The 144,179-nt window shown below is 39.6% G+C and overlaps 4 protein-coding genes and 1 non-coding gene across 6 annotated transcripts; 3 read left to right on the top strand and 2 right to left on the bottom strand.

Moving 5' to 3' along the window:
- Window positions 1-10,223: 10,223 nt before the first annotated feature.
- LOC104217272 (uncharacterized) lies at window positions 10,224-10,730 on the top strand. Its single transcript, XM_009767466.1, has one exon. The coding sequence runs from the start codon at window positions 10,224-10,226 to the stop codon at window positions 10,728-10,730; it is 507 nt and encodes a 168-aa protein (XP_009765768.1).
- A 305-nt stretch (window positions 10,731-11,035) lies between these two features.
- Window positions 11,036-11,641, top strand: LOC138881077 (uncharacterized). The gene is made up of 3 exons (XM_070161277.1): window positions 11,036-11,236; window positions 11,339-11,455; window positions 11,573-11,641. The coding sequence occupies exons 1-3, from the start codon at window positions 11,036-11,038 to the stop codon at window positions 11,639-11,641; spliced, it is 387 nt and encodes a 128-aa protein (XP_070017378.1).
- Window positions 11,642-39,418: 27,777 nt separating this feature from the next.
- LOC138882500 (small nucleolar RNA snoR8a) lies at window positions 39,419-39,508 on the bottom strand. The gene has a single exon (XR_011404100.1). It is a non-coding gene; the product is annotated as a small nucleolar RNA snoR8a (small nucleolar RNA).
- A 2,733-nt stretch (window positions 39,509-42,241) lies between these two features.
- Window positions 42,242-70,597, bottom strand: LOC104217271 (pre-mRNA-processing protein 40A). 2 transcript variants are annotated; one of them, XM_009767465.2, is made up of 29 exons: window positions 70,469-70,597; window positions 69,879-69,941; window positions 69,290-69,355; window positions 68,876-69,196; window positions 68,598-68,741; window positions 62,282-62,346; window positions 62,009-62,078; window positions 57,748-57,800; window positions 57,594-57,651; window positions 57,167-57,507; window positions 57,005-57,074; window positions 56,652-56,750; window positions 56,468-56,536; window positions 56,316-56,393; window positions 56,043-56,129; window positions 55,458-55,492; window positions 55,251-55,356; window positions 54,582-54,662; window positions 53,604-53,696; window positions 52,710-52,763; window positions 52,474-52,590; window positions 52,231-52,329; window positions 51,765-51,812; window positions 51,587-51,679; window positions 48,863-48,970; window positions 48,692-48,756; window positions 48,475-48,577; window positions 42,834-43,244; window positions 42,242-42,742 (listed from the first exon to the last, which is right to left on the bottom strand). In XM_009767465.2, the coding sequence occupies exons 2-29, from the start codon at window positions 69,909-69,911 to the stop codon at window positions 42,605-42,607; spliced, it is 3,105 nt and encodes a 1,034-aa protein (XP_009765767.1). In that variant the 5' UTR covers window positions 69,912-69,941; window positions 70,469-70,597; the 3' UTR covers window positions 42,242-42,604. The 2 variants fall into 2 exon arrangements, with proteins under 2 accessions (XP_009765767.1, XP_070018428.1); XM_070162327.1 differs by having other exon boundaries at window positions 68,876-69,172.
- A 10,426-nt stretch (window positions 70,598-81,023) lies between these two features.
- Window positions 81,024-104,469, top strand: LOC138881076 (uncharacterized). The gene is made up of 4 exons (XM_070161276.1): window positions 81,024-81,383; window positions 81,778-82,365; window positions 83,506-83,901; window positions 104,314-104,469. The coding sequence occupies exons 1-4, from the start codon at window positions 81,024-81,026 to the stop codon at window positions 104,467-104,469; spliced, it is 1,500 nt and encodes a 499-aa protein (XP_070017377.1).
- The last annotated feature ends 39,710 nt before the right edge of the window (window positions 104,470-144,179 follow it).

Here is a 144,179-nt window from a genome sequence, read left to right as displayed (position 1 = left end):
ACGCGAATACACCAGAATATCATCAATAAAGACTATGATAAACGAGTCAAGATAAGGTCGGAAGATGTTGTTCATCAAATGCATGAATACTGTTGGAGCATTGGTTGGCCCAAAAAACATCACCAAGAACTCATAATGACATATCGGTTCCTGAAAGCCGTCTTAAGAATATTCGAGTCCCTGATCTTCAACTAGTGATAACCAGAACGGAGATCAATCTTGGAGAACACTCTCGCTCCCAGAAGCTGGTCGAATAAATCATCAATGCGAGGCAAAGGATACTTGTTCTTAATAGTTAATTTGTTCAACTACCTATAATCAATGCACTTCCTCATTGTGCCATCCTTCTTCTTCATAAATAGAATCGGCACACCCCAAGGCGACACACTAGGCCGAATGAACCCCTTATCAAGGAGTTCCTGAATCTGCTCATTCAACTCCGCTAGTGCCATACGATATAGCGGAATAGAAATGGGCTGAGTGTCCGGCACTAGGTTAATACCAAAATCAATATCCCTGTCTGGCGGCATGCCCGGCTGGTCTGCAGGAAACACATCGGGAAAATCCCTCACAACTGGAACAGAATCAATGTTGGGAGTCTCTGTACCGACATCCCTCACAATGGCTAGATACGAAAGACAACCCTTCCCAACCATACGCTGGGCCTTCAAGAATGAGATTACCCTACTGGGAACATAATCAATCAAACCTCGCCACTCAATTCGTGGCACACCCTGTATAGCCAATATCACTGTCTTAGCATGATAGTCCAAAATAGCACGACACGATGATAGTCAATCCATGCCCAAAATAACATAGAAGTCTACCATACATAATAATAACAGATCCACTCGGGTCTCCAGACCCCCAGTAGTCACCACACACGACCGGTACACACGGTCTACAATAACAGTATCGACCACTGGAGTAGATACATGAACAGGTGAAACAAGAGACTCATGGGGCGTATCCAAATAACAAGCAAAGTATGAGAACACATAAGAAAAGGTGGAATCGGGATCAAATAATACAGAAGCATCTCTATGGCAGACTGAGACAATACCTGTAATAACAACATCAGAAGCAATAACATTGGGTCTAGTTGGAAGTGCATAGAAACGGGCCTGACCGCCACCTGATCGACCTTTCCCTCTAGGACGGCCTCTAGCTGACTGACCTCTACCCCCGGCTGGTTGGGTGGGTGGTGGTGAAGTAACTGGCGTTGAAGCCGATGGCTGACTCCTCTGCTGAGATGAACCCACAAGATGACGAGGACACTGCCTCCATATAACCCATCTCTCCACACTAATAGCAACTCCTGGGTGCTAGAGACGGGGACTAAAGGGAACCCCTAGCACCGGAATGACTAGCAGATGCACCTGGCATACAAGAGCCCTGAACTGATGGAGCACGGGATGAACTCTGAGCTGGAAGGGCACTAAGTGATGACTGGCCCTGATGAGGACCGTAAGAACCATGAGCCGATGACGCCCCACGATAACCTGGGCGAGCTGGCTGAGCATGCCTGAATGGACGGCCTCTACCGTGCTGAAACTGACCTCTCGAATGAGCACCACCATAACTACCAGATCCTCGAGTCCACTTGGCCTCCCTCTCATGTCGCTCCTGGCGACGAACTGACTTAATCTCATGAGCAATATCTACAACCTCCTCAAAAGTAGCACCAGTCACCCTCTCTCTGGTCATGAGAATACGAAGCTGATAAGTGAGGCCATCAACAAACCTCCTAATCCTCTCTCTATCTGTTAGAACCAACCAAATAGCATGATGAGTTAACTCGAGAACCTCATCTCATACTGCGTCACATTCATCTCTCCCTAACGCAACCACTCGAACTGCCTGCGTAGCTCCTCTTTACGAGACTGCGGCATATACTTCTCCAAGAAGAGAACAGAGAACTGTTGCCAGGCAAGGGGTGTTGCACCAATAGTCCTACGCCTCTCAAAAGCCTCCCACCAAGTGAAGGCAGCTCCAAAAAATTGAAAAGTAGTGAAAGCAACCCCGCTAGTCTCCAAAATACCCGTTGTGTGAAGAATCCTCTGACACTTGTCCAAGAAACCCTGGGCATTCTCGCCATCTGCACCACTAAAAGTTGGAGGCTCAAGTCTACCAAACCTCTCCAACCTACGCTGCTCGTCCTCTGGTATGGCAGGAGCTACATAGTCCTGAGCAGCTGCAATCGGCTGGGTTGGATGTGCCCCTGGTGTTTGAAGTCCCTGCACGACCTGCTCAGGTGTGCGAGCGGCGGGAGTTTGAGTGCCTCCCCCGGACAGAGAAGTAGTTGCGGCTGTAGTAACTGAGACCGCCTGAGCTAGGCCAGTGCATACTGATATAATCTGAGCCAAGGCCTCCTAAAGATGCGGAATCACAATGGGCACAGCTGGTGCTTGAGCTGGTACTATTGGAGCGTCCACAACTGGGCTCTGATCCTGAACTTGGGCGACTGGTGGGTCTATAGGTGCTGCCCTAGCTACTGTGCGGGCCACACCCCTGCCCCTACCACGACGGCGTCCTCGGCCTCTAGTGGCCATAGCTGGTGGTACTGGTGGTCATTCATCTTGACCAGTAGCGCGTGTCCTCACCATCTGTGAGAGAATAGAATAACGGAAGTTTAGTACTAGGATCGACATGTTCGCACAACAAGGATTTGAAGAATATGAAATTTTTCCTAAAGGTTCTGCAGCCTCTCGAGGATAAATACAGACGTCTCCATACCTATCCACGAGACTCTACTAAACCTGCTCATGACTCGTGAGACCTATGCAACTTAGGCTTTGATACCAACTTGTCACGACCCTAAATTTGGACTCGGTCGTGATAGAGCCTCTCGTGAAGACAAGGCCAGCTGACACACACCCAATTCATTTTAAGCAGTTAAGATAATACAAATTAAGTCCTTAACATAATAAAAATCCCAAAGTAAAAGTGAATAAGACAATTTGCGGAATAGACAAAGCCCGACATCGGGGTGTCACCAGTCATGAGCTTCTACTAACGGATTAAAAATAGAAAGAGTCTACATAGTCTATTATAGAACTAAAACAAGAGAAAAATAAGATAGAGGGAGAAGCACTAGGCTGCGAACACCGACCAGCTACCTAGTGAACTCCAAAATCTGCTGGAAGCTCTCAACCCTTGCAAGCAGGACTTGAAGCGCCTGAATCTGCACACAGAGTGTAGGGAGTAAAGTGAGTACTCCAACTCAGTGAGTAATAATAATAAATGAAGATTGAGCGATAAGAAATCACGCAAAGGCACATCAACATGCTATATAGAAGTAGTATAAAGCCAATAAAAGCAATGAAATAGTGAAAAACATATAAAGTCACCTTAGTTCAGTTTAAGCTTATTTAAAATACTTTTTTAATAGTTAAGCAAGTAAATGACAAGCAACTAGAAAAGATAAACACATAACAACCGCCCCTCGGGAACAATACCAACAGAATCAGTCCCACGGCAACACATGAAACAATACCAGCCCCTCAGGCTATATCTCATATCACAATGGGTACCCACACTTACTGGGGGGTGTGCAGACTCCGAGAGGGGCCCCTTACGGCCCAATCACAATATCAATTCATCTCGTGGAATAATCAATAGGCTCTCGGCCTCATATCAAGCCACCTCATGGCGTACAACTCAGGCCCTCGGCCTCATAATCATAAATCAGTGTATCCTCACAACACAAGCCCTCGGCCTTACTCAGTCAGAATCTCATAAGTCACTCGGGCAAAAGTAAAACATGATGCTCGGCCCAAATTATCATTTAATATGTTAAAGTAGAGTAAACATGGTTGAGTTACGAAAATAGTAGAATATAACATGACTAAGTACAAGTATAAAGTCAAAACAGTGAGGAAATATCAGTAAAAATCCCATAAGGGTCCAAATAGTTGGCACGAGGCCCAAATATGGCCTTTAGCCCAAAACATGATGATAGTAAATAGTTTTCAATCAAATACGAGGTAAAACCATCATTCGGGATGGATTAAGTCACAATGCCCAACGGTGCACGACCCCACGCTCGTCATCTAGCGTGTGCGTCACCTCAATATAGCACAACGACGTGTAATCCGGGGTTTCATACCCTCAGGACAACATTTAAAATCATTACTCACCTTAATCCGGTCCAAACTCTATCCCGCGATGCCCTTGGCCTTCGAATCGGCCTCAACTCGTGTCGAATCTATCCAAAATCAGAGTCGCGACGTCAAAATATGCTAAGGGAACGAAGCCCATGCGAAAATAATCAATTTACAACATAAATCCTGAAATTAACCAAAACCCAATCCCCAGGCCCACGTCTCAAAATTTGATAAAACTTACATCAATAGAATCCTTATCTCCCCACGTGTTCATACATATCAAAAGTCCCAAAATCCAACCACAAATGGCCGCTCAAATCCTCAAGTCAAGGTCTCCAATACCAAGCCCTAGTTTTCCAATTTTTAACCCTTAATTTCCATTAATCTTAGGCCAAATCAGTGAAATAATGCCATATGATCGATTATTAGACTCAAAAATCTTGCCTCCAGATGATATCCCTGTATTCCTTCTTCAAAATCTCCCAAAAAGCTCCAAAACCGACTTGAAATGGGGAAGAATAACTCAAAAATCACAAAGGAATCCTTTTATACCTTCTGGCCCAGGCATTTCGCACTTGCGGCCAATTCTACGCTCCTGCGCAACCGCTTCTGCGGTCCGAGCACCGCTTCTGCGGTCATCACTTAAGTCATCTTCCGCACCTGCGACCCTATCTCCGCATCTGCGGTCACGCAGGTGCGGTTCACATACCACATTTGCGGTTTCACTCCACTATGCCATTGGCCGCATCTACGTCTCCAGACTCGTTGTGCGGTCCCCTAGCCACAGGTGCGGTTATGACAGCAATGGAACATCTTCAGCTGCCAAAATCAACTTCCAAACTTTCCGCCAACCATCCGAAATCACCCTGAGGCCCTCGGGACCTCAACCAAAAGCACAAACACATCATATACCACTACTCAAACTTGTACCAATCCTCGAAACACCTCGAACAACATCGAATCAACCAAAACACAACAAATTCAAGCCTAAGGTTCCAAAATCTTCCGAATTACGCATTTGATCAAAACGTCTACCAAACACGTCCGAATGACCTGAAATTTTGCACACACATCCCAAATGACATAACGGAACTACTGCAACTCCCAGAATTCCATTCCGACCCCTATATCAAAATCTCACATATCAACCAAAAAACGACAAAATTCCAATTTCGCCAATTCAAACTTAAATCTACTCTAGACCTCCAAAACATATTCCGATCACGCTCCTAAGTTCCAAATCACCTCCCGAATCCATCCGAACCATCGGAACTCACATCCAAGCCCTCTAACACATAAGTCAACATCCGGTTGACTTTCCAACTTAAGCTTCCTTAAAAGAGACTAAGTGTCTCAAACCTTACCAAAACCTTTCCGAACCCGAGCCAACCAACCCGATCACACATAGAACCGATAAACAAATCAATAAGAAGCAAAAATAGGGGTAACAGAGCGGTAACTCATGAGACAACTGGTCGGGTCGTCACAACAGATTTCTGCAACTTTTCACAACTTGAAATGGTCTGTATAACCACCCGAAACTCACCCGAGGCCCTCGAGACCTCAACCAAACATGCCAACATATCCCATAACATCATTCAAACTTGTTCGAACCTTCAGAACGCTCAAAATAACATCAAAACACCAAATTCGCATCGGATTCAAGCCTAAGAACTTCTAAAATCTTCTCAATTCTGCTTTCGATCAAAAAGTCTATCAAACCACGTCCGAATGACCTGATATTTTCACATACATCCTAAATGACACAACGAATCTATTGCAACTTCCGGAATTCCATTCCAACCCTTATATCAAAATCTTACCTATCAACTGGAAAACGCCAAAATTCCATTTTCGCCAATTCAAGCCTAAATTCACTCCGGACCTCCAAAACACATTCGGATCACGCTTCTAAGTCTAAAATCACCTCCCAAAGCTATCTGAACCATCGGAACTCACATCCAATCCCTTTAACACATAAGTCAATATCCGGTTGACTTTTGCAACTTAAGCTTACTCAAAGGAGACTAAGTATCTCAAACCTTACTAAAACCTTTTTGAACCCGAGCCGACCAATCCGATAGCACATAATACAGCTGAACAAGGCAATAATAAGCAAAAATGGGGAAAACAGAGCAGTAACTCATGAAACGACCAGCCGGGTCGTTACACTTGACCATCTAGTTGTCTCAAGAATAACTCTGTTAGGATTATGTGTCGACTTTAGGCATGTAGATTTCTTTTTCTTCCATAGTGGGGTAGGTTTATATACTAAAGCTTTCTTACACCAAACTTTTGTCCACTTGCTCAAGGAAACCTTTTGGTTAATGTATGTATCTCCTTAAGATTTTGGAGAGCAGCAAATAAGTACTCACAATATCGAGGAACAAATCTCATATGTTTTCGTCTAAAAATGTGAGTTCCCGTATCTCAGGTACCACTTCCTTGCACAAAGAACTCACAACGGAAAAACCTCTAAGAATATGTAAGTCCCGAAGAGAGATAGATATCTCTCTGACTGATGTAAGAAGTGTGTTCATCTTGGGGCACCGAGCCTCAAAAAATGCTTGCAAAATATTCGAGTTTCGATCATAAGTGAAAAGCGAGGCAAAAATAGCATCATAAATCTTTGTTGTACTCAAGGTTTGTTGGCTTCTACCAAGTACATATTCATCACATTCTCAATATCTTGGATTGTGAAAATACTCGCTCTCGATGGTTACCGTGTTTCCCCAATGTATTTCTCCTTTAATTATGTGACTCCCTAAGTTCGGAAGGGTGCTAGCAATGTTTATGTGGCGATGGATTGGCGCTTAGAGAGACACATCTTGGATAATGGATTAGAAGTAGACTTATGCTCAAAAGTCTAGTTTTCTACATGAAGTGGGTTTCTCGAGGAAGGCCATGAGCCTGCATACTGGCCAACTTGTGAAGTGTGAATCAAAAGTTTGGTTTGTTCTATGCCATCTTCAGTTTCAATTATGAGATATCTAAGTTTGGATGATGTATAGTCTTTGAAATTTGTCATCTCTTCGGGTTGCAAAGGACAAAAGAGTTCATCAGCGTTTAAATCAAGAGTATTGAAACAAGTACAAAGATCTTGATAGATGAAATGGCCTCCGACTTTTGGGCAGGGATGAGTGTACATCCCTTCACGGCGGGGATGAATATCCATCCATTCATACCCTAAGATAATGTTGCGGGCGGGGATGAGTATCCTTCCCTTTACACCTAAAGGTTATCCCTCTGATTTTCGGAGGATGAGTATCCTTCCCTTCATATCCTAAGATTAGCCCTCCGATTTTCGGATGGAGATGAGTATCCATCCATTCACACCCTAAGATTGGCCCTCAAGTTTTCGGACGGGGAAGAGTACCCATCTCTTCACACCGTAGGATTATCGTCTTCTTGCGTGGATTATCTCGTTAAACAAGAGCATATCTTTCTTGTTTGACCTACAAAAAAAAAGATGATAGAGTGAAGAAAGAACAAGAAAAGTAGAAGAAATTACTTTTCCGTTAATGTTTTCAAACCGTCAAAAGTAGGCTTAAAGTGGTTTGCAAACACTTAAAGTGATGCTAATAGAATAAAGAGTATATGGTATTTATATACTTCAAAAGGTGGTTGTAAAAGGAATTATTTAGATGTGGGAACGACTGAGAATCAGTTTTAGAAAAGGACTTGGGCATGTTTTAAGGCGGCAAAGGCTTGAGCTTTTCCTTGACCAATTATATAACTAATAAAAAGAGATTTTGATCCTTCATCTGTGTTACTTTAGCCGCATTTGAGGAAGTCAAACCCCACTAATGTGGACAAAAAGCAATAATGCAGTAATTAACCAAACATTTGGAAGTGTTAAATTAAATACACTATGTTACGTGTGAGAATTTTAAACGCAAAGAGATGGACGTGATTTTAAAGAGCAGAAGGAGCTTTTTAATTTAAAATAGTTTATTCATTAGTTAAAAACTATTTAGGAAGCAATGCTCAATGAATTGGGTGGTTACAAATCCATGTGCTATGAGATAATTCAGTTGTATAAAGAATTAATGGCTCTTAAGATATTATTTGGTAGAAGTTTGTCCAAAAAAAATGTTTTGTACTTCAAGTCTAATCTATAAAGTCTACATCTAACAGGTCTTGAAGTAAAGAGTATTTATAGGCAATTAAAATTTTATCGAGTTTAAATCTATAAGAAATTTGAATTTAATCTCAATTAAATATAGTTTTGTCCAAATATATATTATGGGCTAATATAATTGGATTAATTATATAAATTCAATATATATGAGTTAAATAAATAAGTCCAAATCCATTGAGTTAGCCCATTTAGATAGCTACAAGTGACGGGACCACTTCATTAAGTCGAAGATGCCATCTTCCTAGAGGCCTAGTTTGGTGCCACGTGTCAAATGAAAGAGACAATATGATCATGCCACATATCAAAATAACAAGGCATACCAAGTCAAATTATATGGCCAATGAAACTGTGTCATATGTGCAAGTAACATGCTCTGGCCAATCAAATGTGGTTTTGTCACGCTTCAATCTGATTGGTCGGAAAGAGTTTGTTCTCATCACAACTCTTCTCTTCCACAACTATAAATATGGGTCTTCATAACTCATAAATGACCATCAGAAGTCATAACTAGAAGCAAGAGAGCTCGTGGATCAAACGCCACAAATTTCTCTACAAACTTTAAGTTTCAAGCAACCAAGTTCAAGTTCAAGCTTACGAACGAAGAACATATTAAGGTTCAAGGATTACAAGTTCAAATCAAAGTTCTCGCTGGAAAAGAAGAATCAGAGGATTCATAAAAATTGTCCACTCATATTACTTGAAACCAAATACTACGACTGTTGCAATATTTTTCGGTCTCGATTGTTTTCTTGACGCAATTGTATTATCTACATTCCCATCGCCACTCAATTTTGGAATCATATTAGCATAGATATCTCCTCCCTTCCTATACATCAAAACCATTGGTTACTGCTTCTTAAAGACCTTCGAGCCCCTCACCAAAATGAACTCTCCACCGGGGATGTCTTATTTCCTATCGCCTACAAAAGAAATGTAAACATTTTTCACAACTTGTCAAACAATTTATCCTCCAACGACATGTCATTATAAGTTAAAATACTGATGGAGCCTTTAGAGACATCCAACAAAATGTGGCATAGGCGGAGTCATAAAAAATGAGCATGGCCATTGGACAGTGGATTTTAGCAAATGCATGTTTTGATACGAATATACATATATGGAACTTCTAGCACTCAAACAGGGACTGCACTTCGTATAGGAACACCACCTTCCAGAAATTGAAACAAATTCTATGGAAGTTACCCACTTGCTTGAACAGAATAATCCTAGTTATAGTGATATAACTTCTAACATGCAGGTGGCGCATGCTCTAGCACAATTAGCAATTTAGAATGCTCTATCCAACCAGTCCATCAAAGCAGCTCCTACAAACTCTATCAAAAAAATATTCCAAAAAGACAAAAAAATATTGGGCCCTACTAAGCAAGTTTCTACTTTTGTTTGTACCAGTTTAGCTAAGCTTGATAATCTATTTGTACTTATAACCGGTTTCTAAAATCAACTTATTTTAAAAAGTATTTATTTTTATAAGTGTTATTCAAAAAAGTATTTTTGATGAAACCAGTTTAAGTTTTGTTAATTAGTTTGAAAAGCACTTTGTAGCAATAGTTAGTGTTTGGTCAAGATTTTAAAAAGTGTTTTTAAGTGTATTTTTTCTAAAAGTTCTTTTAGAGAGAAGCTACTTTTTTATGCTTTTCAAAAATTATTTTTGCTTCTATTCAAAAGCACTTTTTTCCTTCTAAAAACTTGGCCAAATACCTTAACTTTGAAAAAAAAAGTACTTTTGGCAACCAAACTAAAATCTCTTTGGCCAAAATGAAGCTTGGCCATACAGGCTACTAGTGACCTTAGTATTAATGGTCACACTTCTGCTTTCATTAACCTTACAACTGATATAATGCATCTCTAATATTAGTAATAACATTTTTTTCTTTACCCCAAAAAATAGTTCAGGGTTCGGAGATAGATGTCTCATTTATCACCTATAAAAACCCTTCTTGTAATATTATTATGCAATGTTCAATAAGTCAATAATTATTTTAGTAGATAGGGACCTCAGGGAGCTGGGGGCATATGTTAAGAAGGTGAACGATAGATTGATGGTTATTAAGCTAGTAGTTGGTGGGCTCACTTTAAGCGTGATTAGTGCTTACCGCCCGCAGGCAGGCTTGGACGAGGAGCTTAAAAAGCACTTCTGGGAGGATTTGGATGCGGCGGTGCGAGGTATTCCGCACAACGAGAAGTTATTCATAGGAAGAAATTTTAATGGTCATATTGGGGAGATGTCTAGGGGATATGATGATGTGCATGGCAGGTTCAGTTTTAGGAATGAGGGTGGCACTTCGTTGCTGGATTTCGCTAAAGCTTTTTATTTGGTGGCAGCTAACTTATGTTTCCAAAAGAGGGAGGACCATTTAGTCACATTTCAGAATATAGTGGCCAAGACTCAGATTGATTACCTTCTTTGCAAGAAGAGTGATAATGTCTTATGCACTGATTGCGAGGTTATACCGAGCGAGTGACTTTCGACCCAACATAGGCTCTTGGTAATGGACTTGGAGATCAAGGGAAAGAGGAAGAAGAGATCACTATACAACAAACCTAAGATTAAGTAGGTAGACTTGACTGAGGACAAAGCTCGGGCATTGGGGGAGAAGTTGTTGGCTATGGGGGTCTGGAGGAGTAGTGGGAACGCGAGTAGTATGTCGGCCATGACAACGGACTGCATTAGGGAAGCTGCGAGGGAGGTGCTAGGGGTTATAAAGGGTTACTCGAGGGGAGGGGGCACAAAGGGGATTGGTGGTGAAATGGAGAGGTCCAACAAAAAATGAAAGCCAAGAAAGTGGCATATGTGAAGCTAGTGGAGAGCACCGACAAGGAGGAGAAGAGGACGAATAGGGAGTGTTATAAAAAGGCAAAGAAAGAGGCAAAGTTAGCGGTCACGACGTCCAAGACAGTAACGTTTGAGCGCTTGTATGAGGAACTTGGGGGCAGAGTTGGTGACAAGAAACTGTTTAGGCTAGCCAAGGTTAGAGAGAGGAAGGCTTGGGACCTGGACCAAGTGAGGTACATCAAAGACTAGGAAGGCAAGGTATTGGTGTAAAAGGTATGTATTTGGTGCAAGTGTCAGATATACTTCCATAAAATCTTGAACGAAGATGGGGACAGGAACATCATGCTTGGGGAGTTGCAGAACTCAGAAAACAAGCGTGATTTTGGGTTTTGTAGGGACATTAAAGTTGATGAGGTTAAGGATGAGTAAGGGTAGGGCGACTGGGCCCGACGAGATTCTGATGGAATTTTAGAAGGACGTGGTTTGGACAGGTTTGGAGTTGCTCATTAGACTATATAATGTCATTTTTAGGATGAAGAAGATGCCCGAAGAATAAAGGCAGAATTTGATGGTTCTGTTGTACAAGAACAAGGGAGATGACCAGAATTGCAATAACTATAGGGGTATTAAGTTGCTGAGTCACACTATGTAAGTTGGGAGAGGATGGTGGAGAGGAGGGTGAGGAGGTATGTGTCTATCTTGGAGAATCAGTTCAGACTCGTGTCGGGACAGTCGACTATTGAAGTTATTCATCTTGTGAGGAGATTGATAGAACAGTATAGGGAGAAGAAGAAGGACTTGTATATGGTGTTCATTGACCTAGAAAAAGACTACGACAAAGTCCCAAGGGAGGTTCTATAGAGATGTTTGGAGGCTAGAGGAGTCCTAGTAGCGTACATTAGGGTGATCAACAATATGTATGATGGAGTTAAGACTAGGGTAAGGACGGTAGGAGGAGACTTGGATAATTTCCAAAATGGTGATGGGGTTACACCAGGGATTAACTCTTAGCCCATTTTTATTTGCTCTAGCAATGGATGTGCTGACGCAACACATTCAGGAGGAGGTGCCATGGTGTATGTTATTTGCAAATGACATAGTGTTGATTGACAAGACGTGTTGCGGGGTTAACACTAGGCTGGAGGTGTGGAAACAGATCCTAGAGTCTAAAGGTTTTAAATTGAGTAGGACAAAAATAGAATAACTGGAGTGCGAGTTCAATGTTGGGATACATGAAGTTGATGTGGAAGTGAAGCTTCATACACAAGTAATCCACCACCCCCAAGGGATAATTTTAAATACCTTAGGTCTGTAATACCCTAATGGAGACATTGACGAAGATGTTACTCATCGTATATGAGCAAGGTGGATAAAATAAGACTCATAACTGGTGTTTTATGTGATAGGAATGTACCACCAAGTCTTAAGGGCAAGTTCTACAACGCGGAAGTTAGACCGGTTATGTTGTATGGAGCCGAGTGCTGGCTAGTTAAGAAGTCTCATGTCCAGAAGAAGAAAATAGCGTAAATAAGGATGTTAAGATGGATGTGTGGATATAAAATTATTAGGGACAAGGTAGCTGTAGCTCCTAAGGAAGACAAGTTGCAAGAATCGAGGTTGAAATAGTTCGGGCATGTGAAGAGGACAGACATTGATGCCCCAGTTAGGAGATGTGACAGGTTGACCATGGCAGGTCAGAGGAAAGGTAGAGGATGGCCTAAGAACTACTGGGAAGAGGTGATTAAGTAGGACATGACACTACTTCAGCTTACCAAAGACATGACCCTCGATAGAAAAGTGTGGAGGTCAAGTATTAGGGTTGTGGGTTGACAAGTAGTCCAGAGTTTTTTCTAATTTCACCAGCAGTATTAGTACTAGTCTTAGTTTACTATTCCTAGTTCCTTGTTGGTACACGATGCGTCATTCTTACCTATAGTATTGGCATTGTTCTTGTACTTTCCTAGTCGTTGATCTTTGTTATTACACGGCAATTTGCTTTTGTTGTCATATTACATTGTTGTTGTTATTGTTTGTTTGTTGCTCCCTTTTCTATTCCTGAGTTGAGGGTATACCGAAAATAACTTCTCTATCCCCATAAGATAGAAGTAAAATTTGCGCGCACAATACTCTTCCTAGACTCCACTTGTGAGATTTCACTGGATTTATTGTTGATACTTACATCTGTTTGAGCCTTATAATATTTTGCCTATTTATAGCCTGTTTGGTCAAGCTTCTTTTTGGCCAAAAGTGCTTTTTTTTTGCCAAAAGCACTTTTGGCCAAAAATTGAGGTGTTTGGCCAAGCTTTTGGAAGGGAAAAAAGTGTTTTTGAGGAGAAGCAGAAGCAGTTTTGGAAAAGCAGAAAAAAGTAGCTTCTCTCCCAAATCACTTTTTTGAGAAGCACTTTTGAAAAAAATACACTTAGAAGCAGTTTTTAAAGCTTGGCCAAACACTAATTGCTGCTCAGAAGTGCTTTTCAAACTAATTAGCCAAACACAAACTGCTTCTCACCAAAAGTACTTTTTGAGAAAAACACTTTTGAAAAAAAACACTTCTCAAAATAAGCTGATTTTTGCAGCTTGGCTAAACGTGCTATTAATCTTCAGCAAGTAGGTTTGGGTTGTTGACTGGTATTCTGAATGAGTATTCTTTAGCCAATCTATCAGTCTAAAAGATGAAAGTGCACAAGTAGGAATCTAACCAGAGAAGGCACTATTAATACCAACATGTTTCTTCTCCATCCCATTTCACGGCAAATCAACAAATTCCCTTTTGCCATATTTAAAATTGAACATCATTCAACTTTTACAAGTCTCTACTAATCTAGAAGGCAGATCACTGGAATAACATTTCGATTTGGTTTTGCTTATGCTTTAGGATGATATGATTTTTAAAAGGTGCTTTAAACATTTTTGTGGAAACAATTACGTTGTCGTATTAGATTTTAGATTCCTCCTTAGATTTCTTATTAAACAAAAGAAATGGTTACATTAAATTATTTTAGAACACTATCAAACTAGTCTTTGAAACCAATACAACTTATTCCTACGAACACCATCTTATCATATCATCACTCTTTATAAAACCTGTTCTATTTCATTTGAACATATTTACAAAAATGCACATGAAACATCCCACTAGGTAAATTAGAACCTAACCAATAGGTAATTGTAAAACAGCTTACATTGGCAAATGAAGGTAGAAACGCTATTGTACTATTGCAAACTCCAAACAGCAACTACACCATTTGAAATAGCGGTAAGAAAACATGTGAATTTTTTTACTCCAAAGGAAAAGGTGTTTTACTATAAAGATCAATGAACTACATCACATGCAGCAATGCAGCTCAATACACATGCAAAGGAGAAGAAAGATAAGGTAAAACCAAGAATTATTACATCCGGAATAAACAAAATACAATAATATATTCAGTTGCGCTAAACCTAAGGCCATTCCAACCATTGCCACCATTTTTCCCTCCAAAATGGAGTAAACTCCAAAATGAAATAAAAGTTCCTTCAACCATTACTTCAATTTTTACTCCAAAAAAGAATATTTAATTTTATATTCTTTTATGTCTTCAATATTATATTATATTCGCAGCTTTCAATTTTAGCAACATCTAATATTTTATATTTGCACCATTCATTTTTTGAAATTATTATATATTTTCTGTACAATTATAACTTATAATAAATTAACTTATAATTTTACATAAAAATAATAAATACACGAATATTAATTTATCAAAATTATACGGCAAAATTAAGATGTAAACTTAATATTATAAAGATATTACATAAACATAATTAAATATATATATATATATATATATATATATATATATATATATATATATATATATATATATAAAGATAAAATTAAAAAAATAATAGTAATAATAATAATAATAAAAGAATGAATAGTAATGGAGGAGATGAATAGTTCCACTTCAAATTTGAAGCGACATTATTCATCCCCTATTTTGCAACTAAAAATAGAAGAGCATTGAGCCACATTTTGACAAAAAATGATTGCAGAAATGCAAAGCATTGGAATGCTCTAAGGGCATCTCCAACCCTCCTCATTTTTCCATATTTTTTTGCCAAAATGTGACTATAATGCTCTCCTATTTTTGCCCCAAAATAAGAGATGAATAGTGTTTTCAAATTTAGAGTGATACTATTTATCTCCTCCATTACTTTATTATTATTTAATTTTTTAAATTTATCTCTTTATATATACTTAATTATATTGTATCTCAATGATTTCACTTTTTTGAATTGTCTATTAATATATATAATCTATAATATTTCGTTACAAATTATATTATTTATAAATTTATAGTATAAAATAATTTTATATTAAATTATATGTGATAAATGTGTAAAAGAAAAAATAATAATTTCTTTAATATAAATAAGAAAATAAAATTTAAATAAAAGATAATAATATAATATTAAAGAAAAAGAAAAATATAAAATAGAATATTATTTTTTAGAATAAAATATAGAATAACGATTAAAGTAATTTACTCTATTTTGAAATTTACTCCATTTTGAAGGAAAAAATAGAAGCTAAGAGTTAGAGATAGCCTAAGAAAGCTAGGGCGAATTTTAGAAAGCCAAGCCTCAGGCCATCTCCAACCCTTGCCTCCATTTTTTCTTCCAAAATTGAATAAAATTATTCCAACCATTACTCTATTTTTTCTCCAAAAAAAAATATTTCATTTTATATTCTTCTCTCTCCTTAATATTATATTATTATCTTTTGGCAACATCTAATATTTTATATTTGTTCCATTCATTTTTTGAGATGATTATATATTTTTTGTACAATTACTATAACTTATAATAAAATTAACTTATAATTTTACATAAAAATAATAAATGCATGAAAATTAATTTATCAAAATTATAAAAATGTTAATAAAATAAACATAAATAGTAATGGAGGAGATGACTCCATATTTGGAGTAATACTATTCATCCTCATTTTGGGAGCAAAAAAGGGGAGCATTGGAGCTCCATTATGGCAAAAAATAGAGCCATTACGAAAAAATGGGAAAGGGTTATAGATGCCCGACAAAAGATAGACCACTAGTCTTGAGATAACTTAACATAATCAATTTGAGGTTGTAAAATGAGCTATTTCAACATATAAGCAAATGAATGGGTTAGAGAGAGTCCCAATTCTCTCTAACTTAACCTAAGTTTCTTCTCTTGCATTTTTCCTAACCTCCGCCCTGATCGTTGCCAACCCTGCACTACTACAAAGTAGCAAGAGTGGTCGAAGCAGCTTTTACCCGAGAAGGTCGGGATCGATTTTCATAGGGAGCTAAAAATGAGAATTGAGTTTCTATCTAAATTGGAGATGCGTAATTGCTCTTAATTGCGCTTCTAATCATAGTTGGTTTTGATATTACTTCTAAATTTATACTAATAAGATGTTAAATTAAGTTAAGTTAAGCTAAGAGTAAGCTAAGAGTAAACTACTTGAAGGTTGTCTAAATAGTTAAGATGGCACTAGGGAAGTGACTTTCTCCTAGGTGGACACTTGACGGGTTCTCGAGTCTAAGGCTAGGTTGTCATGTTGGGGATTACGATATAACCATTGCACGATACTACACACTCTATACCTCTTGGTAGCTTGAGTAATTTTGCCCTAATTGACTTTCTCAAGACCAATTGGGTATGGTAATTTGTGCAAGCAATTGAGGTTCAAGTCGGGTATTACTATCTCTAGGTTTAACCTTTTAATTGGGGCTATCAATCTCTTGAATACGCCACAATTCCTTATTGGACTAATTTTCCTAGACTTAGGCTCTCTTTCTCACGAAAAGCCCAAGTCAAATAGGCACAAATTAGTGTTTGCAACCACTAATTCAACATTGAAACCATAAATTAGTCCAAATATCAAACACACCTAGACATTCAAGCCTTAATACACAAGACCCATCAAATACCCATACGAGGGTTGAGCCACAACCCTAGCTAATAGGTCTAGTTACGCATGATAATAGAAGAAAACAAAGAAATAGATGAAGAAAACCCCATAATATTTAATTACAAGCTAAAACTTGAAGATTCAATGATAAAATTACTATAAAATTACTTAAAATGGTAAAGGAACATTGTTCACGAGCGCAGCCCAACGTTAAAATACAACTGATGTCCTAAAAATGGAAAAAGATACTATTTATACTAGGCCAAATTTTTTGGACAAAAATACCCCTGCAGGATAGTGCGGTCCGCACAAAATCGAGGGCGGCCGCACTGAGGCTTCTTGGCTTTAAACTCTACTCTCTGAACTTGGCCACCGCGGGTCGCACAAAATGCACCGCAGCCGCGGTGGCTTCTATTGCGGTCCCCACAAAAAGTACCGCGGACCGCAATGGCAATGATTCCCCAAATTGGCAACTCTCTGAACTCCAGCTTTGCAGACTGCACAATATCGAATGCGGCCGCGATGAAGCTAATGCGGTCCGCACAAACTGCTTTGCGGCCGTATTGCTTGAGTGTCTGAAATGAGCACCTCTCTAAACTTCCTCACTGCGGACCGTGAAGAATGGAATGCGGCCGCATTGGACCTGTTGCACTGTGCTTGGACTTGTTCTTGGTACTTGTGCATGTTTCACTTCATTTTGAGCCGGTTTTGACAAATTGTCACCTTGTTGACCAAACCCTGCAACAAGTACAACATGTAAGCCTTTGGGACTATTTTGTACACATTTTTAATCAAAACTTAAGTAAGAAGGAGTGTAAAATACATCATAATCCCTAGTTATCAACTCCCCCCAAACTTAAGCTTTTACTTGTCCTCAAGCAAACAAAATAAGACCCAGAGTAAATCCAAGAAAATTCAGTTGACCTAAAGTGACCTTATCTAGCATCAATTGGGACTAACAATTGCCCTCAATTCAAATGAATCATTAACAACATTCACCCTTTTAAGCACCATGGATTTAGTGTGACACAAGAGCATCAAGAGTTGACTCAACACATCAAAAAAACTCTTTCTACTACCTTGCTCATTGTGGAACCCAAACTCACACATCTTCAACTCTCCCTAAGCAAACCTCACCTTTAGGATTGTAGCACTCAGAACGAGGTTAATGGAAATACACTCATCTCTCTCAAAGAAAAGTTACAAGTCTGGCTCTAAGTACCATATGCTTGCCCCTTATGTAAGTCACCACTAATGTAAGCTTCATTCAACTCAAGATCATATAGGGCTTTTGTGGAGATATAGTGAAGGTTTTTTGGTTCAGGGTAGGAAATGTTTGGTCTAAATAGGTTCCATCTTCCCTTTAGCACTTCTTTTGCTTTATTTTGGCGCATATTCTCTTGACTTTTTAAGTCATTTAACTTCTTTCTAAGGGGTTAGAGAGATACATTGTCACTCTTTCTTGTTCATTTCAAACTTTTTCTCCTTTCTCAACTTTCCACACCTTTCATCTTTTTACTTTTATTGAATCCCTTCATTCTTTTCTACATTGATTATTCTTTTTGTCTTTTTGATTTTCTTTCTTTTTCATTGCCTTTCCTTTTCTTCATTTTGTACCTTTTACCACTTTGTTGCATTCCTCGTCTCTCCCCCAAAAATTATGCTTTTGCCATGTGCTAAGTAAAGATAGGGTGCCAAGAGAGGGTATTTTTAGAACGGGTAAAGTCTTGTATCATGGTTCTTGAAAGAAAAAGGTCTATGGCCCAAAAGGTTTGACTAGGGATATTATCATTGGTAGGTTATGGAATTGTTCAAGATAACATTCGGATCAAGGAGGGCCTATAATCACATCTCAAGTCAAATTACACTTAGGATTTTACCTAGACAAACATTCAGGGCAAGTTCTAAACTAATGGCTTGGGACATGGATTTGCAATTCAAATTCTAACCACACGAGCTATGGGCATGCTAAAAAAACAGAGTCGGGGTCCCACAACAACCTTAGTTAAGATTTGAGCAACACAATGGTCCCGAAAAACTACTTGATGATTATCGGTCAACACAAGAGTCTCAAGGTCACCTCTCTCACCATCATATACACAACAAATTGTTTTTGACCATAGGATCAAAGGCAAATGTGTTAGGCCCAAGTGAAGCTTTGCTTGAGGCACCCTTACCAACTAGCTACTAAAAAGCAAAAAGAAAACAGACTCAAACCCTTAAGAAGGTTGGTATGTCATCCATCATCGGGAAGAGCCACCCGGTTCACACAAACTCCACATTTGGAAAGAACCATGGCATTAAGAAAACCAAAGGCTTATTGCACGCAAAAACTCAAAACAAGAAGCTACTAAAATAAAATAAGAAGCTATGAAAGGAAAAATGTGGAAAGTAAAAAATAAATATATACAAGAGGGGAATTAGTCGAATATACAATAGGGAGAATGAAGATATACATAAGAACGTAACTTTATATACATACCCAAAAGTAAAAAGTATGAAAAGTGCAATAAAATGATAAAGTTATATTCATACCAAAGGTAAAAAAAAAGCATAAAGAAAAAAATATTGTCATATATACAGTCATCCAAATAGGACTACCCCCTAAAATGAAATCTAGGATTGTCCTCAACGCTAACTAGCCAAAGTAAGCACAAAATAAGAAAGAGCGGAAAAAGAAACTCCCTATTAGCCATCCGTCTGCATAGGGTCCTGAGTTTGGGTCCTCGGTCTGCTCGGTAACCTGTGACTGGCTCCCTGTACTCTGTGTCTCTACTGGGACCTGGACCTGGACTGAGTCCTGGGCCTGTACTGGAATTGGGGGCTGGCTAGAGGATCCTCCATGTGGGTCCTCCAACTCTTTGACAGCGTCGTCAGTACGGGGAATCACCCTCTTCCTCTTGGGTGGCCTCTCTGACTCCTGCTCTGGCTGGGGTTGGGCAGTTGGAGCCGGGTCATGTAATAATAGATCCAGAGGCAGGTGATCCGCTTTCAACCTCTCTACCTCCACCCTTAGCTCCTTCACCGACTCTTTTGAAGCCCGAGTCTTTCTCATTTTCTTTGCTTCCCTAGCAAGCTCTTTCAATGTCTTTCCATGAGAATCAACAGCATCTATGAGCTTCTTCTGGTTGTCCAGAATCTCCTTCAGGGTTTCCTCCACTATCTGTAGGACCTGTGGCGGTGGAGGTGTTGACTGGGCTGCCACCATAGTAGATAGTACAGACAGCTTAGAAGTTGATGTATTCATCTAGTTGTTGATACTTGCGAGGGTCTGCCTCAGGCGGTGGGTAGTCAAGGGATATGCAGTGGATGAGGGGATCTCTGGAGCTGTAGAAGTGGATGGTCCTGGGGACATGTCTGTTGTGGTGGAAGGAGACTGAGTAGGAGCCACTACTACTGGCTCTTCAGATTGGCCAGTTGAAGTAGTGGTTTTGCCCTTGGGGTCCTTGGGGTTGTCGGGACCCTTGGTGCTATACTAGTAGAACGGTGCCTTTGATTTTACTTTCATATCAAATCTTCGCTTCTCCACATCGAGGTCCTCAAAGTACATGGTCAGGAAGTTGGGGAAGGGATAGGATTTGTCACCTTCATTCACCACCCTTGTAATTACTTGGGACATCACATTCCCGATGTTGAGTGGGTACCCTGCCATGATCGATGCCACCAATATAGCCCGGTAGATAGGAAGTGAGTTGTCGTGAGTGGTGGGGTCTAGCCTGCTATACACAAATGTTTCCACCCTTTAGCTTCGAAGTTCAGTGTCCTCCTCAGAATCCTCACTCTCGTAGTCAACCAATCTGGGGTGGTACCTGGGACTACCAAGTACTCTGCCAACCAAGGACGAGCACCCTCACCTATTGACACCTTTTCTAAATACAATGACTTATCCTCCTCTGGGAAGCCCAGGCAATCATTTATTGTCATGCCATAAACTTTCACCTTTAAGTTCCGCACTTTGGTCACTGTGGTGCCCTTTTTGATGTGGGAAACATTCGTGAAAAACTCCTTCACCAAGTGCTAATTGGCATTCTCCACATGGACTATGAAATAATCCCAGCCTGCTCTCGCTCTGAACTACCTCAACACATTGGGGTTGTGAGGCAAAAGGTCCTGGGTGATGCATTTACGCTCAGGTATCAATTTCCGCTCTGGCCACCATTCTCTGAACTTGTGGTAGGCCACTTCACTTACAAACCTGTCCTGCCATGCCTCTGGATTTCTAGTTCTCTCTACCCCTCCTGCTTGGGGCTCACTCCCTCCTACTTCTTCCCCTTCTTCTTCTACGGGCCCCTCCCCGGATAGCGAAGCTGTAAAAGAGGTGGCATATTCATTGCCACTGCCTACAGTTGAGCCCTCAGACGACTCAGAATAAATTTGCACTGATGCTTGGGCAGTGGGAGAGACCGGAGGTGTATCCCTCAACATGTTCCTCTCCGTCCAGTCATGAGCATACTCTGGCACGGAGTCTGACGATACCTCCCGGTAAGGCTCATATTCACTCCCAGATTGGTCAATGGCTCTATCAGCAGCCTTTATGAGCCTCCAGGTGTTTTTGATGTTTTGTCGGGCTTGCGGGGTCAATTTGATCATGCCCTTTCCTATACCCCGGGAGGACTCTCCTCTCCCTGATTGTTTATCACCTTTGCCTCGTGATTTCACCATGATCTGCAAAGAGAATACAGTTGAACTTTGTTAGTATCAGCAGAGTCAATGAAACATTTCAGAAAAATTGCAGACATTCAGAAGTTGCATACTGCGAACCGCACAAAATAGTGCGGCCACAAAGACACTACCGTGGACTACACAAAATGCACTACGGTCCGCACTGAGGTGGGGTTTAGACTAACCACTCTCTTAATATATGCACCGCGGACCGCATAAAATGCATTGCGGTCCGCACAAAATAGCATTGTGGACCGCACAGAAGCACCACAGACCGAACAAAATCCACTGCGGTCCGCGGTGAGTACCCAGCAGCAATACCAACCTAGGGTTCAAGTTTTTCACATTTTTAGTCCAAACACCTATTATTGAGTCCCTAGGTGTTGAATCAGTGTTTTGACTAATTAGTCCTAATTAAAATAGGAATAAACTAACATATGTTACAAAATTGACAGAAAAACGGGAAAAAACAGAAGAACACTAAGAACAATAAAAATTAAAAGAAAATGACAAAATTAATAACTAAGGAGGAATTAAAGTTACCAGAAGTGAGATGCAAGCTTGATTAACGAGATTAAGCAGCTGAATTCGTGCAATTAAAGTGGTGAACAGTAATTTTTTTTAAGCTTCGAGAGTAAAAAGTCAAAAAGTTCAAACTGAGAGCCTCATGTCCTATTTATAGAAAAAGGACATGGGGCCCATCTCACCTACCCACCGCGGACCGTGCAAAATGGCAATGCGGTCCGTGGTGCTCAGAAACATGAAGCACTGGGAGGATAGACATTTTAGACCGCAAGAAATGCAATGCGGCCACAGTGGTCCACCGCGGACTGCACAAAACCCAATGCGGCCGGCGGTGGAAAACTTAAGAGACTCCTCATTTTTTGACAAATCACTCTGCGGTCCGCATTGAATTCTTGCTCCCGCACAAAGGCCTTTGCGGCCGCACAAAATGAAGTACGGTCCGCATTGCAAACTTTAGAGACTGATCATTTTTCCAAACTTGGTCCTGCACTACATCAAAATAATCCTACAACATCTCACAACCAGTCAGTCCAAAAAGAAATCCTACACTACAAAAAGAATCAAAGAAAAACAAAAAGAAAGACACATGAGTTGCCTCCCAAGAAGCGCCTGATTTAACGTCGCGGCACGACGCAGGTTACCATCAAATCACTTTAGATGAAGAAGTGCCACCATGTGGCTGGCGTCAATCTTGCCCAGGTAGTGCTTGACCCTGTTCCCATTAACTCTGAAAACCTCCCCATTTTTGTTCTTCAAGTCAAGTGCACCAAACGGAGTCACAAATGCCACTTCAAAAGGTCCACTCCATTTCGACTTAAGCTTTCCTAGAAACAGACGTAATCGAGAATTGAACAAGAGAACCAAATCACCCACTTTGAACTCCTTACCACGAGCATACTTATCACGAAGGTACTTCATCTTATCCTTGTACAAGGACGAACTGGAGTAGGCATGGAATCGAAATTCATCAAGTTCATTAAGCTGATCCACGCGAAGATTTGCTGTCACATCCCATTCAAGATTCAGCTTCCTCAAAGCCCACATGGGCTTGTGCTCTAACTCAACTGGTAGATGGCAAGCGTTCCCAAACACCAACACCAACCGGTACGGAGACATACCAATCGGAGTCTTGTAAGTAGTCCAATAAGCCCATAGAGCATCATCCAACTTCTTTGACTAATCGGTCCTATTTTCATTGACCGTCTTTGACAATATACTCTTGATTTCCCTGTTTGAGACTTCAACTTAGCCACTTGCTTGAGGATGATAAGGAGTAAAAACTTTGTGGTTGACACCATACTTTGCAAGTAAAGTATCAAAAGCTCTATTACAAAAATGAGACCCCCCCCCATCACTTATGATTGCTCGAGGAGTTCCAAACCTTGTAAAAATGCTCTTCTTGAGAAACGTAACAACACTCCGGGCCTCATTGTTGGGTAAAGCCACGGCTTCAACCCACTTTAAAACATAGTCAACCACCACAAGAATGTATTTGTTCCCACACGAGCTAAAAAAGGGGCCCATAAAATCAATGCCACATACATCAAAAATATCAACTTCAAGAATGGTGTTGAGATGCATCTCGTCTTTCTTTGAAATTCCACCCGCTCTTTGACATTCGTCATACCTTTTCACAAGTTCACTTGTATCTTTGTACAAAGTTGGCCAATAAAACTCATAACTAAGAACTTTGGAAGCCGTCCTCGCCCCGCCATGATGTCCACCATAGGGAGAGGAATGACAAGCTTCTAAGATACTCAATTGCTCCTCCTCCGGAACACACCTTCGGATCACACCATCCGTGCAAATCTTGAACAAGTACGGCTCATCCCAATAGAAATCCAAACTATCTTGTTTGAGCTTCTTCCTTTAGTTAGAAGAGAGCTCACACGCGATTATACCACTCACAAGAAAATTAGCAACATCCCCAAACCATGGCATACCATTCACCGACACTGAAAGGAGTTGTTCGTCGGGAAATGAATCATTAATCTCTAGGCCATCACGAGGCCTCCCCTCCTTCTCCAAGCAGGACAAGTGGTCCGCCACTTGGTTTTCACTACCCTTCCGGTCCACAATATCCAAATCAAACTCTTGAAGTAACAAGACCCATCGCATCAATCTAGCTTTGGAATCCTTCTTCGTCATCAAGTACCGGAGTGCTGCATGATCGGTATGGATATGACCTTGGCACTCATAAGATATGGCCGAAATTTCTCCATTAGGAACACAGTAGCCAAAAGCTCTTTCTCAGTCACCGTGTAGTTCACTTGAGCATCATTTATTGTCTTGCTCACATAGTACACCGGATGAAATATTTTGTTCACTCTTTGACCCAAAACCGCCCCAACCGCAACATCACTTGCATCACACATGAGCTCAAAAGGCAAGCTCCAATTAGGTGCGGTAATAATAGGAGTGATGGTAAACTTGTGCTTGAGAAGTTCAAAAGCTTGCATACATCTCTCATCGGACACAAACTTGGCATCTTTTTCCAATAACTTGCATAAGGGATTCAGTACCTTCGAAAAGTCTTTGATAAATCTCCAGTAGAACCCCGCATGCCCAAGAAAACTTCGAACTCCCTTGACAGAGGTAGGGGAGGGAGCCTTGAAATCACATCAATTTTTTCTTTGTCCACCTCTATACCATGCTTTGAAATTTTATGCCCAAGAACTATGCCCTCTTCTACCATGAAGTGGCATTTCTCCCAATTAAGAACAAGATTGGTTTCTTCACAACGGGCCAACACTCTATCAAGATTTTTCAAACATTCCTCAAACGAATTACCCACAACACTAAAGTCGTCCATGAACACCTCCAAGATATCTTCCACCATATCGGTGAAAATGGCCATCATACATCACTGAAATGTATCCGGTGAATTACACAACCCAAAAGGCATCCGAGAAAAGGCAAAGGTGCCATATGGACAAGTGAATGTGGTCTTCTCCTGATCTTCCGGAGCAATCAAGATTTGGTTGTAACCAGAATACCCATCCAAGAAACAATAGAAGGCATGCCCAGCAAGTCGATCTAAAATCTGATCAAGAAAAGGCAATGGAAAGTGATCTTTGCGGGTCACTTTATTCAACTTGCGATAGTCCATGCATACCCTCCAACCGATGATGATTCTGGTAGGAATCAACTCATTTTGCGAATTCACAACCATGGTCATGCCACCCTTCTTCGGTACATATTGCACTGACGAAGTCCAAGAGCTATCAGAGATGGGGTACACAATCCCGGCATCCAACCACTTGATCACCTCCTTTTTCACAACTTCTTGCATTGCCTCGTTCAACCTCATTTGATGTTCCAAGAAGGGCTTTGCATCATCTTCCAGAATAATTTTGTGCATACAGAATGCGAGGCTTATCCCCCGAATATCAACTAAGGTCCATCCAATTGCCTTCTTCTGCTTTTGAAGCACCGCCAATGTGGCATCAACCTGCATGTTAGTAAGACAAGAAGAAAGAATAACTGACAAAGTTGAACTAGGGCCTAAGAACTCATACCTGAGGTGTGGAGGCAATGGCTTCAACTCCAACACCGGAGGTTCCTCAATTGAAGGTTTTGTTGGAGGAGTCTTCCTATTTTCAAGATCCAAAGATAGTTTCCTAGGCTCATAAGAGTAAGAGCCCATCCCATGTAAAGCATTCACACACTCCACTCGGCCTTCATCATCATTTACATCAAGATTTAACGAAACTACCTCTAGAGGGTCCTCCACATTGATCATTGCACTAGTATCATCAACTATCACTGCGGTGACAAGGTCCACAAAAGAGCACACCTTAGAACTGTTGGGTTGTTTCATTTACTTGCATACATGAAAGACCACTTTCTCATCACCCACCCGGAAGGTGAGTTCCCATGCTTCCACATCAACTAAAGCCTTTCCAGTAGCAAGGAAAGGTCTTCCCAATATGATTGGAACTTCATAATCAACCTCACAATCCAAGATCACAAAATCAGCTGGCAAGATAAATTTGTCCACCCGGACAAGGACATCATCAATAATACCCAATGGTCTCTCCATCGTTCTATCCGCTATTTGCAATCTCATGGAAGTCGGCCTCGGTTGCCCAATACCCAAAGTCTTGAAAACTGAGTAGGGCATCAAGTTGATATTTGCCCCCAAATCACATAAAGCTTTAGCAAAGTCCGCACTCCCAATGGTGCAAGGAATGGTGAAAGCACCAGGATCTTCAAGCTTCAGGGCCATTGAGTGTACAATTACACTAACTTGGTGGGTCATCTTGATAGTTTCACATTCCATGGATCTTTTCTTTGTCACTAAGTCCTTCATGAATTTAGCATAGCCCGGCATTTGTTTCAGAGCCTCCACCAAAGGCACGTTAATGGATAAGCTCTTTATCATGTCAATGAACTTTTTAAACTGATTCTCATTTTTCTGCTTCGTGAGCCTTTGAGGATAAGGTGGAGGTGGTCTTGGCAAAGGAGCCTTGGCTTTAGGCACAATCGTTTCCGGCATGTCTATTACGTGTTCCCTAGACGGGTTCACGTCATTCTGAGTTTCCACCTTAGCATCTTGAATATCAATCCTTACTTTTTCATTGACGTTCTCATCAACCATATTTTCAACCACCAAAGGAATTTCATCTTCTTGCAACTCAACTTCATCACTCAAAACTGCTTTTTGCTTGGAGGCATTCACATCACCGCCTCTTCTACTTCTCGTAGTCACCTCCATCATATGATTATTCCCACCCTTCGGGTTAACTACTGTATCACTTGGTAGTTCCCTCTTAGGGCGAGTATTCAAAGACTGTGAGATTTGGACTAATTGAACCTCTAAGTTTCTGATTAAGGTATTGTGGGAAGCCAACTGAGCATCAGAGTCCGCATTCTTTTTCATCGTCTGTTCAAACATCATTTCAATTCTCCCCATTTTGTTGTTGGAAGAACTAGGACCTTGGGATGGAAATGGGGGTGGATTGTTTGGTTGTTGATGCATTGGGGGCCTTTGAAAGCCTTACCCCCGATTTCCTTGATTGCCATTGTTCCAACCTCCCTGATTGTTGTTACCACCCCAGTTGTTGTTGTTGCCATTCCAATTACCCTGATTGTTCTGATTATTGTTCTGATTGCCCCAATTCAAATTTTGGTTGTTGTTCCCTCAATTACCATTGCCTTGTTGTTGTTGATTACCCCAATTGCCTTGGGGTCTCCATTGTTGTTGGTTGGAAGAATTGCCCCTTTGGCCTTGATAGTTGTTCACGTATTGCACCTCTTCATTCTGCCCATCATAACCTTCATCTTGGAATCCACCACAATAATTGTCAAATTGATTTGAACTCCCTTGGTTTTGTTGACCTCTTTGTCTTCTTTTGTTCACTAGCATGTTGACACCCTCCATAGCATTTACTTGGCACGGATTTTGAACTTGTCGCAATTGTGCCTTTGCTAACTGGTTCATTGTAGTTGTCAGCTCTGCTATAGCCTGCCCATGGTCATGTAGCTCTTTATGAAAGTGAGTGACCGTGGGGTCACCCTGTGGCACATTGGCTCTACTTTGCCAAGCGGAGGACGTGTCAGCCATCTCGTCAAGAATGTCACAAGCCTCATCATACAACAGTTTCATGAAATTGCCCCCAGCAAATTGGTTCAATATGCACTAGTTTGTTGTGTTAATGCCCCGGTAGAAAGTCTGTTGGATCATCACCTTAGTCATATCATTGTTGGGAAATTCCTTTACCATGGTTCTATATCGCTCCCAAATCTCATGTAATGGTTCGGTGGGCTCCTGCTTGAAGGCTAAGATCTCATCTCTCAATGCTGCCATGTGCCCCGGTGAGAAAAACTTTGCAATGAACTTATCCACCAACTCATCCCAAGTAGTGATGGAATGGTTGGGAAGTCGCTCAAGCCAATCCAATGCCTTCCCTCTAAGTGAGAAAGGGAATAGTCTCAATCGAAGTGCATCCTCGGCCACATTAGTTTGCTTGCTCCCCCAATAGATATCCACAAAACTCTTGAGATGTTTGTAAGAATTCTGATTCGCAGTGCCCGTGAAATACCCACGCTGCTCCAGCAATGCCAGCATTACATTGGTAATTTGAAAATTTCCCGTCCGGATCTGAGGTGAGACAATTGCACTTCATATCCTTGGTTAGGAAGCACTCGAGGAGCCAGTCTTGGAGGTGGCTGGGGAGGGTCTGGAATATTATCATTGGCCTGGCGGCCTCTCCTTTGTCCTTGAGGCACAATAGGGACCTCATCATCAACATTGTCATCTACCTCCTCCCCTGGCAGAAGATCTCCAAGAGGTGGGTTGTTTGCTGTCATTTTGTACCTGAAGTTGTGACACACACAAATTAGTAACATAGAAGTAAAGAAGAACAATACACAAAACTATTTAGATAGATAGCCAAAATCGTTAACTCCCCGTCAACGGCACCAAAAAGTAATCGGTGTCAACCATGCACTACTACAAAGTAGCGAGAGTGGTCGAAGCAGCTTTTATCCGAAAAGGTCGGGATCGATTTTCACAAGGAGCTAGAAATGGAAATTGAGTTTCTATCTAAATTGGAGATGCGTAATTGCTCTTAATTGCACTTCTAATCATAGTTGGTTTGATATTACTTCTAAATTTATACTATAAGATGCTAAATTAAGCTAAGTTAAGCTAAGAGTAAACTACTTGAAGGTTGCCTAAATAGTTAAGAAGGCACTAGGGAAGTGACTTTCTCCTAGGTGGACACTTGACGGGTTCTCGAGTCTAAGGCTAGGTTGTCATGTTGGGGATTACGATATAACCATTGCACGATACTACTCACTCTATACCTCTCGGTAGTTTGAGTGATTTTGCCCTAATTGACTTTCTCAAGACCAATTAGGTATGATAATTTGTGCAAGTAATTAAGTTTCAAGTCGGGTATTACTATCTCTAGGTTTAACCCTTTAATTGGGGCTAGAAATCTCTTGAATACGCCCCAATTCCTTGTTGGACTAATTTTCCTAGACTTAGGCTCTCTTTCTTAATAAGAGCCCAAGTCAAATAGGCACAAATTAGTATTTGCAACCACTAATTCAACATTGAAATCATAAATTAGTCCAAATATCAAACACTCATAGACATTCAAGCCTTAAAATACAAGACTCATCAAATACCCATACTAGGGTTGAGCCACAACCCTAGCTAATGGGTCTAGCTACGCATGATAATAGAATAAAATAAAGAAATAGATGAAGAAAATCCCATAATATTTAATTACAAGCTAAAACTTGAAGATTCAATGATAAAATTACTTAAAATGGTAAAGGAACATTGTTCACGAGCGCAGCTCAACGTTAAAATACAACTGATGACCTAAAAATGGGAAAAGAAACTATTTATACTAGGCCAAATTTTTTGGACAAAAATACCCCTGCAGGGGTAGTGCGGCCGCACTGAGGCTTCTTGGCTTTAAACTCTGCTCTCTGAACTTGGCCACCGCAGGCCGCACAAAATGCACCGCGAACGCGGTGGCTTCTATTGCAGTCCGCACAAAAAGGACCACGGATTGCACTGGCAATGATTCCCCAAATTGGCATCTCTCTGAATTCCAGCTTTGCGGACCGCACAATATCGAGTGCGGCCGCGATGCAGCCAATTCGGTCCGCACAAACTGCTTTGTGGCCGCATTGCTTGAGTGTCTGAAATGAGCACCTCTCTGAACTTCCTCATTGCGGATCGCACAGAATGGAGTACGGCCGCATTAGACCTGTTGCACTGTGCTTGGACTTGTTCTTGGTACTTGTGCATGTTTCACTCCTTTTTTGAGCCGGTTTTGACGAATTGTTACCTTGTTGACCAAACCCTGCAACAAGTACAACATGTAAGCCTTTGGGACTATTTTGTACACATTTTTAATCAAAACTCAAATAAGAAGGAGTATAAAATGCATCATAATACCTAGTTATCACGCCCCTACACTATTTTCCTTGCACCAGAACTCCCCACATGCACACCATCAAGCCCACAGATCTGAGCAACAATGAATCCCTACTAACTTCCACTTCTATGGACATAGATACGACCCAGGCACTAACCAGAAGGGAAGGAAATGGTGACAATACAACACCAGAAGCTCCATACCAGTAGAACCCAAAAAACACCATGGGTACAAGAGAGTGTTCCTTCTTGAACAAACTTACCTGCAATACCCCAAGCCAACAGGACATGAACCACATTATGGTCCAAAGTAACGTGGGTTCCCTTGACGCCTTAGATGAGAGCGAAAATCTCTTTGCCTCAGATAAGGTGGACAACGTCCATGAGTCGGATAATTTCATCCCTATCACTTCCAGTGATAAGGAGAGAATGTACAAAAACTGGTCAAATGCCCTTATTATAAAAAAATTTGGAAGAAGAGTAGGATACTTATTCCTTCAAAGTAAACTCCAGACCATTTGGAAACTGTCAGAACAAATATCGCTAATTGATCTTGGAAATGACTACTACTTAGTTAAATTTAACAAAAGAGAGAACTATGACAAAGCCTTGCATGAGGGACCATGGTTCATAGGAAACCAATACCTCACAGTAAGGAAATGGGAGCCCAGACTCGTGGCCTCAGAAGCCTCCCTAACTTACTCGGCGATTTGGGATAGACTCCCAGAACTCCCTACGGAGTTTTATGACTTCGAGATTCTGGAAAAAATAGGAAACAAACTAGGACAACTAATTAGCATAGACGCATGCACCTCATCGGCACTAAGAGGGAAATATGCAAGGGTGTGTATCCTAATCCCAATAGAGAAACCCCTAAAAACCATGTTATACTAGGCAAACATTACCAAAGAATAGAATACGAAGGGTTTAACCTACTATGCACAAACTGTGGGAAACTGGGACATGTACATAGAAGCTGCCCTAACCAACCTAAGGCAGAGGACCAAAACAAAAACAACCAATACATTAACATACAAGAAATCCACTCCCTAACTAAATAAATTGAGTAATGGATGGTAGTATCTCACCATAAAAAACAGGTAGGAGAGAAGGAGATTCTGGAAGCCATAACAAACAAAGACCAAACAAACCCAACCCCAAAACCAGTACTCAAAACAAAAATCATGGAGCTGGGAAAACAACGGTAAGCTTTTGGAATCCAAAAAATCACGGGAATGGCAGCAACCTAGGAACACCATCATCAAACATGGAGGGCAATGAACTGCCACAGAACCAATAGAAAGACCGACTGTACACTAAGGCCTCCTTAGTAAAGCCCACACATTACCCACTGATAAACAATAAGGCCTTGACACCCTCAATACACAAGTCGGCACCTATTTAATGCCCAACAGAGACATCATAGCAAGTACCTCCCAAGAGAACTACCCAACCAACCCTAATAACCAAAGCCCCCCACAAAAACCAACGGACAAAAACAACAAAAGCACCCCGCTAGGCAACAAGAACCAAAACCAATTAGGATTGTCAATGAACAATTTACCAAGACACATTAATAACATTAAAGAACCTGCAGCCTCGTTCATTAACTCTATAACATGCCATAATAAATTTGAAACACTTATGACACAAACCAATAATGACCCCCCTACCCAGAACACCACGCCAGTCAACTCATCCGAAGCACAAAATATGGACGTTATAGAGATCAAACAAGCCCCTAACGATACGGCAGCCCTAAAAACACTCAAAATGAAAAGGAATATCCAATCACTATTAAATGCACCATTGGAAAATATACCTAGTCCATCATAAACGGTACAAGAAACCATAGATATGAAAACCAATCAATTCATCATTAATGAGCAAGATTTATTAATAGAGGATCCTAAGACCCTAAACCTAGCTACACCCAAGAATAGGAACACTCCCTACAATTTAAACAAGCCTAAACATTTCATGGGCCACAACACTACCCAACCAAACAATACTGCGTTAATTAACAACAAAATGCCAAGGCTCCCTACGAACAATCAACACAGGAGATACTTCAGGGCAAGGAGAATGTGTGGATAAGGGAGCAACATCAATCTCCCACCCCAATACAAACTGCCCCTCCCATGCAAATGAATCAAAACCCCATCGTGTTCACAACCCCACCACTCCCACCAAACCATGTTCCTCAATCATGGATGGAATATGGCCTCACGGGGCATGCACTGAGCATGAACCTCCAACTCAATGGCCAAAACATAACAATCCAAATAGAAAATCCAAGCTACCTCGCGCAAATAATAACAGGGGGCTCCGAATTGGAATGGACAACATTGCCATGAACCCATGGATGGACCTACCAATGCCACAAACACCACCAACATACCCCTCTTTCAACCCAACGAGCTCCAACCCATAGAACTCCCAGAACCAGTATCCTCACACCACCCCAAACCCAACCAACTTGAACCTCCCACTCATCCACAATCTGAGCCAAACACCAAACCTAACCCCTTTCTACTACAATGGGAACCCTCCCCGAACCCAAATAACATCCCCCACGAAGCAGGAAAACCAAGCATGGTAGTTCCCACAGCAGGCAACAACTCAACAGGAGAATCCAGGGTTGACTCCCAACCCGATCCCCCTCAACAACAACAATGCTCAGATGGAGCACAACTATTAGAACAACTCAACCCAACAGATGGAAGAGGAGGATGAAGAGGACGGAATATCAACAACAGCAAGAGTGGAATATGGAATGCTAAGAAACCCAAAAACACTGGCGTTCAAGGAAAGAAGAGAAAAAAGGTTCATCTTACGTTGCCCATAGGAATTGAGGAAATTCTCCTTGAACATCAGAATGTTATCAGCACCAACCCTATTCAAATACGGGGTGGTGATGGTTCCAACCATGTACACATACTTCTGGGCCAATGCTGCACAAATGACCCAGCTAAGAATAGAGAACACGCAGAGCTTGAACCACAGCTAGGGGAGAGCTCGTACATCAGGAATAACTCAATGACCGTCATCATCTGGAACTGTAGGGTAGCAGGAAATGCTGACTTTCGTAGGGCCTTTAGGTCCATGCTGGATTACAACAGGCCAGTTCTGGTGGCACTGCTGGAAACAAGAATGGAGGAATACCATACACTCAGGAGTGACTTTGGCTTCGACAACCTAATTCAGGTTGCTGCACAAGGAAACTCAGGAGGTATTGCAATCATGTGGAAAAATGGAGACATCATCGTTGATCAAATTGGTTCCACGGGTCAGGAGGTTCATGCCATGATAAAGGTACCTAATAACCTTAAACCATGGCTTATCTCTATTATTTATGCTAGCAATCTTTTAGCAGAAAGACTAATATTATGGGAAAACCTAAAAACAGTCGCAAATAATTTTAAAGGACCATGGCTTGTTATAGGTGACTTCAACGAAGTCACTAGAGCTTCAGAAAAATTTGGAGGCTTGCCTGTTAACAATAGAAGAATCACTGAATTCCTCAATTGCCTTGGTCACTGTGGGTTAATAGACCTAGGGTTTAAAGGGTCAAAATTCACATGGACAAATAAAAGGAAAAAAAAATAATTCCCTAATTATGGAAAGACTAGATAGATGCATAGCAAACCTAGAATGGATCAATATATTTCAAGAAGCTCACGTCACACACTTAACGTGCACTCATTCAGATCACTGCCCCCGAAGACTAGACCTCACAAAGAACTTTGGTAGAAGTGGGACCATTTTTAGAATTGAATCCATGTGGACGTCTCACCCCACTTTTAAGCCGTTGGTTAAAGAAACTTGGAATAATCAAGAAAATATTACCAATGCTATTAAAACATTCACTGAAAAAGTTACGGACTGGAACAAGAACACTTTTGGCAACATCTTTAAAAAAAAGGGAAGTCATGGCTAGATTAGAGGGTATCTAAAGATCATGCAATTACCTTAATAGCAAGTTCCTGATTGACCTAGAAATCAACCTATTGGAAGAATATAAGAATACTCTCAGATTAGAAGAAGATTTCTTGAAACTTAAATCCAGAGTCCAGTGGCTTCAAGAGGGGGATGCAAATACAAAATTTTTCCACACTACTACCATGCATAGAAGAAGGAAAAATAGGATCCTAAGCCTCAAAGACGAAGGGAAAAATTGATATTATAACCTCAAAGATATTAATGAGCTTATTATTAAAAACTTGTTTGACCTCTACTCAACCAAGCAAGAGATGTCCTACAAAGATAATACATATATGTCCTACTACACTACTATTAAAGAGTCGCAGAAATATGACCTATGCCTAACCCCTAATGAGAAAGAAATTAAACAAGCCCTCAATTCCTTCAAGCCTATTAAAGCGTCGGGGCCAGATGGCCTACATCCCTTTTTCTATCAAAAATATTGGAACGAGACGAAGAATCAACTCGTAGACTTCGTCATTAGTACCTTTGGTAATAGACAAATGATAGAAACTATGAACAAAACCTATATATGCCATAAGTTCCAGAATGCTGAGACAATTAAACAGTATAGACCCATTAGCCTGTGCAACACAACTTACAAGATTGTCACAAAAATCATAGTAAATAAGATCAAACTTCTTCCCAATATCATCCATCCTACTCAAACTAGTTTTATTAAGGGGAGAAGATCTTCTGACAATACTATCATCGTTCAGGAAGTCCTAAACCATTTCAAAAGTACAAAAGGTGAAAAAGCCAAAATGATGATTAAAATCGACCTAGAAAAAGCTTTTGACAAAAGAGAGTGGTCCTTCGTTAGGTTCTCGCTTAAATAATTACACTTTCCTAATAAGCTAATAGACATCATTATGTCATGCATCTTTACCACCTCAACCTCTATCCTTATTAACGGCTCACGCGCTGACTATTTCACACCCTTTGGAGGCATAAGGCAAGGGGACCCCCTATCCCCATACCTCTTTATTATCTGCATGGAAATGCTCTTGAGACTCATTAACCATGAGATCGACTGCTGCGGGTAGGAATCTATTAAAATATCCGCCAAGGGCCCTCCCATATCCCACCTCTTCTTCGCACATGACTAGTGTTAATGATGGATGACAACCAGAAAAACTGCAACTCCCTCATTGATACCCTGAATAAATTTTGCAATATATCAGGACAAACTATTAATTTCAATAAATCTAGAATCCTTTTTTCCAACAATACTCCCTAGGACATTAAAAATCACATTAGCCAGAGTCTATCTATGAAGCAAGCGACCAACTTTGGCAAATATCTGGGATTTCCTATGATAAATCACAGGATAACCAGCAAAGATTTTCAATTCATTATAGGCAGGCTCAACAATAGGCTTCATGGATGGAAAACGAATTTCCTAAACATGACGGGTAGAACCACCTTGATAAAAACCACCCTAGCAGTCATTCCCAACTATGTCATGCAATCTCCCAAAGACCACTACCAATAAGATTGATGCTATTCAAAGGAGCTTCCTGTGGGGAAGTACAAACGAAAAGAAAAAATGTCACCTTATTAAATGGGATATAGTTACCAAATCAAAAAAAGGAGGGTGGTTTGGGGTTATATAAATCCCAGTGGAAACATTCCTCCTTTAAAGCAGCATTAGCATGGAGATATTCTAAAGATAAAAACTCCCTATGGGCTCAGGTCCTCCATAACAAGTACGATACAAAGACAAATTGACTAACAAAACTTATAAAAAAAAAAGAGGGGTTCTCATATATGGAAGAATATAGCAGAAGGGACAGAAATTTGTAACAAAGGGTTGCACTGGACAATAGGGGATGGGAAAGCCATTAACAATGCCGAACCCTTGAGGAACCTCATTCAGGGGCCACTAACGAGGAATGAGGCAAATCTCACTCTCTCTTCTATCATAGCTAATGGTACCATAAATTTGAATACCATTTCATTTGATCTGCCTAACGGCATAAAGCAAAAAGTTCACAGCACTTATATTAAGAAGGGTCGTCCATCTAGGGATAAGCCCAGCTGGAACACTCTAAACCATAACTCCTTCTCCACCAAAGCAGCTTATGAGCTCATCGCCCACCCCCAAAAGAACCCGGAAAACAACTCAGACTATGGATGGATATGGAAAGTCCCAACAATCAATAAGATAAAATCCTTCCTTTGGCTTGTAGCCCATAATAGGCTTCTCACCATCCTCATGCTTTTAAAAAACACATGAGTGATACGGATATGTGTAGTATTTGTCACAAAGAGAGGGAGGACATAGAGCACATCTTCTTTAAATGTACGTACTCCAAGCATATATGGGAAGGAATTAATTACAATCATAACTTCCAACACCTTGACACCAATACTTATACCATTCCCTCATGGCTAAAGAAACAAATTAACTCCAAAGGCATGTTTAATGATCTCATTAGCTGGAGGAAGGCCCTTCCTTTCATTCTCTGGCACTTATGGTTGCTAGGAACGAAATTCTATTCAATAAGAATAAAAACCCCACGTTAGCGAACCACATCATCAGTAAAGCAATAGAGTTCAAATATGTGACAGAAACCATCCACACTAAACCAGACAAACGCATTTCCTTCATCAAATGGGAGCCCCCTGAACCAAATTTTATCAAACTCAACATAAACGGTTCCTGCATGGGAAACCCAGGTAAGGGGGATTGGGGGAGTCTTCAGAGACAACAACACCAATTGGATCCTTGGGTTCAGCATGGCCATACCACATGCCACAAATATCTACATGGAAGCTCTAGCCTTACTTCACGGATTAAAACTGGCCAAAGAGAAAGGAATGCAACACTTAACCATCGAATTTGACTGTAAAGAATTAATTAAATTGATGAATAGCAATGACGGATATTATCAAATTTTGGTTGATGATTGCAGAAGGCTATTATAGGAGATGGAGGATCCACCGCTGAAGCACATCTTTAGGGAGGCAAATGAAGTAGCATACAAGCTGGCTAAGAAAGGGAGCAGCTCTGATGTTTTGGGGGATTTAAACTTGTTTTATTATCCACATTCTTTTGTTGTATCTTCTTTTGAAAGAGACAAAGCAGGCACCATGTCGCCGAGACTTGTCCACGTCTGTAATGACACTTAATTATTAATGTATGTCTTTAATTACCAAAAAAAACATATAAGCAAATGGCGAAATACATAAAGGCCCATTTATGTTGTCCTCAACGATCAAACAAACACTTCAACTGACCCAATTATCAATTACACACTTTCTTCTCGACTGAAGTACGACCTCGTGAATTCCTTACGCTAACATGGCAAAGTGTGTGCTTTATATTCACATACACTTGAAACCCATAAAATCAAGTTTTTCCTTTTCTTCTTTTTAAAAATTAATTTTATATGGTCCCACTTACCTTCTTTATTTTTTCCCACTTCAATTCATTTCACCGATTTCCTTCTTCAAAATTTTCACCTTCAATGGAGGACAAGAACAATTTCCATGGCAGCCCAAATAGCAAGCTAATATAGGAAAATTGGTACCTCATTTTGTACTTATTTCTCCTTTCAATCTCAAACTGACACTACCATCACCACCATAAGAACTCCGTCCACCTACTCCTGCGCTCCACCACTGCTTTAGCCGCCTCCACCACATACAAAAAAGCATAGCAAAACAAATCTAAAATCTGTCTCGACCAGCTCCACCAACTGTCGATACTTCGGTATCATCTCCTTCCAGTGCTTCTCCTCCATCTATCGCCACCGCTCGTGGTGGTTCTCCTCCCAACTCTCCTAATTCTGGTTCCTTGAATAGAGTTGTCGTCGCCGGATCAGCTGTTGTAGTTGTATTTGCCGCTGCTTTGATGCTTTAAATCTTTGACATTCACTGGCTTGACCGCTATTGATTTGTTTTTACTATACTCAATTTGTTGTTGAATATTACTATTGGATTCTTTATTTATTTATGGAGATACTATGATGTATTCATCTTAGCCATCCTCTAATGTGTATGTAGTTGTTCTGATAATAAGTACTCATATATTCACTAAACAAATTTGTTAATCATATATGGGCATTGACAAGATTAGAGAGCTTTTGCCCGTATCGTATTTGGGTGGTTGGAGCTGTCTGTCAATTCTGTTTTTTGGTTATTCCGGTAAGACTCCATTTTGCCGAACTAATATTATGAGGTAGCTAGGTGGGACCAGGTGTGGGGAAGGAGGTCAGATGTTGTTTTTGTTTTAGTTATTACAAATTACTAGCGTCATCCTTTAATTGGTTCATTTTAATGTCATTGGCAAGTGTAATTCACACACATAATTTGCTACACTTAGTGTTTATTTAATCCACTTAATAGCCACTTAGAGTGTTTAATTGGTAATACTTGGAGTGTTTAATTGGTAATGGATTAAGTTGAGGTGTTTGTATAGACGTTGGAGACAAGTTGTTTATGTATTTCACCTAAGCAAATTTAAAATCATATTTTTAAAGAATTTACTCATCCAATTCTTTATAATTTGCAACTTCTGCCATAGTGACAATAGTTGCTTGACTCAACTTCTCATCATCGACTGCAACAAGTTGTTCATTTTTTCGTTCTTGGTGAAATATTTTGAATGCATCCGTGGTCTTCCTTTTGAGATGAATTTTATGAAATCGTTTCTTTTAGTATGCTATTATGGTTATTTGTTACCAATTTATAAACAATCCTTGGAACGTAAAGAAATAAAGATGTGAAGTATGGGGTTCTGATGTAGCACGAGTAGTCAAAAAAGGAAACTATCGGGCAACGAAGAACACCTTTACTGTTCCAGACATTCAACGGTTCCCACAACCATGTATGTGGTAACACCTGCCTTATGTCTGGTTCAGCCACATAACACCACCAACTTTAAAATGTACATAATACTTGCTGTAGTTTGTTTTCATATTTGACCATCAAAGATGAAGAATTTAAAGGAACTGAAACAGGAGCAGATGGCAATCTCCAGGTAACAAAATTTGGAGGTGTGCGTAACCCAAATTTCTTGAATCATTTTTCTGTGACAAATTAGGGCTTTAAACACCACCTTGTGACAATTTTGGAGAGACCAAAAAAACAAGGCAAAACAAAATGCCATGTAGTTTATGAGGCCTAACTCCAGGAACACATCCACCAAAAGAGCAGAGTATCTCATATTTCACACAAAATACCTACTTCTACCTGCTACCATGTTCAAAATTGAAAATATTTGTTGCCACCAAACAGTTTAAAATTCTAAAAATGGCATGTCTGCTACAACTTTACAACATAGATCAGATAATTGTTATTGTTGATAAAAAAATAGAATAAGAAGAAAGAAAAGATAATATGGAAAAGGGTGATTGTTGCTCATATTCTATGGGTGTAAAAGAGTCTATCATGCCATGGCAATGGCATTCAGTACGAGGAATTTTTTCTAGTCATCGCAAAACCACCTCTTTATAAATTTAAAAAAAAAATGAAATAAATATCCAGTTTTAAATGTTCTATAAAATGAACATGTTGATGTAAAAAATTCATAAACAGATCGATGCAACCAAAAAAAATAAGAGCTAAAATATGCAAGAAAATGGTCTCTGGAGTGATAGATATCCACTTATTCTTGTGAAAATAAATTGAAGCTTACAGTGTATGCGGCGATTGTAATAGCATTTATAGATGAAGAACTGGGGTGAACCCTAATTAAGATTCCTTGGAACAAGTCATAACAAGGCTGGTTTAACAGCATAAGGCTTCGTCTACGCCCAGATGTAAGGTTTATTTGGTTTGGGCTTACACTGCAACTATACCTTGGTCCATATTCAGCTTTTGGAAGGTGTTACTATTAGTTCACGTGTTAGTACAAAGCTTTTTGAGAAGAGAAGATAGAATTAACCCAAATACCCGTCCACTTAATCTCTTAAAATGAAAATAGATGGCGGATATATGATATATATATATATATATATATATATATAAGTTATATATACCTACTAGAAAAAGTAAATAATGAATATGTTCGGTTATTTGTGTTACAATCCCAATGAAAAATAATCATTGCATAATAATATTACAATTCACTAGCCATATAAGAAAAATTTAACACACCGGTAATGCGACATTCAAAAAATTACAGAAATATGACATTTTTGGGTGGATCTTTAACTTTTGACTTCCGTTTGCCCCCATGGATAGAACTTTAAGGTCAAAAATTAAAAGTATTGTCCACGTGGCAAGCGAGGGGCAACACTTGTTAAACTTGAAGTTCTGCTCATAATGCAAGAAGGGACAAAAATTCAAGATCATCCCCTTTGAGGGTTATTTGTGTACCTCACCTTGTGACATTAGGTTGACAATATTAAATAGAAGTATTTAATAACTAAAATGCCCTAAAAGTAAGCAACTCACAGGTCGTGGTGGAGGCAGGATTTTCTGCTAAGGGGATTCAAAAAAGAAAAAAGTTAAAAGGCTAGAGAGATTGTGGCTAGTGGGAATTGAACTTGTGACTAACCAAAATTTTGAACACTCTTAACCACTGGACTATGCTTTGAGCAATGCTAAAAGATTCAAAATATAATATATAGAGATCAAAAATAGATTTTGTCATATAAGTACAATGCAATTATCAGACGAAGAGGATTCTAGTGAACCCCCTTCCGCACCCTGCTCACACATAGGAGTGGCAAACGGACGGGTCGGATATGGTTAGGGTCGAAAACGGGTAATGAAAAAACGGATAAATTATCCAACCCGATCCATATTTAATACGAATAAAAAACGGGTTAACCGGCGGATAATATAAGTAATCATATTATCCATGACTTCTTGCATATGATAACTTTTGGGAGAATTCTTAGTCTCCCTAACTTGAGAAACCCCCAATTTGAGGCTTTACAAATATAAAAGTTAGACTCATCGGTTATCCATTGGTTACCAATTGGTTATCCATTTTCTAAATGGATAATATGATTTTTATCCATATTTGATCCGTTTTTAAAAAGTTCATTGTCCAACCCATTTTTTAGTGAATAAAAAAGAAACAGGAAAAGGACACACTTCGAATATCTTACATAAAACCTTGAAGAAGGTACAAAACGTTAAAAGTATGAAGAGACAACAATATCTTAAGGATTCTCTCCCTAGGCAAAGATGACTTTTAGCCGGTTGCCAAAACTATTTAAATTCGATAGCAACAAAAATGTATAAAATTATAGATTTTTTGTATGACACATAAAAATGAATATATCTAAAAAAAATTATACATTTATTGACTATTATCTTGAAAGCGGCTACATAATATCATTCTTCCTCTTTTCTTCATGTTTTACTTAAGCCATGGCCCTTGGGCCCTTTCTTCCTACCATTTCTGCCAAATATGTTGACAGTGAATGAAGAGTTCACTTCATATTTGAAAACCAAGAACTCTGATCGCCAGCTTTCAAACAATGGTAGCTAACAAATTCTTGTTATCAAACTCCGTCTTCATGTCTTTTCCACAAAGACTGGCCAAAGTTCCCCTGTGAAGTCTTTTAAGTGTGGTTCTCTAATGGTGTACCCAAAATCCATGTGATATGCTTTTGGTACGAGCTAAATTTCGTAGACTTAACAAAGTCGATTAGAATCTTTGTAGCAAGAATATAAGGCGACTAAACACAAGTTAAAGACATTATATCCTTAACATTTACATTGCACAATGAAGTTAAGGACGCCATGTCCTTAGTATTTATATTTCCCAGTTAAGGATATGATGTCCTAAAGTTTAACAAGGTGCAAATACAGGACACTTTGTCCTTAATATTTACTCAACATTCATGAAGTTAAGGACACCATGTCCTTAATATTTACACAACACCCGTGTCTAGCACAGGGATATTTTCATCCGGGCGGGTAAAAATTTATTAAGCACTGGCTAAAGAATAAATACATTTGAAACAGTGACTAAAAAGCAAAAACATCTCTAATTAGTGGCTAACTGTGCACTTCACCCGCAGACTCTCCACACAAGGCCTTGACGTTCATACACCAAATATCTAGCCTCGGACAAATGAAGAGTTTATCAAAACACACGAGGATACATTTTCTACATTTGCCAACTTGAAAGATACGTAAAAGATACAAAGGGAGAGGGAGAGGGAGAGGAAGAGGGAGGGAGGGAGAGAGAGAGAGAGAGGTGGGAGGCCCCGCAGACTGCCACCATCAAAATTTCTTCTTGGCTATTATAGGCCGGGTAAATAAGGAATTGCTGTCCACAGATGAGTACAAGTGCAAGGAAAGATACCCAACTCCTAACCGGCTTTATCTTCCCTTTCCTATTTTTTCACCTTCTAAAGATGAAAGCAGCAGCTGATAATACAAGTTCAGGGGCAATTGCCAAAATTTGGAGCACCATAACCATTCCAGATTCCAATTGCAACTACTTAGTGCTACAGCAGTTTTAACAACAGTGCTTTTAGATACATAAACATTGTTGCCCATTAAAATATTTAACATCAAAAACATTATGAGATGTCAGATGCAGGAGTCAGTATGCTAGTAAAACTTTGAGAACTACTCAACTTTCTCCATCTTCACCAAGCTCCCCATCTTCTAACTCTTCATAACCACCACCATTTCGACGTGATCCATCCCTATGATCTCTTCTGTGTCTTTTATGCCGACTTTCACCATCGGATTCAGGTGAGTGTGCAAGCTGTCAGAAAGAGGAAAAGAATATCAATATTACAGAATGCCAAAGAGCATAATCAGGGCAGAGAACAAAATTTAAATGGAGAGATTAGAACCTTCTTTGACTTTTTACGATCACTGCTATGTCGGCGGGACCTTTTAGATTCCTCTTTCTCGTCCTTGTCAGATGCCAGCTCATCGTTAGAGCTATGGTGTCGCTTCCGGTGTTTCCTCTCCTTGTCTCTTTCAGGTTCCTCTTTCTCATCCTTGTCAGAAGTCACCTCATCGTTAGAGATATGGTGTCGCTTCCGATGTTTCCTCTCTCTGTCTTTTTCTCTTTTTCTCTCTTCTTTGGGCTCATAGTTATCTGTAACATCCATACTCTCGCTATCTGCCTCATCTTTTGTTGCTCGTTCGTTTCCCCTTTCTTTTTCCTTGTCACGCTCTTTTTCCTTCTCTCTCTCTTTTTCCCTTCTCTCCTTATCCTTTCTCTTCTCTTTTTCCTCTTTTTCTTTCTCCTTTTTGGCCTGCAAAGTAGCACACCCAAAAAAATGAAGGGCTATAACATAGTACATCTCTGATACAAAGTTTGTTAAGTATAGAATCTAATAGACGTTCCCAAGTATATTAAGAATAGAATCTAATAGTTGTTCCTGAGTTTATTCAGTTTGGAGAAATAAAAATTGTGAGATTACCCTTTGGTACTACTCTAATGCTAGAATATTGTTAATACTTAATGTGTTCTACACTTAGATCCAACATAAATCATTGAATGCTTTTGCACTTGTGAGAACATCAAGAGAAAATTAAGGTTTGCCCATGCAACTACATTTGACACGCTTATAGTAACTCAATTGTCCAGACACTTTACGAAGTGCACATATAAAGCTCTTATACACTTGCATTGTTATAAAGATCGCATTTCAACCTAAATCAGTTGAATGATGGGAAAAAAAGTTCCAGAACTGTATTTCAGAAACAAATTCATTTAAGTGGTACAACCAACAGTGTTCCTGAACATTATTCTAGAACCAAAATGATATTTCTTTAAATTAACAATAAAGATAAAGACAACCTCCTCTGTACCGTACTTTTTTAGTACCTCAGAAAGAGGAATTTCAAATCTTAAATCAATAATTTGTTCAGACTTAAAAAAGTGCTTGGGCCACAGAGGCAGCCACTGGGGATTAAAGGGAACTGGAAGACTAGGAACGAAGTCACTTCACCAAAAGGCCTTATTTGAGTTCTAACCGAAAAGCAGAAGTCTTTAATACGATTGACGAATCCCACATTGGTGCTTTAAAGGATGGGTGGTCTCCTAAATTTTGGGCAATCCTCACCTCATGAGCTAAGCTTTTAGGGTTGAGTTAGGCCCAATGTCCATTTAACATGCTATTAGAGCAGGACCCATCCCAATTCTCGTTTCAGGAAATTGGGCCCCCATATTAAATTGTCCACACTCCAGATGTCTAGCCTGGGCGTGAGGTGGGTGTGAAGAGTCCCACATCGGCGCTTTAAGGGATGGGTGGTTTCCTTAATATTTTGTTTGGGCAATCATCACCTCATTAACTAGTTTTTGGGGTTGAGATAGGCCCAATGTCCATTTAACAGTGATAAAAATTTTTTAACTCTCATAGCATGAATGTATTACAATTAAAAAGATGGAATACATTCTATCATGTAACATGAGATACTCCATCTACTATTTTTGGGGACAATACAATAGATGGTTAATATCCTTCCACAATAGCGATCAGACTTCAGAGCATAAATATAAATTTGATCTTTATTCGAAAACAAAAGAATTATGTCAGTTTGATAAACAAGTTGATATATTGCCTTTATAGTCTAATTAGTTCATTTTTAATGTTGGTATTATCCAATTTTGAATGTGTGCGCTTTCCTCCACATTTTACAATGTCATTCCACAACAAAGTTAATGTTTAACTAAACTTCCGCTACTTCATTCTAATAAAATTACACTATGTTGTAGGCTATGAAAAATTATGCACTACTCTCTACTAATTAAATATTTATGGAAGTAATTACTCCTTACTAACTTAATACTCTTATGGAGAAATTATAGAGTAAAGACATAATCCTAGAATAGCCCTCGAAAGTTTAAATAGGGAAGGTAAACCTACTCAAGGTGGCCAAAAAATCCAATATTGACATTTTAAATTACAATAGTAGTACATGTATCCACTATAATAAATAAAACCTTTAAATACAATATAAAAACAAATTTAAATTTTCTCATAATTAAAAACAAAAGACTTAATCTTCAAATAACTTTTGTTACGAACAAATTTTTAATGGGTATTTATTACAAGGTACTCACACAGTTCCTTATTGAATGCCTTTCTTCAATTGTGTAAGATAAGTTGAAAATAAAATGATTTGCTCCCTCTGTCCCGATTTGTGTGACACTCTTTCCTTTTCGGTCAATCACAAAAAAAAAAAGTTAATATCCTAAAACTCCCTTAAACTATCCAACTTTTGTCAGTTTCCCACTTTAACTATTTGGTGTCCCCAAAACCCCTTGAACTGTATTCCCGTTCATACTAAAACTATCTCGTTGGATTGTTTGAGCTGTGTTTGGTACACGCTCTTAATTAATGTAAAAATGTCATATGGCATGACACGTGGCTATTTAGATCAGCCTAATGTAAAAACCTGTTTAATTGTTTTTCTTTGTTTTTCCTTTTTTTCTCTTCTTCTTTTCTCTTCTTCTCTAACGTCACGTTTCCCAGCAAAGAACATGAGTTTGCAGACGATTTTTCCGGCAACTTTTTCTCCTTTCTTCCATTTTCTTTTCTTCTTCTCTTACACACAAATCACTCTTTCAAGAAAAAGTGAATCCTTTAAAAAATAAATCAAGATCTGTAAAGAAAAAAAACTCCTTTTTTGGGTAAAACCTTATACATTACAGAAAATTCCATTCAAGTCACTAAAAGTAATGAATAGCAAGAACGGAAGACAACTTCATTAAGTTTATTTTGAACACAACAGTTATAGGAGCTGTATCAAACCCAACTAGCAAATTACTAGGGCATTTTAGAATTGCAATTAAAAAAAGAAATTAAACAGCTAAATGCCTAACCACACCCTAAAGGCTAGACGCCTTTTGTTTTTGTTTAGCTGGGCAAATGTTTCCCCCGGTAGATTCCCCCGAAACATTTGTGAACGTTGTTAGCTCTTTGTATCTAAGTTAGCAAATATGTAGCAAGCTAACAGGTGGTCATTTTTTGCTTTTTGAAGCTTCTATGCTGCTGCTTCTTGTAATATTTTGGAGCCCCGACTAATCCCGGGGGTGCACAGGCCCTCGGCAAGGAGTTTCCCGCAAGTGCACCACGGTTAATTCAGGTTTTACCCAGTCCGATGACCCTCAGAAATTGTTTGCACCCAGTGGGTTTCGAACTTGAGACCTTGAAAGGGAGCAAACCCCAAGGCTCAAGTCAATTGCCACCAGGCCAACCCCTGAGGGTTATATTTTGCATCTTCTTGATGACATCAATGAAGCCAATTATGTCATCAAAGAAAAGAAATTAAACAAAAATCCTCATAGAAATGATCACAGAGATTTCATCTTAGGGACATTGTGCAGGAGCATGACCATAACCATTCAACCAACCCAAGAGATTTCACCTTAGGGACATGGTTAAGGAATGAAAGAAGAGTAAAACAAGAAAGGGGTTAAATAAATTCATAAGAAACATGAGATGGAGAAAAAATTCAGAGGAATCCAGCGGAAGAAATGAAAAAGAAAGGTGGAAAAATGAATATGAAAGGTGAAAAAAAGGAGGAAGAAAGCCTACAATATTAAAAAAATAAGAAGAAAAAAGTTATAAAGGATTAAGCCAATTAGTCATTACACACAGTCAGGAGAGGCCATTTTGACGGCTTTATTCACCAGTCACGCGCCCCTTTGCAAGTTGTTTCACACATTATGCTATATAATTAATGAGGGATTTTTAATATAAAGATATAGTTTAGGGGGGTTTTGGGGTTAAATAGGAAACTAACAAAAGTTAGATAGTTTAAGAGAGTTTTAGGGTATTAATTCTTTAATGACATCTTTCCAGATTTAATAATAATTCAACTTTAAGCTTCCCATTTTACCGTTAATGTAATGACTTATAGCCACTGAAATTGTTTTAGACGAACTTTCAAAAATCTTTCTTTCATTCTTAATTGTGTTCAGTCAAATATCATCACATAAATTCGGATTGAATGAGTAATATGTATTCTCTGGCTAAGTTGTTCGGTCTCTTCACTTTCAGTGCCGCACCCGTGTTGACATGACGTGGGTGTAAGTGTGGAATCTGTATCAGATCTGGTCAAGCGATTTTGGGTACTTTGGCCAAAATCGACAGAGAAATTCGAAACAGATACAATGATTTTCACAACCAAATTGAAGAAAACAAAATACCTTGTATATAGAAATTTTTATATCCGTCATTTTCCTTTTATTTCCTTCTCAGATTCTCCTCTTGATCAATATTTTTCCTTCTTAAAATACCTTTTAAGTTTTTCACATATTGTCTCATAATTTAGATATATCTTTATAACTCTACTTTTATATATTTGAATTATTTTTAGCTGAATCCATGCACCTGTATCCTTACTTGGATCTGTACCCCCGAATCTTAAAATTTAGATCATGAAGGATCCGAACGTTAGATTCGCACCAGAGTCCAAGCACCTTAGTTGCCTGGAGAACGTAAAGTGCCATATGTTTATCTTTTGGTTTTCAAAGAATATATTAAAGAATTATGATGAAAATAGTAAACGTAGGCCTTGTATTACTATTGCTTGTGTTATACTAAATGTATTAATACTTTCAGGAAAAGTGAACATTGTTTCGAGTTTGACAGTGAAGGCATGGTGGACAGTGTATATTTAGGATGGAGTATTATTTCCAAACTATGGTATGTGGATCAAGAGTCTTTCTGAATGTTATCCGGTATAATGAGTTAAAAAGTTTTACAAGGAGACTTTGGACACATTACAGGCTAGCCTCGATATCTGTTATCTAACCTTCCCTTTTTTTGGATGAGTGAAACACTTATTACCCATAGTTAAAAGTGTACAACGCCCAGAAAAGAAATCCAATACCCAAAGAAGAAACTCCTTCCAAGTATGAAGTCCAAGGCCCTCAAGATATTTTCTTGAGAAATCATGTTAAACACAATATACATTGATCCTCCTCGTGGGTTTTGTTTTATGCTTTATGCCATTCTACATCAAGCTGCCACTTTAGATGTGTTTGTTTCTCCTACCAGCTACATTCCACTCTCAATTGATTCAAACAGCTTACCTCCTATTCACGATCTCCAACTTTCACCTTTATTAATTTCTATAGAATGGATCAACTCCTCTTAAGTTACAAGTGCTACACCAATTTCTTCTATTCCACATGCACCTCCAGATGAATGTAACTTTCCCTTCTAAATTCGCTAATACCGCAGAGAAATTTTAGTTATCTGTATTTTCTATTTGTTATATTTAATACAGTAAATATGAGCTAGATAAACAAGGATCAAGATTGCGCCAAGTCCAAAGATGCCCTTGAGAATACTAGGTGCGCTGATGATGAAGGTATAGATTGAACGCTAAAATTGACGAAGAAAGCACATATGATTTCATCTTCATGGATGGCCTTATTTAAACACTCTTTAATTAACAACTAGATATGTTATTAATTCTTACATAATACTATTATTCAGATATTGAGTACATTATTATATGAATTACCTTTTCCTCCTCTCGTCTGCGTTCTTTTTCCTTTGCCTTCTCCTGCAACCATGCAACGTATTCCTCAAAGACTGCCCTTGAGATTGTTTCTTCACCAATAGCTCTGAAAGAAGAGAAATTAACAAAAGGTATTATGATCAATATAGCTGAAACCAAAAACGGAGTACTGCAAAAAAGAACACCCATATAAAGCAACTAAGATGGGGAAAAAGATCACCTGAACTCTGAGGTGTCCTCCACAAGTTCTTTGCACTCCTCCCAACTAGAGGAAGCAGTTATTTCCTGTAAGGTCCGAGATCACAAAGTGAGCAACAAATACAAGGGTGAAGTAGGAATAAGTAGGAATATAAGATAATTCAATAAATCCTTGCCAAGAGATTCGACATGCCTTAATGGTACTAAGCTTGTCAGTGAAATCTTTTGCAAGCCTTTGACGCTTTTTAGTTTCTTTTTCTTCTTTCTCCTTTGCTCTCTCAATTAGATCCTCAAAAATGAGCTGCAATCAAGCAACAAAGATATTTGGCAAACAGCATAACATCAGCAAATTCCTTCATTTTGTAAACATACACACACTAGTATATTACCAGGACGACCATACTGACGGAAATTAAACAGGCCTCATCCTTTACGGAAAAAATTAAATTAGTCAACTGAGGGAAATTCACAGGCATATGATCTATAAAATAGTCTTCCCCGACATAAAGAAGCTATTCCTTTATAGTTATTTAATAGTTGAAGCAGCTGGAACAAGTGGCTGTATATTCTGGTCACTTTGTGACTGATAAGACATCATACAGACTCTACACCAGAAACGCACTACAGATGGGAATAGCATTTAGTTCCCCGCAAGTAACTAAATAGATGTGGGACTTTAAGACAGAGACATTTGATAAGCATAATCCCCAGATAAAATTTACTAGGCAGCTTTATACATGTTCAGGATATCCCAGCCAGGCAGACTAGGTATTAAGCCCGTGAAATGTCCTTGTTGCCCCTTATTTATGATTTAGAGTCCGCCAAGTCCCATCCTCATTTGTCGCCCTTCCTCTTTCATCTCTCTCTCTCCTACAGAACACACCAACTTTGCACGAACAAACACACCAAACACAAGATAATGAACTTCACTCCATTCTTAATCCCCTAGTTAGATCCAGTAGAGAGAATTGCAGATTCAAACCTTATTCTGTCCTGCTTCCAATAATAGAAGACTAATATATCAATCAATAATAGATAAGCAATTGCTAGTGAGGCATCCTAAATGACCAGTTAAATCTTTTACCCTTCTGGACTCGTGAATTGAACATCCCCCCAGCTTTGCAGTGAAGGTAATAACTGTTGCCTTTCAGGCATAGTGCGGGAGGCACTCAGTTGAAAATTTAGAAGAAGGAAGAAAAGTCGAAGATCCTGAGATGTTGCCTCACTTGTACATGTGTGGTCCGTGGAATGAAAGAATAGGAAAGTTTTTGATGGGATAGAGATCGCCTATGTATATTTGACTAATAGCCTCTCATTTCTAGTTTTTTTGTCGTGCACTCATGAGGCTCCAGTGTGTATAGAAGATAGGGTGTCATCCGTCGAGAATCATATTATGTTGTAGATTCTTTACCTTTTGGTTTTCATTGTTAATAAAATTATTTACATTATTATAAAAAGTAACTTGAGTTTCGCAAAAGGCTTTAAAAATGTGGTGTCTGATGGCATTACGAGTAGTGTGTGGGGTGGAATGTGGGTGAAATATGACCTAGTTCCTGCTCATGAAAATACTGGGAATTCTACTTCAATGGGATGACCGAAAACTGGAAGTAATGGAGATAAAGAAAGGAGAATTCATTGTGGCTACTCGGTTAAGAAACCATGGGGACAGGGTGGAGGGGGGTTTTGGGAGTGTACATGAACCGATGGGGAAGGGGTCTAAGGTGAGTTTTGGGGGAGAAGATGGCAGGTACTTTGATGGAGTAGGAGATCCCATAGATGATAGCATGGCCAACTTCAATACTATTTGGTGCCACCAGAAGAGAGAGGGATGTAGGACAGTGTCAAGGACCATGGAGGAGTTCTCGAATTTATTGATAACCATCTTCTTATTGACCTTCCAATATTAGGAGCTATATTCACTTGGGCCAAGGCAGAAGACTCAACATCAAGATCAAGACTCATACAGTTTGTGTCCACCAACTGGACCAATAAGTTATGTGGAGGGAGTATCTGCATAAGTTATGTGGGAATCTATGTATTCTTTGTGCAGGATAAAATGTTACTAAGTAATACAGGGATTAGAAGAGCTAAAATGACCAAAATACTCCTTATTTAGTTATTTATTAACTAACTTTTTAGAAAGCAAGCAAAACATATGTTTTAATCCCTGCATTATAATTCATGTGCTATTAATCCCTGTATTACAATCCCCACATTATTAATCCTTATATTACATATTACAATCTCTGTATTACTAGTCCCCACATTATAATTTCTCCATTATTAATCCCTCCATAACTTGTCTTTAAACCAGACGAACTCCTTAGGGTAGAGAAAGGGAACAGGGCCAATCTTTTAGGCACAGGTAGTGTGGAGATAATGCATTGAAATTCACAATTCCTAACAACTATAGAATTCCTGCCACAATGAGATGACAGTCCAACTCCAACAGGCTCGGATGGTGCGTAAAGGGGAAATCAACTAGGACTACCTATAAGGTTGGAAGGTTGTGGAATTTCAAAGTTTAGTTGAACTGCTCTACGTACAATGTAGATACGCATATTCCATGTTACGGACAGAAAATAGAAACTAGTTTGGACTCCTGCAAAATATATGATAATCCCACATATCATAATCAAAACACTAAAACAGAATACTTGTGAAGCTCAAGTTACAAGTTTAACACCAAATTAAATCATTTGAAAGTGTGTCTTGCCCACAACCAAAAACTAAGGTCCTCAAAACCTCTATCTCCACAGACAAACAGCAAATGTATGTCCTATTAAACTATCCTGAATATAACACGTTTTGAATGATTAATTCGAAAAGGGGATTGCCTTCAGTTCATTAGGCTACGAAAATAAGCATGCAAAAAACGTCCACCTCCTTTTAGGTTTGGGGGCACACAAATTAATACCTGTAGATTAACATCATGAATGGATGGGGAACCAATTCCTTCCAAAATAGTAGCTTTAAAGTCTTCGAATGTCCATGTTGATGAGATCGTGATCTGAAAATAGTGAAAGCAAAAGGACATAAAATCATACACCAGCAGCTATTTGTGAGGAAATAGCAAATAACAGTACACAACCCACCTTTTCTGACTTAACTACATCTTTTACTCGAATCTTGTCTTCATGGTACTGTTACATAGAGCAAAACACAAAGTTAGTGGAAAGAGCATGACTATCACACTTCAAATTAAAGCGCAAAAGAAATACTTCCAAGAAACAAATCACATATATGCAAGACCCAACTCAGAAGACACAGTGTTCAATGCAACATATGAGGTAACTATTTCTCACGTGTGATGTGTTCACCCAAAATCAAGTGACGCAACAAACTACCGAAGCAACAATTAGACTTCTATTTTTTCATATGACAGACAGTGATCTCTGACATCTAATGCATCCAGCAACAACATTTAAGAAAGAACGAAGTCATTTATTTTTTTTGAGAAGGAAGAACAAAGTCATTAATTACCGGTTAATAATAAAATAATGCTATGTAACCTATCAATCATAAAAGAAGGCAAATAGCGGGACTACAGCATATTGGGACCTGTTTTTCCAACTCTTCAACGACATCTTCAAACAAATCCTTTGGTGTCGAACCAGAAGTGTTTGATGCAACAGCCTGATAAGCCACAGACTCCTTAACCTACAGTTCCACACAACCACAGGTCAACCGTGGAGAAAGGTGGAATTAACAAGAAGCATAATGAAATGATACGGTATTTGAGAATACATTTTCTTAAAATAAAGAGCCTTTTTTATCGTTTTTAAAGTTAGCAAAGTGGAATACCATCTGACAATAATCACGCCAAGATGTTTTCGCAGTAAGCGTGCCTGCAGTGATTTGCTCCTCCATCATCTTTCGAAATGCATCCCGGTTCTTACGCTCTGTGCGCCTCAATTGTTCCTTAAATTTGATAAAAAAAAACACTTAAAGAAGTTCATCACCTAGAATGAAGCATCAAAGAGGAGTTTTGTCTCTCGCAGCACCCCATGATAAATAAAAAAGGAGGCCTCAGAAAGCACCTTTTGCAATTTTCTCTGTTCTTCGTCCTCCTTCTCCAGGTCACGGATGTATTCCTTCAGAGAACAAAAATATCAGGATAATCAGCTAGTAAAAATGGTCTTTTTTTCTTTTAAAAGGACAAGAAGATAGAGAGGAAATGGACACCTCAACAGAAACTTTAGGGAGAAATTCAAAAATAGTCAGATTTACAACTGGTCGTTCAAAAATAGCCCAGTTTCAAAAGTAATCGAAATTTAGCCACTTTTCATGTAATGATAAATCTGAGCGAAAACACTGTTCAAAAGTGGCTAATATGATGGAGTTGCGGGATAAGTATGCGGGAACTCCAGCATAATATGATGGAGTTCCAGCATAAGTACACTAGAACTCTAGCATAATATACTGGAGTTCCCGCAACTATAATTGTCCAGTATAATATACTGGAGTTTGGAGCACCGGTGCTCCAGTACATTATACTGGAGTCAGCAAAGTATACCGGTCCAGCATAATATGATGGAGTTCATACACAGGTGCACCGAACTCCAGTATATTATGCTGGACCGGTCTCTGTTGCAGCAAAATAGTGGCTATTTTTCATTGACTTCGTAAATGTTGGCTATTTTTGAATGACCGGTCCAAAAACTGGCTATATCGTGCTATTTTTATGAAACTTTAGGGCATAAATTGGTTGAACTTTAAAAGAAACGTGTACATTTAAAGTCACTTGTGTGGATTATCCTTTACAAATTTGAATAAGCTATCCCTGTTTCTCTTAATAGACTCTGCATTCCATTCCAGTAACTTCCCTGAATATTGTTTAGAAATTTCAAAAAGTTAACTTCTTTCTGACTAGACTTTGCACTCCATTCCAGTAACTTACCTGCATAAAAAATTTACCTGCATAAAAAATTTACCTGGAAAATATCTAAACGATCGATTTTTTCAAGGCGCAAACATCTTTCATCATCTTCCAGAAGATCTTGGACTTTGCGCCACTGGGTATCTACCTGTGGCTCCAATGCAACCAAGTAAGAATGAACTCCCAGGAAATAAAAGGGACAAAAGGGAGAAAGTGATAGAAAGATCCAACTACCGGATCTACTTGGGGGAGTGGGGTGAAGAAAGGCTTAAAAAGTACTCCCTCCGTTTCAATTTGGATGAGATAGTTTGACTTGGCATGGAATATAAGAAAACAAAAAAAAAAACTTTTGAAACTTGTGATCTTAAAAGCTTAAAGGGTAAAAGAATGTACGAAAAGAAGGGGATAAAGATAATTTTATGACATTCATATCTTGAATTAATTAATAAATAAAAGATAAATAAATAACATTCACGAAAATTATTGATAAATTTAGACAATTGAAGAATTTTGAACAGTATAACATAAGTTTAAAAATATATAAATATTTCCAAAGAAAGAAAATATATATCTATATTATATTTAAAAAGAAGCAATATCAAAATATTAATCCAATTGACAAGTTAATAAAAAGCCATATTAGTAAATATATAGTACTAAGTACTTGTTAATTTAATAATAATAATAATAAAGAATAAATAAGGAACAAACAATATATTTGATTACTATATAATGTGTAATCTTTGATTTTGTATAGATTTTGTTATATATTTCTATACACTACATTAAATAATAAAATAATAACTAATATTTATTAAAATAATATGATATGTTATATCATAATTTTATAAGATTAATATTCTATCAAATTATCCGCGCATCGCGCGGGTTCTAACACTAGTTAAGGATAAAATGGGTAAAATGAAGAGTTTACGGTTGAATTATTTTCAATTGTAGAAATGTGTCATTCTTATTGGAACGGACTAATAAGGAAAGTGTGTCATCTAAATTGAAACGGAGGAGTAACAAATACCTTGATAAAGCCACAAGTCTCCAAAAAATGTCTGTACTCCAATCTATTTTGTCGATACTCCTCTTGAGCCTTTGCCCTCTCCTGGAATAACATATCAAATAAGGACAAAAGACAGAACTGCGCTCATGAAACAGGGTGCTACTTGGTAGGATTTAGATGAATACAAAAGAATGAGCATTATCAATAAGAGAGTTCGGATAGAATCGGTATATCACCGATTCGATCCGAGCTCTTGGAATTGGAATAAATGGCGTCAAACCATCGGGTTTATCGTTTTTCTAATTTCTTCTCCAGCCGAGTGTGAAAGATTACCTTTTGATTTACCAGATGCGTCTTTTGTCGAAATGGAATGGTTTTTCTTTTCTTTTTTTATTTATTATTTATCGTGAATAGGGAATCATTACACATAGTAAGCCGGATCAGCGTATTTTTTTGTTTTATGCCTCGTAACTTTTCCTCAGCCTGACTTGGGCGCATTTAACCAAACCACAAATTTTTGAAAAGAAATACACAGGGTTTTTCTCTTTCCATTGCTTATTTTTCATTCGCTTATTTAGCAACAATACAGTCGTCAACTTGAACAAATTTTATGTGATTCATGTCTTGTTTCAAAAATCTGGGCGATGCATATTGCGTGCATTTACAAAAGTGACAATTGCAACAGCTTACCTTTTTCTGCAGATCCACCAAGTAGTTCCTGAAGAGATCTTCACGATCAGCCTCTCGTTCAACGGCCTTGAACCGTTCATCATCCTCAAACATGGTTACTGCCTTACTGGTTATTACAATATCACAGGAGATGGTTAAAAGGGGGGAAAGCAGCTTCCCTTACTTCAATTAGCACGTATGAATTGAAGGGGAACTTCTGTCACCTACCTCCATCTAGTAGATGAAATGAGTTCCTTGGACTCCTAAGACAGTTAAAGTAAAACCAGGTTAAAACTCTATCACATAGTTATAGACAACAAATGATGTCTGACATGTCACGATAGATGCACAAGTGATAACAAATTCTTGGGGTAACTTCTCTTCTTTATAGCAAAATTATCACTTAATAAAGATTCTTTAGAGCAAAGGAATTATAGCGAGTTTTAGGAAATTGCTACTAACATGCTTCAATCAATTGATAAACTATGGCCTTAAGTTAGGATTAGCTACATAAATCCTCTATATCCTTCTGTTCTATTCAGGCCCATTTCATTCCAATACTATATAATCACAAATGATATGTAGGATATAAACTGGGATTCCACTTTTTTTGTTGATAAGGTAAAATGGGACTCAGCTATTAGAAACTTTATCTTGAGAGCAAGCATAAGATGAAGGATTATTTTACAGGCAGTACGGTCCAAAGAAACCTTTTTAAGTACTCTGTGCACATCGTTACTAACAATAAAAGTAGAGGTAAGAGCAGAACCGGCCATGAAAACTATATCAGGACCTTTAAGGAGGACTTTTTACCTCTAACATCTTTGTGAATTCTTCTTTTGCCTTTCTTTGTCTATGGCGCCTCTCCTCAGCCTCCTGTTTCTTCCTTTGCATCAAGTACTGTTGGAGAGTAGATCAACACTCAAAAACCGATTGGTAATACCTTTCAATATTCTCACTCCAGATTGACAAATATCATGATTGATATGTCATACATCACATCCCAACACATGAAACAGAAGTAGCAAAACTTCTACTGGGGGGAGGGAAGAGGACAGTTTAACAACTATAAAACCCTGTGGTTACCTCATTGAATGCCTGTTTCCGCTCACCAAGAGTTTTCAGAGCGCCATATCGCTTATCGTTGATTATTACTCGCATTGTCTGGTATAATAGTTCACTATCAGTCTCATGTGTTTACAAATAGATTCTAAACTAAAATAGCATGTTCGACTAACCTGCTCCCATGTCCAATCAGATTCAACATTAGCAAACTCTAGCAGCGCTTTGAACGCATTTTTAGCCTCCTAAAAGATATAAAATAAGTAATAGTGGAATATTAAGCACAAAGCAAAAAAAAATAATTAGAGAAACACATACTATCACTTTACCTGCTTGGTACTCATAAAAAATTCATTTTACCTGCTTGGTCGCATATAGAAAAGGTTCTTCTTCTGTTGTTTTCTCCTCTGCAGGTACCACATTAACCTTCCCAGCAACTGCCATGCCCTTCTTTGCCTCCTATAAGTCACGTTTTAAACAATAAATTTAACAAGACAGAAATAATTTATCTCAATCTATTATGCACAAGAATCCCACAATTGGACAGAGCGGAGGAGCATTTCCAAGGTATGGCAGGGCTCATGTAAAAGAGGTGGGAGCATATTCTCTGCCCCTGCTGGCAGTGGCAGGGGGGAGAAAGGGCAAGTCTTTTTGAAACGGATTTGCCAGTACAATCAAATTTCAAATAGAGCTGCTGAAGGACTCGGCCATACCTCAATATCCTGAATAGAAGCTCCACTTAAAGAACTAGAAACTTGCGGAGATAAATTTTCAAAGCCACTCCTAGAAATTATTGAAGAGTAATCTTGAAATGTCAGACATAAATACATGACAGACAAAGTCAAGCCACTGTTAGAAAATGAAGGGGTCCATACATTTGTGTCTGACTGGCATTAGCTAGAGCAGCAGATCCTGTACTCCCTGAAACAGCGGGTGAAGAGACACCAGATGAACTTGGCATCGCAGGGGTCACAGCAGGAATGGCTGATGATCCAGAAACCACCAGAGGTGAAGCATGATCAGAAACAGCAGATGTAACTGGAACAGGGCTTGAAGCTACTCCAGAAACCGTTGAAGAAGGGGTGGAGCTAACCGGGGTGACAGCAGATGGTTGTTCTGTTGAAGTTACAGCTGCAGTGACTTGCACACCAGAAGTTGTGCTTGCTCCGGTCTGAACTACTTGACCAGCAGATTTTTCCGCCAGTTCACGAGCCAACTGATGGTACATGCTGATGAATTAGTTCCATAACAAATAGAGAAAAAACAGAAGTATCCGATAAAGGAAATATATCCTTCACGAACCTTTAGTTCCTCAGGTATTGTCCACTTAGACTGCTTTGTTTCTTTGTTGTAGTAATACCTGAAGATCCCAACAATACATAATCATTAAAACAGAATTGAAAAGCATATCACAGCAGCCAAGAAGAACCAAAATGCTTGTACTGGTAAATCTTACTTTCGACCATCTGCAGTTGTGAATTCTTTCCATACCGTCGACGCATCAGCTCTCTGTTAAAGCACAAAACATATGCACAGTTTAAAAGTATATCTCAAACTAAAAGGGCAGTAATGAACATCTGAACAGCATTAAAAGTCTCCCAACGTTCTTGTTCCAGGCACTAATGAACAAATAAACATGAGCAAGCCCAGTACTAATGAACTTAAAATTCAATTAGCAATAGGCAAGGCAGCCCTATATTATAGTGTAAACAATGACAGAAAAAAGGTAGTTGTCATAGGCATATAAATTTACGTGATAATTAGTGAGATAAATGCTACCAGGTGTGATATCCTATGTTGCGCGGACTCTCCAAAATGTAGCCGCACCAGTGTCGGATCCTTCAAAAATGCACTACTTTTGGAGGATCCGACACATATCCGGCCACATTTTCGGAGAGTTCGAGCAACATAGGTGATATCACAATCTGCCAAATGCATGCAGCTTTTAAATACCTTGCCACAAATTTTGAATGATTCATCAGGAAAAGAATCAAATGAACTTGGTCAATAAAATAAAAGATACCCAAATATCTCACCAACGAACAACTCTCTGTCGAACCTTTTTACCAAGAAACAAATTAAAAAAACCGTTTGCAACAATTATTTAGAGGAATATATTTACTAGTTGCAGAAAGAGGACATTTTCAGCAGAGGAAAGAAAGGGCACAAATTCAAAAAAAATTGGACCAAATAAGCAAAAGAACTGTACTGTCAATGGAGAAATGATAAATCCAAAGAAGTAGCCAACTTTGAAACTCAATTGAAGAAAACTGCTGGAGTGCCTAAAGTACAACTGTAGCACGTAATGTTAAAACAGCAACAACATCATCTGGCAAAAACAAATTTCTTTGGCAAAAAAATAAAAACAACACCATCTAATTCCAAGCTGGTTGGTTCAGCTACAACTCTAGCACTTTATGTTAATCGCACCTTTTTTTAACATGAATTCAACCATTAAATTGTACTTCTCAGTTGTGTCAATCAATTTAGTATCAATCAAAAGATGATACTTCTTATCAAGTAGAAAAGGGTGTTTTAACCATTAAATGAAAATCATACAACCGTAAAGATAGTTGAAAGAAACACAAGGAAATTATCACAAAATATTCCAAGACAAAAGCATGTTTACTCCACGTAAAATTATATGTTTACTAGTGGATATGAGAACAGTAGTTCTACCTGTCAACTAGAAAGGTCATAAACATCAAGCATGTCATGTTCGACAAGAAGATGTGAAATCACAAAGAACTGAAATAAATTGGCTCATTAAAGGGAAACCTTGGTGTAACTGGTAAAGTTGTTGCCATGTGACCAGGAGGTCACGGGTTCAAGCCATGGAAACAGCCTCTTGCAGAAATGCAGGGTAAGGCTGCGTACAATAGATCCTTGCGGTCCGGCCCTTCCCCAAATCCCGCGCATAGCTTGAGCTTAGTGCACTAGGTTGCCCTTTTTTTTATTGATGGTAATAATCAACAATGATCAGATTTCAGATCAAGAAATAAAGGTTAATGAAGTACTTACGCATCTGAACCAACTTCGACAAAAAAAATCATGATCAAACTAAATTGTTCCCAGCTTACAGATCTGACAAATTCTATCTCAGATGAATTTGTTAGGTAAGGAAAGTTTTCCACTTACAGAGAGGAAAGCACTAGGAAAAAATCTAATCTATACAACTAAAATCTCTGTCAGCATCTCTGGCTCCTTCTTCCTCCTTGTCACCCCCCCCCCAAACCCGCCCCGGGCCGTTTCTCTCCCCCCTCTGCCTTCTTAATTATCCTCAATTGGATGGAAACCTTAACACACACTTTTTAGAGAGGTAAAGGTGTGCATCAAAATCTCCTCCAAATTGGAAGAGACAGTAGAGAGAAAATTTAGAGGATTAGATACCAAAAGAAGTTGAGGAAGGTGACACATGGAGAGACAGGCATTGGAGACCAAAGAGAGGCTCACATAGCAGCAATCTTCACTTTCCTAGTGCTTTTAAGTCAAGCAAGCAAGCAGGGGTGTTCACAAAAGGGGCAATACCACTCATGAAGAAAATGGCTGGATGAGGAGAACCAACAACCAGGTTGCCAAATTGAAGTAAAATAGTACTTGAAAGAGAGGCCAATTACCTAATTAAGGCCATTAATAAGAATGGAGACAAATAAATCTCCTGAGGGACACAAGTCAGGAAGATAAAGGAATTAGGGATGTCCAAAGTGTATTTTTGGATCTGATCAGGAAAAGGGAAGGAAGTTCAAGACAATTATCAAAATATTGAAAAGGAGCTAAGAAAGGACAAAGGACAACCAAATTAAGAGAATTGAGGTTAAGACACAAGGAAGGGTACAAAATTAGAAGGAATCCATAGCCGGAAGATTCTACAAAAGAAATTGTTGAGTTACATAGTTGTCCTTGAATTGTGTAACAGATACCAGAAGGGTTTACAGAGGTCCCGTTTGCTCAACCCATTGCCTCAAAATTTTGGGTTGGATGCTTAACTTCTTTCAGTTAATGAGATGGCTCAACGGAAGGGTGACAATAGTAAACAATGTATTAGATGGAACACGTTAAAACCTGCTCATGATTCACGGGACAGCTTACCCTAACCCCGGAATGGATCTAAGAAGTTGGCATATGGCTAGGGTGAGAAAGGACCGAGTATTAGGGTGAGATATAGCAGAAGGCCTAGAGCACCATTCCAATGTGCATTTTCTGGAGAATATGGCTTGAGAGGAACCACAGATGCTTTGATGGGAAAGCAATCCATTTTTCCTTTTTCTGAAAGCTAGATCTGTTAATGCTTTGTTATTGCAGTGGGCCTCAAAGAGTAAATGACGTTGACATAACATTGACCTTATCAAAAAATGGCATATCATACTGAACTTCCTAGAATCTTTCCATCTTTAGAGGAGAAGAGTCCAACAATACTTCTGTACATGAATGCACCTTGCCTAATAAGATGAGAAACTTTTGATTATTTTAAAAGAAAAAAGGAAAAATGAACTTAAATCTGTCCAAATGATATCAGAGTAGGCAAAAATCCTAAATTCAAATCTCACTGTCACCCATTACCAAAAAGTACACCCCTGTTCCTGGCCAACAGAAACAGACCACCCAAAAGTGAGGGCTTATTAAGACAGTAATTAATTAGTAGGAATGTATTCTCTCTAGCAACTTAAGCTTTGAGATAAGGCGAGTTACATAATTCAACATGGTATCAGAGCCAACATTTGGTAACATCATTATCACACTGGTAAGTTTACGTTGAAGTTCACATGAGAAACCCAAAATCGTGTAACCATGCGGGAGAGTCGATTAAATAGTTGTCTCACATGATATGCATGAGGGCTTCCAAAGGATTTTATAAAGCTCTTAGGTTGGTCCAGCCTCTGTTTTAAGGTTTTGGGTTGGATGCTTAAGTTCTTTCATAGAGATAGCTGCCTTATCTCTGCAGCAGAGTGATATCTCGAACCAAACCTTTTCATTTCGGAGCCTGGTCCTTTTACAGGGGTCAACAGTTGTTAAGCTAAGTCACATTTCACAAATTGGTATTTCACTTGCCACAAAGGGCAGAAGCATTCTGGTTATTACTTGAGGCTCATCTGCTGTGCTCCTCTTCACAAATTAAATTATCCAAACAAAAATAGATAAATCCAGTCTATGACAACAGAAACTAGGAGAAGCTACTAAGAACAGGAGGGGAAAACAAACTTCTCCTTCAAAAAGATTACACAATAAGATAAAAGTGCAATGCTGTGAAATTCCTCAATAAACATCAATGAATGTCAATAAGATGAGATAAAAGTCGGAGAATTTCCTCCTCAGTGAATACAGAGAAATGGAGCTTCAGTTTTGACAGGAAATTTATAACAACCAACCATGTATGGCCCATTCCACATAATATCAAGTTAATAAATTGCAACATAAGATGGACTAACAAATTGTTGTCTGCCTTGAGAAAGTGAAAGCACCTTCACTTTGAGCACTAATCGCAGTTGTTTATATGCCCATGACTTGCCATGACATCTACAAACCAGTGGAAGAACATGCAAGGAAAAGTAGAATACACATAAAACGATTTTGAACTAGTTAACTTCTACAGCAGTTGTTAACATCCACAAAAAGGAAACAATATTGCAGATTTTGAGAAGCAAATGAAAAGCGCACTCTAATGAACAGTGCGTAAGACTTCAATAATCAAAGAAACAGCAATTAAGAGTACGACTAACCTCTAAAGGTGTCATCAGCTCCAAAGGCTTCTCCCAGCTGGATTGCTTTGTAATTTTATTGTAGTAATATCTAAATAAGCCAACAAATTAATCAATCAGTCAACTATACACCTCAATCCCAAACTAAATAAGCCGGGAAGAAATGGAACGTTCGAAGAGCTATATCTTAGCACTGCAAGCAGCACAATTTGACTTCTGAGAGATGGTCAAGTAAAATGATTTAATTGACGAACGGCAAAGTCCTAAAAAAAGAATGCCAAAAATCCAACTCACCGTCTCCCATCAGCAGCTTCATACTCTTGCCAGTCAGACGCATTCTGTGGTGAAGCTGTGCCCGCCTAATCACAGTGCAATCGGTAAGGTAATAACCACAGGAAGAATCAAGCCACCAGTACGGATGTCAGCCACAGAGAGGGTCAAAGTTAAGTGCTTAGAAAGAGAATAGTTCAACTTCCAGTTATGGTATTGAAACTCCATTTGCAATTACAAGGTACAACAAACTTCGCAATGCATTAGAAAACCTTGCACAGTCTTTTTTCATGGCAAACTATGTTATTTGAGATAATAAGATGAAACGATACATCCAACAACCATTACATTGCTCAATATCCAAGATACAGAAATGCTCTCCATGTTTGAGTAGACCAAAATGACAAGACCTTTTTTACCTCCACACAAAGCAGTAAAAGAAAATTCTGAAAGTCTTTTATGCTTATGCTGCTATTGGACCCTTTTTCTACTGTTCTTCGTTTTCTACTACTCCCTCCGTTTCAATTTGTTTGTCCTAGTTTATAACTAGGCACAAAGTTTAATAAAGAAAAAAGACTTTTGAAACTTATGACCTTAAACATGCCATAACATTTGTGTGGTTGTAAAAAATTTTAAACTTGTGGTCTTAAACAAGTCATAGCATTTGTACGGTATAAATGCTTCCAATTAAGGAAATATAAGAATGTGGCAATCTTTTTGTAACGGACTAATAAGAAAATAGTGCCAATCTTTTTTGGAACGGACTAATAAGAAAATAGTGCCAATCTTATTGTCACAATATCTTTTCGTAAATTTACAATTTTGGCAGGTGTAGGATTTGTTGATCTGATTTCGTGGTTATCTAAATTTTTAAGCCAATTTTAGCTGCTGGATTGTCAATTATTTATGCCCATTGTCTTCCAGATATACGTTCTTTCGTCATGAATCTAATGGACTCCTTATTTTGTCTGAACTCTAGACACAATAGTTTATTAGTAAGGAATATAACAAATATATGCTTCTTTCTAGGTTCAGCATTTTCGACTAATTGTGTATTTGGGATGCTCGAACATTTTAACCTTTTCCGCACCCAAAATTTTCCATCTTGGTTTATCTGCTTGTTTTCCTGAGCGGGGGGGTCTATTGGAAACAACCTCTCTATCCTCACAAGGTAGGGGTAAGATCTGTGTACACACTACCCTCCCCAGAGGGCCCAGACCCCACAGTGTGATATAATACTGGGTATGTTGTTGTTGTTTATCTGCTTGCTTGCTTAATGTTTTTTTTTTCTTGTTGATTCCCCCAAAAATAATTTAAGTGAGTATAACTTAAAAGTTTTTTCCAAAAACAAAAGAATAGATAAAGCTTTGCAAAGAAATTATACAAAGCTAAAGATGGTCAAGGGTATAATAGTAACATATTTTTTAAACAAAAAATTACTATATTTTAACTTATATGATGTGTACTATTTTTTTAATACAACCAAACATTGATAAAGAAATAATCCCTGCATAACAAATACCTACATAACAAATCCCTACATAACAAATCCCTGCATAACCAATAATTGCATAACTAATCCCTGCATAACTTATCTCTAAACCAAATGACCCCCTAGTGATCCTACAAGATATAAGGGGTTGATTGCTAAGTCGAATTACCTTACAATGACTAGACCTGACATTTATTTTCCTACGAATGTTATAATTCAATTTATGGGTTCTCCCTGAAATAGTCATTGAGATGCAATTTTTTGAATTAAAATCAGCTCCAGGCAAAGAACTACTCTTCGAGCATCAAGCTATGAGCAGATCATTGAATATATGGATGTTGATTGGGGGAATCACCTTCTAATAGATGTTCTGCTTCTAGATGTTGTGTTTTAGTAGGAGGTAATTTGATGGGTTGGAAGATTGCTCACTCTAATGCAGAAGAAGATTATCGAGCAATGGCTATAGCAACTTCTGAGCTAGTTTGTATCAAACAATGGTTCAAAGAATTAAACTTTGGAGAAATCAATTAGATAGAACTTATGTGTGATCATCAAGCGGCCCTTCAAATTGCGTCAAATCTGGTATGATATGAGAGGACTAAGCACAGTGAGATGGAATGTCACTTTATCAGAAAAAAGATACTCTCAGGAGATATTGTTATAAAATTTGTTAAGTCAAATAATCAGCTTGAAAATATTTACATCAAGTTCCTCGCCAGTCCTTGTATCAGTTGCATTTAGTTGCATTTGTAACAGCTCGGTACATATGACTTATATGCACCAGCTTGAGGGGAAGTATTAGTTAGTTAATGTCTATATAGAAGACTTAGGCTTCATTTGTCTTTTTTAAAGATTAAGACGTCTGAATCTGAATACATATTTGAATATCAAGATGTGTATTAAGATTAAGACATCTTAATCTGAATACACATATTAAGATGTGTTTTAAGATCTGAATAATAAATGATTAAGACTGCTTTTTTTAAACATCTGAATATATAAAATTTATCTTTATTTAAAAATTAATAAACATAACAACAACAACATACCCAGTATTATCCCACATCGTGGGGTCTAGGGATGGTTGTGTGTACGCAGACCTTACACCCCTACTTTGTGAGGATAGATAGATTGTTTCCAATAGACTCTCGGCTCAGGAAAGCATTAAAAATTAATAAACATAAATTCAAATAAAATACTAATTAATCTACTATTCTAATAATCTATATATATATGTTCACCATAAAGTCCTTTTACCAGAGTATGTTGGTGAGAGGAGACCACTTTTCCATACTACTCGATCTGGATTCCTAAGGCGCCCACGAAGGTGTGCTTTTTTGCATGGCTAGCGGCGAGAGGAGTGATTTTGACTGCTAAGAATCTGCGAAAAAGGGGAATTACACTTTTTAGTTGGTGTTATATGTGTAAAAGCTCAGGGGAAGAAGTTGATCATCTTTTGTTGCATTGCTCTGTGTCCTCGGCGTTGTGGAGGGTGATCCTGAACCTTTTTGGTGTTCAATGGGTGATGCCAAGCACTGTAAAAGAAATGCTATATAGTTGGGCCGGTTTTCGTAGAAGAAGAAAGTAAAAGGAGTGGAAGTTCGCCCTGTTAGCTATCATGTGGATAGTTTGGGGGAAGAGAAATAGGAGAGCTTTTGAGGGGATTGAGTCTCCTTTTTCACATCTTAAGAATAGTCTTTTATCTTTGATCGCTTTTTGGTGCACTCATATAGCCCCTATTTGTATTGAAGATTGGGCGTCTTTTGTAGAGAATCATGTTCTAATGTAAATTCTCTACTTTTTGGTATACTTCTTGTATACGGAAGTTCTCTCCCTTTTGATTAATATAATTTACCTTATCAAAATAAAATATATATATATATATGGTAGTTGGTGGTGGTGATGGCTTATCAAAATAAAAAAAATAAAAAAAAATAAAAATATATATATATGGTAGTTGGTGGTGGTAATGGCTTATAGAGGTGCTTGTGAGTGCCGACTAGAGTCAGTTGGTGGTGATTTTGGTTGATAGTGGTGGTTCTGGGCAGTAGCTCGTGGTGATTGGTAGCGAATGGTTGATAATGGTGGTGGTGGGTGTTGATAGTCAATAATTGTGGGTGATGGTGGTGGTTCTGGTTGTGAGGAATGTGATGGTGCGTAGTGGTAGTTTATAATAGTGGGCAGTGCCGGCTATAGTTATTGATGGTGATGGGGTGGTTAGTGGTCATAGTTGAGATGGATGAGTGTGTGGTTATGGTTAAAGATGATGGTGGTGGGGGGTGGTAGTGGTGGCGGCTATGATTGAGGATGGTGGCAATGGCAGTAGTTGATAATGGTAGGCGATGCCGGCAGTTAGTAATGAATGTGGATGATAGCATCTTAATGAAATTAAGTCTTTGCTATAGATCTTAAGCATACAAACCTATTCAGACTCATTAAGTGGTTGTGAAATAAAAAAAACACACTTAATGAGTAAGATCTAAATGATTAAGATTCAGACTTTAAAAATAAACGCACTTAATGTCTAAGATATGAATAATTAAGATCTAGACCTCCATTAAGTGCAAACAAATGAGGCCTTAATGTCCACATTGGAAAAGATGTATTATGTACGATATAAAATATAGGTATAAATAGGGCTCGATATAATACAAAAGCGTTACGCATCTTAATAATACTTTCTCGTGCCTTTACTTTCCACATAAACTATTAGTTGAATGTTATTTTGTCGACGATATAATACCCATTTATGTACTTTTGCTAGCTTTAACAAATACCATTATCTAACCAAAAAATTTAGAAACAACATCGTAGATGGCCATGGCCAACACAAATAGAAAAGGTAAGTTTAAGGTGAAAAGGTGGGAAGGGGAAATGAGTGATTCAGATGTTGCTACAAGCCTTCACCACTGATGCTCTTATTTTGAGGAAGGGGTCACAAGTCCATATGAGAAAATACAAAATATGGGATAAATATTATAACAACAAAAACTCGATATAATCTCACAAGTGGGGTGTGGGGAGGGTAGTAAGTACGCAGACCTTACCCTATCGTGAATGTAAAGAGGTTGTTTCCAATGGGATAAATACTCAAAGCTAAATTTTGGAAGCATATTATTTTCACGGCCACAAAACTCACTGATTATGATTCAGTAACAACATGGGCTTTTTATTTTTTCATAGTTGTGATTTAGTTTACATGTCTTCATATGATTATACATGTAATATCCCACAATACCAGAAATTTTTCAGATAAGCATTAGTATCAAGCATGTTATATACTTGTTTTTGTTAAATATGGTGGTATCCAAGCCAAATTGAAAACGCTACAATTATTCCACTAGGTATCAACTACCTCCTGCATACCGTGTAAGTACTAAGTAACTCTGTCCTCACCAAGGCTTATACACATAAGAAAAAATACGACGGTATCAAGGCCAGCCTAATGTTTTTCTCTATTGGAATCTGAGCCCTAGTCGGAAGGTTTGCATCCATTTAATTGATAATTGCCAACCAAGTCGATCATGTACTAGACATAGAAACGGATTTTTGGAAACTATTATTTCTGCTCCTTTTGGCAACTTTTGTCAGATTTGTTTCATAAGTGGTGCAATCCTCTTATTATAAACAATGGCCTTCCCACCAATGTCAGCCTGAATTAGTTCAGTCCTACTAAAGATGAGGACAATACAAACCACATACAAATAGATGGGACACGGAAAAAAAACAGTGATAGCATCTGCTATGCTTCATTCGGATTGATAACATGCAATTGCGCATGAAGCTTTCTTCAAGAAAAAAACTCATCCTTGTCATTCAAGGTTGTTTTGCAACAATGTGCTTAATTTATCTATTAGAAATCTCTTATTATTCTTTAGTACGATACTTCATACTTCACATACTTGCACCTCTCACCTATTTCAATAACTTAATCTTGAAAGCTATAGGGTGGAGAACGGAAGAACAAAAACATCTTTACCACTAAAAATAAGTAACTAAAGAAACTTATTTACTTATGCTTGTCACCTGCTAAGCATCTGCTCTAGAATACTGTCCAGTTAGGTATTTTACTCTTCTATTCTTAAATACGACTCTAACAAGATTCCTCATGCTATATACTAGGTCAATAAAATTCCCCAAAAAATGAGTTATGATCATAATGGAACTCTAAAGTCAGTTATCCAGCAGTAGTTTTTAGTTTAGGCTGCCAATAATAGCATAGTTGCTTAGTTATCCTTCCTCTGAGGTATTAAGTCTTGACTTCGAATAGGAAATCATACTTTGAAATCTCCTATCCAGTAACCACTAGAGGAATGCACAAAGATCTCATCTTATTCAGATTCAGCAATTGACACATCACTGAGCAGTGATACTAATAACAGTATGATCGATGATAATAGGACTTATTAAAAGAAGTTATCAATGATAATAGGTGTCCATCAGATTGCAGATGAAGACTCCTCCATTGCAAGTTTAACAGGGGGGAAAACATTAGCAGACGCATTTTTGGATGATTTGGCTACAAGTTCAAGACTGTTCTTGAAAAAAGATGATACGACCATTTAACATGCATGAAGATACTGCATAAACATTTTCCACGTAAATCAATCGATTCCACAAACTGGTAACACCTTTTTTTGCTGCAAATATATACAAGATATACTAATATATAGATGACATATCATAAACGAGCATACAAACATAGCCAAGACCCTATGCTGACTTCAAAGAAAAGATCAGACAAACAGCAACATTTTGCAAAAATATGGTAATTCAGAGGCCCCAATTCTTTTTCTTACTTGAGTAATGTTGAAAAAAAAGTCAAATCGCTACGGGAAACAAGCATACCGGAACGGATGGAGCTATAGCTGACAATTGCTGATTGGTCAGTAAAGTAGGGGCAGTCACTGGTGTGTTTTGACTTCCAGATGACAGCCAAGGTTGCCCCCCCGAAGGGAAAGAAGGAACATGCATTTGGGATGACGATTGAACCTGAGAGGGCATGTTCAGGCCACTTAGTGCATGGGCAAAAGGAGGTGGTGCAAACTAAAAATGATCACCAACAATATAAAGAAGCCAAAAGTAGGCCAAGCCAAAAGTTCAAGGAACCTTGTGCTATTTCTTACCGTATATGATGATGAAAATGGATTTCCAGCACCACTAACACCAGGCATGTGACTATTCAAAGGCGGAATGACTTGTTGAGGTTGTGGCATACTTGATTGGATAAATGGCATCTGAATTGCCTGAGATAAAAGTATACCATGGCCAGGCTGATTGGGCCTCGGGGGAAACTGTTGCATTGGTTGAGAAAACTGGGGTATTTGACTATGATGACCAGGAGGCATTCCAGCATTTGATGTTTGTCCAACAGGGCGATACTGTGGAGAGGCTGAAATTGATGAAGCAAAGGGCTGGCCTTGCTGTGTTGATACAGCAGGTCGAAACTGTGATATCAGACACACTCGTGATGCACTTAGGATAACAGTCTTGCAAGGAAACAGATAAAATATTTGCACAAAGCAAGTTCAATAGCATACTTGCATGGGAAATGATGAACCAAAACCTTGAGGTGGTGTGGATCCAACTGAAGGAGGCCAAAGAGGCTGTAAAATGAAATACCAAGATTTGAAGATTAAGACCTCCAAATAAAAATGATAAACATTTAGCTGTATGACTAGCATGTTAATCACAAAAGTTAGGAATGATATGCATTTAGTGGTATGTCAACCATCTAAAAGTGTTACAGTAAACACAGGATTCCAGATAACCTTAAAACGGTAATATAAGACTTAAAATTAGTGAGCCACAATTTAGCAGGCAAAAATTGTTCTCAAGCTTACAATTGAGGACACACCTCTGCAACATTCCGCTGAATATGTTCAAGTTAAAAATATGTATATTCCACTTTCATTTCTTTAATCGTCTTTTAGCAGAATCAACCACATTCTTCTCATTATTCTATTCTCATGCTTTTTGTTAGGCATGTTCTTTAAGTAACTCGTTTTGCCAGCAACACTAAATTAAAGTTCCCTTCCAGATGATGAGCAGCAATCCGTACTCTTTTTAGCAAAATAAGTTGCATACTATATATTTCAACAACAAAGACAATACACCTAGACAAATTACCTGTGGACCAGATGGCGGAGGATTACTGGCCATGTCTGCACATATATAACTATCCACAGAAAACTGCACATTACAAATACATGATTAGCAAAAGCAAATATCAACCCTCCCTCCGACCTAAAAGGACACGATTCAGAGTATTAAGGGTTAAATCATCTCATTTTAGGAGTAAGCTTGGACATTCCTCTCAAATTTTTTAAAATAAAATTTACATATTCAAAAAGTAACATACTATAACTCTTTTTCTTCATTCGATATGGTTTCTACATCACACTATACCAACACGGCAACTCACCCCCCCCCCCACGGGAATCAATAGTGGACATTCTTGCATTTGTTTTTTATACAAAAAGTTTATAAAATACGCTTGTAAAAACAGAGGTCAAAAACAAAATTTATATAACTCGTCAATTCAGATACAACAAAAATGCACCAAAGTGAATCGACGGTGATCATAAAACCATTGTAAAGGGAAAAAAAGGAACAAAATTTGCAAAATCAACAAATTGGTAACCAACTATGGAGGGAATGTGAAAAAAACTGACAATATAAGTTGGCGCAGGGATAGGAGATGGATATAAAGAATTTACCTGAAAGAAGATTCAGTAAAGCTGAGAAAAGAGAGATTGAAGAGTGAGACTGCAAAAACCGAATATAAACCCTAGCGAGCGAATGAGTCGTGTTCGAATCGATAACACCGGCGTGGCTCGGACCCAGTGCGTACAAGAAAGGAGGCCCCAGCCCCCAAGTACTTATTCTTTTTCTCCTTTCTTATTTTCTTTTTCTCTTCCGTTGATTTAACTAGGTACACTTCATATATTTCAGTAACTCGTCTTGTAGTACGCGCACTTGTGACGCTCAGTGAAAGATTTTAAAAACCCACATAAATATTATTAGGAATTGTGTTTTGAGTTACAAAATGGCATTTAAAGAAAATAGTGTAAATTCCTAAAAATGATGAATGTTAATTCTATTTTGCTAACTCAATAACGGAAGAAACATGTTCCACACAAGTCCTCATAGACTTAACTCAATTATTTACTCATTTATTATTTGAAGGAACATTTTATTTATTCCAAGAGAACCACTTGGAATTAAAATTGAAAGTCTATTCCAATCATTCATCTATGCAGTATTATTATTCAAGGATTTGTATTTAAAATTTCTATTTGTATTAGTTAACTTTAAAAAATTCATACAAGTTTGGACTTTAATGCTTGCTTTTTCAGTTTATTAATCATTCTTAATAGTAGTAAACTCTACTTCAATGTATTATCACACTTAATTTACGAATGATGTTGATATATGGCCTCTCTTATCATTTTGATGGCTCTGTCACAAGAACAATCTTACTATTACGATTCATACTTGTCACTAAGTTTATATTTATATCATAATCAAAGAAAATAATTAAATAAGGTAAAATGTAAGGTAATTTAAAGTTTTCAATAGTAGGATTTGTACGTAGTTCAAGTAAGGAAAGATCTAATAAATAAAATATTGTTCATTTAAAAGTCCTACTATTTAAAATTTTAGATAAAAAAACTATTCAATTTATATAAATCTGTTTTTTATTTAAACCATATAACATAACTATAATTCCTTTCATGTTCCTTTCTAATATTAATGAAAAAGTTTAAAATAATTAAGAATTTGATTATTTTCAGTTAAATAATCCAAGAGAAATTAGTCATTTGATGAAGAAAATATAACCGATTTGAGAAGTATTGATCGATGAAAATGTCTACTTTAGCAATTCTACTCACTGGTGTACATACAGTGATACTATTATTTAGAGACGAAGAATTTAACCACGTGCTCATTCAAGTTGATTCAAATCTTCTTGTGTCATTGAAAATGTTTTCCAATGTATTTACCTACATTTGTAATTTTGATTTGTTATTGACTTTCGTACCCAAAAACTTTTAAAATATTTTATGTTGCGGAAGAAAATTCATAAACTTCTACAAAGAAGATATAAAATATAAAGATGCAAGTATTATATTCGTCTGATATTTAATTTGAGTATGATTCGTCAAAGTATTGTCAACACAATGGAAAAAAAATATTATATTTATGCGACATAGTTCAAATAAGAACATATTTTCTATTAATTAATTTTAAAATTCTATATATTATTATTTGATACATAATAAGGAAAAAATTAATAATTAAAATTCAGTTGATTTCAAAGTCCTAATTATTAAAAAATTATTTTACTTGATTTCGTTCCAAATCGTTAGTAAGTATTCAAATGAAGAGATTATCTAACATTGTTTAGTAATAATCTCAAATAGTACTTTTTAAGACTTTAAAATCAATTAAAATTTGCTTGCTTGAAATACTCAATAGAGCTCTTGATGCTTGCCACGTACATAAATAAAATTTAAAGACTAGAGCATTTCGCTCAAGCTTTCATTTAATTTTTTTCTCAGTTTTTTCTTGAATTTTTCTACATCACGATATCGATTACAAATATTTTAATAATTAGATTTGCTTGTTCAAAATACATAACATATATAAAAATTCAAAAAAACATAATTTAAAGGCATAAGGAGTAAAACCAGTATATACAAGTTTCTATGATATTCTATTGTAAAATAATTTTCTAAAAGACTTGTGTGATTTTATTAAATTAAAGAAAATACAGAAAAGTTAAATTTTCTCCATAATCAAGAAGTGGAGGATTTCCATACTTTTTTTCTTAAAGTTTTGTTACTTAATTAAGGAAAGGATTTATAGATTTTAAATTCCTAATCGATTTTAAAGTCCTAAATATAAGACTTTAGTTTAAATAAGGAAATACCAAATTTTGATTTATTTTAAAGTCTTAACTATTAGGAAAATAACAAATGACTATTTTGTCCAGAATAAATTCTACATTTAAAGGGTGAAAAAGACGAACGATATTTCGCTTAGGGCCTTCGTGCTTTTAATATAGTATAGATGAACAGTATGAAGAATAAAACATTACTAAAGTATAGTTAACAAATTTGTTTAATAATAAGTTTGTAACATTACTAAGAAAAATTTTATGTAAAAAAGTATAATAAAGAATAAAACATATACTTATTTAATAATAAGAAAGAGCAAGATGAGAGAAAAAAGTAAGGTATGATATGATACAATAAAATTTAAGTAAAAATCAAAACAAACATGATATTTAAAGTATATACTTATTTAATAATAAGAAAGAGTAAGATGAGAGAAAAAAGTAAGGTATGATATGATACAATAAAATTTAAGTAAAAATCAAAAACAAACATGATATTTAAAGTATATACTTATTTAATAATAAGAAAGAGCAAGATGAGAGAAAAAAGTAAGGTATGATATGATACAATAAAATTTAAGTAAAAATCAAAACAAATATGGTATTTAAAGTAACAATATGATATAATAAAATAGATAAAAACCATCCAAACAAGATATAAATATCAAACTTCAAAAATCATATAAATATTATTAGACTATATATGTTTGATGTGTAATTCCTTTCATTATTAAGTGTAATTTAAAAATATTACATATAAAAAAATGGATGAAAAGAGAACTGATAATTGAGTGGAAAATTAATTAGTATATCAAAATATTTAATTTATAATTAAAGAAAATACTGAACCTTGAGTAAACTTTGGTGTAAAACGAACCATGTTCGATTCATTCGCTTCTTTCTTATTTCATATTTCATAGTGTGTTCATGTTTCTCTACCTTCTCTTTGACTTTTAGAGAGAGTAAATACCTACTATTGTTTCATCCTATACACAACACATACCTCCAAATCACAACTTCCTAGATCTATTACCCATCATCAATAATTTCACCCCTTGGATGTTGAGCTCACTGATCAAGAACAAGATCTCTTACACGAACTACCAATAAACCCAAGGACGCCAACACCAACTCCGACATATCAGATCAAGTAGGTAATGGATCCAAATTAATTCTCCCTCGTCCATCTGATTCAATCAACTATGAAACTGACTTCTTCCATAAACTAAGCCTTGATGATAAAAACGACAATCCTTTAAACCACCCTCACTTTATTCCCATTTCCAAAACGGACAAAACTTATTTATATCGCCCCTAGTCCCAAGCAGTTATTATCAAACTCTTGGACAAACGGTTTCTTACAACCACCTAAAAATTAAACTACATGCCATTTGGAAACCATAAGAACCGCTCACTCTCATTAATCTTGGGCATGACTGCTACCTAATAAAATTCACCCTAGGTTCTAGAACTGCAGCTAGGAAATTGTTAGACTCTGATAATGTCATTAGATCACATCATTTCATGAATAGGATGTTGGTCAATTTACCAGATGCTCAGTATTACAGAGAAGTCATCAAGCCTTTCCCCGAGTCTTCTCTCTTTCCTAGTTCCTAGGACTGTAGAGCAACCACTTCCGGTGTCCTTCCATCGGAATTCTTTTAGTGTTTTGGAGCTCAGTTTTCAACCACTGTGGTTAGTGTTTATAGTATTAATATTATTAGTATTTTTCTTGTTTGAGATCTTATCTACAGTCACATTCTCATGGAAGAAAACATAATTTATTTCAATGCAGGTTTCAAATTCTTTGACAGCACTACATGGACTTCCAACACAGATATATGGTATGATTATGGTGAAAAGAAGTCGTCACATGATGAGAAGGTCAACAATGAGTAAAAAGACTATGCAATGGATTTGCAGTATTCTCAAAGAGGCCTCGAAAGATCAAAGGAATTTTGTTAGGAGATGAAAAACCAAGGAGCAACTAACAGAATATGTCTGCACCAGAAAATTCAATAATTATGGAAGATACATGAGTATTCTCTCACTGTTGGGCAATGATGGATCAGTTATTATAACTCTTGAGCTAGCATTGAATGCGGGGTGGAAAGATATAGCTTTAAAGATAGAAAGATTCATTAAGTTCTCCACTCAATTGAGCAATGCATAACCTTCCAGAACCTTTAAAGAGGACTATCATTTGCTAAAGTAGTACGAGAAAGTAAGTGACAATCTAATACTTTTTGAGAAGTTGTTATCACTGCTAACAAAGGAGATATCATTGTCATTGAGCCAGCTGGAATGTAGGATATTGGTTTACTCAAAAGATGCATAACATGGTATTTTGGGGAAGAAGTAGCAGAGAGACCATCCTTGTCAGACATCAGGAGATGGACTCTGCTACCTAGAAAGCTGCTTTTGGGGTGAACATGTACGAGATGGCTGGAAACATGTTTCTATTTGAATTTCCAAATAGGAATATGGCAGAACAGGTTCTTCAAAAAGAATGGAGATGGAAGAACTTTAAGAAGACTCTCGATTGGCGGAACCATTTTGCAGGCTGCATCTCTAATTCCCATTTTGCGGAAACTACTTGAATTAGAGCATTAGGGATCCCACTACATCTATGGTCGCAAAAGATATTAAGTAAAGTTGGAAACTTATGCGATGGATGGATTTCTACAGAAGAAGAGACATGCCTAAAGAACCACCTCAAGTGGGCTAGGATCCAAATAGTAGGAGATGGTCGGTGCCGCCCTAGCGAGGTTGTTATTAAGAGAGATGGAATCAAGTTTTTTATTCCAATTTGGGTGGAAAGGAAGACCCGATTTGAACTGAGATCATCCGAGCTAAAGGAGTTTGCCGAAGAATCTAGATGTCCGAAGATTTCAAAGGACTGATGGACAAAAACAACCTACGTGAAAGAGATGGGTCAACTCAACCCTCCAGTTTCACGTGATATAGGCAAAGAGTACATGGGATTCTCAAGTGAAGAGCCAACTGTCACAATTTTACAAAATAAGGGGGATGCACATGCAAAGGAGATGGGGGTTTCAGAAGATTTAAACACAAGTTTGGGCCACTATATTGGGCCCAAAGCTTCAGATTATGTAAAGATCACTTATGGGACAGATTTTGCAGCCCAAATAATTTTTAATGACTTATACAAGAAGCCCAATAAAGAAGAAATACTTGATCCTTTCTTTATAGACTTAAAAGCCGTATCTGAACCGAAACAACAAAGATACATAATGAATCACTCTGATTTATTAACATTAGAGTCAGAAAAGGAAGAAACGAAAAATACAGCTACTTCAGAACCTGGGAAGCAGCCAATTGATACTGATAGTAAAAAGAAAGACATTCAAGCAGAGAAAAAACTAAACTCCATGACAATAGACAAGACCGGGGAATATTCTGGTAGTGATTATAGTGCAATTGAGAAGAACCAGGTCGTGACCACTCAACAAGAAGGTCCAGAAATTGATGAATGGGTAGTGGAGGATGCTGAACCCTTACAACAACAGAATTTTCTTCTTGATAAGGATATGGATGCGACACTTTGAGTTCATCAAAATTAAATAAAATTAGGGAAAATGTTTGGGGTTTATTTCCAAGGCCATGAAGAAGAATCTCTTGAACTTCTCATGCAGATTGATAGTAGCAGAAAGGCAAGGAAGATGGAAGCAGAGGTTAATATCAAGAAGAGTAGGTTCAAGGGGTCACAAGAACTAAAAGAGTTGGCCTCTTTCGATCTTAAATTCAAAAGCAACGGAAATAGGAGCAAGGGAAGGGCTTTAATATTAATTGATCAATGAAGCTCAAATTAGTCACATGGAATGTGAGGGGATTAAATAAAATAGATAAGAGGAGGTTGGTGAAGAATTTTACCATCGATTGGGGTGCAAACATTATATGTTTATAAGAAATAAAGCTTGAAGGGATGTAGAAGATATTGTTAATTATATTTGGGGAGGAAGATGTGCAATCTATGCTTGTCTAGAACCCAGTGATGCTAGAGGTGAAATCATAATGATATGAGATAGAATGGTACGGAAATAGGAGATTCTTTATATTGGGTTATACACTTTGACTTGCAGATTTGAAAGCATGTTACAGAACTTTGAATGTCATATTACAGGATTGTATGCCCCTAATTATGATATCGAAAGAAAAGAGGTGTGGGGGGGGGGGAATTAGTGCTGTGAGGGATCTGATGGAGGGTCCATGGGTAATTTGTGGGGATTTCAACATTGTTAGATTCCTTATAGAGAAAAGAAACTGCAGGAGAAAGTCCACGGCTATGGTGGAATTCTCAAACTTCATAGAGGACATGAGTCTTATTGATCTTCGGCTAGAAGGAGGCACTTATTCTTGGTACAAAGGGGACGCTCACATCACTGCATCAAGAATTGACATAATCTTGATCTCTGAAGAGTGGGACGACTATTTTAGCAACATCAAATAATTCGTTCTTCAGAGAGTGACATCTGATCATGTTCCTATTGTTTTACAATGTGGAAACTGGGACCAACCAAAGTCATATTTCAAATTTGACAATTGGTGGTTTAACTCTGATGGCTTTGTTGACAGAATCAAGAGTTGGTAGACATCACTTGACTTTGCGAGAAAACCTGATTATATTCTAGCTTGTAAATTGAAGGCCTTGGAAGGTAAACTAAGGGAATGGAGCAAAAGCAACCAAGGCAACTTGAAGGCTAAAAAATCAGACCTTTTTAATCAACTGATTGTACTGGACAGAGTACTAGAAGTCAGAAGCCTTATTGAGGGGGGAAATAGTGGAGAAGACATCACTACAGTTGAAATATGAAGAACTTTTGAAGAATGAAGAAGTGGCATGGAGGCAAAGGTCCAAGGCCATTTGGCTCAAAGAGGGAGATAGGAATACAAATTCTTCCATAAGACAGCCAATGCTCACAAATGATGCAAAAACATTGACCACTTAATGATCCAAGATGAATCAATCATAGATCCACAAAGAATAAAAAATGAGATAGTAAGTCTCTACCAAAAGCTCTACACTGAGATTGAAGAATAGAGACCTGCAACCAATTTTAGGAGCTGTCCAATAATAGCTGAGCAAGATAAAAATTTACTACAAAACAGGTTCGATGAACAAAAAGTTTTTGGGTGTTTGAAATTGTGTGTTATGGACAAGGCACTAGGACCTGATGGCTTTACAATGAGATTCTTTATTAAATGTTGGGAGGTGCTTAAACATGACATCATGTTGGTGTTTCACAATTTTCATTCCCATGGTTTATTTGAAAAGAGTTTCAGTGCAACCTATATTGCCTTGATCCTCAAGAAGAATGGTGTAAAGGAATTGAGGAACTTCAGGCCTATAAGCCTAATATGGAGCATTTATAAGATTATTGCAAAAGTCCTGACTGAAAGGCGGAAAAAGGTGATGGGAAAATTGATAGATTCTCAACAAATGATATTCATAAAAGGAAGGCAAATAATGGATGCCATATTCATAGCCAATGAAGCAATAGACTCAAGACAAAAACAGAAGAAGCATGGTATCCTTTGCAAGTTAGATATTGAGAAAGCATTTGACCATGTGAATTAGAATTTCTTACTAAACATGCTACAACAAATGGGATTTGGAGCGCAATGGATTAAGTGGATGAAATTCTGTATATCTACTGTCAAATTCTCAGTCATTATTAATGGTTCTCCAAAAGAATTCTTTCCTACTCAAAGAGGTCTCAAGCAGGGTGATCCCTTGTCACCTTTTATTTTCATAATAGCCTTGGAAGGTTTGAACAACATGATCAAAATATCCAAACTCAATGGGTGGATTAAAGGCCTTTGAGGTAGCCATGAATGGATATAATAACCAGGAGATTACACATCTTCAATATGCTGATGACACCTTGATGTTCTATGATGCAGAAGTGGAACAACTAAGGGGTCATTTGGTTGGAATACGATTTATACTAGTATAAGTTATGCCGGTATAAGTTATATTGGGATAAGTTATGCTGGGATTAGTTATGATGGGATTGTTGTTTATTCATTGTTTGGTATGTTGTATTAAGAACGACAATTGCATAATTTCTAAGAAGAAAGTATAAGTTATACTGGTGCAATTACCCCACCTTCTATAAGGTATAAGTTATTCCAGTATTAAAATTAACATCGGGATAACTTATACCTGGTTTGCTAACCAAACAGAGTATTAAGGTGGTATTAAATTTTTATACTACCCTTATACCTCATACCAAACGACCCCTAAGAGTTTTGAGGATTATACTGGTTTTTTAAGGCATTTTTTGGCTGCAGATTAATTGGAGAAAGAGTCATCTCTTCTCGATCAATAAAGTAACAAATATGGGGGATTTGGCACTAATTTTGGGGGAGAAGTGGGACTCTCCCTACCACTTATCTTGGTATGCCACTGGGGGCCAAGTCAAAATCTACTGCAATATAGAACAATGTACTGGAGAAATGTGAGGAAAAACTCTCAAGATGGAAATGTTAATATTTGTCAATAAGAGGAAGGATCACTCTGATTAACTCGGTATTAGATTCATAGCCAACCTATATGATGTCCCTTTTTCCCATTCATGTGGGAGTCATTTAAAGGCTGGATAGCATAAGAACCTGTAGACCCACCAGTTCTAGAGGCCGAGGTACAACTCGTACAGCAGCTAGAGCAGCACCTGTAGACCCACCAGTTTCTCCAACTCAGGAGCAAGTTCCAGATGTGGTTGAGCCGGTGGAACCAGCTCAGGCACCAGTTGTGCCCAATATGATTCTAGGCCTTCAGAAAGCTTTAGTCTAAATATTGACTGTATGAACTAGCCTTGCCCAGGCGGTTTCAATTCAGATCGCACCAGCCACTTCTCAAGCGGGGGGAGGTGCTCAAACTCCCGCTGCCCGTACTCCAAAGCAGGTGGTGCAGGGACTTCAGACATCGGGGGTACTACCAGCCCAGCAGATTGTAGTTGCTTAGGCCTAGGTGGGTCCTCCTATGAGCGACGAGGAACAAAAAAGACTAGAGAGGTTTGGGAGGCTCAAGCCTCCATCATTTAGTGGGGCTAAGTGAGAGGATGTTCAAGACTTATTGGATAGGTGCCAGCGAATTCTTCACACGGTGGGTATTCTAGAGACTAGTGGGGTCTTATTTACTACTTTCAACTATTAGGGGCAGTCTTCAGATGGTGGGAGGCTTATGAGCGGAGCAGGCCAGTCGACACTACACCACTTACATGGCACAAGTTCTCCGTTCTCAGACCCGTAGGGAGGAGTTGTGTAGGCACTTTGAGTAGTTATGCTATAAGGGTATGTCTGTGACCCAACATGAGATGAGATTTTCAAAGTTGGCTTGTCACACAATCTAGTTGTTTCCCATAGAGAGAGAGAGTATTAGGAGGTTAATTAATGGCCTCAACTATGGACTGCACTTTGTTATGACTTAGGAGATTGCATCATGTGCTAGGTTCAATGAGGTGGTTGATATTGTTGTGGCTTGAGCAGGTTCGTAGTTAGGAGCGTGAGGAGAGGGAGGCCATGAGGCCTCGTGGTTCAAGTGGTTTTAGTCGTGTTTCTTCTGGAGGGCAGTCTCATCACAGTAAGGGCCGTCCTTATAGGCTCGCTTAGATGGCTCGTCTGGCTCATCGTGGTGCATCAGTTGGCCATGGTTCCTATAGTGCTCGTTTGGTTCAATCATCCTTTAGTGCGTTACTAGCAAAAAGTTCTTACCATGCTTCACCTTCCTAGGCTTCTACCAGCAGTTCCTCGAGTTATCAGGGTTAGTAACCTGTCATGAAGGGTTGCTACGAGTGTGGGGATTTGAGCATCTCAAGAAAGATTGCCCTAGGTTATTTAATAGGGCTCCATAGTAGAGGTATAAGGCTATGACTTTCGCACTAGTTACTTCACCACCCACCCACATAGCTCGAGATAGGGCTCAAGCAGCTAGAGGTTGCCCTAGAGCGGAAGGCCGATCAGGCTCCATGCTATGCTTTCCCTACTAGGCCAAAGGTTGTTGCTTCAGACATAGTGATTACAAGTACTGTCTCAATACGCCAGAGGGATGCTTCTATATTGTTTGACCCTGGTTCCACTTATTTTTATGTATCCATCATATTTTGCTCGCTTTTTGTATATGCCCCCGTGAATCCTTAGCTTCACCTATTCGTGTATCTATGTTGGTGGGCAATTCTATTATTGTGGACCGTGTGTATTAGTCGTGTGTGGTGGCTATTAGGGGTTTGGAGACTAGAGTTGATCTCTTGTTGCTTAGTATGGTTGATTTTGCTATGATTCTGGGTATGGATTAGTTGTTACCATATCATGCTATTCTGGATTGTCACGCTAATACCGTGATGTTGGAGATGCCGATGTTACCTAGGATCGAGTGGAGAGTTTCTCTAGACTATGTTCCTAGCAGGGTAATTTTATACCTGAAAGCCCAACGGATTGTTGTGAAGGGGTGTTTGTCATATTTGGCTTTTGTGAGGGATGTTGGTGCTGATACTCCTACCATTGATTCTGTTCTAGTAGTGCGAGACTTCCCAGATGTATTTCCTACAAACCTGTCGGGCATGCCACCCGACAAGGATATTGATTTTGGTATTGACTTGGTGTTGGGCAATCAACCTATTTCTATTCATCCGTATCGTATGACACCAACAGAGTTGAAGGAATTAAAAGAGCAGCTTCAGAAATTCCATGATAAAGGTTCATTAGATCTAGTGTGTCACCTTGGGGTGCGCCGATTCTGTTTGTGAAGAAGAAGGATGGTACTATACAAATGTGCATCGACTATAGGCAGCTGAACAAAGTTACAATTAAGAACCATTATCCTTTACCGCACATTGATGACTTATTTGACTAGCTTCAAGGAGCTAGGGTGTTCTCTAAGATCAATTTGAGGTCTAGGTACCACCAGTTGAATATTCAGGACTCGTATATTCTAAAGACGGTATTCAAGACCCACTATGGTCACTACAAGTTCCTTGTGATGTCTTTTGGGCTAACCGATGCCCCAACAACATTCATACATTTGATGAATAGAATATTCTAGCCATATCTTGATTCGTTTATCATACTATTTATTGATGATATCCTGGTGACTCACGTATCCAGGAAGAGCATGCACAACATTTGAGGATTGTACTACAGAGGTTGAAAGAGAAGAAGCTTTATTCCAAGTTTTCCAAGTGTGAGTTTTGGACAAGTTCGGTGGTGTTATTGGGGCATGTGGTGTCCAATGAGGGGATTAAGGTAGATCCGAAGAAGATAGAGGCAGTTCAGAGTTTGCCCATACCGTCTTCAGCTACTGAGATTCGGAGTTTTCTCAGCGTGGCCGGATATTATCGTTGTTTCATGGAGGGTTTCTCGTCCATTGTAGCGCCCTTGACGAGGTTGACCCAGAAGTGTGCTCCGATCAGGTGGTCGGATGAGTGTGAGGAGAGCTTTCAGAAGCTTAATACTGCCTTGACCACAACTCCAGTTCTAGTTTTGCCTTCAATATCGGGTTCTTATACAATATATTATGATGCTTCTCAGATTGGTATTGAGTGTGTCTTGATGCAAGAGGGTAGAGTGATTTCTTATGCTTCACGCCAATTGAAGCCTCTTGAGAAAAACTACCATGTTCATGATTTGGACTTGGCAACCGTTGTTCATGCATTGAAGATTTGGAGGCATTATCTCTACGGTGTTTCTTGTGAGGTAATTACGGATCATCAGAGTCTCCAGCACTTGTTCAAGCAAAATGATCTAAATTTGAGGCAGCGGAGATGGTTGGAGCTGCTAAAGGACTCTGATATTACCATTTTGTATCATCCCGAGAAGGCCAATGTGGTGGCCAATGCCTTGAGTAGTAAGGTAGTGAGTATGGGTAGCCTTGCATTTATTCCTGTTGGTGAGAGACCGCTTGCATTAGATGTTTAGGCCTTGGCCAATCATTTCATGAGGTTAGATATTTCGAGCCTAGTCGGGTTCTAGCTTGTGTGGTTTCTCGATCTTCCTTATATGATCGCATTAGAGAGCCTTAGTATGATGACCCCCATTTTCTTCTCCTTAGGGACACAGTTCAACACAGTGATGCCAAGGAGGTTTATATTTGGGATGATGTGGTGTTGCGGATGCAGGGTGGATTTGTGTGCCCATTGTAGATGGGCTACGTTAAGTGATTCTTGAGGAGGTCCACAGTTTGCGGTATTTCATTCATCCAAGTAAAGATGTATTAGGACTTGAGGCAGCACTATTGGTGGAGGAGGATGAAGAAAGATATAATGGGGTTTGTAGCTCGATGCTTAAATTGTCAGCATGTGAAGTACCAGCATCAGAGGATGGGCGGATTGCTTTAGAGGCTTGAGATTTCGGAGAGGAAATGAGAGCGTATCACCATGGACTTCGTAGTTGGGCTTCCACAGACTTCGAGGAAGTTTGATGCTATTTGGATGATTGTTGACCAGTTAACCAAGTCCGCGCATTTCATTCCAGTTGGGACTACTTATTCTTTAGAGTGGCTGGCTAAGATCTATATCCGCGAGATTGTTTGCCTTCATGGTATGCCGGTGTCCATCATTTCAGATTGGGCACATAGTTCACATCACAGTTTTGGAGAGCAGTGCAATGAGAGTTAGGAATACAAGTTGAGTTGAGTATATCATTCTACCCTCTGACGGATGGACAGTCCGAGCGCACTATTCTATTTTTACCGCTTGCAGGGTTTGCTTACGACAATAGCTACCAATCGAGTATTCAGATGGCTCCATGTGAGGCATTGTATGGTAGTCGGTGCCGGTCTTTGGTTCGTTGGTTTGAGCCAGTGAGGCTAGGCTATTAGGTATTGACTTGGTTCAGGATACTTTGGACAAGGTTAAGTTGATTCAGGAATGGCTTCGCACGACACAGTCTAGACAAAAGAGTTACACCGATCAGAAGGTTTGTGATGTTGTTTACATAGCGGGAAAGAAGGTATTGCTCAGAGTTTCGCCCATCAATGGTGTTATGAGGTTCGGGAAGAAGGGCAAGTTGAGCCCTCGGTATATTGGGCTTTTTGAGGTGCTTGAGAGGATTGGGGAGGTGGCTTACAAGCTGACATTGCCACATAGTCTTTCGAGTGTTCATCCAGTGTTTCATGTTTCCATGCTCCGGAAGTATTTCGGCGAACCGTCTCATGTTTTGGACTTCAGCACGGTTCAGTTAGATGGGGATTTGACTTATGATATGGAGCTGGTGGCCATTTTGGATTGGCAGGTTTGAAAGTTCAAGTCGAAGAATATAACTTCAGTGAAGGTGCAGCGGAGAGGGCAGCCAGTCGAGGAGGCTACTTGGGAGACCGAGCAGGAGATTTAGAGTAGATATCCACGCCTATTTGAGACTTCAGGTATGATTCTAGACCCGTTCGAGGACGAATGTTTGTTTGAAAAGGGGAGAATGTAATGTCATGGCCGGTCATTTTGAGTGTTGTAGCCCCATTCCCTCATTTATTTCTCATTCTATGCTCGTTTGCTATTATGTGACTTGACGGGGTGGTCAGTTGGGTTCCGAGGATGTTTCGGAATGAACTGGGACACTTAGTCCCAAGATAGGAAGCCTAACTTGAAAGAGTTGATCAGATGTTAACTTATGTGTAAATGCTTCCAAAATAGAGTTTTGATGATTTCGATAGCTCCGTAGGGTATTTTGGACTTAAAAGTGCGTTCGGATATTGATTTGGAGGCTCGTAGGTGATTTTGGCTTGAATTGGCGAAAAATGGAAATGTTGAAGTTTGGAGAATTGAGGAACTTTACAGAGAGTTGACTTTGTGGTTTCTGGGTTCAAATTTTGGTTCCAGAAGTTGGAATAGGTCTATTGTGTCATTTATGACTTGTGTGCAAAATTTGAGGTCAATCGGAGTTGGTTTGATAGATTTTGGCATCGATTGTGGAAGTTAGAAATTCATTAGTTTCAATAGGCTTGAATTGGGGTGTGATTCATGTTTTTATGTTGTTTGACGAGATTTGAGGTTTTGACTAAGTTCATATCATGTATTGGGACTTGCTAGAATGTTTGGATGGGGTCCAGTGGGCGTCGGGTGGAATTCAGATGGTTAACAGATCAAGTTTGGACTTGGAGCATTGCTGAGAATTGCTGAACTTCTGGTACCATCGCACCAGTAGAGGGAGTGGATGCAGGTGCGGTGGAGTTGTCGTAGGTGAGAGATTTATGGTGATGGTCTGGGAGCGCAGGTGCGAGGGGTATTCCATACATGCAAGGTCGCAAATGCAGAGGATAGGTCGCAGATGCGAAAATTGCCAAGAAGGCCTGGGGGCATAGAAGTGAACCTGGTCCACAGGTGTGTGTGCGCAGAAGCGCTTGTGGCCCGCAGAAGCGCTTGTGGCCTGCAGAAGCAGAAGCGCGGGTGTGCTATTTGGATAATTTACATGAATCTATAATTGTTTTTATCATTTAATTAGTGTTTTGGGTGGGAAAATTTGTCGAAACTTCATAGGCTTTAATATGAGGATTTGAAGGGCGAGTTGTAATCGGAATTGGTGCAATTTTTGTATGGTTGGACTCGTGATTGAATGAGTGATTGGATTTTGTTAATTTTGTCAGATTCCGAGACGTGGGTTCGGGATTGACCTTTTGAGTTGACTTTTTAAGTTTGGTTAAAGATCTTAGTTTATCATTTGGAGTCAATTCCTATAGCTTTTGTTGATAGTATTATGTTATTTTTGGCTAGATTCGATCCTTCCGGAGCTCGATATGCATGGGAAGGGCTTGCTAGTGAAATGATTTTATTTGCTTGAGGTAAGTATCTTATTTGAACTTGATTGAGACATTAGTTGCTTGAATTATTGTGATAGCTACGTGCTATTGGGTGCGCACATGTGTGGGGATGAACTCATATGCATGCACTGGGACTATTTATTCATGTTTGGGTTGTGCTTGGGCTCTCATATGCCTAGAATTTGACTGTTAAACCTTAATCTATGATGCTTCACACATTTGTGACATTGTTATGAAGTATGAACTAGTTGGGCGACGTTTGAGGCTACATAGGGGTTTAATCTCCGAATGAACTGATAAATATTATTCTTTTATGAAATTTGTTAGTTTGAGCTATGACAGTATACTTGCACATGCCTATACTTTAGCATGTCGTTTATGCTAGTCCAGGAGCATGATATTTGTTATTTACTCATTTCATACATGTATGCTTATGTATTTGCTCCTGTATGATGTGATTGGACTGGGTGCATGTGACCACGCTAGGTGGATTGTGTTGTTATTCCTGTGACCATGCCGAGTCGATTGTGTTGTTATTCCTGTAACCACGCCGGGTAGATTGTGTTTTTATGTCTCTGAGCACGCTGGGCAGATTGTACTGTTATGCCTGTGACCAAGCTGGGTAGGTTGTGATATTGAGCCTGTGATCACGCCGGGCTGGTTGCATATTTAATTGGTCGTGCTAACGTGTAGATATGGATCCATTCCCCTAGGGTCACTCTCTCATGTTTCTCTCTCTACGGTGTACAAGCGATTATTGGGAATACTAATCAGTGGTTTGGTATGGATATGGAAAGTTAAAGGATTTTGGCTAGTGTTTTATTGGATTTCGCATTTCATCTTTACTTGCAATTTCCTTGATCATTTATCTGATTTAGCTGCATATCAACCCTATATGCCATGATATCACCTGAGCAAAGTATTTGAGAAACTGTACACATACACACACGAATGCTTTCTCACTAAACTTGATAAGTTGATTTCAATATTGTTTTGTACCGGAATTAAAGATGAAACTACACAGGTGATGGCTAGTATCATTAATAATTTGTGCTCCTCTTACCTTGCCGTGTTTATTTACGATACTTATTGAGTATATTGAGTCGGTTGTACTCATACTACACTCTGCACTTCGTGTGCAGATCCAAGTGCTTCCGTGCACGACAGTTGTTGGCTTTGGAGTTTTATCTATTCGGATACTATTGAGGTAGCTGCTTTGGCATACATCCGCAGACCTTGACTCTCCTTTTTAGTTTATTAGTACTGTTCTATCTTTCTAGATATTGTCTTAGCAGTTAGACTATGTTGTCATTAGATGCTCATGTATTCAGTAACACCGGTTTTTGGGGAATTTTGTATTGAGTTGCAGTATTTTTCTTATTAGTTATTATGAGATTTTACTATTTAAGCTTATTTCAATATGTTTTAAGTTAAAGATACATGGTTATTTGTGTGTTGTCGGCTTGCCTAATATTGCGATAGGCGCCTTCACGACGTGTGTGATATTGGGTCGTGACACAGATGAAGTTCAAATTTGGGGTGAAAACCTAGAGTTGGTTCCTCTACATTCAAAGAGGCGTGGCTATGAAGTTGTATGACGCTGGCATGGACTAGTTGTACCACAAGCATTGTCGATTACTTTACAAACTTCTAAGTATAAAGATGAACTCAAATTAATCCGACATCTGATGAAAGAGATCCTAGAAATGAAAAAAGCACTAGCCTGCCTATATGCATCGGAGGATTTAACTACTTTCATGTGGTGAAAAAGTTTACTATGGCTTACTAGAAAATAAAAAGTTTCATCGCGATGTTTTTTATCCGGTATTTCTAATGGTTAAAGAGTGGAAACGTCTAGCAAAATATTTTGCATAACCATTAGATTGCAAAGTACAATAATATTGTCGAAATCAAGCAAGTGGTCTTATTGCCTCTAGTAATGTGACAACTAAGGTCTAAATTATGATAAACTTGGTCTGGATGGATGTGTAGACGATGATGATGATAGAGACGGTGAAATAGATAAAGATGCAGTAGTGCTTGATCGTGAGAAATATAATAAATAAGTGTCGATGAGAAATATAATAAATATAACAATCCATTAAATGAATCTCACATATTTGTTGTTACTATTCCACATCTTCTACCATCATCCTTATGCAATGTCCATTTCTTCTCTTCTATCATTGACAACCAATCATATGCTTTCTCATCTATCTCTTTAATCAATTATATCTGTTACAAGAATTTCTTTTTCTGATGATCTATTGTAGTTTGCAACGTAAGACTGTTCACAATACCGGTGGTAGTCATGGGTCAACTTGAATTCATCTAAAGTATGCACAGTATTTAAAATACCATAATATCGGTAATATATTAGACAAATATCGGTATGCTTCTTCATACCATGCTGCTTCATTCGAAAACCATGTCCATGTATCCGTACTCTCTTTGGCGTAAATAACAAAAGCTAAAGGGAATATTTGACTATTTGCATCCATTCAACTGCAATCAACAACTTTTTGCCATACTTCCCATAGACATGTGTGCCATCTATAGAGATGAGTGGCCGACAATGTACGAAACTATCAATGGATGGTTTAAAAACCCAAAATACATATCTAAAGATGATTTTTGAATTCTAGGATGACGGTCGTGCAACCATAATAACTATACCACATATTACATATACCTTGTTAAAGCTGCAAATAACACGTCCTAATTACTAAATACTATCTCGAACACGCGTTTATGACAGAGCAATACCTTTCTTTTGGAAATGGTATTGCTATAAATCTTCACTACTTATGTTATACACTGGCTCACTTTGTACCAAATAAACTCTTCAATATGTGGAATCAACACATGGGCAATCATATCAGTGTCAGAGTTAAAATAATTTCTATTGAATGTGTCCATATTACAAGTAAGTCCGTCGATGTATTTGTCAATCACCTACATATTGCTTTCACATTGCCTTGCACAAAGCATCTACTTACAAACTTAGTCCCATCGATGACAAACTACCTTACTAATTACTTTTGTTGACTCATCAACCACAAATTCTCAAGAACTTTTGATGCTAATAATTTTTAAAACCTTTGCAGGATATGCTTATTGTTGAAAAGCGTACCTTTTCAAATATCAAGTAGGATTTCTTCAGCCCACATTGTTATTTGAATCTCATCCATATCTCTTGTGAAAGCATCAACATCTAGGTGACCTTGAAGGTGATCAAGGAAGAGAATCTCCTTAAAACGATATTACACACGCGTGTGTACACCGATTGTCGCATGGTCTGAGTAGGCTGTGCAGTCATAACCATTTCAGTGGTGGCATCATGATCCATTGTCAACACCAGTTTCTCTTCACGATCATCATCTTCGTCATCCGTAAGGGATAATTGTTTGCGTGATTCATCGGGATTATTGTAGTCACAATCATCTACTTCAGTCTATGCATATGTGATATTCTTATTAAGATGTTCTTCCAATTATATTAAAATATTACTATCTTGTTGATTATTTTTCCTACACAAGAAAATCAAATAATAAATATTCTGTAACTGCAAAATATAACTTATTTAGATCATGTTTTAAACCTGCCATTTATAACTAGTATGCAGCACTGCGTTGTGCGCTTGTTACTGGCAAGTTCTAACACCTACAGAGGGTTGACTGAAAATTTGTATAATTATGTATCATACATGTATTTAATTCCTATAAAGGGTTGTTAACAGCTAGTTCTAGCATCTACAATTATAATTTGTATCCAAAACTCGAGAATGTTCTAATATTGTACATTTGTCCATAACTTGTAAAGGATTCTTTTGAAAAATCAATGACGTGTTGATACCCACTATAAAAAAACAAATACATAATAATAAAAGTGTAAAAACACTACTGACAATGAATAAGCTTTTACTAATGTAAATTTGAACTCTTCCAATTTATCGTCCCATCGTAATTTGATTGTTTATGCATTAGTGAGAAGTTGTGTTCTGGCTGCTCACTCGATGATGGTAGGTTCAGATCAAGCCAAACTCTTTGATATTTTAGTTGTTATGATAAATTAGCTGCAAAAACACATAGAGAGGGTTGAGTGTTAGCTAGAGTAAGTGGAACTTCATCTCAATTCACACTTTTCGAGGTTACATACATTTCAAGCATTCTTATTGCAAGTAACTCTCTATGTTTTTTCGGGCCCTTACAAAATCTGACAAAGTTTCACTGTTAAGAATATTAAACTCGGCATAGCAAGCAACACCTTTTGGCGCAACTAAATATATGAAAATTTCCAATTACATTAAGTCTCACAGAATGCTTATAACACCCATTTTATTTATAGAACAGAGCGATCAGTATATGACACTCTATTGAAGATGCAATTTAACACTAGTTGCAGGAGAAAAATTACAGTGCATTGAGTTATTCTCTAACACAATCTCACCACTCCAATATAACTCAACTGTAATGACCCGAACGATTGTCTTATAATTTTTTAGCACCTTTTTTCCTTTTGAAGATTTACGTGTGTGTATTTGTAGTTTTATGACTTACAGAGATGGTTGGTTTTGTTTTGAGGAGGTTTTGGAGTGATTTGGAGCCCTTAGTTCTTGGTTTAGAATCTTAAGTGGGAAATATTGATCGAGGTTTGAGTTTTATAAAAACGACCCCGTAATAATGTTTTGATGGCTCCGATAGGTTCGTATTATGATTTTTTACTTTGGCGTATGATTGAATTCGGAGGTCCCTAGGTTGATTTGACTTATTTTGACAAAACTTGGCAATTTGAAGGCTTAGAAATGTCACGACCCTAAATCCGGATCCGGTCGTAATGGCGCCTCTCGTGAAGACAAGGCCAGCTGACACTTCCCATTTCAATACTTAACAGTTAAACAATAAGAAACAGTCTAAATCATGATAAAATAATCCAAAGTTTAAGCAGATAATAACATAATTTGCGGAATACAACCCAACACAGCCCGATATCGGGGTGTCACTAGTCACGAGCATCTAAACAATCCGGAATACTCAGAGGAAACTACAAGGTTTAATACAGAAACTAAGAACATGAAGAAATAAGATAGGGAAGAGCTCCGGGCTGCGAACGCCGACAACTACCTAGAGACTCCTCGGATCCGCCTAAGCTGGAAATGATCAGCACTCGGGAGCGGGACCAGATGCGCCTGAATCTGCACACAGGGTGCAGGGAGTAAAGTGAGTCTCCAACTCAGTGAGTAATAATCATAAATATGGACTGAAAGCAGGAAATCACGTAAAGCACATTTGCAGACTATAATGAAGTAGTAAAACGAGTGAAAGATAAGTGAAAGTCATTTAACTCGAATTAAACTTCACGAAAGCCTTTTTCAACAATTTAAGCAGGTAAATGATAGGCAATTATGGAAAATAAATACATAAAGGTTCGCCCCTCGGGCACAGTATCAACAAATCCGCCCCTCAGGAAATATCTCAGAACAATACCAGCCCCTCGGGCTATATCTCACATCACAATGGGTACCCGCATTCACTAGGGGTGTGCAGACTACTAGAGGGGCCTCTTACAGCCCAAGCGCAATTTCAAGCCATCTCATGACATCATCACTAGGCCCTCGACCTCATATCAACAAGCCACCTCGTGGCATACATATCTCAGGCCCTCGGCCTCACAATCAATATCAAATATTTCCTCACAACATAGGCCCTCGGCCTTACTCAGTCAAAATCCTCACAAGCTACTCGGGCAATAGTAAAACATGATTCTCAGCCCAAAATATCATTTAAAGGATCATTTAAGTGTTAAAACAGAGTAAACATGGCTAAGTACGAAAATAGTGAAATATAACATGACTGAGTTCAAGTATAAAGTCAAAATAGTGAGGAAATATCAATAAAAGTCCCATAAGGGTTCAAATAGTTGGCACAAAGCCCAAATATGACATTCAACCCAAATAATGATGATAGCAAATAAATTTCAGTCAAATACGCAACGAAATAGTCTTTCGGAACGGGCTAAGTCACAATCCCCAACAGTGCATGACCCCACGCTCGTCATCCAACATGTGCGTCACATCAATATAGCACAACGATGTGCAATTTGAGGTTTCATACCCTCAGAACATTATTTACAATCATTACTCACCTCAATTCGGTCAAATCTCTAGCCCGCGACGCCTTTGCCCCTCGAATCGGTCTCCACTCGCGTCGAATCTATCTAAAATCAGAATCACAACGTCAAAATATGCTAAGGGAACGAAGCCCAAGCGAAAATAATCAATTTAGAACAAAAATCCCAAAATTACCAAAACCCGACCCCCGGGCCCACATCTCGGAATTCGATAATTTTTACATCAATGGAATCCTTATCTCCCCACGAGTTCATACATATCGAAAGTACCAAAATTCGACCACAATAGGTCCCTCAAATGGTCAAGCAAAGGTCTAAGTTTCCAAGCCGTAGTTTCCTCAATATTAACCTTAGATTCCATTAATTATAGCTCTAATCCGTGAAATAATAGCATATGAACGAGTTTTAGGTCCAAATTCCTTATTTCAATGAAGTTCCCTTGAAATCCCTCTTCAAAATCGACCAAAAAGCTCCCAAGCTGAATTAGAAATGGTGAAATAGCTCAAAATCGCGAAGGACACAATTTATACCTTCTGCCCAGGCATTTTCGCATCTGCAGTCATATACCGCTTCTGCGGTACCGCATTTGCGGTCCTTGAACTACTTCTGCGGAAATTACTTAAACGGCCAACTCTGCATCTACGGTCAACACTCTGCACCTGTGCCTTCGCAGGTGCGGTCCCACAACCACATCTGCAGTTCTTGCCATCTTCCCAGCTTCTACTTTTGCGATCACTTTTCCGCACATGCGGCGTCACACCCGCGGTCACCAATCCGCAGGTGCGAAATACCTGAAGCAACAAAAATCTGCAATTTCACCAAGTCTCAACCTCCGTCAACCATCTGAAATCACCCCGAGGCCCCCGGGATCTAAACCAAAAGCACAAACATATCCCATAACCTTATTCAAACTTGTACTAATCTTCAAAACTCCTCAAACAACACCGAGTCAACCAAAACACATCGGATTCAAGCCTAAGTTTCCAAAATCTTTCGAATTCCGCTTTTGATCAAAAACTCAACCAAAATACATCCGAATGACCTAAAATTTTGCACACACATCCCAAATGACACAACGGAACTACTGCAACTCTCAGAATTCCATTCCGAGCCCTATATCAAAATTTCGCCCAACAACCAGAAATCGCCAAAATATCAACTTCGCCAATTCAAGCCTAAATCTAGTCCGAACCTCCAAAACTCATTCCGATCACGCTCCTAAGTACCAAATCATCTCCCGAAGCTAAGAGAACCATCGAAACTCACATCCGACCCCTCTATTACATAAGTCAACATCCGATTGACTTTTCTAACTTAAGCTTCTTCAAAAGAGACTAAGTGTCTCAAACCTTCTCAAAACCTTTCCGAACCCGAGTCAACCAACCCGATCACTCATAGAACCGATAGACAAAGCAGTAAGAAGCAGAAATAGGGGAAATAGAGCGGTAACTCATGAGACAACTGGCCGGGTCGTCACATCCTCCCCAACTTAAACAAATGTTCGTCCTCGAATGAGTCAAGAAACATACCTGAAGCCTCAAACAGAGGAGGATATCTGTTCCGCATCTCCCGTTTGGGCTCCCAGGTAGCCTTCTCCATGGGCCGACTTCTCTACTGCACTTTCACTGAAGCTATATCCTTTAACCTCAACCTTCGAACCTGACGCTCCAAAATAGTTGTTGGCTCCACATCATAAGTCAAATCACCATCCAACTGAACCGTGCTAAAATCCAGAACATGAGACGGATCCCCATTATACTTCCGGAGCATAGAAACATGAAATACCAGATGCACACTCGACAAGCTGGGTGGCAAAGCAAGCTCATAAGCCACCTCCCCAATCCTCCGAAGCACCTCAAAAGGCCCAATGAACCGAGGACTCAATTTACCTTTCTTCTCGAATCTCATGACACCCTTCATGGGCGAAACCTTCAACAGAACCTTCTCACCAACTATGTAGGACACAACCCGAACCTTCCTGTCAGCATAACTCTTTTGCCTCGACTGTGCTGTACGAAGCCTCTCCTGAATCACCTTCACCTTGTCTAAGGCATCCTGCACTAAGTCTGTCCCCAATAGCCTAGCCTCACCTGACTCAAACCAACCAATTGGAGATCTACACCGCCTACCATACAAAGCCTCATATGGAGCCATCTGAATACTCGACTGGTAGCTATTATTATAAGCAAACTCTGCAAGCGGTAGAAACTGATACCATGACCCTCCGAAATCAATGACACAAGCACGCAACATGTCCTCCAATATCTGGATAGTGCGCTCGGACTGCCCGTCCGTCTGAGGGTGAAAAGCTGTGCTCAACTCGACCTTAGTACCCAACTCTCGCTGCACATACCTCCAAAACTGCGAAGTGAACTGAGTGCCCCTATCTGAAATGATGGAAACTAGGATACCACGCAAACGAACAATCTCCCGAATATAGATCTCTACCAACCGCTCTGCAGAATAGGTAGTACACACAGGAATGAAGTGCACAGACTTGGTCAGCTAATCCACAATCACCCAAATAGCATCGATCTTCTTCAAAGTCCGTGGAAGTCCAACTACAAAGTCCATAGTGATCAAATCCCACTTCCACTCTGGAATATCCATCTGTTGAAGCAAGCCACCCGGTCTCTGATGCTCGTATTTCACCTGCTGACAATTGAGACACCGAGCTACAAATCCCACAATGTCTTTCTTCATTCTCCTCCACCAATAGTGCTGACTCAAATCCTGATACATCTTCGCGGCACCCGGATGAATAGAATACCGCAAGCTATAGGCCTCTTCTAGAATCAACTCCCGAAGCCCATCCACATTAAGAACACAAATCCGGCCCTGTATCCTCAATACCCCATCATCACCAATGGTCACATATCTGGCATCATCATGCTGAACTCTGTCCTTAAGGACAAGCAAATGCGGATCATCATACTGGTGCTCTCTGATGCGACCATATAAGGAAGACCGAGAATCACACAAGTCAATACCCGACTGGGCTCCAAAATATCTAACCTCACAAAGTGATTGGCCAAGGCCTGAAAATCAACCGCAATAGGTCTCTCCCCAACTAGAATATATGCCAAACTCCCCATACTCACTGCCTTTTGGCTCAAAGCATCGGCCACCACATTGGCCTTTCCCAGATTGTACAATATAGCGATATCATAATCCTTAAGCAACTCCAACCACCTCCGCGGTCTCAAATTGAGATCCTTATGTTTGAACTAGTGCTGGAGACTACAATGATTAGCAAACACCTCACAAGACACACCATACAAGTAATGCCTCCAAATCTTCAATGCATGAACTATGGCAGCCAACTCTAAATCACAAATGGGGTAGTTCTTCTCATGGGGCTTCAATTGAAGATAAGAATAAGCAATAACTCTACCCTCCTACATTAATACACAACCAATACCAACTCTCGAAGAATCACAATACACGGTATATAAACCTGAAGCTGATGGCAAAACTAACACTGGAGCTATGGTCAAAGCTATCTTGAGCTTCTGAAAGCTCTCCTCACACTCGTCCGACCATACAAATGAAGCACCCTTCTGAGTCAACTTGGTCAAGGGCGATGCGATAGATGAGAATCCCTGAACAAACCGGTGATAATAGCCTACCAAACCAAGAAAACTGCGAATCTCTGTGGCTGAAGATGGTCTGGGCTAATTCTGAACCACCTCTATCTTCTTCGGATCAACCTGAATACCCTCGCTGGGCACCACGTGCCCTAAGAAAGCCACTAAACTGAGCCAAAACTCACACTTGGAGAATTTTGCATAAAGCTTCTCCTCCCTCAATATCAGCAACACAACTCTCAAATGCTTTGTGTGCTCCTCCTGACTACGCGATTACACCAGAATATCATCAATGAAGAGTATGACAAACGAGTCAAGATAAGGCCAAAACACACTATTCATCAAATGCATGAATGCTATTGGGGCATTGGTCAGCCCAAAAGACATCACCAAGAACTCATAATGACTATATCAGGTCCTGAAAGCCGTTTTAAGAATATCCGAGTCCCTGATCTTCAACTGGTGATAACCTGAACGGAGATCAATCTTGGAGAACACTCTTGCTCCCTGAAGCTAGTCGAATAAATCATCAATGCGAGGCAAAGAATACTTGTTCTTAACTGTTACTTTGTTCAATTGCCTATAATCAATGCACATCATCATAGTGCCATCCTTCTTCTTTACAAATAGAACCGGCGCACCCTAATGTGACACACTAGGCCGAATGAACCCCTTATCAAGGAGTTCCTGAAGCTGCTCCTTTAACTCCTTCAACTCCGCTGGTGCCATACGATACGACGGAATAGAAATGGGCTGAGTGCCCAGCACCAGGTCAATACCAAAATCAATATCCCTGTCCGGTGGCATGCCCGTCAGGTCTACAAGAAACACATCGGGAAAATCCCTCACAACTGGAACATAATCAATACTGGGAGTCTCAGCACCGACACCCCTCACAAAGTCTAGATATGAAAAACAACCCTTCCCAACCATACGCTGGGCTTTCAAGAATGAGATCACTCTACTGGAAACATAATTAGTCACACCTCGCCACTCAATCCGTGGCACACCCGATATAGCTAATATGATTGTCTTTGCATGACAGTCCAGAATAGCACGATACGGATATAGACAATCCATGCCCAAAATGATATCGAAATCCACCATGCACAATAATAAAAGAGCCATATGGGTCTCCAGACCCCCAATTATCACCACACACGACCGGTATACATGGTCTACAATAATAGTATCGCCCACCGGGGTAGATATATGAACAGGTGAAGCAAGAAACTCATGGAGCGTGCCTAAATAACAAGCAAAGTATGATGACACATAAGAAAAGGTGGAACCGGGATCAAATAAGATAGAGGCATCTCTGTGGCAGACTTAAACAATACCTATAATAACAACATCTAAAGCAATAGCATCAGGTCTGCCTGGAAGTGCACAGAAACGAGCCTGACCGCCACCTGATCGACCTCCCCCTCTGGGGAGACCCCTAGCTGATTGACCTCCACCCCTAGCTGGCTGAGCGGGTGGTGATGAAGCAACTGGTGCTGAAGCCGATGATTGACCCCTCTACTGAGATGAACTCGCAAGACGACGAGGGTACTGCCTCCACATATGACCCATCTCACCACACTCATAACAACTCCCAAGTGCTAAAGAAGGGGACTGAAGGGAACCTCTCACACCGGAGTGACTAGCAGATGCACCTGGCATAGAAGAGCCCTGAACTAATGGAGCACGGGACGAACTCTGAGCTGGAAGGGCACTAAGTGATAACTGGCCCTGATGAGAACTATGCAAACCATGACCCGATGACACCCCATGATAACCTAGGCGAGCTGGCTGAGCATGCCTGAATGGACGGCCTCTACCGTGCTGAAACTGACCTCTAGAAGGAGCACCACTATAGCTACCAGGCCTCTTGGCCTCCGGCTCTTCTCACTCCTGGCGACGAACAGACTCAATCTCACAGGCAATATCCATAACCTCCTCGAACGTAGCACCAGTCACCCTCTCTATGGTCATGAGAATACGAAGCTGATAAGTGAGGCCATCAACAAACCTCCTAATCCTCTCTCTATCTGTCGGAACCAACCAAATAGCATGACGAGCTAACTTGGAGAACCTCATCTCATACTGCGTTACAATCATCTCTCCATGACGCAACCACTCAAACTCCTTACGCAGCTCCTCTCTACGAGACTATGACATATACTTCTCCAGAAAGAGAACGGAGAACTGCTGCCAGGTAAGGGGTGCTGCACCAACAGACCTACGCCTCTCAAAAGCCTCCCACCAAGTGAAGGCAGTTCCAAAAAATTGATAAGTAGTGAAAGAGACCGCACTGGTCTCCAGAATACCCGCTGTACGAAGCATCCTCTGACACTTATCCAAGAAGCCCTTGGCATCCTCGCCCTCTGCACCACTGAAGGTCGGAGGCTGAAGTCTACCAATCCTCTCCAACCTACGCTGCTTGTCCTCTGGCATGGCAGGAACTACATAGTCCTGAGCAGCTGCAACCGGCTGGGCTGGATGTGCCCCCAGCGTCTGAAGTCCCTGCACGACCTACTCAGGTGTGCAAGCGACGAGAGTTTGATTGCCTCCCCCGACTTGAGAAGTAGCTGTGGCTGAAACCGCCTGAGCTAGGCCAGTGCAAACTGATAGAATCTAAGCCAAGTCCTCATGAAGAACCGGAATCACAATGGGCACAGCTGGTGCCTGAGCTAGTGCTACTGGAGCGCCCATAACTAGGACCTGATCCTGAACTGGGGTGGCTGGTGGATCTACATGTGCTGCCCTAGATGTTATGCGGGCCACACCTCTGCCCCTACCGCGACCATGACCACGTCCTAGGCCTTTAGTGGCCACATTGGTGGTACTAGTAGTCATCCATCCTGGCCGGTAGCTCGTGTCATCACCATCTGTGAGAGAATAGAATAATAGAAGTTTAGTACTCGGATCAACAAATTCTCATGACAAGAATTTCAAGAATATGAAGTTTTTCCTAAAGGTTCTGCAGCCTCTCGAGGATAAATACAGATGTCTCCGTACCGATCCGCGAGACTCTACTAAACCTGCTCATGACTCGTGAGACCTACGTTACCTAGGCTCTGGTACCAGCTTGTCATGACCCTAAACCCGGACCCGGTCGTGATGGCGCCTCTCATGAAGACAAGGCCAGACGACACTTCCCATTTCAATATTTAACAGTTAAACAATAAGAAATAGTCTAAAGCATGATAAAATAATCCAAAGTTTAAGAAGATAATAACATAATTTACAGAATACAACCCAACACAGCCCGATACCGGGGTGTCAAGTCACGAGCATCTAAACAATCCGGAATACTCAGAGGAAACTACAAGGTTTAATACAGAAACTAAGAACATAAAGAAATAAGATATGGAAGAGCTCCGGGCTGCAAACACCGACAACTACCTAGAGACTCCTTGGATCCGCCTGAGATGGAAATGATCAGCACTTGGGAGCGGGACTAGATACGCCTAAATCTGCACACAGGGTGCAGGGAGTAAAGTGAGTACTCCAACTCAGTGAGTAATAATCATAAATATGGACTAAAAGTAGGAAATCACGTAAAGCACATTTGCAGACTATAATGAAGTAGTAAAACCAGTGAAAGATATGTGAAAGTCATTTAACTCGAATTAAACTTCACGAAAGCCTTTTTCAACAATTTAAGTAGGTAAATGACAGGCAATCAAGGAAAATAAACACTTAAAGGTTCGCCCCTCGGGCACAGTATCATCAAATCCACCCCTCGGGCAATATCTCAGAACAATACCATCCCCTCGGGCTATATCTCACATCACAATGTGTACCCGCGCTCACTGGGGGTGTGCAGACTCCTAGAGGGGCCCCTTACGGCCCAAGCACAATATCAATCCATCTCGTGGCATCATCACTAGGCCCTCAGCCTCATATCAACAATCCACCTTGTGGCATACATATCTTAGGCTCTCAGCCTCATAATAAATATTTAATGTTTCCTCTCAACATAGGCCCTCGGCCTTACTCAGCCAAAATCCTCACAAGCCACTCAGACAATAGTAAAACATGATTCTCAGCCCAAAATAACATTTAAAGGATCATTTAAGTGTTAAAACAGAGTAAACATGTCTGAGTACGAAAATAGTGAAATATAACATGACTAAGTTCAAGTATAAAGTCAAAACAGTGAAGAAATATCAATAAAAGTCGCTTAAGGGTTCAAATAGTTGGCACGAAGCGCAAATATGGCATTCAACCCCAATAATGATAATAGCAAATAGATTTCAGTCAAATACGCGGCAAAATAGTCATTCGGGACGGACTAAGTCACAATTCCCAATAGTGCACGACCCCACGCTCGTCATCCAGCATGTGCATCACATCAATATAGCACAACGATGTGCAATCCGAGGTTTCATACCCTCAGAACATCATTTACAATCATTACTCACCTCAATCCGGTTAAATCTCTAGCCCGCGACACCTTTGCCCCTCGAGTCGGCCTCCACTCGCATCGAATCTATCCAAAATCAGAATCACGGTGTCAAAATATGCTAAGGGAATGAAGCCCAAGCAAAAATAATCAAGTTACAACAAAAATCCTGAAATTACCAAAACCCGACCCCCGGGCCCACATCTCAGAATTCGATAATTTTTACATCAATGGATTCCTTATCTCCCCACGAGTTCATACATATCAAAAGTACCAAAATCCGACCACAATAGGTCCCTCAAATCCTCAAGCAAAGGTCTAAGTTTCTAAGCCGTAGTTTCCCCAATTTTAACCTTAGATTCCATTAATTATGGCTCTAATCTGTGAAATAATAGCATAGGAACAAGTTTTAGGTCCAAATTCCTTACCTCAATGAAGGTCCCTTGAAATCCCTCTTCAAAATCGTCCAAAAAGCTCCCAAGCTGAATTAGAAATGGTGAAAATAGCTCAAAATCGCGAAGGACACAATTTATACCTCCTACCCAGGCATTTTCGCATCTACGACCATATACCCGCTTCTACTGTACCGCATTTGCGGTCCTTGAACCACTTATGCGGAAATTACTTAAATGGCTAACTCCACATCAGCGGTCAACACACCGCACCTGCGCCTTCGTAGGTGCGGTCCCCCAACTGCATCTGCGGTTCCTGCCATCTTCCCAGCTTCCACTTCTGCGACTGCTTTTCCGCACATACGACGTCGCACTTGCGGTCCCCAATCCGCAGGTGCGGAAATACCATAAGCAACAAAAATTTGCAATTTCACCAAGTCTCAAACTCCTCCGTCAACCATCAAAAATCACTCCGAGGCCCCCGGGACCTTAACCAAAAGCACAAACATATCCCATAACCTTATTCAAACTTGTACCAATCTTCAAAATACCTCAAACAACACCAAATCAACCAAAACACATCGGATTCAAGCCTAATTTTCCAAAATCTTCCGAATTTCGCTTTTGATAAAAAACCCAACCAAAACATGTCTGAATGACCTGAAATTTTGCACACACATCCCAAATGACACAATGGAACTATTGCAACTCTCGAAATTCCATTCCGAGCCCTATATCAAAATCTCGCCTACCAACCGGAAATCGCCAAAATATCAACTTCGCCAATTCAATCCTAAATCTACTATGAACCTCCAAAACTCATTCCGATCACGCTCCTAAGTCCCAAATCACCTCGCGAAGCTAATCGAACCATCAAAACTCACATCCAATCCCTCTAACACATAAGTCAACATCCGGTCGGCTTTTCCAACTTAAGCTTAAAAGAGACTAAGTGTCCCAAACCTTCTCAAAACCTTTCCGAACCCGAGCCAACCAACCCGATCACTCATAGAACCGATAGAAAAAGAAGTAAGAAGCAAAAATGGAGGAAACAGAGTGGTAACTCATGATATGACTGGCCGGGTCGTCACAAGAAATTCTATATGTTTAACCGTAGGTTGATGTTGTGGCTATCGGGTTTGGATTTTGGTTTTGGGACTTCAAATAGGTTTGTTTTTCTATTGAAACTTGTCTGCACAATTTGGTATCATTCCGAGTTGATTTGATAGGAATCAGATGCTTGGTTGTGATTCTAGTGATTCTTGAGTTCATTGTGATATTTCATGTGTTTTGATGTCCGATTCGTGGTTCTGGATGTTATTTTTGTATTTTGACCATGTGAGCAAGTTTTTATGATATTTTCAGTCTTGTTTGGATGTTTGGTGTGGAGACCCGAGGGCACGGATGAGTTTCGGACATGCTTTAGAATAGTTTGATCTTGTTTCAGGGTGCCGATGTGCCGGTGTGTTGGTGCTTCAGTTATTGCAATTGCGAGCACCAACATCGCAATTTCCAAGTTGGTAGGGGATCTCAGGTATTGCAATTGCAAAACCTTGATTGTAATTTTGAAGGGCGGCCTTTGGCTTGGTAGCTCGTATTTGTGACCATCTGGCCACATTTGTGAAAGGGACTGACTTCGCAAATGCAAAGTCAGTGTCGTTTTGCAAATTTCCCTGGGCTTGTCAGGTGCCGCATTTGCGAGGTATTATCCGCATTTGTGAGGGTTTGCAATTACGAACCCAAGGTCGCATTTGCAACTTCTGCACATGAACAAAAGGGTTGGAAAACGGGAATTAGCTTCATTTAATGATATTTTAGAACCCTAGACTCAGTAGGAAGACACTTTGAGGAGGGATTTTCACATACAACTATTGAGTAAGTGATTTTAATCAATTTTCAATTATATTACATGATTATTTATGAGATATAACCTTTAATCCACGGAATTTGAAGAGAAATTTACTGGAATTTTGTCTATGTTTTGAAAAATAAAAAAACTGAGATTTAAGAGTCGAATTGGACTCGGATTTGAAAAGAAAATACATATATGGACTCGTAGGGTTATGGGTAGTCGAGATCTATCCTTGTACTTGGGTTTTGAGCTGGCGAGCCTGGGTTGACTTTTGTTGACTTTGGAGAATTGTATAAAGATCTTAGCTTTATTAATCAAAGTTGGTTCCTCTTGCATTGTTTGATGATATTAAGTCGTTTTTTGTTAGATTTGAGCCGTGCAGAGTCAATTTTTAAAAGAAAAGCTATTTTGAGCATTGATTTGGCCTAATTGAGGTAAGTATCTTGACTAACTTTTTGTAGAGGAACTACCCCGTATGATTGAGCTTAATTGCACTATTTGAATTATGTTGAAGACGTGTACATGAGGTAACGAGTGTGTACGCAGGTTTATATGTGCAAATTGATAGGTTTAGACTCTTAAGTTACTTATAAGCATTTAGGTGTAGTTGTTATTATGTGTTATCTCTTTCATTGTTGAGTTTACTCTTAAGCTTTGATTGTAGTTGTCATTACATGCTATCTCTTTCATTGTTGAGTTTACACTTATGCATTTACTTGTAGTTGTTATCACATGTTACCTCTTTCATTGTTGAGTTATTCTTGTGCATTTAGCCATAGTTGTTGTTATATTCTATCTCTTTTATTGTTGAGTTTATTTTATGCATTTAATTGAAGTTGTTATTACATGGAAGTATCTTTCATTGTTGAGTTTAATCTTCCATTTCATTGTGTTATTGTTGATACTCTTGTATACATTGTTGTTGAATCGTGGGCTATGCATTGTTATGATATTGGTATTGTTGTTTTGACAATATTGTGGTATATGGACACGTGTGATGCGAGTTGATTAATGTGTTGCAATGTGATGCACTTGCGGTAGTATAATGGTGGTGATATTGATGCGCATGCAGCGGGATTGGGGGAAGGGGGGTTTATGCACGTGTTGCTAGTAAGGAAAATTACTTTATTTGAAGCACACTTGGTGAGATAAGGGGGCTAAAGCGCATGAAGCTATTTCGGAAAAAATATTTTTAAAATAAATGTAAGGATCACATGGAGATACAAGGAAGATTGTGATTGTGACTTATGAAATGTGAATATGAGGTATGGTACCTCGTGGTGATTCTTGTTGTACATTCTATGTTGGAACGACTTGTAGAATTGAACGGTTATTGATTTTCCTTATTTCATTTCACTTGTATTTTGACTATTTGTTATGTTTATTATATGTTCACTCTTTATTGTCATTTATTTCTTTTACTTCCGGTCTTAGCCTTATATTAACATTACGCTTTGTTGTCATTTATTGCTTTTACTTCCCGTTGTTAGATTATATTAATATTCTGCACAAGTTCCTATGTCTAGTAGGTGTCTTGACTTGACCTCATCCCTACTCTACCAAGATTAGTCTTGATACTCATAAGGTACCGTTGTGGTATACTCATACTATGCTTTTTTATATTTTTGTGTTGATCCAAGTACCTTTGCCCGTGCTGGATGCTAGTGATTTGATTCATACATCTTAGAGACTGCATACGACTAAAATTGGAGAGTCTAATTTTGCGATCATACAACATTTCACTTCCCATCTTCAGAAACCTTGAAGCATAGCTCGAGATTCGACCCCGAGGGTTCTCAATGCTTGACCTCGGGGCAGCACCAAATCAGTGACTATCTTAGACAAGCGGGAAATTCCCAAAAGGCACATGGCTAAAGCTGACCAGATCTACAAGAATAGTACAAGTCCGTACCGTGACATTAAATAGCTGTACCAACTTCATATCTTTGTAATAAATACATATGTACTATGTTGGGATTCCCCCTCCTATATAAAGGGTACCCTTGTTATTTCTTGCATACATGATAGTGAATACAAGAACAAGAGCATTCTCTGCTCTCTAACTTAAACATTCTCCATTGTCTCTCCTTTAATTTAATGCTTACATTTATTGTGTTTCATTGATTGTTCTTCATTTATTACTCATTATTGATCATAAAGAGCCATTGTTGAGGCCCTTGGAACTGTTAGACCTTCATCGGTCACCCTCAGTCAAGCACTCTAGCTCGACCTCGAGGCCTAGCTTAGGCCAACTCGAGACCCCGATTCACGATCGTTTGGTTTGAATAACAGCATTGCCTCTTACTCTTACTTTACTTTCTTAGATCATACTTAGCATCTATTGTCTAACAACTAGCATAAAAATAAATCACGTACTTTTAGAACCACTAAATCAAATCTAATTGTAATTACTATTTTCAAGGTAAATAGTTTAGCGCCCACCGTAGGGCTATAAATAATAGTGATTGTTTTCGTGTTGGTTTATTGAAAACACAAGTTATTCTTTACACTTTTTCTTGTCCAAGGATCATTGATTTCAGGTAAAGATGTCTAACTCAGTAAATGCACATGAAAACAACGGTTCTGAGGACCATGGAGAGAATGGTGTAACTATTCCAGACGTCGGTGTACCACTGCGAAACCCTGAGGATGAACCAAAGCCAATCCTCGTGGATGTGGTCTCACGCAATGCCTAACATGTCGATATAAGCTCCCATACTAACGAGAGTATATGCTAAGAAAACCAACAAGAACCTCAGAAAACCCCAACTCGGGAGGTACAAGAGGTTAGCCTTCACGTCATTTTTGAGATGTTGCAGGCACAAAAGTTGGCGATTGCTAAACTGCAAAGCCACCAAAAAACTCCAAGCACAACAACACCGAAAATGGCTTCTCGAACCGAATAGGTACCAGAAAGATCGAGCAACAACGGGTCAGCAGCCGACCCCGCTATTATGAAGATGCTTGAGGACCTTACAAAGAGGATTGAATGGGGTGAAAAGAAGATAGAAGCTAATGATAAAAAGGTGGAGACCTACAATTCGAGGGTTGATCAGATCCTGGGCGCACCCCCGATCCTGAGGGGTGTTGATTTAAAGAAATTCGTACAAAAGCCATTCCCATCGAGTGCGCCTCCGAAGCCCATCTCGAAGAAATTCAAAATGCCCGATCTCCCGAAGTACAATGGAACCTCGGATCCCAATGAGCACGTCACTGCTTACACTTGTGTCGTAAAGAGAAAGGACCTAAAGGACGACGGAATTAAATCCGTCTTGCTGAAGAAATTTGGGGAAATACTTTCAAAAGGGGCCATGATGTGGTATCACAACCTATCCCCGAATTCGATAGACTCATTCGCCATGCTGGCGGATTCTTTTATAAAGGCACATACCAGTGCCATCAAGGTTGCTACAAGGAAATCCGACGTCTTCAAAATCAAACAGAGAGAAAATGAGATGTTGCGGGAGTTTGTATCTCGCTTTCAAATGGAGCAAATGGAGTTACCACCAGTCTCTGATGACTGTACAGTGCAGGCCTTCACCCAAGGTTTGAATGAACGAGTCTCGGTAGCTTCGAAATAGCTAAAGCAAAACTTGGTTGAATATCCCGCCTTGACTTGGGCGGATGTCTACAACCCGTATCAATCAAAGATTAGGGTTGAGGACGACCAATTGGGAGCCCCCTGGGGCTCAGTATATCCTAGCAGGCTCCTTGCAAAGGAGACAAAGCCAAACAAGGAAAGGTACCAACCATACATTGATGATCGAAGAAATGCCCCAAGGCGTAACATACCCCGAAACGACCGAAAGGCAGATCAAGGTCAGAATCCTTGGGGACTCGTGAGCAGAGCCGAATTTGACAGATATACAGGGCCGATGGAGGCACCCCGGTTATCTGAGTACAACTTCAACGTTGATGTTTCGGATCGTATTAGCCGTAGGTAAAATTAAAGACACCAGGTGGCCAAAACCCATACTATCTGAAGATTGCAGACAGCTCCGAGAAGAAGTATCCCGACTACTTAACAAAGGGCACCTCCGAGAATTCCTCAGCGACCGAGCAAAAAATCAATTTCGGGAAAGAGAGACAAATAGGAAAAATGAAACAGAAGAGCCACAACATGTCATCCACATGATCGTTGGAGGAATCGACATCCCACAAGAACCCATTATCAAAAGAACAGAAATATCCATCATCGGGGAAAAGCGAACTCGAGGTCACATACTTGAGGATGCTCTCGCATTCAGCGAAGATGACATAGAGACCCTGTCTCAGCCTCATAACGATGCATTGGTAATTTCTTTCCTTGTGAATACATTTCAAATTAAATGTGTACTTGTAGATCCAGGTAGCTCGGCCAATATTATCAAGTCGAGGGTGGTAGAGCAGCTTAGACTGCTCGACTAGATCGTGCCTGCCTCTCGAGTCCTCAACGGATTCAACATGGCGATCAAGGCAACGAAAGGGGAAATCACCCTCCCGGTTAACGTGGCCAGGACAAACCAAAATGTCAAGTTTCATGTCATCGAAGGAGACATGAGATACAATGCCTTGCTCGGAAGGCCATGGATATAGTGCATGAGAGCAGTACATCAACCCTTCACCAAATCATGAAGTTTCGAACAAAAAATAGAATAAAAATGGTATATGGGGAGCAACATGCAGCTAGAGAGATGTTCGCGGTGCACGATATGGCACCAGCATCGACACCTTCAACACCGAAAGAGCCAAAGGATAAGCAAACAGAGAAGTAGCAATTGCAAGCTACATTCTCGACTGCATCTGAGTAAATAAGCAAAGGACTGTACCGCGTCCTCGGAGTGAGCTGTTGAAGCATATCGAGGTTCGAGCACTATCACAACTAAGGTATAACCGTCTCCCTTTTTATTTACATCTTACACTAACCTGTGTGCAGGCTTCCAGTTAGAAGAATCGAAGCACCTTCCAGTTTGAAGACCTTAGGTTTCAAATCATGCATTGCACTCTTTTCCTTCGATCGGATTATATCCCAAGAAGGGTTTTACCGGCAAGGTTTTTAACGAGGCAACGTCTATATACTACCTAAGGAGAACTTAACAAGTATTCAAGGCTTCTCTTCAATCAACCTCGAATACTGGGGGCATCCCCCAGGATATTATCTTCTCGGAGAAATCAAGACAAGCAAAAAAGGGTCTCAATAGAAAAATGATGTATCGGCCAAACGGTCAAAAGAACCATGTCCGCGTAGAACAATCGAACCCTCAACGGTGAAAACTATGTATATTTGTACCAAGTAATCAAGGAATATTTTTTGATTTTTTACCATCAAAACACTTTGCGCTTCAAAGAAGTTTGCTATTTTCACAAGAAACGGCTCCAAGGCCAGAAATTTCCCGAACTCACGGGAATTGACGTGTAATGACCCAATCGATCGTTTTGAGCCTTTGCACTTTGCTCGCCAGTTCTTGGGCATGACTATCCCTGTGTGATGTATTATGACTTATGTAAATCGTCGTTTTTGGTTTTCAGGGTAATCAAAATGGATTTAGAAGAATAGTTCTTAGTTTGAAGCTTAAAATTTGAAAGGTTTGACCAAGTTTTGACTTTTTAGTATTCGATCTCGGATTTGGAATTTTAAGATTTGATTAGCTCCGTTAGGTGATTTTGGACTTGGGAGTGCGTCCGGAATGTATTTTGGAGGTCCGTGGTAGATTTAGGCTTGAATTGGTAAAATTGGAATTTTGGCATTTTCCAGTTGGTAGCGGAGATTTTGATATAGGGGTCGGAATGGAATTATGAAAATAGGAGTAGGTCCGTTGTGTCATTTGGGATGTGTGTGCAAAATTTCAAGTCATTCGGGTGAGGTTTGATAGACCTTTTGATCGAAATCGGAATTCGGAAGTTTTTGGAGTTAATCTGTGGTTAATTTGATGTTTTGATGTTGTTTTAAGGGTTCTGAAGGTTGGAACAAGTTTGAATGATGATATGGGACATGTTGGCATGTTTGGTTGAGGTCCCGAGGGCCTCGGGTGAGTTTTGGGTGGTTAACGGACCAAATCTTGGTTTTGAGAGTTGCAGATTTTGCTGGTTTTCTGTTGCAGAGTTTTTGTTTATCGCGTTCGCGGAGGGTGCCTCGTGTTCGCGAAGGGTATTTTCTATGATGGTGGTTTTATTCTACGCGTTAGCGAAGGAGAGTCAATGAACGCGAAGGTTAAGGCACTATGTGCATCGCGGACGCGTGATTGGGGTCGCGTTCGCGAAGAGGAGTGAGACCGTTGGGGACCCCAGGTCCTTATTCTATGCATTCACGAGATTAGTGTCGCATTCGCGAAAGCCTGGTCTGGCAAAGCATCGCGTTCGCGCGGCAGCGTTTGCGAAGGGTAAAGTGGAGAGGGGTAATTTGGTCTATGCGAACGCGAGAGGGCGGCCGCGTTCGCGAAGAAGGGAAAATAATCCCTGGGCAGAATGTTTTAAAAGTGGATTTTGCTATTTTTGGTCTATTTCCTCCATTGTTGAGCGATTTTGGAGCTTTTTGATAAGGATTGAAGAGGGAATCGAAGGGAAACACTTGGAGGTAAGATTTTTGAACTCAATACTCGATCCTATGTTGATTCTTACTTGTTTAAACATGAAATTAGTGGGATTTAAAGCCTAAAATTGGGGAATTAGGGCTTGAAATGGGAGAGTGTAAATTGGGGATTTGAGGGGCCATTTGATGTCTGATTTTGATATTCTTAGTATGTATGGACTAGTGGGAGGATAAGGATTCTATTGATGTAATTTTTATCGGATTCCGAGACGTGGGACCAGGGGTCGGGTTTGGGCAATTTCGGGATTCTTGGTTATTTTTGAGTGGGATTTGTTCCCTTAACATATTTTGATGGTATGAATATGTTTTTGGTTAGATTTTGAGCATTCAGAAACCGAGTCGAGAGGCAAAGGCATCGCGGGCTAGAGCTTGGACTGGATTGAAGTAAGTAATGATTGTAAATTTTGTTCTGAAGGTATGAAACCCCATTTTTCACATCATTGTGCTACTTTGAGGTGACACACACGCTAGATGACGAGCGTGGGGTCGTGCACCATTAGGGATTGTGACTTAGTCCGTCCCGTATGACTGTGAAGTCGCGTATTTGATTGAAAACTGGTTGATATCATTGTGTTTTGGAAATTATTACCATGATTTGGGCCTCGTGCCAACTATTTTGGACCCTTAGGGGATTTTTTTACTACTATTCCTCACTATTTTGACTTCATATTTGTATTCAGTCATGCTATATTCTACTATTTTCATAACTCAGCCATATTCACTCCCTTTTTGATTTTTTTAATGATATTTTAGGCTGTGCATCATGTTTTACTATTGCCCAAGTGGCTTGAGAGATTTCTGACTGAGTAAGGTCGAGGGCCTGTGCTGTGACGATATTATGGGATCGGGCTACGTGCCACAGCAGTGTTGTACCGATTCTTGATTTTGAGGTCGAGGGCCTAACTTGTTATGCCACGAGATGGCTTGTTATTGCGCTTGGGCTGTAGGAGCCCCTCCAGGAGTCTATACACTCCCAGTAAGCGTGGGTACCCAGTGTAAGTGATATGATGTAGCCCGAGAGGCTGTTGTTGTTTCATATTATTGCCAAAGGGGCTATTCTTGATCCATGTTTTGCCCGATGGGCGACTTTTGATTCATGTTATGCCCGAGGGGTTGATTATGAGTGATTGTAAGGTAGCCCGAGGGGCTGGTTCTGTTGATATTTTGCCGGAGGTGCGGTGTATGGTACATGTTTTGCCCGAGGGGATGTTTACGTTTCTATCATTTTTTTACTCACTGTTTTATCACTCATTTGAAACTATTGAAAGTTGTTTTAAAAAGTTTTACTGAAACTGAGCTTATTTACGAAGTAAATGATTTTTGTACTGTTTTGGAAATGTACTGCATTTGCTTTAGCGTGTTGACGTGGTTTACGTGTTTTCTTACTGCTCAGCTTTCATTTACTTTTATTACTTACTGAGTTGGCATACTCACATTACTCCTTGCACCTTGTGTGCAGATTCAGGTATTTCTGAACCCGGTAGCGGATGTTGATTGATCAGTGGCAGAGTCATCGGAGTTAGCAAGGTAACTGCCCGACGTTTGCAGTCCTGCTCTTCTCCCTCTTGTCTTCCTTAGATTATTTTTAGTATATTTTTAGACTTTTCTTGTATTCACACCTTAGTAGATGCTCGTGACTAGTGACACCCCGATGTTGGGCTTGTGTATTTATTCCGTACTATTCATTTAGACTTACATTATGAGATATTTGATTAATTAAAGGCTTAAAAATGACTTTTATTGAATTATGGTTAATTCAGGAATTATGTCGGCTGACCTAGTTTCACAATAGGTGCCATCACGATCGAATCGGTTTTAGGGTCGTGACAAGTTGGTATCAGAGCCTAGGTTACATAGGTCTTACGAGTTATGAGCAGGTTTAGTAGAGTCTCACGGATCGATTCAGAGACGTCTGTACTTATCCTCGGGAGGCTACAAAACCTTTAGCAAAAACTTCACATTCTTGAATTCTTATTGTGTGTCCTTGATTTAGCTTGAAATGTAACTCTTTGAATTCCTTCCATGCGTTCGTATGCGCATATGAGCGCTCGGTATCGGTTGTGCATAGACGGATTGTGATTCCCTGATCGAGGGGTGAGCTGTGATTTTGTTGTGTTGATGTTGAGCCAGTCTGGAGGACTTGAGGCCGGATTTTTCCTGTAGCTTGAGCAGTGAGGCGTTGATTATGTGAGCACGTGCTTTTTGGATTTATATGTTCGGTAGTGTCCCTATTAGTGGAAGTGATGGCTGGATGACTATGTGATGAGTATGATGTGACTGCCAGATGAATTCATATGATTTGGATGTGACAAGAAGGGTCTTCTTGAGGATATAAAGAAATATTTGGTGCTTGATTTCCATCTTGATATGATGTATAGCCCCGAGTTGTGGGTGTGTTGAAGGATCTTTTCATGTTGTCTAGTTGGGAAGTGAAGTAGATTCCATGTTGTGATATGAGTTCAGACTCAGGAAGAGTAAGTGACTGCGTAATATTTATGACGGTGGAAAGGTATAAAGAGATGTAGTTTGAGGCGAAGCAGGTGGGTTATCTCCTGCGGAGTGTTCTGAAGTTGTATGATCCTTATGTTATTTGTTGGAAGATCTCTTTTACCTATGAAATATATGTGTTGCAATTTGAATTTGGGTCACTTAAGAGAGTGGGCTTGACTGTTACGAGGGTGAATGCGAGATTTCCAGAAGATTTGAAGTACTAGATGGTCTGTGTTGCACGAGCTTATGAAGGATTGAGTTTAATCTCACTATGGTATTGTAGCAGTAATAGAGTGCAGTTATTGTGTGTTTTGATCTATGACTTTGAGCCAAGTGGGGGAGTCTGCTATTGATTAGTTGATTGCACAATTATGTGCTATGGTGGTTCCAATTTGAGGCACACTGGTGAATCAGTTATGGCTTACGGAGGTTAAGACTGAGGATGGCTCGAGTAAAGGAAATTTCAATAAAGGTTATGCTATGCTTTATGGGTGTATGAGAATCACAGAATGACTTGAGTTGTTATTGGTGAAGGATGTACGGTGCATAGAACAGAAAGTTGCTTGGTTGCATTAAGGTAAGGTTACATTCTGCGGTGTCAGGGTGCTAATGGAGAACATGTCGTCTGGTCCGTTTGATCGATCTAATTGAGGTTTGAGTAAAGTGGATGACTCTCAATAATGGTTCTAATGGGTTCAAGATTTTACATGCAATAATTGGAGATTTTAGGGTGTATATTTGGCTAGAAACTGAGGTTTACATTGGAGGGTAGCAAGACTCGTGGTATTTCTATATCATCATGGATTCTACACATCAGTATTAGGAAGTTGAAGGTAATGACTATAGATTCGTAGGAAGTCTCTTCAGGGTAAGCATTTGGAATATGGTGCTTTTGAGGATATTTAAGAGAGTACTCAGCGGCTTATGAACCGTAGGATGGTGTGGCTTTATGCTTTGGTCTCGTGTGGTGAGTGTCACACCTCCTTTTTCCGCCCCCGCGAGGGGTGAAGGAGTTTTTCCAATTAAAGGACAATCGAAACGGGATTTGTTTATTTATTTCAGAGTCGCCACTTGGGAGATTTAGGGTGTCCCAAGTCACCAATTTAATCCCGAATCGAGGAAAAGAATGACTCCATATTACAGTCTGCGTACCAGAAATCCGGATAAGGAATTCTGTTAACCCGGGAGAAGGTGTTAGGCATTCCCGAGTTCCGTGGTTCTAGCACGGTCACTCAACTGTCATATTCGGCTTATTTATTTGATTTTAATACAATTATGAACCGATGTGCCAATTTTAACTTCTTACCACTTTATTATTATTATTTTTAAAAGAATGTGAACATCGCTTAAAACACGTCTTTGGACTGCGTCACATGAAATGCACCCACAATCCGGAACACATTTTATTTGATGTTTTGGGATTTGGATTTGGGTCGCATGAAATGCACACCCAAGCTTAAGAAAGTAAACTATTAAACACGCGCCTAAAGAGACTATCGCGTTATTATTCTGGGAAGGCCGTGAAATTCGCTAAACGGCCCGTCCCGAAAACTAAGTACTTTAATATATACATTTAACGAGGGCCCTGTAATTTGTGTGTTTTGTTTTAGCGAGGCTCATCTCATTCGTTATTCTTTTAAAGAATTTGCAACGTCGTGGAAATTCATCTCGAACCACGTCACAATCAATGCACCCGTGATTAAAGACATATTTCAACGTCGTTGAGATTGGGATTTGGGTCACATAAATGTGCATCCGAGTTTAAAAAGGTAGGATTTATTAAATCGCGTCTAAAGAGTCTAACGCGTTATTATCTTTGGGGAAGGCAATGAAATTCACTAAACAGTCCATCCCAAATTCTAAGTATTTATTATGACCAATTATTGAGGGCCCCGCAGTTTGTGCATTTTATTTGGCGAGGCTCGTCTCATTTTTATTTTAAAAGGGTAAGCTTAAGCCAACTACAATTTTCTACTTTGTTCGTCTCTAAAACGAAATCCTAATTTATTAATCGAACAATGGAAGCTAGTAGGATGTACGGCTAATAAAGAGTGTTTCAAGCTTGACAAATTACAATTAAACATGAACTTACATTTAGAACTAACCCATATGGCAACCAACAGAATAATGACTAACAAAATTATGATAGAACTTATTAAATCAATCCGACTACAAATTCGGCAAGCTAGTCACGAACATGAAAACTTTTGCACAACGTTTCGTCTAGCATGCCAATTTCAGATAGCAGTAACGTAAGCACAAAACTAAAACTCGACAGATTTAAACAAAATCTTCAACATAACATGTATTCAAGCTCGGACATGATAGTAACCGATATCAACTCAAACAAAGATTAGAAACGAACCTCTAATGATAAACACTACTGGGGGTTTACAACTCATTCGTCAAACCGAAATGGAGCCATAGTTGGCGAAATGAAGCAACGAAACCAACGAACTGGAACCTCACATCGGCACTCGAACGGACTTCAAACGGGAAACCATAGAAACAGTCATCAAAGCTCAAACGGAATAGCTCGCGCCATAAGCTCGAACGCGAACGGACGGAGAATGGGTCGTGGCTGCTACTGGTATTTCCAGGTGATCGTTTGGACGTAAGGGGGTTGGATGACGCAATGCAGCAGCAGCAGTAGCGCTGCTCGCTGGTGAGTGACAGTAGGGTCGAGGGGCAGTGACGACGGGGAAGCAACAGCAGTTGCTGTTTGATAGAAGCTGAGGCGTGGGGTTCTTGCTGGTTCAGCTGGTGAGGAAGACGATGGGGGAGTTAGGCTGGTGTGGTGACTGTGTGAGACGATGAGGCTGGACGCGACGAGGGAGGCTGGTTATGGTCGCCGGGCTGTTTGGTTCACTGCTGGGCGCGAGGAAGCGACGAGCTACTGGTTTTTCCGGCGACAAAAGGGGTCGTTTTCTGGTGGTCGCGGAGAGGTTTGGAGGTGGGGAAGATCGTGTGTGGCCTGTTATCGTGAAGAAGAAGAAAACAAAGGGACTAGGTTTTTTTTCTCCTAGGGTTTTCCTCCAAAGATGAAGAAGAAGGTGAACAGTCCTCCTTCCAAATTTTTTTTTTCCAAAAAATCTGTTTTCTCCCCCTTTTCATGTTCTGTCCTCTTTTCTTTTTCCAAATCTTGCTTTTTAAAGTTTTTCCCTTTTTCCTTCTCACGTTCTTTGTTACACTATTCCAAGAAATGGACCTCACGTGTGTAGGGATCCAAGACTTGTGTCCCCCATGCGTGGTGGGGTTCCCCGTGTGTGGTGTTCCGTCCGTGTTCCCCACGCGTGTCCCCCGTGTGTGGTGGGCTCGGATTATTATGGGCTACGTCCGAAAATTAGGCCTAAAAACGGATAGTTTGAACCCAAATATTATTCTTTTGCCCGGACCCGAGAATAAGAACACGTCGTTGTTCAACTAATCCTATGTAAGCAAAATAACTACCAAAATAAGACTGTCATTTAAAACAAAACTATTTTTTAATATATATTTTTTTTCAAGATTAAAATAGCTACAAAGCATAAATAAAACTATTTTTGTCATTTTCATTTTTATATAAAGATAAAATATAAATTACTATTTTTGTATTTTTCAAGATTAAAATGGCTACAAAACGTTAATAACTTTGTTTGTAATTTTCGAAATTATACAACGATAAAAATATAAAGTACTTTTTTTTGTATTTTTCAAGATTAGAAGGACTACAAAACATTAATAAAACTATATTTTTTTATAATTTTCGAAATTATATAAAGTACAAAAATAAGGTACTCTATTTTGTATTTTTTCAAGTTTATGAGAAATACATAAGCTAAAATTTATATATATATTTTTTTTGTAATTTTTCTTTTGCGACGAAATAAAGTAGAATAGTTAAAATAGCTATATTAGACCCAATTTAAATATTCACGCTAAAAATGTGAAAATTCCCGGGGAGGGTCAAAAATCACACGTCTACAGCTGCCCCTCTTTGACTGGAAACACGAAGAGTTTTCCGACAAAGAACGACTAGACATGTTTTTGACCCGACCATTATTTGGAGGGACTACACTAAGGAAAGGAAGGGAATGTGACCGAGCCCTGGTATCTGAGCTGCCTACATATCCTTGGTTATAAAGGAATCAGGCCACGTGTAGTTCGGAGCTGAGAGAGATGGTAGAGTGTACCGAGGTGAAGAGCCGATCGAGGTGCCATTCCGTTGAGGTTCCGGTCCGCGGTCCTGTCATTACATCAAAAATGGAAAATGAGAAAGACTAACTAAGCCTATCAGCTATTAGTTACAAGGATTCCTATCTATAAGTCTTCTGAAACTTGGTCTTGAGTCTTGAATGGTGCTTCATACAGACTTTGGATTTAAACCTTGATACTTGCTAGTTGTAGGTGCTAGTTCTTGAGCAGACCACATCTGTTCTCCACTTCCGTACTTTGGATTTTTTTTTATGCTTGTTTTTTTTTTTCTTTTATTGTTTTTGTTTTTGTGACTAGCTTCTGTTAATAATTCAGCCTCCATTCTCCAGGCGGGCTCCTGACTTCAACAACTTTCTCAAAATAATTCAGCCTCCATTCTCCAGGCGGGCTCCTGACTTCAACAACTTTCTCAAAATAATTCAGCCTCCATTCTCCAGGCGGGCTCCTGACTTCAACAACTTTCTCAAAATAATTCAGCCTCCATTCTCCAGGCGGGCTCCTGACTTCAACAACTTTCTCAAAATAATTCAGCCTCCATTCTCCAGGCGGGCTCCTGACTTCAACAACTTTCTCAAAATAATTCAGCCTCCATTCTCCAGGCGGGCTCCTGACTTCAACAACTTTCTCAAAATAATTCAGCCTCCATTCTCCAGGCGGGCTCCTGACTTCAACAACTTTCTCAAAATAATTCAGCCTCCATTCTCCAGGCGGGCTCCTGACTTCAACAACTTTCTCAAAATAATTCAGCCTCCATTCTCCAGGCGGGCTCCTGACTTCAACAACTTTCTCAAAATAATTCAGCCTCCATTCTCCAGGCGGGCTCCTGACTTCAACAACTTTCTCAAAAATAATTCAGCCTCCATTCTCCAGGCGGGCTCCTGACTTCAACAACTTTCTTAAAAATAATTTAGCCTCCGTTCTCCAGGCGGGCTCCTGACTTCAACAACTTTTCAAAAATTTATCACCTCCATTCTCCAGGCGGGCTCCTGACTTCAACAACTTTTTTTCAAAAATTTATCACCTCCATTTTCCAGGCGGGCTCCTGACTTAAATAACTTTTTTTCAAAAATTTATCACCTCCATTCTCCAGGCGGGCTCCTGACTTCAATAACTTTCTCAAAATAATTCAGCCTCCATTCTCCAGGCGGGCTCCTGACTTCAACAACTTTCTTAAAAATAATTTAGCCTCCGTTCTCCAGGCGGGCTCCTGACTTCAACAACTTTTCAAAAATTTATCACCTCCATTCTCCAGGCGGGCTCCTGACAACAAAAACAAACAAAACAAACGAAATTTCCTAACCCTGTTTGCACTGGGAAGATTTGTGAGTCGTTAGCAAAATTGTAACCCACTTATACTATCGATGCAATGATGAGAGTAAACTAAAGACTAGACTAGGATGTGCATCTCCTACGAGTCGAACTTAAAATGAATCAAACTAGGAAGTGCATCTCCTAAGGGTGAAATCTCAATTCCGGAAGTGCATCTCCTGAAATAAAATACAACCTGAAAAAAGCCAAACTAGGAAGTGCGTCTCCTATAAATGAACTATCAATTTTAGGAAGTGTGCCTCCTACGGGTAAAATCTCAATGACTTAAACTAGGAAATGCATCTCCTACGAATGAAATCTTAAATGAACCAGACTAGGAAGTGCGTCTCCTAAAGCAAAAATATAACCTGAACGACCAGGACTACGAAGTGCGTCTCCTAGGGATAAAATAAACTTAGGAAGTGCGTCTCCTCTAGGTGAAACTTTAATGATTTTGAACTAAGAAGTGCATCTCCTATGAATGAAAATAATTTAGGAAGTGCGTCTCTTATGCGTGAGATCTTAATTTAGGAAGTGCGTCTCCTATGGGGTAAAAGTAAACTTAGGAAGTGCGTCTCCTATGGGCAAAACTAAACTTAGGAAGTGCATCTCCTATTGGCAAAACTAAACTTAGGAAGTGCGTCTCCTATTTGTAAAACTAAACTTAGGAAGTGCGTCTCCTATTGGTAAAACTAAACTTAGGAAGTGCGTCTCCTATTGGTAAAACTAAACTTAGGAAGTGCGTCTCCTAGGGGTAAAATGAACTTAGGAAGTGCGTCTCCTATTGGTAAAACTAAACTTAGGAAGTGCGTCTCCTATTGGTAAAACTAAACTTAGGAAGTGCGTCTCATATGGGTAAAACTAAACTTAGGAAGTGCGTCTCCTAGGGGTAAAATGAACTTAGGAAGTGCGTCTCCTATTGGTAAAACTAAACTTAGGAAGTGCGTCTCCTATTGGTAAAACTAAACTTAGGAAGTGCGTCTCATATGGGTAAAATGAACTTAGGAAGTGCGTCTCCTATTGGCAAAAGTAAACTTAGGAAGTGCGTCTCCTATTGGTAAATCTAAACTTAGGAAGTGCGTCTCCTATTGGTAAAACTAAACTTGGGAAGTGCGTCTCCTATTGGTAAAACTAAACTTAGGAAGTGCGTCTCCTATGGGTAAAATGAACTTAGGAAGTACGTCTCCTATTGGTAAAACTAAACTTAGGAAGTGCGTCTCCTGTGGGTAAAACTAAACTTAGGAAGTTCATCTCCTATGGGTAAAATTAACTTAGGAAGTGCGTCTCCTATTGGTAAAATTAACTTAGGAAGTGCGTCTCCTATTGGTAAAACTAAACTTAGGAAGTGCGTCTCCTATTGGTAAAATGAACTTAGGAAGTGCGTCTCCTATTGGTAAAATGAACTTAGGAAGTGCGTCTCCTATTGGTAAAACTAAACTTAGGAAGTGCGTCTCCTATTGGTAAAATGAACTTAGGAAGTGCGTCTCCTATTGGTAAAATGAACTTAGGAAGTGCGTCTCCTATTGGTAAAACTACACTTAGGAAGTGCGTCTCATGTGAATGAAAATAATTTAGGAAGTGCGTCTCCTATGCTTGAACCATTTCCTTATTCCTGACTATTTACTTACCTATGTTGTCTTCCCTCGAAACTACTGGGGATAACACTGCTGGGAATTATTTACTTACCTGCTGGGGATGATACTGCTGGGGGAATCTTCTTTCCTTCCCCCCCTTCCTTTTTAAAACTACTTCCTTCAAAACTTTTATTTTCTCTCAACATTGCGGGAGATAAAAATGTTATCAACTGGAGATAACTCTGTTGAGGATAGCACTATTGGGGGATTTTCATTCCTTCAAAATTGGTGCTCCACTCTTCTGAAGCCTGCTGGGAGCGACACTGGTCCTTTGCCTTTCCGAACACAAGTTTCAATCTTTTTGTTCTGTCCACTGGGGATACAGTTTCCTTTATTAAAACTTGGGATAACACTGGTTCAAAGATCAGCTCCCTTGAGACTGGTGTTATCTTTCTTCTTCCCCAAATGGGTGCCTGCCTTCAAGAAAATTTTCACAATGAGAAAATTTTCTGCCTCGGTTTGATGATCTTCTTTATGGCCTGTCTTTCCGCCATCAATAACATTCATTTTCCCTGTTTCAAATCAAAGAAAATTTTGTTAGTTTAAAAACATGGTAAGCGGTCATGCCACTCCTGCTGAGGATGGTTTCCTCTTTCTCCTTTCCTCGCTTTGTGTTCCATTATGCAATCAAAACTTGCTGGGGATGATATTAATTGCTGACACTGGCCCATCCCTTTTATCAATCTCATCTTGATGGGGATACCCTTCTTGACACGGGCTTTGCGCCTGTTCCTTCCTGACTTATACCACTTGGGTGCATTAGTCAGATCTCATCTTGCATTATTGGAAAACTGATGGATAATTTTGAAGTCATTTCTCACTTGCTTTGACCAAACAAACTCTATTGGGGAATTTTCTATGAAAGGAAAAAGACAAAAAGGGACGGAATAAAAGACAAAAAGAAAGATATGACTCTCTAACAAGAGAAACTATAAGTAAAACCTATCAAACACGGATACCAACTCTAACGGTCATGACATGCACATGTGGCCTATCCTCCGTCGTCACATCGCCTTTTACCATTTCTGTCTGATGATTTTCATCTGATTCTCAATCCTTATTCGACTAGTAGTGCCCCCGAGGGTTTTCACTATCAAGCCTCTCTCATTTCGGTTTTTCTCTCAGCTTTCTTCGCCTTATGGTGCCTGTGAAGGTTTTCACCGATAAGACTCTCTCATTTTTCTTTCTCAGCTGGGGATTGGAGTGCTACCGATAAGATTCTCTCTACTAGGGATTCCTTTAGTTATCCACTCCTTCAACTCACGATCCTCATTCCGCAGGGGATCAATGTCTTTTATGCATGGGGATCAGAGTCTCTTCTGCATGGAGATCAGAGTCTTTTATGCATGGGGATCAGAATGTTATGTTCTGATAAAACTCTCTCATTTGTCTGACTTGGCATCTTTTGAAGACTGATCAGAAGGTCTTTCTTTGGACCGTAGTATGGGATTTTGGATAGGCTAGAAAGGAGGGGTATTAAAGGCTAAAAAATGCATCGATTTTGGGTTATTAATTACAACCTTCGGAACTAGATTTATTTACAACAAACGCAACCTTTGCCCCAGTTTCTTGCTTGGGGATATTTTAATTGATTTTTTTCTTCTCATTTTTCAAAACTATGACCGAGCCGTGAAGCTCCTACGTATCCTCTTGAGGAATCAGGTCAAACGTAGTTCCCAACTGATTCCTTTTTCTTGCGACTCATTTCTTATCTTCCTTTTTATTTTTATTTTTATTTTCCTTTTCCTTTTCTCTTTTGCTTTTTTTTCTTGTTTTTTTTTGTTCTTTTTGTTTTTGTTGTTTTCTCCTTTTCTTTTCTTTTTCTTTTTCTTATCTTTTCTGTTTGTGTTTCCACTCTTTGCTACTGATTCCGAAAGAGGAGTATGAAATAAAATAAATAAGTCTCAAAAGGGGTAACAAAGGATAAAGTGTTTAGGTAGCAGAACAAAATGCCTTCGTCATTCCAGTATTCAAAACATGCCAAGTGCAAACAACACAATTAAACAAAGATTTGTAGCCTCTTCTGATGGTGCTGGACTTGACAATTATAATCACACATTTGCTTTTTCATTTGTCATCTCTAAAGCACCGTTGGGCAACACTCTCACTCGCATTATCATGAACGACCCTCATGTCAATTTGGCAAACCTTGCATTTAACGGTTTTCTTTATGTTTTACTTGCCCCAGTTCCACATAACTCGGGCTCCAAATAATCTCAAACCGTTCTTATTTCCTTTAAACATTTCGATCACCTCCCAATGGTTTAATGATCAGCTTTTAAGATTGGGCCAAAATTGTGTGCGCATGTCATGTCACTAGAATCGGTGTTTGAACAACAGACACAACAAAAGGATAGAAGAACTAAACAAAGAAAATTACTGGAAATAATAAAAGACCGAAATTTTCATTAGACTAACGGTGGAATGGTTCGAATAACAAAGTAAGCAAAACAAACCAAAGTACACCATGAAACAAACCTGGACCAAACTAAATAAACCATTGTGGCAAAAATGGAGGGACAAGAGGGTTTGACACAAGACAATATCCGGATTACAACCCTAGGAATAATCCAGACAACAGAAATGACAACAAAATAAACCATCAAAGATCCTCTCCGGCTGACCCAAAATGGAGTGTCTTTCCAACTACCAAGCACGACATTTTAGCCATTGAGCTCTATATCAACATTGCCAAGACCATCACCCACTTCAGTATCATCAACATCAGTCAACAAGTTCTCAAGAGGATTCGCGTGCTCCCTGTCGCTGTCATTGATCACAATTACCCCTTCCTGAATCATTCTTTCTATTTCCTTTTTCAAAGAACGACAGTCTTCAATGCTATGTCCTTGGACATTAGAGTGGTACATGCATCGTACAGCAGGATCAAATCCTTTTGCATATGGGTCTGGAGTATAGCCAAGGAGTGGCTCAATCAGGCCAGAAAGCTTTAACCTTTCAAACAAACTTGTGTAGGACTCCCCAATCGGCGTGAAACTATTTCTTTGCCTTTGTTCCCCTCCATGCCCCCGTTTTCTAGGGTCGTTGGGTGCTCGAAAATGTTGTGATGGCAAGAATGCATTATGTGGTGCTGGCTCTCGCCATAGGGGGTGACCTGATGGTTGAACCTGTGACTGGACATTGTTCGGAGGATAATACTGAGGCGGATTATATGGAGCTCGGGGGTAGGTTTGGGCATTATGGGCTGAAAAGAGTGGCTTTGATGGTGGGTAGTAGGGTTGTGGAAGGTTGTATGGAGTGTGTGGATAATTCGGGTGTCAGGGTCTGGGCTGGTAATGAGGGGAAGGACCTCTGAATTTGGACCCAGTACCTGCTTCGACTGTTGCGACCTCGAGGGCACTTCCCGCGCCGCTCTGGATGGCCTGAGTGGTTGCTTTAATCGCCGAATAGCTCAGGATTTTGTTGGATCTGAGTCCCTCTTCGATCATACTACCCATTTTACTACTTCGTTGAAAGATTTACCAACTGATGTCACTAGGTGACCAAAGTAAGTTGGCTCCAAAGTTTGTAAGAAGTAGTCCACCATTTCACCTTCCCTCATTAGTGGATCGACTCTTGCTGCTTGTTCCCTCCAACGGAATCCGAATTCCCTGAAGCTCTCTCCAGGCTTTTTCTCAAGTTTCAACAGTGTGAGACGGTCTGGGACTATCTCAAGGTTGTACTGGAAGTGTCCTGTGAAAGCCTGTGCCAAGTCATCCCAGGTGTACCACCTGCTCGGATCTTGTCTTGTATACCACTCCAATGCCGACCCGCTCAAACTCTGGCCAAAGTAAGCTATCAGTAGCTCATCTTTTCCCCCTGGTCCTCTCATCTTACTATAGAAACCTCGCAGATGTGCCATGGGATCACCATGCCCCTCGTATAGATCAAATTTGGGCATCTTAAAACCTGCCAGCAATTGCACATCAGGGAAAGGGCACAGATCTTTGTAGGCCACACTAACCTGGCTGCCCAATCCATGAATACTCCGGAAAGATTGTTCCAGGCTTTTCATTTTACGAAGCACTTCATCCTGCTCCGGATTCTTAGTCGGCCTCTCAGTTTCTACTAGGAGTTGGAGGTGAGAGGTGTAAGTGTATGGTTCGGGTGCTTTAAAGGTTGGTTTATGAGGATAATACTGGTTATCATGAGCCTGAAACAACGGCTCGCTGGAGGATCTTTGCAGTGTGGCTGGTGGAGGTGCCCCGAAGACGGGGACGATGGGCGAAGGAGGGTTTTGTTTGGGTGGTGGAGCTTGGGGATTATAGGAAGTTTCCCCTTGGTAGTATTGGGCAATGGGGAAGCTTGTTGAAGGGCCGGGTGAAGGGTATTCCGGTGTGTGTCCCGGTGGGGAAATAGGAGTGACGAGTGGTTCGGGCCCCTTTTGCACCTTAGCCATGGCTAGCTGCATTTCATGCATTTCCAATCTCATTTTTTCTATATTGGCCATCGCCTCCTTCAGCATCTGATGTGCCGTCCTTTCCGACTCAACACTATTTTCTGAGCCAGTCATGCTTTCTGGTATAATCCCTTTTGATCTTGTTTGATAATGGTATGATGCCAGTACGTTTTAACAACTAACTGTTTGGAATTGGACAAACAACAAACTTGTTAGCGTTAGAGTTTTAACAGATATTGCAATTGTTAACATGTTTTTGCTCCTAACCATTTCTAACATGTTTTTGCTCCTACCGCGTGCATCCTCCCGGCTGTTTTTTATTTGTGCCTTTTCCAAGTGTTTTGGAAACCCTCCATTCCACTTTTTCCCCTTTTTATTTATTCACTTTTTTTTGTTGTGGTCGAATCTTATGAAGATTGCCTACGTATCATGACCCCGCATGAATCAGACCTTGCGTAGTTCGACCAAAATGAAAGGTAATAGCAATGAAACATTTTTTCTTTATCAATTTTCATAATAAAACAAACTGGGTTTCAAAGGTTTAAAGATGACCTACAAACTCGAAAATCAAACAACCCACATATTCTAATCAAAATATTTACAAACTCAAAAACAAACGGCTAGCTCCCTTTTTGCGCTTGACCAATGCAACCAACAGGTTATTTTTGCAAATGTGGCCCCTTCCAAATTTCACATGAATTTTGAGGCCGGGGAGGATTATTTTATGACACTTTACAAACTTGTCCATTCTTTTACGAAAATAGCCTTTCGACAATTGAAAGATACTCTAAGGCTATTTCGGCAAGAACGGTTTAAGACGCGGCCGAAGCTGGCTCGACTTATTTTTGACTAAAAATCCAAACGGTAATCACCTGACCGCTGACTCTTTTTTTTTCTTTTTCAAATTACAATGAAAACGTGGTGTTGCAGACACGACCCTTCAGCGCCTCGGGGACGAAGATTTTTAAGGCTGTGTGGGTCAACTGGACCAAAAATCCTAAACATGACCCAAAAGGTGGTTGTTTATGCAAAGTCAGCCTTCCGGCGTTCCTTTCGGGGAACATTCGGCTATTTATGACAAAACAACATCACCTGACTTATTTATGACTCTTTTTATCGTTTTTCAAATTAGAAAACTCAATATTGCAAACACGGCCTTTCAACGTCTCGGGAACGAAGATTTTTAAGGCTGTGTGGGTCAACTGGACCAAATCTTAAAAAATGACCCAAAGGTGGCTGTTTATGCAAAGTCAGCCTTCCGGCGTCCCTTTCGGGAACATTCGGCTATGTTTTGACAAAACAGCGTCACCCGACTTCTTTATGACAGAATTAAAATTTTGACATGTTTTTTATTTATTTATTTGTTTTGGCTATTTTAGCAAAAGGTGGGGTTGGACCCGATGAGGGTTGCCTACGTATCTCACATCCCGTGAGAATCAAACCCGCGTAGTTCGGGCCAGTAAAATAAAGTAAACAAATTAGATCTTCTTTTTTTTTGAATTTTGGACTTTTTCGAAAGAGAAACTTAAAAAGAAGAATATTTTTTGGATTTTGTTTTTGGAATATTTTTGAATCTTGAATTTTCTTTTCGAACTTTGAAAAAAGAATGAAAATATTTTTTTGGATTTTGAGAAGAATTTAAAAGAAAATATTTTTGTATTTTCTAAAGAACCAAATAAAAAATATTTTTAGATTTTTGAAAATGGTGGCGTAGAAGAAAAAGACTTTTCTAGAGAGGAAGTAAAAGAAAATAATTTTGATGATTTTTTTGAAAATGGATGAAACATACCAAAAATAAATGAATTTTCTTTTCCTCCCTTTTTGATTTTCGGAAAATGATGACGAAATACAAAATCTTTTTGAATTTTCATGCTCTTTTTTATTTATTTATTTATTTATTATTATTTTTTTAAAAATGTGGCATGGGATATATAGGGATTTCCAAGACTTCTTGGATTCCACAAATGTTCCCCATGTGCTTTTCCCAAAATATGAAGCATGGGGGACATAAGGAATTCCAAGACTTCTTGGATTCCACAAATGTTCCCCATGTGCTTTTCCCAAAAATGAAGCATGGGGGACATAGGGAATTCCAAGACTTCTTGGACTCCACAATTGTTCCCCATGCTTTTGATTAAAATAACACCATACTTATAAAAAAATGTGCGGCCTTCTTATTTAACGTGATCAGCATAACCAGGTGTGTCATTTGTCCGCAACTATCATTGGTCCGCCAAATGACCCATTCACCCTTGAATAAATACAACATGTAGCACATAGGATGCCAAAAGATGGTCTATTATTTTCAGGTTGCTTGTCCTAGACAGACCCAACCCCTGTGTTGAGTCCCCTAAGTCAAATGCACATGATGCAAATAAACGTTCCTACTAGGGATCCGACATGAAGTTGAGTTATTCTAGGTTCAGAACCTGGGTGTTTGTTTTAGACTTGGCTTACCTGAGCGGACAGCTCGAGCCGAGGGGGAGGCAGCGTACCGGGAATACAGAAGCTTCACCGGCTTTGCAACTTATCCAACCTCGTTCTAAATTGGGAATTAGACACTGAGTACTTTAATATATACATTTAAAGTATATACATTTAACGAGGGCCCCGTAATTTGTGTGTTTTGTTTTAGCGAGGCTCATCTCATTCGTTATTCTTTTAAAGAATTTGCAACGTCGTGGAAATGCATCTCGAACCACGTCACAATCAATGCACCCGTGATTAAAGACATATTTCAACGTCGTTGAGATTGGGATTTGGGTCACATAAATGTGCATCCGAGTTTAAAAAGGTAGGATTTATTAAATCGCGTCTAAAGAGTCTAACACATTATTATCTTTGGGGAAGGCAATGAAATTCACTAAACAGTCCATCCCAAATTCTAAGTATTTATTATGACCAATTATTGAGGGCCCCGCAGTTTGTGCATTTTATTTGGCGAGGCTCGTCTCATTTTTATTTTAAAAGGGTAAGCTTAAGCCAACTACAATTTTCTACTTTGTTCGTCTCTAAAAAGAAATCCTAATTTATTAATCGAACAATGGAAGCTAGTAGGATGTACGGCTAATAAAGAGTGTTTCAAGCTTGACAAATTATAATTAAACATGAACTTACATTTAGAACTAACCCATATGGCAACCAACAGAATAATGACTAACAAAATTATGATAGAACTTATTAAATCAGTCCGACTACAAATTCGGCAAGCTAGTCACGAACATGAAAACTTTTGCACAACGTTTCGTCTAGCATGCCAATTTGAGATAGCAGTAACGTAAGCACAAAACTAAAACTCGACAGATTTAAACAAAATCTTCAACATAACATGTATTCAAGCTCGGACATGATAGTAACCGATATCAACTCAAACAAAGATTAGAAACGAACCTCTAATGATAAACACTGCTGGGGGTTTACAACTCATTCGTCAAACCGAAATGGAGCCATAGTCGGCGAAATGAAGCAACGAAACCAACGAACTAGAACCTCACATCGGCACTCGAACGGACTTCAAACGGGAAACCATAGAAACAGTCATCAAAGCTCAAACGGAATAGCTCGCGCCATAAGCTCGAACGCGAACGGACGGAGAATGGGTCGTGGCTGCTACTGGTATTTCCAGGTGATCGTTTGGACGTGAGGGGGTTGGACGACGCAATGCAGCAGCAGCAGTAGCGCTGCTCGCTGGTGAGTGACAGTAGGGTCGAGGGGCAGTGACGACGGGGAAGTAGCAGCAGTTGCTGCTTGATAGAAGCTGAGGCGTGGGGGTCTTGCTGGTTTAGCTGGTGAGGAAGACGATGGGGGAGTTGGGCTGGTGTGGTGACTATGTGAGACGATGAGGCTGGACGCGAGGAAGCGACGGGGAGGCTGGTTATGGTCGCCGGGCTGTTTGGTTCACTGCTGGGCGCGAGGAAGCGACGAGCTACTGGTTTTTCCGGCGACGAAAGGGGTCATTTTCTGGTGGTCGCGGAGAGGTTTGGAGGTGGGGAAGATCGTGTGTGGCCTGTTATCGTGAAGAAGAAGAAAACAAAGGGACTAGGTTTTTTTTCTCCTAGGGTTTTCCTCCAAAGATGAGGAAGAAGGTGAACAGTCCTCCTTCCAAAATTTTGTTTTTCCAAAAAATCTGTTTTCTCCCCCCTTTTCACATTCTGTCCTCTTTTCTTTTTCCAAATCTTGCTTTTTAAAGTTTTTCCCTTTTTCCTTCTCACGTTCTTTGTTACACTATCCCAAGAAATGGACCTCACGTGTGTAGGGGTCCAAGACTTGTGTCCCCCATGCATGGTGGGGTTCTCCGTGTGTGGTGTTCCGTCCGTGTTCCCCATGCGTGTCCCCCGTGTGTGGTGGGCTCGGATTATTATGGGCTAGGTCCGAAAATTAGGCCTAAAAACGGATAGTTTGAACCCAAATATTATTCTTTTATCCGGACCCGAGAATAAGAACACGTCGTTGTTCAACTAATCCTATGTAAGCAAAATAACTACCAAAATAAGACTGTCATTTAAAACAAAACTATTTTTTAATATATATATTTTTTCAAGATTAAAATAGCTACAAAGCATAAATAAAACTATTTTTGTCATTTTCGTTTTTATATAAAGATAAAATATAAAGTACTATTTTTGTATTTTTCAAGATTAAAATGGCTACAAAACGTTAATAACTTTTTTTGTAATTTTCGAAATTATACAACGATAAAAATATAAAGTACTTTTTTTTTGTATTTTTCAAGATTAGAAGGACTACAAAACATTAATAAAACTATATTTTTTATAATTTTCGAAATTATATAAAGTACAAAAATACGGTACTATTTTTTTGTATTTTTTCAAGTTTATGAGAAATACATAAGCTAAAATTTATATATATATTTTTTTGTAATTTTTCTTTTGCGACGAAATAAAGTAGAATAGTTAAAATAGCTATATTAGACCCAATTTAAATATTCACGCTAAAAATGTGAAAATTCCCGGGGAGGGTAAAAAATCACACGTCTACAGTGAGTATGGGTCGAAGATTGTGGTGTTATAGCGAGAAGAAGTATCAAGTTGAAGGTAAATTAGAAGGAACTTGGATAGATGGGATAGCTTGGTAGTAGGCCGGATCGACATGGTAAGGATATGATTAGTTCTTTGGGTGCTTATGAGGTAATGAGTTTCTACAGGTGTTTCGCGGAAATGCTCTTGGGTTTTAGTGGCCTGCATAGTTTGGTTGAGTTAGAAGGATTTAGTCCTGACGGTATAGTTTTGTGCAAATGGAATTTAGAGAGTTCTTGATGGTTGCTACTACGGTTAGAGATGTATATTTTCTACGAGCGTGAGGAGCATGGGATGTATAGTGATTTTCTTCTAGATAGGATCAATGAAAAGTTCTTGGCGAGTTGAGTACGTGGTTGCTTGTGGCTCGGAAGGGGTTATGAAGTTCTCATATTTATTCTAGGATGGTATGGTATATGCGGTATGTTGTGTAGGATTAAGATTTGCATGTGTAAGGTCACGATTCAGTTTTGAAGGGAAGGGTCATAAACTCTTAGACAACATGAGCAGTTTCAGATGATTAGGCAAATGATATTGCTAATTGGTGTGGCTTGATGAGGGCATACGTGTCAGAAAGGGGCAATGTGATTGAGTTAATAATACATCATTGGTATCACGGCTCTCTCTTGTTAGATCGACTGCTGATATTCGAGTTTGCTTGGTGGCACAGGAGAATTTTTGGAGTACTTCTCGTGGAATGATTGGGTATTAGAGGTGTGGTATGTATTTGGACGGCGGAATTGGGATCGAATATGGTGATTCATGTGCTATATGGATTTGGAGACTAGGATTTCTCATAAATAGGTTAGGTCGTGGTTGTGGACCACGTGTATCGGTCTTGTGTGGTAACTATTGGAGGTTTAGAGACCCGAGCGGATCCTTGTTGCTTAGTATGCTAGATTTTGGTGTGATATTGGGTATGGACTAGTTGTCTCCGTGTCGTGTTATTCTAGGCTATTGCGCTAGGACAACGACGTTGGCTATGCTGGGAATGCCACGGATTGAGTGGCGAGGTTCGACGGATTATGTTCCTAGTAGGGTGGTTTCATTTTTGAAGACCCAGCGGATGGCTGGGAAGCGTTGTCTTTCTTATTTGTCCTTCGTGATGGATGTCAGTGCAAAGACTTCTACCATTGATTCAGTTCTAGTGGTGAGGGATTTTCCGTATGTGTTTCCTACTGCCGGGCATATCGCCGAATAGGGTTGTTGATTTCGGTATTGATTTGGTGCCGGTCACCACATCGTATGGCATCAGCGGAGTTAAAGGAGTTGAAAGAGTAGCTTCAGGAACTCCTTGATAAGGGGTTTATTGGTAGGCTAATAGGGATGTGTGTTCTACATCAAGTCGACTTGGTTGACTCCGAGTTGTATTGTTGAGGGCAGTGTTGATTTGATTGTTATTGAGCTTATTAGTGATCTGGGGAGATCTATGAGTTACCTTTCCAGGTTGCGAGGCATTAGGATTTGTTGGTTATAGGCACATATGGTGCGGTTTAATTGGGGTCTCTCAGTGGAATTCGAGCGGGAAGAGTATTGGGCATTGCTCGGCGGATGGCGTATCGATTGTGTCCTTTCGGGTTGGAGTAATGTTATGTCAATTGCTTCGCCGTGGTTATGATGATTTGCTTTGGTCCTAGACATCAAATTGTGCGTGGTTGTCAATTTTAAGCATAGTAACTTGAGGTGTTTCATGTGGACTAGTGTTTGGATAGGGTCGCGCATTGCAGCGAAGTTATGTAGAGGTATGACCCTTCGGGTTAGATTCGTGTGTTCTGTTTATACGATGTGTGACGGGTTCTCAGCATTGTGTGTGGTGGTACTGGTGAGCTTGCGGTACAACTCTCTCATTTGAGTCATTTTTCATGATTTGAGTACGTTTGGATTGTTGCTTATTGGTGCGTGGATTGCACGAGTTGTGGCTTTGGATTGTATTGATATGTCATGTCACCAGAGTAGTTGTGTGGGATTAGATAAGATCGTTGGGATCTAGAATGAATACAAACAGATTCGGTTTTAGCATGTTAGAATAATATCGATGTTAGGCTAAAAAATTTGCTATGGTCCTTGCCAAGGAGAAGTGGCTTCACGAATGGTTGATCGGAGGAACGGTTATGACTTTCTACATGTTTCATTTATCATTGGCAGTATACGGAAGTGTTGGGATGAGGCTTTATTTGATAAGAGGTTTATTATCGATATTCGGTTGTTCTGAGCAATTGTTGTGATCAGAAGTTGTCGCTATGAGAGTTTGATCTATGTGGTATATCATGTAATTGCATCTAAGGCTACAAGTATGGTTTGTTACAGCTTGTTCGGGCTTATTTAGAGTATAGATGTGAGATTATGATCTTGTAGATGATTTCAGAAGTGGAAATGTAGTTCTAAGGTTTATGGGCTAGGTTGGATTGCGAATTTTCAATTACATTATGTTATCAGACCTATATGAGATAGGGTGACGTGGGATCACCCCCAAGTATGTGCATGGTAAGGTTACACAGCGATTTGATGGTTTTCGGAACAACTCTGGGCACGTTTGAGTGCGAACGTATGTTTAAGTGGGGGAGGATGTAACGATCCGACCGGTCATTTTAAGCCTTTGCACTTCACTCGCCAGTTCTCGGGCATGACTAGCCCTATGTGATGTATTATGACTTATGTAAATCATCGGTTTTGGTTTTCAGGGTAATCAGAATGGATTTGGAAGAACAGTTCTCAGTTTGAAGCTTAAAATTTGAAAGGTTTGACCAAGTTTTAACCTTTTAGTATTCGATCTCGGATTTGGATTTTTATGATTTGATTAGATCCGTTAGGTGATTTTGGAATTAGGAGCGCGTCCGGAATGTATTTTGGAGGTCCGTGGTAGATTTAGGCTTGAATTGGTGAAATTGGAATTTTGGCATTTTCCGGTTGGTAAGGGAGATTTTGATATAGGGGTCCAGATGAAATTCCAGAAATTGGAGTAGGTCCGTTGTGTCATTTAGGACGTGTGTGCAAAATTTCAGGTCATTCAGGCAAGGTTTGATAGACTTTTTGATCGAAATCGGAATTCAGAAGTTTTTGGAGTTCTTAGGCTTGAATCTGTGGTTAATTTGATGTTTTGATGTTGTTTTGAGGGTTCCGAAGGTTGGAACAAGTTTGAACGATTATAAGGGATATGTTTTCATGTTTGGTTGAGGTCCCGAGGGCCTCGGGTGAGTTTCGGGTGGTTAACGGACCAAATCTTAGTTTTGAGAGTTGCATATTTTGCTGGTTTTCTGTTGCAGAGTTTTTGTTCATCGCGTTCGCAGAGGGTGCCTTGCGTTTGCAAAGGGTGTTTTCTGTGATGGTGATTTTGTTCTACGCGTTCGTGAAGGAGAGGATGCGAACGCGAAGGTTAAGGCAGCATGTGCATCGCGGATGCGTGATTAGGTCCGCGTTCGCGAAGAGGAGTGAGACTGTTGAGGACCCCAGGTCCTTGTTCTATGCGTTCACGAGATTAGTGTCACGTTCGCGAAAGCTTGGGCTGGTGAAGCATCGCGTTCATGTTCGCGAAGGGTAAAGTGGATAGGCAGTAATTTGGTCTACACGAACGCGAGAGGGCGGCCGCGTTCGCGAAGAAGGGAAAACAATCCCTGGGCAGAATGTTTTAAAAGTGGTTTCCGCAAGTTTTGGTCTTTTTCCTCCATTATTGAGCGATTTTTGAGCTTTTTGATAAGGATTGAAGAGGGAATCGAAGGGAAACACTTGGAGGTAAGATTTTTGAACTCAATACTCGATCCTATGTTGATTCTTACTTGTTTAAATATAAAATTAGTGGGATTTAAAGCCTAAAATTGGAGAATTAGGGCTTGAAATTAGAGAGTGTAAATTGGGGATTTGAGGGGCCATTTGAGGTCCAATTTTGATGTTCTTAGTATGTATGGACTCGTGAGAGGATAAGGATTCTATTGATGTGATATTTATCAGATTCCAAGACGTGGCCCGGGGGTCGGGTTTGGCCAATTTCGGGATTCTTGGTGTAAATTTGTTATTTTCGAGTGGGCTTTGTCCCCTTAGCATATTTTGATGGTATTGTGAGCACGTGATTTTTGTTTCGCACGACAATCGCTCCAAAAAGAAATAAAAAATAATAATTGGCCCTGCTGTACAATTTTGAATTTCTGTGCGGCACCTTGTTGATTTATTCGTGACTTTCGGCCCATTTTTATTTATTTACTTTATTAAAAATAAAATTCAAAAATATATGTGTCCTGCATAATTCAAACCGTAATCCGGTCGTTAAATAGAAAATCATGAATAGGCATCTTCGTCCGTGATTTTATTTTGTTTAACTTTACTTGTTTGAAATATTTTAGTGTGCAAATAATTGTATTGAGTGTGAATTTAATTTTAATTTGATTTTTTGGCTTAGTTTTGTTTTAAAATAAAAAGGAAATAAATAAATAAAATAAAAAAAAAAGGAAAAAAGGGTCCCTTTATTCTTCCGGACTTGGGCCAATTTTAACAAAATTGGCCCAAACAAACAGCCCAAGACCCAGGCCTGCCCGGTCTAGTCCAGATGGTGCCCAGAGAGTCCAAACGACGTCGTATGGATACAGTTTGATCTGGGCCGTTGATCTCAGATTGATCAACGGCCAAGATCACATTTCCTATACCCACGAACAGAACCCGACCCGTTTCCACCCGGACCAACCCAAACCCCTTTTAGTTGAAACGACATCGTTTCCCCGAAGCCTTCAGATCCAGACCGTAGATCTAGATTGATCTAACGGTCGAGGTTCACCCACCCACTAACTACATAAGCCCTTCACCATACCCTGCCCCCCTAGCTAACACCCCTGCCTTCGTCTTCACCGAACCCATCCCCTTCAAACCCTAGCCGCCCCTGCACACCTTCACCAGAAACCCGGCGGCCTGAACGCCGGTGACCTCCACTTGAACACCATAGAACCCCCTCGCCACCCTGAACATAGACCTGTTAACAGTTTGGTTCGAATCACCCCCCAGGTCCTCGAATCTTCATTTGAAGATTCGAGTCAAAACTCGATCTAACCCAACCAACCCCAGTTTCATACCAGACACTCCCCGGACCCTCCTCGTGACCAAACCATACTTGGTTTGGTCCGAATCTAACCAGGGAAACACGAATCCCAGATCTAAGTTTTTGAACTCTAGTTTTCCCTGTTCACTGGTTCATACCGGTTCAACCGAAGAGATTAAGGTCTAATGGACTTCAATCAAAGTGTTTCTCATCTGAGAAACACTTCGATTAAAGTCCATTCAGCCTTAAGAAAAGTTTGTCCAAATCCGAGTTCAAACTGTTAAACTTTTCAAGTTTTAAGGTAAGTCTGCTTTCTTTTCCTTTATTTGTTTTTAGTCCGTGTGATTTGTTTTAAAAGAATTTTCATATTTGTTTTAATTTTATCAACTTTTGTTTGTCCACTTTGTTTGAACCTCTGTGTTTGTCTGAATCCCTCTCCTCCTATTCTGATAAGGCATGCATATTGGTTGTATTCCAAATTTGTACTGACTAACTGATTCCTCGAAGTACAATTCTGTTTTAATCAGTATAAGTCGAGTCATGTGTCCCATACTTCTGAATGTCTGATTTTTGGCTACGATTGTGTATGTTAATGCTAATATAGTCGAGTCGACATGAGTCGTCAATTAGTTTCAACTGTCTGAGCATAGTAAATCGATTTGCTTCTGTTGAACATTTGTTGAATCAATTAAGAACCAATTTTGTTTACTTATAGCTGCTGATTTGGATCAGTAATGTAAAAGGGATGTTTGGTTTAAATGCTGAATTGGAGGGCATGTGCACTCTTGCACAGCATTTGCACTGGTGCACCGCATGTGCATTAGTGCACCTCATGTGCTTTGTGCACAGCCTGTGGCCTGCATAAAGGCCTTTGTTAAGTTTTAAACAATTTGACAGCATATGCTGTCAGATACATTCCACTGCCCATACTTGGCTTTAGTTTAAAGAAGTATTTAAACCTTTTAAAAGTGAAATCTGCCAGGGAATGTTGATGGGGTTTAATACTTAATTAGCTAAAGTTGGAATTGAAAATGGAAAGCACATGGGAGGGGTATTTGATTAATCCAACAGGCTGATAAAGGGCTGAGGTTTAGGCTTATAAAAGAGGATTAGAGTTTAGAGACATGGACAGACAGACATAGAGAGATCTGATAGACAAGGAGAGATACAGAATTAGGAGATAGACATATACAGAATTAGAGGGGAGAAAGAAAATACAGAGACTGTGAGGAGTTTTTGAAAGAGAGAGCTGAAATACATACAAATAGATACACACAGAGCATATAAGAGAATTGGAAAGAGGGAGGGGAATACACATTGAGAGATAGATATACACACACAAACAGAAAAACTGGGAAAGAACTCTGTTTGATAACACAGACAGACAAAAACTAGAAATTGCATTCTTAGTTGCTGTTTTGATTTCACTGGTCTTGATATGTTGTCCAACACTGATTCCTTCTAAATCCAACTGAGTCTGTTGGTCGTTTGTTGGTCTATTCTGAGATTTGGTCTAGCTGGGATCTAGATTCTACCCCAATTGTTTCATCTGTTGTTGCTGCTGTTACTCTGATTCCTGTTGCTGCTGATCTTCCCTGTTATTCTCCTCTTCTTCTTTGCATTTGCATTTCAGCCTTCCAGGTACACATTTCGAGTCCCGTATTGATGTAACTAAAACAGTTCGAAAGCATGAAATGAAAAGGTTTGAAGAAGTTCAAGTATTTGTTGTGATATTTATGGTACATTAACGGGTTTGTAAAAAATTTGATTAGTTTACAATTCAATAGTTTGAAAGCATGTACTGGCACTCGACTGGGTTTAGCTCTTTGTGTTTTAGTTTGGTAGTTGTTTGTTAATACGGGGTATGTATACTCCAATCTTATACAATGTTGTTTCTGTTTCATTTAATCTTTTTTGGTTCCGTTAGGCAGTACATAGGGTCACGCTCAAAGTCCCATTAGTAACAATGTCCAGTAACTAAATCCTTTAATCTAGTCTAAATAAGTTTGGTTAAGTTCAGCTCAAGAAATGTTCGGATTAAGTGTTATATTTCGTTAGCTCGTATGTGATTCCTTGTCAAATAAAAGCATTGTTCCATTAAAGTATAATGTTTTCTTAACTTTATAGATAATTAATCATAAGAATCCGGATCAGGCCAAAGCATATAATTGAATTAGCACATACCTTTTCTTCTAGATTTAGAGACAAATGCACTAGAAATATAGTCACTGTAGGATACTCTTCTAAAATAATGAGACGAGCCTCGCCAAATAAAAATGCAAATTGCAGGGCCCTCAACAACTAATCATAATATTTAGAATTCAGGCTAGGCCGTTTAGTGAATCTCATGGCCTTCTCAAAAAAAAATAATAACGCGTTAGACTCTTTAAGCGCGGCTTAATTAAATCATATTCTTAAATTCGGGTGCACATTGATGTGACCCAAATCCAAATCTCAACGAAGTCAAAATGTGTTGACGATCACGGGCGCATTGATTGTGACGTGGTTCGAAATGCATTTTCACGACGTTGCAATTCTATAAAAATAAGTGATAATGATAAAAGCGGTTTAAACTTAATAAAAGCACTTAAGTCATAACATGTATTTAAATCAGATATTTAGCCATTATAACAATTTAAGCGACCGTGCTAGAACCACGGGATTCGAGGGTGCCTAACACCTTCCCTCGGGTCAACAGAATTCCTTACTTAGAATTTCTGGTTCGCAGACTTCATTTGGAAAAGTCGAAAATTTCCTCGATTTGGGATTCAAGATAAACCGGTGACTTGGGACACCAAAAACCAAACCTTTCCCAAGTGGCGACTCTGAATTAAATAAATAATCCCATTTCGAATATTGTCACTTAAATTGGAAAAACCCCGTCCGCGCATCTAACCCCTCGGGGCCGGGCGCGCAAAAAGGAGGTGTGACAGGTATGAATTTGTTTTTGGTTAGATTTGGCGCATTCGGAGGCTGAGTCGAGAGGCAAAGGCATCGCGGGCTAGAGCTTGGACCAGATTGAGGTAAGTAATGATTGTAAATGTTGTTCTGAGGGTATGAAACCCCGGATTTCACATTGTTGTGCTACTTTGAGGCGACATACATGCTAGATGACGAGCGTAGGGTCATGCACCATTAGAGATTGTGACTTAGTCTATCCCATATGACTGTTAAGTCACGTATTTGAATCAAAATTGTTTCATATCATTGTGTTTTGGAAATTATAACCATATTTTGGGCTGAATGCCATATTTGGGCCTCGTGCCGACTGTTTTGGACCCTTAGGTTTTTTTTACTACTATTCCTCATTGTTTTGACTTCATATTTGTACTCAGTCATGTTGTATTCTACTATTTTCATAACTCAGCTATATTCACTCCGTTTTTTATATTTTAAATGATATGTTGGGCTGAGCATCATGTTTTACTGTTTCCCGAGTGGCTTGAGAGATTTTTGATTGAGTGAGGTCGAGGGCCTATGTTGTGAGGATATTATGGGATCGGGCTGCACGCCACAACAATGTTGTACCGATTTATGATTTTGAGGCTGAGGGCCTGATTAGTTATGCCACGAGGTGGCTTGTTATGAGGTCAAGGGCCTGTTTGATTATGCCACGAGATGGCTTGTTATTGTGCTTGGGCTGTAGGAGTCCCTCCTGGAGTCTGTACACTCCCAGTGAGCGCGGGTACCCAATGTGAGTGATATGATGTAGCCTGAGGGGCTGTTGTTGTTTCATATTGTTGCCCGAGGGGCTGTTCTTGATTTATGTTTTGCCCGAGGGGCGGTTCTTGATTCATGTTATGCCCGAGGGGCTGATTACGAGTGATTGTGAGGTAGCCCGAGGGGCTGGTATCACGAACCCAAATACCCGGTCGTGATGGCGCCTATCACAATACTAGGCAAGCCAACCCAATGATGTATCCTCAATAAATTTCTTTTAATAAAAACATTTTTCTAACATTAATTAAGTCTCAATTGTTTTCATAAGAAATATTTAAACCACTGAAAGGTGCGGAAGATAGTAAAACATTAAACCAACACAACCCAACAATCTGGTGTCACGAATCTAGAGCCTCTAAATACAACTAGTCCGACTGTCTATTACATAACAAGTCTATAAATGCAGAAAAACAAGGATAGGGAGGAGGAAAGCAGGGCTGTAGACGCCATGTAGCTACCTTGAAGTCTCCGGCAAACTCCGATAATGTTGAGGACCCTCACTCTGCCGCTTGGGCACCTGGATCTACACACAAGGAGCAGGGAGTAACGTGAGTACACTAACTCAGTAAGTAACTAAAGTAAATAAGGTCTGAGTGTAGTGACGAGCAGTTAAAAATCATATATAAGAGTACACAACAGAGTATCAAATCAAACTCAGCAGTTTAAAAGCCAAATTCTTCGTAAAACTTCAGTTTCAGTTGAAATACTTGTAATCGTTTACTTAGCAGTTTTTCAACAGAGGCTTATTATAAAAAAGAAGAGTGAAATCAGCAAAATACCATAAATGGGCCCCTCGGTCAAGGCATCACTCATAAATATAGCCTCTCGGGCAAACCTCTCAGTCACTCGTGACTCATCTCTCGTCACACAGTACTCACACTCCACCCTCAGACTCAATAATCTCTCATAATAGTAATAATCATAATAACCGCTGCAGTGTGCAGCCCGATCCATAGTTTATAGTCGACTATGCTCACTAGGGGTGTACAGACTCTAGAGGGGCTCCTATAGCCCAAGCGTCATATCGCTGTGGCGCGCAACCCGATCCAATATATATATCGCTACGGCATGTAGCCCGATCCATATAAGTATCGCTGCGGCGTGCAACCCAATCCATAATATATACATATAGTATTACTGTGGCGTGCAGCCCGATCCATAATCTATGTATAATCCTCACCATTAGGTTCTCAACCTCTCTCAGTCATTAACTTCACAGCCATTCGGGCATAACAGTGGAAATCAAGGAAACTCAGTCCAAACAGTTTTCACATTTTAAGAATTAGAGTGATAAAACCAGGTTTAAATAATAAACAGGTAAAACGTGACTGAGGATATGCTTTCAAACAAATACAGTGAGGAAGACAGTAAAATGCCCCTGAGGGTCTCAACAGGTCGGCACAAGGCCCGAAGAATGACATACAACCCATAATATAGTATCAACCTCTAAAATATGTGATATCATAAGATTTCAAATCAAATACGCGGCTTAAAAGTCGCTATGGGATGGACCAAGTCACAATCCCTACCGGTACACGTCTATACGCTCGTCACCTAGCGCATGTGCGTCACCTTATTTGTCAAAACAATATGAAATACCAGGGTTTTGTACCCTCAGTTATAGATTTACACTGGTTACTTACCTCAAACCGGATGAATTACTACTCCGTGATGCCTTTACCTCTCGCCTCGGCCATAACTCGCACCGAATCTACCCAAAATTAGAATCATAACATTAGAATATGCTAAGGGAATGAAGCCCATGCGAAAATAATCAAATTATACCAAAAATCCCAAAATTGGCCCAACCTGACCCCATGGTCCACGTCTCGGAATCCGATAAAACTTATATCAATAAAATCCTTATCACTCCACGAGTTCATTCATATCAAAAGTACCAAAATCTAGCAACAAATGGCCCCTCAAACCCTTACTCAAAGGTCTCCAATCTCAAGCCCTAGTTCCCAATTTTTAACCCTTAATTCCCATTGATTCCAAGTCAAATCAGTGAAATAACACCGTAGAAACGAGTTTAGGGTCCAAAACATTACCTCTATGAAATCCCTCTTCAAATAGCTCCCTCAATCTCAAACCCGCATGAAAATGGTGAAGAATAACTCAAAAATCGCGAAGGAAGTCTTTTATACCTTCTGACCCAGGCTTTTCGCACCTGCGGTCCCATTATCGCTTCTGCGGTCCCACTTCTGCAGTCTTGACCACCGCACCTGCAGTTTTCACTTAAATGCCCAAATTCTCATCTGTGATAAGATATCTGCACCTGCGATAGTGCAGGTGCGCTCACCTAGCCGCTTCTGCGTTTCCAGCTCCCCATAGCCCATTCCGCTTCTGTGACTTGCTTCCGCATCTGCGGGGGTTGCACCTGTGGCCTCCCAACCGCAGATGCAGTTATGACAGCAGTCCTAAAACTTTAGCTGCAAAAACCCAACTCAAATCTTCCGCCAACCATTCGAAATCGCCCCAAGGCCCCTAAGACCTCAACGAAAAGCACAAACAAGTCATATACCACTATCCAAACTTATACCAATCTTCAAAACACCTCAAACAACATCGAATCAATCAAACCACATCGAATTCAAGCCTAAGGTTCCAAAATCTTCCGAATTCTTCTTTTGATGAAAAATTCTATCAAACCACGTCCGAATGACCTGAAATTTTGCACACACATCCCAAATAACACAACGGACCTACTGCAACTCCCGGAATTCTATTCCGACCCATATATAAAAATTTCACTTATCAACCGGAAAATACCAAAATTCCAATTTCGCCAATTCACGCCTAAATCTACTATGGACCTCCAAAACACGTTCCGATCACACTCATAAGTCCCAAATCATCTCCCAAAGCTATTTGAACCATCGAAATTCACATCCGAGCCTTATTTCATATAACTCAATCTCCGATTGACTCTTCCAACTTAAGCTCACTCACAAGAGACTAAGTGTCTCAAACCTCACCAAAACCTTTCCGAACCCGAGCCAACCAACCCGATAACACATAACACCGATAAACACAGCAATAAGAAGCAAAAATGGGGGAAATGGAGCGGTAACTCATGAGATGACTGACCGGGTCATTACAGCTGGTTTTGTTGATATTTTGCCCGATGGGCGGTGTATGGTATATGTTTTGTCCGAGGGGCTGTTTACGTTTCTATTATTTTTTACTCACTATTTTATCACTCGTTTGAAACTATTGAAAGTTGTTTTAAAAGGTTTCACTGAAAGTGAGCTTGATTTACGAAGTAAATTATTTCTGTACTATTTTAGAAATGTATTGCATTTGCTGTAGCGTGATGACGTTGTTTACGTGTTTTCTTACTGCTCAGCTTTCATTTACTTGTATTACTTACTGAGTTAACGTACTCACATTACTCCCTACACCTTGTGCAAATTCAGGTATTTTTGAACCCGGTAGTGGGTATTGATTGCTCAGTGGTAGATTAATCGGAGTTAGCAAGGTAGCTGCCCGATGTTCGCAGCTCTGCTCTTCTCCCTCTTGTCTCCCTTAGATTGTTTTTAGTATATTTTCCGACTCTTCTTGTATTCAGACCTTAGTAGATGCTCGTGACTAGTGATACCCTGATGTCGGGCTTGTGTATTTATTTCGCACTATTAATTTAGACTTATATTATGAGATATTTGATTAATTAAAGGCTTAAAAATATCTTTTATTGAATGATGGTTAATTCGGGAATTGTGTTGGCTGGCCTAGTTTCACGATAGGCGCCATCACGACCGGGTCAATTTTAGGGTCATGACATGATGTCAAAAACTCGAAGCCATAAGACCTCCGAGCTGGAAACCTCAAGCTCATAAGTCCTCAATGAGGAAACATCAAAGAACGGCTCCAAAGCCAAAAACTCTCGATGTCTCAGGGACTGTCGCTGACTGTCATCTCATCGAGCTATGAAAAATTCGAGGCCGTAAGACCCCAAATGGGAAACCTCGAGCCCGAAAGACCTCCATAAGGCAATACCAAACCTGTAAGACCTCAAGCTAGGCATGAATTATACTTGTACCAAGTAACCTATCTGTAAGACCTCAAGTATGGCATATTCAAATTTATAAGACCTTACAAAAGGCATAGTCCCGATCTTAAAGTCAAGGCTATATATTCGAACTTGTAAGACCCCTAAAAAGGCATACCCTCGATATAAACGCTGAGGCTACCTCACTCGGGGACTAAAAGGCTATGGCCAAACATACTAACTATGGTTATAAGGCTCTGGCCAAACTAACGTGAATCGGGGACGCCCGACCGTCGCCAAAAAATCACAGGCCTTCAATTACGTCAAAAATACTTCGAAAAGAACCAGTTAATCAGGCTAGCGTCGTCATAAGCAAAAGAGCTTCAATCACATCACCTCCAAACAATAAAAAGACTTCAAAACAATTTGGCTATCGAGCGAAACCTCCCGAGGTACTCATCTATCATCACATAACGGCTCATAATCGAGGTTCTCATCGAACCGTCGAAGAGTCAGACGAACACAAAAACTTCAACGAGGGAAAAAAGCCTATGTTAGAGGTCGTACCGACCCATGCATAAGAGCCACTGTCACCAGCTTAAATTAAAGCTTGTACCGACCCAACGCGTAAGAGCCACTATCGCCAACTTAAATTAAAGGTCGTACCGACCCAATACGTAAGAGCCCAAGCGCCAGCCTATATTAGGTTGTACCGACCCACCGCGTAAGAGCCTAACTGCCAGCCTATATTAGAGGTCGTATCGACCCACCATGTAAAAGCCTAAGCGCCAGCCTATATTAGAGGTCATACCGACCCAACACGTAAGAGCCTAAGAGCCAGCTTAAAATTCAAAGACTTAAGGGTCGATGAGCTCGAGTCAAACCTGACTTGAAAACTGAGCCCGAAATAGTTAATTAAAAATGCCTAAGGGCAAATGCGTAAGAGCCTACAGGCCAACCTAACAAGCCTCAGGGCCAATTTGTAAAACTAAGGGTTTTTTCCTCGAAGGCCAATTCATCTGGCTAATCATTGGCAAACGTCAAGATACAAGACAAAAAAAGACACACACAAGGAAAGAGAAATTCATGAAAGGAGAAAACCGAAAGGCTTTTTTTATATGTATATGTGAAAAAATACAAAGATTAATTTACAATGATCTCTAAGAGCATTATATGCGGAATTAGAAAGGATAGGCCTAGCCTACGTTCCCCTCGGGGATTGCGGCCCCATCGGCCTCATCCCCATTATCTTTGGCATCAGATACGAGGAACTTGGCATCGTATTCATCCATCTTAGCCTGCTCTATCTCTTCCGAGAGATCGAAGCCCCTAGCATGGATCTCCTCGAGGTTTTCCCTCCAAGATTTGCACCGGGCACATTCATTGATTCTGCTCTCCCAATCGGAAGCCCCTCTCAATTTAGCTCGAGCGTCAGCAACATCTTTTAAATAGACGACCACTTTTTTATCAGCCTTAGCCCGAATTTCTTCAGCTTCAGCCCGGGCGTCCATGACCTCGGCCTTCATCTTCAAAAGGTTAGACTCGAGCCTTGCAATCCTACTCGTCTGGACCAAGCTATTTTCATGAGCGTTCCGGAGTTGCACCTCGAGGGCAGAAGCCTTGGCTAAAGCATTCTTCTTGGCCGCAACTTGGGCATCTATCTGAGCCCTTAGCTAATTACACTCGTACTCGGCCTGACCAACTTTGCCCCAAAGGCGTTCCAAGTCCTCTGTCTTACTCTACAACTGAAGTATCAAAATATTAATCACCGAAGAATAGGAGGAGAAACATGCATCCCCTAGAAACGAAGGTTACCTGTATCTTGAGGCGGCCTTCGTAGGTCAGGCTTCAATTCATCTCGTACCGAAGGTGTCTCAACTCCTTTCCCCTTTTGTCACAAAGAAGCCTGAGGGATTTCTCCCCGTTCAAGGCTTTCCGCAACCTGGCTTCACGACGGAGCAACTCGGACTTGAGCTTGTCAAAGGCCTATAAAAAGGAAGCTCAATAAGAAAATGAAAATGCAAAACCAAAAAACCAACAAAGTCAACCAAAACTCACCACAGAACAAAGCCGCTGAGCCTCCTCAAAAGTTGAGCGTACATCTATTGGTCTGGTCTCCCCGACCCTAGTTGAACCGATCTCGGTGATTTCGATCACTTTTTCACCCTTATTACCTCGGCCACCCTTATCACCACAACCCACACCTTATTACTTCGTGTTGCAGCGCGCAACTCGATCCCACCGAACAATCACAATTCACAAACAACACAACAACAACAATAATTCACAAAGAACAACAACAACAACAATTCTCAAAGAACAACCACAACAATTCACAAGAATTTCCGTAGCCATCAATACCATTTCATCATATTCAACAACTCATATGCAATTTAAGTCACCCCAATAATTACCCACAACAAGCCAAATATGTTATTACCACAGTTGTTCCAATTACATCATTTACGATTTCCTTCCATCATTGTTTCTCAATTCTTACCACATAACACTTTCACAATCACACACCCACATTTGGTTGGTTGCCATTTACTTTCACCATCATATCGGAAGACTTAACCAACAACGTCAAAGGCACATTAATCACAAGAATTCACAAATAGTTCACATAAGTAAACACATATTTCCATGTCGACATCCTCGAGCTTTTACAAACTTTGCACATAACAAGATAGGCACATCAAATCACTTCTCACAATCACATATAACTTGGTGGTATGGATATCAACTAAGGCAATCAATTCACATATTTTCATACAAGGTACACATACAGTATGCTCGTCACAACAAAGGGGGTTCTACAAGAGTTAAAGTTAGCCATACATACCTCGTTTGAGCTTTCCTTAAGTTACTACGACGTTTCGAAAATTCTAGCAATCCCAATCTACTTGAGACATAACAAAATTAACACAAATTAGGAAGGTATTCATGGTTTCAGCTCATTTGAGCATTTTATCAAACACTAGTTGAGCATCTTGATTTTAAATTCCTTTTACAAGATTTTCTTCTTTCCCCAACCCAATCTTTACTTATTTATATTCATCAATCTTCCCACAAACCTAATTTGTACATGCATGTATACATAATACTATTACCCCAAGAATCATACCCCAATAACCCACCTCACAATCTCTACAATACCAACACAACCTAGGTTAGGCACCTATGACTTCCAATCCCCATCCCATGAGTTACAATACTTAATCCATACTCATATTTCCATAATAACTCCATATATGTAAGTCTAAGGTGTAGGATTACCTCTTGTAGACCAAATCTTGAAAGACAAATTTGGGGTGTTCTTGAGATTTTGAAGAAACCCTATGAAACCCAATCAAAATCATGTTGTAACTAGTGATTGAGAAGTGAAATCACCATGAAAACACACTTAAAAACTCACCTTAGGTTTGAAATTGGATGCCTTGGTTGAGTTGGGGGTGTAGAGGAAGCCCTAAGCTTGGGGGTGTAGAGGACGCGGGGTAACTGTGCACCTGGCTCTAATACCAAGTTTGTCACGCCCTAAAACCGAGGGGCGCGACCGGCGCTCGACCGGGCAGCCCCAGCCAAGAGGACCTGAGTGCCTTTCCTATTCCACGTGTTACCCCGCATTTCCATTTCCCATTAACCAAGTGAAATAGCCATTTATAAATTTAAACATATTCTTACGAGATTTACATAGAATACATAGTTACTTAGCGTGGCTTACAAGTTATACTGCCCAAAATACATAAGTACATAACCCACATTTCCTGTCTACGGAGCCTCTAGGGATACAAAAGAGTGATACAATACTTGCCGGTAACAAGGCTCCGGCTATACCTTACACCAAAAACCAAAACAAGACTCCGAAATAAAAAGCGGCATGAGCCACGCAAGGCCCTAGGAGGAAAAGGGCTCACCAATGCTTCTGGCTGAAAGTGAAGGGGAGCTACGGTCGGTGGACTGGAGTACCTGCTATGGATCCACCTACAATCATAACACGAATGTAGCGCCCCCGGCAAAAGGGACGTCAGCACATTTGAATTGTA

This window comes from Nicotiana sylvestris, chromosome 11 (genome assembly GCF_000393655.2).
Source record: "Nicotiana sylvestris chromosome 11, ASM39365v2, whole genome shotgun sequence".
Classification (NCBI taxonomy): domain Eukaryota; kingdom Viridiplantae; phylum Streptophyta; class Magnoliopsida; order Solanales; family Solanaceae; genus Nicotiana; species Nicotiana sylvestris.
The sequence above is the reverse complement of the archived record's forward strand: the minus strand, read 5'-3'. Positions and strand labels throughout refer to the sequence as shown.

Excerpts from the sequence above, each read along its gene's own strand:
- LOC104217272 (XM_009767466.1), top strand. The coding sequence starts at position 10,224 with ATGTTCAATAAGTCAATAATTATTTTAGTAGATAGGGACCTCAGGGAG.
- LOC138881077 (XM_070161277.1), top strand. The coding sequence starts at position 11,036 with ATGAAAGCCAAGAAAGTGGCATATGTGAAGCTAGTGGAGAGCACCGAC. Across the intron at positions 11,237-11,338 it reads AACTGTTTAGGCTAGCCAAG|ATATACTTCCATAAAATCTT; the intron begins GTTAGAGAGAGG and ends TGCAAGTGTCAG. Across the intron at positions 11,456-11,572 it reads GGGACATTAAAGTTGATGAG|GATGAAGAAGATGCCCGAAG; the intron begins GTTAAGGATGAG and ends TGTCATTTTTAG.
- LOC104217271 (XM_009767465.2), bottom strand. The coding sequence starts at position 69,911 with ATGGCCAGTAATCCTCCGCCATCTGGTCCACAG. Across the intron at positions 57,652-57,747 it reads ACAACTGCAGATGGTCGAAA|GTATTACTACAACAAAGAAA; the intron begins GTAAGATTTACC and ends TGGGATCTTCAG. Across the intron at positions 56,751-57,004 it reads CTTCTATTCAGGATATTGAG|GAGGCAAAGAAGGGCATGGC; the intron begins GTATGGCCGAGT and ends CGTGACTTATAG.
- LOC138881076 (XM_070161276.1), top strand. The coding sequence starts at position 81,024 with ATGCCGATGTTACCTAGGATCGAGTGGAGAGTTTCTCTAGACTATGTT. Across the intron at positions 81,384-81,777 it reads ATAAAGGTTCATTAGATCTA|GAAGAGCATGCACAACATTT; the intron begins GTGTGTCACCTT and ends TCACGTATCCAG. Across the intron at positions 82,366-83,505 it reads TCTACGGTGTTTCTTGTGAG|GATACTTTGGACAAGGTTAA; the intron begins GTAATTACGGAT and ends GACTTGGTTCAG.